This window comes from Schistosoma haematobium, chromosome 2 (genome assembly GCF_000699445.3).
Source record: "Schistosoma haematobium chromosome 2, whole genome shotgun sequence".
NCBI lineage: Eukaryota > Metazoa > Platyhelminthes > Trematoda > Strigeidida > Schistosomatidae > Schistosoma > Schistosoma haematobium.
The window spans coordinates 664524-808702 of NC_067197.1; the positions used below are offsets into that span (position 1 = coordinate 664524).

At 34.7% G+C, this 144179-nt stretch overlaps 3 protein-coding genes across 3 annotated transcripts; 2 read left to right on the forward strand and 1 right to left on the reverse strand.

The window, feature by feature from the left end:
- Nucleotides 1-14375: 14375 nt before the first annotated feature.
- MS3_00005996 (uncharacterized protein) lies at nucleotides 14376-15871 on the reverse strand. Its single transcript, XM_051214082.1, has one exon. It carries the CDS (start codon nucleotides 15437-15439, stop codon nucleotides 14561-14563), a length of 879 nt encoding a protein of 292 aa, XP_051067204.1. The 5' UTR covers nucleotides 15440-15871; the 3' UTR covers nucleotides 14376-14560.
- Nucleotides 15872-28188: 12317 nt separating this feature from the next.
- Nucleotides 28189-88500, forward strand: MEC2_5 (Mechanosensory protein 2). The gene is made up of 8 exons (XM_051214083.1): nucleotides 28189-28254; nucleotides 30623-30832; nucleotides 69818-69927; nucleotides 72018-72173; nucleotides 80335-80538; nucleotides 81879-81934; nucleotides 83642-83720; nucleotides 86726-88500. Exons 2-8 carry the CDS (start codon nucleotides 30799-30801, stop codon nucleotides 87116-87118), a joined length of 1032 nt encoding a protein of 343 aa, XP_051067205.1. The 5' UTR covers nucleotides 28189-28254; nucleotides 30623-30798; the 3' UTR covers nucleotides 87119-88500.
- Nucleotides 88501-107436: 18936 nt separating this feature from the next.
- MS3_00005998 (uncharacterized protein) lies at nucleotides 107437-108800 on the forward strand (the record flags this gene model as incomplete). The annotated part of the gene is made up of 2 exons (XM_012940319.2): nucleotides 107437-107810; nucleotides 108443-108800. 2 exons carry the CDS (start codon nucleotides 107437-107439, stop codon nucleotides 108798-108800), a joined length of 732 nt encoding a protein of 243 aa, XP_012795773.2.
- Between the last annotated feature and the right edge of the window lie 35379 nt (nucleotides 108801-144179).

Genomic DNA, 144179 nt, shown 5'->3' on the forward strand with positions numbered 1-144179 from the left:
ATAGTATTGATAACCATGTGGTGAACCTAGCTAAGGATTGGAACTCCTAAAAGGTTTGTTTGGGGTTCGTTCCAGTCAGACTATACGTTCCCAAAGGATGTTTGGAAACATATGCACTTCTAGATAGTGGTTCAGACACTTCTCTTGTATGTGAAGAATTAATTAATCAGTTGGGTATCAAAGGTAAAGTGACTTCGATAAAGCTGGCGACTGTGAACGGAACTACCAATTGTGAATGTTTGGAGGTAAATTTAGAGGTATTTTCATTAGATGAACGGGGTTCTATAAGGATCAACAAAGTTTACACGACCAAGAAACTTTCGATCGATCATGCAGCACCTTTAACCGAACTCCAAATGAAGCGGTGGAAACATCTGAAGGACATAACCCTCCCGAGGTTGCAAAGTAATTTTGTAGGAATATTGATTGGGTGTGATGCTCCGGATGCACATTGGGTCCTGGAAAAACGTCTGGGAGACAGTAAGCATCCGTTTGCTGTGCGTACTCATCTCGGTTGGATGATTATAGGTCCTAAGGGAGTATCAAGGTCTCTACATCAAGTTCAGTGGTGTCATTGTTCCACTAATGATATTTTGCGAGATTTAGAAAGATTATATAATCATGAGTTCGAGGATACAGATACGTTTCGTAATGTATATTCTGTCGAAGATAAGAAAGCTCTAGAAATAGTTAGCAGTTCGTTTAGATTGGAGGGTGGTTATTTTCAAGTTGGTCTATCATGGAAGTACGATAAGCCAAGGCTACCAAATAATTTGGAACTAGCTGAACGCAGGCTAGAATGCTTAAGGAAGAGGTTTATGAAAGGTAACAGTCTTTTGGAGAAATATCAAGTTGTGATAAATAAATATTTAGGTAAGGGCTACATCATTGAAGCTAGTGAAGAGAGATTCGACTATGATGCTGTTTGTTGGTATATCCCTCATCATCTTGTTATCAACCCTAAAAGCCTGGAAAATTGAGAGTTGTTTTTGATTGTGCGGCTGTCTATCAAGGTTGTTCTCTTAATGCCCGGCTTTTGAGAAGACCGAATACTGTAAATAGTTTAATTGGTGTACTTCTACGATTCAGATTAGGTAACGTAGCATTAGCTGCTGATATCGAACAGATGTTTCTTCAAGTAAAAATCCCGAGACAAGACAGGGGAGCATTTCGTCTATTGTGGTGGAAAGACGGTGATATACGACGAATGACTAAGGAATATTGTTTAACAGTTCATCCGTTTGGAGCCGTGTCCTCCCCCTTTTGCGCTAATTTCGCTCTTAAGAAGACGATAGATATATTCGGTAGGGAATTCAATGAAGATATCCAGGAAGTCGTAGATAGGAGTTTCTATGTCGACGACTATTTAACCTCTATTGATAATGTGCAGGATGCAATTGAGCTGGCAAAGGCCCTTGGTTCTCTCCTCAAAAAAGGTGGGTTTAGACTTACCAAGTGGATAAGTAACTGTTTATAAGTTCTCGAATCGATTCATCCAGAAGAGAGAGCAGAAGCCTTAAGAGAGATTGACTTTGAAAGACTTCCTACGGAACACACGTTGGGATTATTTTGGAATACTATGGTTGATTCGTTTGAATTTAAAGTTCGCATACCCGAAACGCCCCCTCACTAGGCAAGGTATATTGTCAAGTGTAGCCTCACTTTACGATCCTTTGGTATTGGTAGCACCGTTTATACTTCCCATGAAGCAGTTACTTCAACGTTAAGTTAAATTGGGACCACGATGGGACAAAGAGATTCCAAATGAGGAAAGCAAACGTTGGTTAGGGATTTTAAATGAATTTCAGAGGGTTGAGAACGTTAGTTTTCCACTTTGCGTATTGTTTCCGCAATCAGACCGTTCGTTCCTGGAACTTCATATTTTCAGTGATGCATCGGAAACTGGATATGGTGCATTAGCATACATTTGCTCTTACACTTCTGACACTGAAATATGTTCTCATCTTGTTACGGCTAAGTCAAGAGTAGCCCTCTTGAAGATCCAAACTATACCGCGCTTGGAACTTACGGCAGCAGTTTTGGCAGCTCGCATGGGATACCAGCTGCAATCAAAATTAGATATTAAGTTTGCAGAGGTTAATTTTTGGACGGATTCCATGATTGTCTTATACTATGTTAGAAATGAGAAAAGCCAGTTTAAAACATTCATAGCAAGTCGAATTTCGACTATTCACAGTCTTAATAAGGTGGACCAATGGAGATTCGTATCTTCTAAAGAAAACATGGCAGACTTTGCATCCAGAGGGGTCAAGTTTGGCATTGATGATGTCAAGGTATGGGAGAAGGGTTCACGTTTTCTCAAGGAGCCGTCGAAGTGTTGGCCTGCCGCTGATGTACAAGGTCCTGACCCCCATCTCTTGGAAATAAAGAAGGCAATGTCGGCGCATGTAATGGCTGAAGAATCCACAGTTGATCAACTTATTAATTATTATTCGGATTGGACTAGATTACTTAAGGCTGCTGCGTGGTTAACCCGATTTAAGCGACATTTACTGGTAATGCGTTCTGGTAGAACTGATCTGTTTCTACAGGTGGGCATGCTTAAATTTGATGAGTTAAATTTCGCTTGTTTAGATTTAATTCGATATGTCCAACGCACAGTATTTTGGAAAGGGATTGAAATGTTATCGTCTGATACCATTAGCAAGGTGAAGATAACGAATTCACCGTTACGAACTTTGAATCCAATGATGATTGGGAGAAGGGCTTTATGTTCTGCGGACTCAAATAGTTGTTTGTGTGTGAATATGCAATGGTGCCTGAAGCCATGTGTTATGGTTATTCTTTTTCTAAAAGAACGAGAAGGGTCCAACAATGTTACGATTTGGAATCAGAATAGAGAGTTCGCGGTAAATAAAGGAATTAATGGATTGGTCCTCTATATGTGTTTATATATCCATGTTTACGTTAGCGTATATGAGCTTCTATGGAGGATAAAGCATTTCGTTAGATGGCTGATATTGCGGTTGTTTATGCTGGCGCAAATATTTTGGAAACGTTTGTCTAAGGAATATGTTTCATTGTTGCAACTTAGACACAAATGGACTCAACTAGAGATGAACATAGGAGAGAGTAACTTGGTGACGAAATATACTGAGTTTTTAGAGAAAGACAAATGGTTATTAGGTCTGGTAAGGAAAGTGATACCTAATAATGATAGGTTAAGACCGATGGAGGGGATCTTGGTAAGAGATATTAGAAAACTGCATCTAGAATTTGTAGATATTAGGTAGCTACTCGGATCCCTAAGCATACTGGAGTAAGTCCTAGGAATCAAGAGGTTGTTGGTATATTGAGTGTTTGTTGTTGATTGTTTGTGATGCATATACTTGAATTCTTGTTGTCTTTTTATTTGTCTGAAAAGAATCAAGGTTCTTTTGGTCGAGAGTGTTACGGGAGAACTGAAGGCATTTGGCGGATTAAAACCTTTTATTGTACATTAATAATTTACTGTGTTTTGGATGTAATTGTTTTACTTAACTTTTGAACTTGTTTGTTTATATTATTATTTCGGGCACTTTGGTTTGGTAATTTGGTGTTCTCTTTGTCTTTGGTTTGGTATTTGGGAGTTTTGCTTCGGGAACCTACAAAATTGAAGATTTGTTTTGTAATTGTTATAATTATTGTTGTTAGAACGACATTTGGTCGATTATTTGTGAATTACGAATAAATTTGTTATCTAAATTGGAACTTGGTTCTGTTGTTAATTTGTGTTCGTAATTTGCAGGTAGATCGATAGTCCGTACTTCAATAACTGGAACGAGCGAAACTTGGACGTAACACATAGTGACATTTATGATCAAGGTGCTATGGAAAAGAGCAATTCGATCTATCACAAAGTAACATGTACTTTATTTTAAAGTGAAGATAAAGATGAAGTTCGGCTTCAGTCACTTCTGTTGAACATCTACTGCAATCAATCTTCTGTTTGCTAAGTTATGAATGAACAAGATGCAAGTTGGTTGAATGAAATGAACAAGTAGCTTGAAACAAAATTTTTGCTCTAGCTCACGCTCGCCAATTGGAATGAAATGCAGTATAGAAACTGCAGATAATTCATATATCACTGGAACAATTGTCGCCTAGTGTCATGGTCGAAAAACGTTGTAATTCGAGGATAAATTCCACGACTAACAACTTTTAAGACTGGAACCTATATGTCTCACAGACCGAATCGCCACGCTACGGATCATCGTCGAACAATCAGTTGAGTGGAACTCGTCACTGTGCATCAACGTCATTGACTGTAAGAATGCATTTGACTGTATGGGTAGGAGACTTTTATGAAACCTTCTTCGACACTATGATGTACCTGAGAAAATCGGAAATATCATACGGAATTAATACGACGGACTACAGTGCATGGTCGTGCAAGGAGGACAGCTAACAGATGCATTTCGAGTTAGGACCGGAGTCAGACAAGGCTGTCTACTCTCTCACTTCCTCTTTCTGCTAGTGATCGACCGGATTATGAAGACCTCGACATGTGAGGAAAAACACGGGATGCAACGGACAGCTCAGAACCAGTTAGACGATTTGGACTTTGTAGATCACATGGCCCTCTTATCCTGTACATACGAACGAATGCAGATGATAACAACTCGTCTAGCGGCATCCTCTGCATCAGTGGGTCTCATCATACACAAAAGGAAAGCCAAGATCTTCAAATATAACATGTAGGACATCAATCCAATCACATTTATTAGTGAAACTTTGGAAGACCTTGAATCTTTCACGTACCTGGCAAGCATCATCGATGAACAAGGGGGATCAGATGCAGACGACGATTGATAAAGCAAGGGTCACATTCCTTCAATTGAAGAACATATGGAACTCGAAACAACTTTCCACCAATATCAAAGTTACAATTTCCAATACGAGCGTCAAGACAGTTCTATTGTACGGAGCTGAAACTTCAGGAACTACTACAACCATCATCAAGAAGGTTCAAGCATTCACAAAGAGCTGTCTACGCAAGATACTCAACGTCCATTGGCCGGATGACATCAGTAAGAACCTACTGTGGGAGAGAACAAGCCAGCTTCCAGCTGAAGAAGAAATTGGAAAAAGACAACATAAATGGATAGGACATACATTGGGCAAATAATTGAAATGCATCGTGAGGCAAGCCCCAACTTGAAATCAATAAAGGGAAGCGGAAAAGAGGAAGGTCAAAGAACACATTACGTCAGGAATCGGAAGCAGATATGAAAGGGATCATTAGAAAGTGGAAAGAGATGGGAAGGATTGCTCAGGACAGGTTTTGGTGCAGAATGCTTGTGGTTGGCCTATGCTCCCCCACGAGGAGTAACAGGCGTAAGTAAGTACATGAGTACGTAAGCCTAGAAGTCGGTAAAATCGAATTTCCGCCTTAGAAAATAACATGATCTTATTTAGAGCTTTTTTGTATCATTTGTGAGCATTTACACTGTTACGATTCTTGGGTTTTATTGCTTGGTGTATGCATCAAAGCTAGATTTGTGACATACTCAATTTTCATCATTAAAAATGTTGATTTGATCATTTTCATTTGGGCGTTATTTTTGTAAATGTAATTTTATTCAGACACCGTTTGAAATAAATCATCGGGAATCGACTGTCCTATAGCGTAAGAAACCATAGGGTTACGTTGAAGCTTTATGAAAACGTTTTAACGAACGAGGTACTAATTTTAACGACATAATTTTGATTATCTACTGGGATTTTTGGTGCTCAAGTTTAGTTTATCTAAAGTTAATCAATCAAACCATTTTAACGAAGCTGAAATGAAGCTGACTTTTAGTTGATAATAGAAAATAATTGGAAACCATAACCCTTTCAACCCCGTTTACGTTACGTGAAATCGCCATAGTTGTCGCTTTCTCCAAAAATCATACAACATTGTTATATGACTTGGTCTGGAAAAATAAAACATTCGGGAAAATGTTTAACTAAAATGTTAAGGCTACTTATGATTCAGTAGGACATTCAATGATATTGAAGGAACGAATAACTTACATCATTATCTTGTGTTGATGAAGTGTTCAGTGAATTAATTTTCCTCGACGTCCTTCCCGTTGTCGATTGAATTGATCTAGTTTGGTTTGCTTCAGTCAAACTTTATTGTGAAAGCAAAGAATTGAAAAAACTACTTAATACAGCACCTTTGTTCGATGTTGAAAGAAGTTTAGAATAATTATTCTGATTGGATGAGAGGGTTAAAGTAAGTAACTTAAATAAGAATAGTTATGAGTATATCCTTGAGTAATACTGAAATCATGAATCGATCAATACTAGACCATCATCTAGAAAGGTGGAAGCAATGAATAGTTGTTTTGTCTAAGAATGTGCATCCATGATATCGCACATAGGAATCGAACTCAGTATCCTTCTCGCTCTCAAGTGCATAATCTCTAGACCACTGTGTTGACATTCAACGTCATTTATTGCTGAACCATTCGATGTCTTTATACCGCTTAGACTACCGGGCAATGTACTTGTGACAGTTTACATAGGCATATTGTTTGCATTCGTTTTCAAGTGTCGATTATATTAACAGTTTGTAAAACATTCACTTCTTCTAAAGGATTGGTATCTATCCCACCAGTTTTTGTAACTGTATCAAAAAATCAAAGTCATCTCTTCACTAATATTGTTAGTATGAGTCTCCACATTGAGAATTCGTATTAATTGGTACTCATCAGCAAGATATATCTCGACGAAATGAAATTCCTATTGGGATTCGAATGTGCGTTACTCACAAGTGGTTCCCTTTACACACTGAAATATACACCTGATTAAACACAATTCAATCATAAAAAACTTAATGGTTGTTAGATCGATCGAAACGTCCAAGTCACCCGATTGAGATACGCGCAAAATCGAAGTTTCCAAACCAACCATTTGTCTACAATAGCGACCCTTTATTGAATAATACACATTATTTGCTTACAAACCTCAAATTTTAAGGTGTCTGGGGCGTTTCAACGCGTCCTTCAAGTATGAAATAAAAAAGGCTTCCTGTAGCAGTAACATAAAGAATAATTATAACATACGATAGTACAGAAGACGGCTGATAGCTGTGTCTAAATTTGATAACAGTTTACGAACAACCGAAACCCGAACCAAGAGCGAACAACATGGAAACTATTGCATTTAAACAAATGCACAAAACTGTGGATAACGGCTACAGTGATTAAGATACAGTGATTATAATGATAAATACAATGATGAGTACAATAAACGTTTTAAGTATATGTGGATGTTTCAGAATTTTACGTTACAACTTACGTTACAACATAAGTTTTAAAATTGTTGGGAATACTGGATGTAAATAAGTAGTATAAAACAATATAAAAAGAAGTGGAAAGGGAGCGAGTATGAACAATGTAAGACAAACTTAACACTGGTCAACATTCAACTACCTTCAATCACTAAACTGCTGTCAAAGTGTTTTGACTATTTCTTTTCATGGAGATAAGTATGAAGTCATTGAAAGGCATCTTAAATAATTTAGAATCCAGTAGTTACGAAAACTGCACACTTTTCACTAGAGAGGGTAAAATCATCTTACAGATGGATTCCGCCACCGAAAACCTCATAACACTTCAACTCAGTAAGACGTAATAGAGGTATTTCATTGAAGTATTTAGTAATTGTCTTTCGATGCCTTAACTTCAACAGACATCAATAATATTTTCCAGAGAATTACGATTTGTAAAAAAAATAGATAACATCATCATTGATGAAGAATAACTCGTTATCCTCTGAAATTACTAACGTTCTCTTCTATCTTTATTAAAATTTCGAAATCGATAATCTAATCTTATCTACTCACACAATGAATATCTGTATTCCAATTTATACATTCAATAATTCGTGTTTTGCCGGTGGATTCATTACCAGAAATGACTAATTGTAGTTTATCCGGTGATTCAATTGTTCCATAAGCATTTCTTCTATTTGAATGGACTTCAGCAAGTAAAGGTATCCTAAAAGGTATAGAAAAATGCTGAAAATTAATTCATATCTATATGCATTACATTGTCTAAATTCAGGGAATGAAATGAAAATTTGGTACTGCAGTTAACGCCTTAGGTCCACAATTCTTGATCGGACTTTTTAAGTTTTTAGAAAGAAGCGGGTTGTAAAGATTGTTGAATTTTAATATTGGCACAATAGTGTAGTGGACCGGCGAGTTGCTTCATGTGGCGGAGAAGTTGGGAGTGTCTTTTATCTCCCAAGCCACAAGACGTTAGCATGTAGTGTCAGTTATTATGGCAAGCCCATATATCTTTATTCTAACTTCCGGACATCCTATTTTATTCATTTTACTTGAGCCATATTTTGACCTTGTCAATTATTCGCTTATTAGCCTTGACTGTTTTCATATGAGCGTATATGTGTGTACACTTCATATCCCATGATTCATCACATGTCTGTAGTTTATTTTGTCTGCCTATAAATACTGAGTAACGCTTAATTAAAATGGAGTTGGCTTCACAGACATCCTCCCTGCATGTCGTTTTGATTTGCTATGCTTCATTCGCTTCATGTACGAAATATATGTATTCTCAAGTCAATTCTCGTTATTCGACTTATTTAATTCCGTTTTTGGATAACGCGATCTAAGTCGACGATGATATACGAGAATAGGTGATAACAATCATTCGTACAATCTAAATAGGAGTCAGATCAACGGGTCACATCAAGCAACTGTTGTAGCCTTTTCTCATCTGAGACCGATGTACGTTGAATTACTGCTGCTTTTATCTTATCATATGGTTCAGATTCTGGTACATGGTCACTTAAGTCTCCTACTTCAGCAGCAATCTCTATGAGGAGTGCGCCAACTGCATATGCATACTTTGTTGCCTGTGATCATATGCCTCGTGCCATAAATAATGCGTCGACTTGTGCAAACCAGATTCTGGGATTATTTACACCGTCACGGTTTTACTCTTGTGATTTGTTGCATGACTGTGAGAGTGAATACACCATACCTTACTTTGGATTACACCACTGGGGATTTCATCGATACGTTTGGAATTACCAAGCATCTATAATTGTGGATTTATCGTACCAGATTAAAGCTGAACACGCATCATTTTGGGTGAACTTAAGTAAAGTCCCATTCTTTATTGTATTTGTAACATTTAACTTGTATATATTAATATAACTATTGATTTTCATTAACTTTGTTGATACTTTTTGCGTTTATAGATCGTCTGGTCCACCACAATAGAACAAATTGCGTAAGAGAACTGTATAAAGCTAGAGAAGATTGAAAACTGTTTTATCCTTGTATTTGGTTTGCCAACAAAGTGCAGGATCCTCAAGTCCTGGACTGGTCATTTAGCTTTGAAACTGTTTATCTGATGTTCGCCGGTCTATATCAACAACTGTCAATATGTGGAATTGATCCAACCTCACTTTTTGCTAATAGTGAATGTTTGCTCACATCCGAAATAGTTAAACTTCAGTGATCAATATTGCTTACTTTGACTGCAAAAATTACAGGTAAAAGTCATTCATTGTTGTTATATACTAAGAAATCATATACGAAGAGACAAATCCTATGCAAATATCCCTGGTTTTCTTAGGACACCTAAATTAATCGCTTTGTAAAGTAAATCTAAAAACAGTCAAGTCATCAAGATGCTCTCTTCCACCAACCTTATACTCCTCTTCATTGCTAAATACTTTTAGCTTGATAAGTAGTACATTTCTTGACAAAAAGGATAAATACCTCTGACAATAATTCGGTTGAAACAGTAACGTTGAGTAATCGAATTTGTTTTTGGACTCCATTTTGAGCCCACCCTTGAAATTATATGAGATCAAGTTCATAACCCTCGATTATTGTCACGAGCATGATACTGTTCAGCCATTTGTCCAGATTTCAATGAAAGCATCAACCTCACCAAATATCATCGATGAATAGTTGTGTCAGTTCCTTCTTGGTCGGATTCAATGAGCCAATAGTTCTAACAACTTTGTCAATTAACATTCTAACTATTCAATTTATTCTTACTGTGCTGTTCTGTTTATCGATTAGTCATTGAGAAACAGCTAACACTATGTTAATGAAAATCGGGTCATACTATTTTTCATATATAAAGAGTGAAATAATGTATCATTATTCAGTAATCACTAGCCGAGGAATTTCTCATTTTTCTACTTTTGAATTCTTCACTGCTTATCTGCTGAAATGCCAAAAGACTGCTGGCGTTTTATTTTGCACAACAGATAGGTTGAAACTATGATTAAATGTACAACATTTGATCTTAAATGGAAGAGCTAGTATTTTAAGGCTTACATTGAGTCTCCTTTGATATTAGCATAATTGACACTACCACTACTACTACTACTACTACTACTACTACTACTACTACTACTACTACTACTACTACTACCATACATCGATTTTTGTTGTATAATGAATGAATAAATCAATTTCTGTAATCCCTCTTCATTATGAGCTTTTGTTGGATCTATCAATCAGAAGTTTGATTGTTTCAAAGTTCTTGTTACTTGATGAGAATCTTTCAAAGACGAGTCAGTTAAATACTCATGGAACTAATCAATTGATCAAGCTACAGTGTGGCTAATAGCCTAGGTAATAAAACATAGCATGTATTATTTTGAGATGAGAGGTGGTGGTTGAAGGAAGTCTATAGAAAATCCTGGACAAGTGTATCGTGCTGTTTGGCACTCATCAATAAGGCGTACCAATAATCTTGAGGGAACTGTGGTCCTTGGAGGACTCGACCCGTGTCATCCAGCTCCACTTTTAGAGACGTTATTACTGAGCTACTAGCGATGCAACCGATCTCCTTTAAACATTCAGTTCCGTTGTGATCTTCCTCTGCTTTGATCGTACGATCAAACGTCATGGGTCCGAGTCTAGAATGCGGGGATCGTGGATGCGCACTGCTGACGAGTCCCGTACTATGATGAAATGGCCATCCAGTGCTATCACGTTCTCAATGGTGGCTTAACATTGATCGATTCATGATACCGATCAAAACTCATACAATCGATTAATTTGTTTTGATGCATGCCTTATAAACTACTCACGAGTAGGATGACTGTGTTCAAAGATCATTGTCGTTTATATTGTAGTCAAGTTTCATTATTTAGAATGTCAATATGACCGCAATCGCACATCAATCTTACACTTCTTATGAATTGTCAGCTTACGTTTTGATGGCTCTGGAATTGATTTAGTGTGAAAAAGTAAATGGTGCCTTTGTATTACTATATTTACTTAGAACGACGATAAGAAAAGTCACTTAACTACAGCAGAATGTAACGCTACTTCGATAGGATATGATGATTAGAAGTATTTGAATTATAGAATGAACTAAGAATTTTAGAAATAACGTGATTGGATCAAGAACTACTAGATAACCACAAACGAATTTACTGTATTTAGAATTCGAAATCAAGCATTCAACAAGTACAAAGGAATCATTATTTCATTCGAACAACACATCCACTACAGCTTGAATTGGAGTCTAGGTATCTGTGATCACTTGTACGTCTTTTTCTTATGTTCATCCTTTGCCTGTTTGACATTTTAGTGGATAGAAACTCTGTATTACCTATAATGCACTCATTAGCATGAGAATCAACAACCGAAATCGGAAAGGACTCAATTGTTTCCTGGAAATGTATTTGATCAACGTGTCGGTTGTGTGTACTTAAGTCATTATTATAAAGAATTCGCATCGTAGATTTCCCAACATTCTTCAGTGAAATCCCCGTGGATGGTCGAAGATCATTTCCACGATAATATGTAACTTCTGTGGACTTCAAACACCTCATATTCTTCCTTTTAATGGCGTTAATGGGGTCTCTTTCGTCACCAAATGTCTGGCATTTCTATATTGCAGTAGAATGGTATCTACTCTCCCTTCATCTCATTAAATGTTAAGGCGGCAATAGAATCACTGGCAGTTTTCAATGTCCTGAGAAAACGTTCTGCCTGACCATTAGAACAAGGATGTCTTGGAGCAGTCAAACAAATGTTTGCATACTATAACATTCAACCAGGCTGTGACTGCATCTGCCGCAAAATGAGATCCATTGTCGGTCACTAACACCATGGGTGCACTTTCTCGACTAAACACCTTTCCTAATGCTTGGATTGTGAAATCAGAATTTGGCGAAGTTTTGAATAAATCTTCAGACCACTTTGAAAAAGAATCAATGACTACAAGTGCATTGTATTTGCCAAGAAATGGATCACAATAGTCTGTATGAATTCTCTGCAACGCTTCAGACGATACTGGCCATGGAATTCACTACGAAGGATGATTTTTCAACTGAAGACATTTTTCGCAACTGTTTGCTGTACGACATATAACCTTGTTAAGTAACAGTAAGTTTACGTGAAACACAAATAACTGGTTTACATTTCTGCTCAAAAACTGCACCAATACTCACAGGTGATGCATCAGTAATAAAAACAGAATTTACACTAGGGGAGTATGTTCGAAGAACAGCATCACTTTGAGAAAACTTAAGTAGACTTCATAAGCATGACTCTTGTCCCTTACAATGTTTGAATGAATTGGATGTGAAAATATTAAACAAACAATTTGCACGACAAGACAAATTAGGAATAGAACGGGAATAGTATTGAAGAGCACCCACTAGTGAAAGTAGTTCTGTGAGACTTTTTGGAGACAGTGCATTTATCAGTGACGCTGATCGTTTCATATATCGTCTAAAACCACTGCTATTAACTTGATATCCAAGACATTCAAAACTAGATACACAAAATGAGCAATTATTTGGATTCACAGTAATATTTTTCTCAATTAAACGAAGTAATAAAACAATAAGTCTCTGGTCATGAACTACCTTATCAGAACCATGAACAATGAGATTAGTGTGGCTTCGAGACGTGGTTGACTATGATCACAAATACACTTTAAAACCATAAGTATTTTCAGCCTCTACCGTTGTGCACGTTTGCTTCAACAAACGGGAGTTCAATGTTAATGTATTGTCACCACATATTCTAAGGGCCTTACCGTCCGACTTCAATGGAGTAACAATAAGAGTACCCCATGCTGAAGACTGAAGCGGGTCAATTATGCTTCACGCACACAAATCGTTTAGTGTCACATGTACTGCTTCTCGAAGACCATAAGGAATTATTCATCGATTAGGAAAGACTGGAGCATCCTGTACTTGAAGTTTTATAGGCTGAATTTTCATACCTCCACTGCCCTAAGCATACGTAGCTGTCAATCTTTAGGTAAAGTATCAGAAATTTCTTTGGAAACTAGAAAAGACAGCTCTACTTTCAGCCCTTTCACATTCCTTAAACCCATTATTGACAGTCCGGTTTCGCTAACTAAAAATTCACAAGGTATGTATGAAGAATCATCATCCCTTATTAGCAATTCACAACATCCTTGTATGTGCAGTCTGTATCTAGTAATCCCTCATGTTGTTACTTAAGTGGGACGTACCTCTGCAGTGGCATTGGACAATAGCCACACAATCCACAAAGCTGTGAACACTTGACTACTCAGAAAATAGATATTCAATATTTAACTCGGGGAAATACCTAACAATGGAGAAGGCGCGGAGAATGAATTGAATGGACTGGAGTTGATCGAGTGGCATGGCTCGGCCATGCAGGCGTGGTCTCTGCTGAATGTTACCTTATATCTTCTATTCATATAAAATATATTGTTCCTTCTCTAGCCTAACCTTGTTCTACATAATGTACTGGTAATTGATACGATACAGTGAGTTGATGTAGCCGATGGTGTGACTTCCACGTAAGATCTTATAGATTAGGCAGTTATATCATGACAAATCTACAATTTCAGGATTAGGTCTACTATTAGAGCGCTACTAATACCACAGTAGTCCATAGTTCTACACCTTAACATTATGATCTAAAGAACTAAAGTTCTTGAATGAATAATGTTATGACCTTGGATGTCTGATTTTTCTATCACGCGATTTATCTACCAATCCGGATACGACTTATACGAATCTTCACACTAGGCCAACCAATGACGTTCAACCGGTGTGGGCAGTTTAGCGTCCTTATTGGTCCTATGTCCTACGAGCCCTTCCACTTGAGTCCAGAACAAAAATACCAGCTTCCGAATCAGAGCAGATCAGACCAGATCGTTTATTTCAGACATACTTGGTTTATATATCAATCATACAGACCGCAACGTACCATAAAATAGAAAATAATATTTGTACACAAATAAGCCCAAGAAGTGGCTGTGAATGTGGGAGGCAGTAGTTAATAAACTGAACATAACTTAAGAACCGTAAATCGTACAATAATAAATTATAGGCCAAAACAAAGCTTATCATAAAAGGAATATAAATATCCATAGTGTAATTGTTGAGTAGTTATACAATAAGAATATTTATAGAATATTAGTCCATGAATAGTCCTTGGAATTTACCTGTAGTTTAATCTCCACTCGGATATAACACCTCCCCCTTTTTTTTTTTAAGATTCCAAGTTTAGATTCTGATTTAAAAAAAAGAATCATATGTGACTTTAAATTCCTCAACATTCTCCTCCTCCTCGAAATAATGTTGGGTCCTTATGGCTCCCAAATACAACTAGTAGGACTTTATTTAAACCATGTTTCTCGTATTGACTGGAGAAGCCACTAAAAATGACTAGATGATGATGAACGGCCTTTGATCTGAGTTCATTATTTTCAAATTCATTATGAATCTCGTTAGCAGATAACGAGTCATTAAGAAAGTCAACGTCTAACAGAATTAAATTAGATTTTTGGCCATCATTCGACTCAGCTGACATATTTCCCTCATTGTTATAAGAAGTTTCATCAAAATCATATGCATTATTCTGAGAATCAATATCTGGCACACTGTCATTAGAAATGGGATAGGTTGACTCAATGTAAAATTCTGTCTTCCGGTGATTTTGAGTAACATCTGGTACAATTTGGTTCATCGTGTTGCTCCAGTTATTTTCTGAATACGAGTCACCATAGCTTTCTCGACTAGTAGCATGTGGACCACAATTTTGTTCGAGCTGACGTTTATTTTCGCAGCTAGACAGTACCAGTAGTGTTTCGTTTGATTCTGGACTCTGGGCATCATCTACAGGATCTGGCTCCTGATCATCTGGTATTGTCACAACTTCATGTACATTTAGCACAATATTTTCTTGCTCTGAGCTGGACACGTTACCAATATTACGTTTTCCTTCAGGTATAGAAGGATTTGAATCCTGCACAGGATATGCTTCTGAAATGTCCATTACTGCACCATTATCTGCATGATATATAGATTTCTTATTTTCTGCTTGAATGCAAAGTCTGCCCAAAACTGTTATAAATAGCTCTTGTTGCAAGGCAAACATCTTCTGCTGGTGCTGTAATATTAACCGCAACTGTTCGAAAGAAATCGACATTTTTTTTGCCAATAATATTAGCTCCAAAAATCACCGGCAATTATACAGCTAATTAATTTCCAAAATCTGAGTCACCACTTGTTGTATTATTATTTCTTTGTTGCCAAAATCCCCGTCTCCAATTGTTATGACCTTGAAGCTGAGGGTTCAAAACTTTTCTCCACCCCGTCGCCAATTGTTATGACCTTGCGTCTCCCAATTATACTGTTTTTACCAAAATCCCCGTCGCCAATTGTTATGACCTTGAATGTCTGATTTTTCTATCACGCGATTTATCTACCAATCCGGATACGACTTATACGAATCTTCACACTAGGCCAACCAATGACGTTCAACCGGTGTGGGCAGTTTAGCGTCCTTATTGGTCCTATGTCCTACGAGCCCTTCCACTTGAGTCCAGAACAAAAATACCAGCTTCCGAATCAGAGCAGATCAGACCAGATCGTTTATTTCAGACATACTTGGTTTATATATCAATCATACAGACCGCAACGTACCATAAAATAGAAAATAATATTTGTACACAAATAAGCCCAAGAAGTGGCTGTGAATGTGGGAGGCAGTAGTTAATAAACTGAACATAACTTAAGAACCGTAAATCGTACAATAATAAATTATAGGCCAAAACAAAGCTTATCATAAAAGGAATATAAATATCCATAGTGTAATTGTTGAGTAGTTATACAATAAGAATATTTATAGAATATTAGTCCATGAATAGTCCTTGGAATTTACCTGTAGTTTAATCTCCACTCGGATATAACAAATAATAGACTCTATACTGCCTGTGTCAATGATAAAGTCATGACATGAACCGCGCGATGTATATTATCGCTTTTGAATATGAGCATTGACTTTCGAAATCCTGGACAAAATAAATTATCATTAGAAACAGCCGAATTATTGGGATCTAAATCATAAGATCCAGAACTACTTGAAGCAAAAGGAACACTAGCTTTGCATACTGACGGAATGTTTCCTATCTTACCACATTTAAAACATTCAGCGTTACGAAATGCACATGAATTACGAGAATGATTATTTTCACATGATCAACATTTATCAAACTTGTTCTCACCTTTGTGATTCGCTTTGTAATTCCTTGTTGAAACAGATTTCATATTTACGCTAGAATAAGAATCACTGTTAAACGAACGCGTTTCATTGACCCTGAGATTGTATTTCATCAGGATGACTAAACAAAGTATTAGAAATCTTCATTGACAGGATAACAAGTCCATTCACTGCCTCGCAGTTATTACACGCAGTTCTAGCACCTTGAGAGGAACAGTTTGGCATTTCTAACAGCTCTTTCCAAACCAGGTACGGTAAATCCTGCAATTAATCGATCTCTCAGTTGTACGTGAAGTTAATCATCGAAATCACATTTGGCAGCTTATTTCTGCAATTTAAGGATGAATTCTCTAACCTTTTAGTCATTTCGACGAATCATCTTATGAAATGTTGCCCTTTCACGGCATTCAGAACTAGTGCACTTTACATGATTTAATAATAGCTCCTTAAGAGTTGCATAAGTGAGATAGGTTTTTCTGGATACGCCAAAATTTTTATTAAGCCGTTCGCTTCTTTTCAAATGAATATCAGAAAATATGTCACCATTTTATCATCCTTAACATCTTTCTGGATCATGCTCCAAAATTCGAACCTTTCCAAATAATTCTCATAAGCATCAAAATCTGAATGCATTCCAAACGTTCAATCACAGGCTTAGTCGCGACTCCGATATGATGATTAGAAGTATTTGAATTATAGAATGAACTAAGAATTTCAAAAATAACGGTTGAACAGAAGAGATTTCATCATAAACTAGAACGATGTTTATGTTCAGCAATCTCTGTGTTTATTTTGATATCAGCTCTAAATGAAACTGTTTTTCAAATTAATGAACTTCACCGACAGCCCATATTTTAAAGACTCATGCAACTAGTCAACTCCTATGTGCTGTTTAAATGAAATAACGATTCTATTGTTGAGTGCTTGACTTCAAATTCCAAATACAGTAAATTCGTTTGTATTTCGCTAGTACTTCTTGATCGAATTACGTTGTTTCTGAAATTCTTATTTCATTCTATAATTCAAATACTTCTAATCATCATATCGGAGTCGCGACTAAGCCTGTGATGGAACGTTTGGCATGCATTCAGATTTTGATGCTTTTGAGAATTTTTTGGAAAGGTTCGAAATTTGGGCTATGACAAAGGAAAATGATGGGGATGTTAATATTGTAGCACATTTTTTCACACTCATCGGAAAAGAAGCATATAGCTTATTAAAAACTCTAGCTTCACCCGAAAAGCCCATTTTGCTTCTTTATACAGCTCTCAAGGAACTACTGCTAGACTATGTTAAGTATAGAAACTTCGAATGCGGTAGAGGAGGAAGATTTCGTAAAATAATTCACAAGGACATAAAAAATTCCACTACAGTACGTCACCGCAACCCAGTGCATACTCAAGTTTATGCAGGTAATTCATTGAAGAGTTACGATGAAGTTCACGAAGATGGGCATAAGTTTGGTCAATGCTTATCCTGTTGCAGGTTTCACTCTTTTAATTCATGTAAATTTCCTAATTTTAAGTGCTTTAAATGTGGTGATATTGGACATATTCAATCAGTTTGTAATACTACTGTTCATCTTGCTGCAACGAATAATAAGTCTTGTAATTCTGGTTCTATAAGTTTAATATTATCTTTGTTTTGTACTTGTAGTCACATAAATATAAGTTACAGAAATGTGATGAGTAATGGGATAAGAAGTGTGCACACACCTACGCGCTCATATAAAAAAGTCAGGGTTGGAAAGCAAATAATTAAAAAGGTCAAAATGTGACTCAAATAGAATGAATGGATTGAACTGTCCAAAAGCTAGAATAAGGTATATGACGTTAACAATAATAACAGACACTACAAACCCATTGAAGACCTTTGAAAACCGAATGTTTAGTCAACATGTAAGACAAATTTCTCGGGTTTGATTTAACTCAAAGTTGGAGTGTGATTTAATAGCTGTGATGGAATAGGCAATCTAAAAATCATTTCAAAGGGATTCAATCGACAATAATGAAACTCTCCTCCCATTCTGTGTGTTGACGTTTATGCAGGATCTGTCTAACCATATTTTCGAATTTCTTAACATTCATTGATAAGAAGTTTATTTTTATTGTCTGTTTCGACGTTGAGTGATACCATATCTTTGACAATGAGATCTTGTTCTACTGAACTCAGGGTTACGGTGTGGAGAAGCGGATCCGTGCAGTTTTTAAACTGTCTAAGAAAAAACATTTATCCATTTCTCGAATTCCTTCAGATAGAAGTTTAATCACAATTCACTGGAAAAAAAGCCGCATACATTCGGAGTTTGAAAACACCTTTACATGCAGCAATTTTTAATCGAAGCATACAAACGCAGTCAAGACGAGAGTCAACAATAAGGAAGTTCAAAAATATATCTGGAAAGTTATCGATATGTCTAGAAATGTTTGACCTAAGCTGAGCAACAGCTGTAGGCGCACATACTTGTGATCTTGTGCAGATGCGTAACCGAGAGCATTAAGCCGGGTGTGTCCATTAAAACTAATGAGGTCAGCATCAATGCCGAAGACTTACAGAACTGTTTATTTTGGGGACTTCTTTAATGCTACAGCTCACTCTACCTAGTGGGGTAGTAATGACTGTGAAACATAGTCAGACTAGTGTTTAAGTCCGACGACCTTACTACTGATAAACACTCTCCTGATACCCCACTATTTTCAACAGTATGTGATCGCCCTTTCCGAACATGAGAGTCCACGTGACACAACATAACAATAAGAAAATATAAAATGAAAGTTTCGATTTGCCTTATTCCCGCCCTACTTCTTACTTTTTTCACTCGTTCTAAAAAAGAACGAAAGTACACGTGTACATTGAAATACACTCTTACGTCGGAAAAGAACGCAAAATATGTGCAAAACGAGAAAGAAACTTTGTACATATGCATATAGTTAAAATGCAATAGCATGGAAAATTTTCCACTCTGATGTTTACGGACTTTTTTTATGGCATAATATGTGCTCATATATGTAAACATATGGCAAAAACTAATGATATTTGATACGAAAATACAGACAAACAAGAAAAAACGAACAATTCGTCGTCTGAGTGTTTTGGAAATCTCACCCGGCTTCCACAGCATGTTGTTATGTGCCGGTTGTCAAATACGAGCAAAATTTTTGTCGTGATTATTGATAATCAGGAAGGACGACGTAATTATGTGGCTCGCGTCGTTTCACCGTACAACGGGAAAGTCAACATTAATAGTGTTTATTCGAAACATGTGAATTTGAGCCGGTCAATGTTGATGTCAGTATAATATTTAGGTTTGCGATGTAAGACTCTGTGGGATACTTTGCATATCATTTTCAGAAGTCGTCTTGATGAGTCGCGATGTACGAAAACGTGTGTGCTTTGTCGTTAGGCAGGTTGAACGAAAACGTAATTTGACTACGATCGAGTGGAAACAGGTTTAACTGAAAACATAGCGTTTGTAAGTCTTCTTGTGTAAGAGTGTAGGTTCATAGTCATTGAAAAGATGAAGGATACACGAATTTTCCTGAAGGTTCTTGTGTCGTTTCATAAACGGGTTGAGCTGCAGTGTACCCAATGTGAGCTCACACTGCTTCGCGAATACTGCGTAATATGAGCGAAAGAGCATCAATCCACTGTGAAACATTTGCACCTGATAGTAAAATCTTTCCATCGAATCGTTTGCTTATGATTGGTAGGCTGTTGTTCGGAATTGTGAGTTTCTTAAAAGTGTATGAAAACGACGAAAAATTCCAAATTTGAACTGGCCTCCACGGTCTGTAGTGATAGTAAAAAGGCTGACAAGATTTGTTACCCATCGTTAGACGAGGGCACGAACCTCTGTTTTAGCAGTAATGTCTTTAATGGGCACTGTTTCTGACCAATGTGTGAAACGGTCTACACAGTGTTAATTTGAACTTGGTAAGGGTCCTACAAAACAAGAATGTACGTGTTTGAACCGAATGTCAAGAGATGCAACAGAGTCTGTAGGATATTTTTAATGTCTACACACTTCAAATTTCTGGCAGCTTATACATATGTGTATTCACCCCCTCAGATCATTATTTATATCAAGCCAACAAAATCTTTATCCCATGAGCTTGATGGTTGAACAAACACCTGGTTGAGAACTTTAAAGCAGCGTATTGAAGACGTTAAGGTTCCGGCACGATTGGACGACTCATATTTGTCAAAGGTAACTCGTGCTGAAGGTCAGTGTCATCTTTATGAAGCTAGCCGAGTTTAAGAATGTAGATTCATGGAAAACAGTCCAAGGAAGTTATACGAAGCAGGGCGTCTTCAAATGCATTTTTCACCCCAGAAATATGATGTACATTTGAGATCAACTGAGTGACGTAGTGCAGTCACCAAGACTCTTTAGGGGAAAACTTGTCTGAGAAAAGGCTTACAAAGATTGTGAGAGGTTTGCTTGTCAGTGAAAGGTGAATTCTCAGCCTTTCATATTGTTGAAAGTGCAGTACAACATAATGCATAGCTAGGAGTTCTCTACCGAACTTGCTATGTTTCGATTTTCCAAGAACAGTCGTGCCTTTAATGTGGTTGTCAAATCATGAATGTGCCTCAACGACTAACGATCAGTAATCGTTCTCGTAGTCAGTGGCTGCTGATAACCTAGAACCAGAAAATGAAGTTCCACAAACAGATAATTATGTTTTGTCATCTACTATGGCGTTGTAGAAGGTCTATACTAAAGAGTGGCATATAAACATCTGCAGTAAGCAAAATGCAGTGAATGGGTATGTAGAATTATGGTCTACTATGATATAAGTACTGCTCTAATAATAGACCTAATCCTAAAATTGCATATTTTTCATGATATAACTGTCTAATCTATAAGATCTTACGTAGAAGTCATAGCATCGTCTACACCAACTCATCGTATCGTAACAACCACCAATAAATTATGTAGAACAAGCTTAGGCTCGAGATAGAACAATATATTTAGTATGAATAAAAGATATAAGATAACATTTAACAAGTTCGACGCCTGTAAGGCCGAGCCATGCCATTCGATCAACCCTTATTAATTCAATTCCTTGTTCCCGCCTTTTCCGTCGCTGGGTATTTCTCTGCGTTAAATATGGAATATCTATTTTCCGAGTTGTCTCGTGTTCAGCTTTGGGATTTTGTGGTTATGGTTCAATGCCACTACAGGTATGCGTAAACTAATATTTGGACAAAAGCATCTCTTATCATATGTGTTTATTGTTTTTCTATTTGCCTCCTTTGAAATGAAGACCGATTATTTTCGTGAACGCTAGCGTCTGCCTCATCTCGAACGATCACTGAACACTCGTCATCACAAAATTGACGTACAATTGACGCTTATCAGCGAGGGAGTTTCCCGAAAAGTTTTTTTTATAGGACTGTGTGAATGTCGGGTAGCCGCATGGTTTTCTAAAATTTCATCAGGAATCATCACATATATTGTAGTACCAACACCATTCTGGATTGTCGGTCCCTCGCGATCTAGAGACGGATCATTTTCGTGTCGGGCTTTCTCGGGAATTTTTGGAGCGTCTGTGATTATGATGAACATTAGGATAGCGAACGAGAGCATGAAATAAGTCTGAAACGTCATCTCGTGTCGCTTTACGAGTTTTTCACAGAGTAAACCTTGAAGAAGAAATGTTAAGATGTTGCCATCCGCCTTGGCACAGCAGGTACGATGGAACGCTACAAATGTGTAAGAAACAAGTGTACTACAAAAATTCGGTAAGCTCAAAGAAAATATGAAGTGAAGTTGGCACAATATATACTCGAGTAGCCCAAGAGAGTATTCTCGTAAATAAACTACAGAACAAGGATGCATCATTGGATATCCAACCTAATTAAACAAGGGAATGAATCTTAAATGATAGAGGAAGATCAGGAAAAAGCAGAGGCTATGGGTGACTATTTTGGGGCAGTTTTCACTCAGGAACTTCCTCTGGACAACAAACCACACCAAAATATGGAGTCAACAATCCACCTGCTCACTGTGGACTTCGATCAAGACGATGTGCATGTTAAGTATGCAGAGGAATATACCAATAAATATCGTGTTAAGCCGAATGGTGTCCTTGCACGTTAAATGTACATTTCCTATTGGTCGATATTTACTTCACTTGTTTACTTATTTTACTTACTTACGCCTGTTACTCCCAATGGAACATAGGCGGCTGACCAGCATTCTCCAACCCACTCTGTCCTGGGCCTTCTTTTCTACGTCCATCCAATTCTTGTTCATTTTTCTCATGTCTATCTCGATTTCTCGGCGTAATGTGTTCTTTGGTCTTCCTCTTTTCCTTTGACCTTCAGGATTCCATATAAAGGCTTGTCTTGTGACGCAGTTCGGTGCTTTTCTCAATGTGTGTCCTATCCACTTCCAGCGCTTCTTCCTGATTTCTTTCTCCGCTGGGATCTGGTTTGTTCTCTCCCACAGTACGTTGTTGCTAATAGTGTCCGGCCAATGGATCTGAAGTATTTTGCGTAGACAATTGTTGATAAACACCTGTATTTTCTGGATGATGGCTTTAGTAGTTCTCCAGGTTTCCTTCCCATACAGTAGAACTGTCTTGACATTTGTATTGAAAATCCTGACCTTGGTGTTGGTTGACAGTTGCTTTGAGTTCCAGATGTTCCTCAGTTGTAAATATGCTGCTCTTGCTTTGCCGATCCGCGCCTTCACATCTGCATCAGATCCACCCTGTTTATCAATGATGCTGCCCAAATACGTAAAGGTTTTTACATCTTCCAAATCTTCTCCGTCAATTGTGATTGGATTGGTGCATGCTGTGTTGTATCGGAGAATCCTGCTTTTCCCTTTGTGTATATTGAGACCTACTGCTGCTGAGGCTGCTGCCACGCTGTTTGTCTTCTCCTGCATCTGTTGTTGCGTGTGGGATAGAAGGGCCAGATCATCTGCGAAGTCTTGATCATCCAACTGCATCTTAGATGTCCATTGTATCCCGCGCTTCCCTTCAGGCGTTGACGTCTTCATGATCCAGTCGATCACCAGGAGACAGAGAAAGGGTGAGAGTAAGCAACCTTGCCTAACACCGGTCTTCACTTCGAACGACTTTGTCAACTGTCCTCCATGCACGATTTTGCAGTGTAATCCATCATATGAGTTCTGTATGATATTGACTATCTTCTGAGGCACGCCGTAGTGTCGAAGAAGTTTCCATAGTGTTGTTCTGTCCACGCTATCAAATGCCTTTTCGTAGTCGATGAAGTTGATGTAGAGTGATGAATTCCATTCAATTGATTGTTCCACAATGATCCGTAGAGTTGCGATTTGGTCTGTACACGATCTATCCTTACGGAATCCTGCCTGTTGGTCACGAAGTTGGGCGTCTACGCAGTCCTTCATCCTGTTTAACAATACCCTGTTGAAGACTTTTCCCGGTATTGAGAGAAGAGTGATGCCCCTGTAGTTATCACACTTGCTGAGATCGCCTTTCTTTAGTATTTTGATCAGAAGTCCTTCTTTCCAGTCTGTTGGTACTTGTTCCTCATCCCAAATCTTATTGAAGAGAATGTGGAGTATCCTTTCAGTTGCCGCTACGTCTGCTTTTAGTGCCTCTGCTGGGATGTTGTCCGGTCCTGCTGCTTTGCCACTCTTGATTTGCCTGATGGCCATGCTGATTTCTTCAATTGTTGGTGGGCCAACATTGATTGGGAGGTCCGTGGGTGCTGCTTCGATGTTGGGTGGGTTCAGTGGAGCTGGTCGATTCAAGAGTTCTTTGAAGTGTTCTACCCACCTGTTTTGTTGCTCTTCAATGTTGGTGATTACGATACCTTCCTTGATTTACACTGGTCGTTCAGGTTTGCGGCGATTTCCAGAGAGTTTCTTTGTTATGTCATACAATTGTCTCATGTTTCCTTCTCTTGAAGCCTTTTCTGCCGTCGTTGCTAAATCTTCCACATATTTACGTTTGTCGGTTCTGATGCTCCTCTTCACTTGTTCGTTTATTTCCGTGTATTCAGCTTGTGCCTTGGCTTTTTCTGCTCTTATTTGACTGGTATTGATCGCTGCCTTCTTGTTCCTCTTTTCTTGAATCTTATCCAGTGTATCAACAGTGATCCATTCCTTGTGATGGTGCTTCTTGTGACCCAGGACCTCATGACATGTTGAATTGATTGCCTCTTTGATTCCCTTCCAGTTGCTCTCCATAGTAGTTCCTTCTCCATTGAGTAGATCATGTAAGGCCTGGAACTTGTTGCTGAGGCATATCTTGAATTTGTTGAGTTTGTTAGTATCCTGGAGAAAGGCCGTATTGAACTTTTGTGATACTGTCTGCCCCGTTGTCCAGTGCTTCTTGAGTTTCAATTTCATCTTGGCGACCAGCAAGTGATGATCTGATGCTATATCAGCTCCTCTCTTGGTTCTCACGTCCTCTATAGTCCTCCTGAACGTTTTGTTGATGCAAATATGGTCGATTTGGTTTTGTGTAGAGTGATCCGGTGAAGTCCATGTGGTTTTGTGTATGCGTTTATGTGGGAATATGGTGCCGCCTATGACCAGCTTATTGAAGGCACATAGGTTTGCAAATCTCTCACCGTTTTCGTTTCTTTCTCCCAGTCCGTGTCGTCCCATGATGTCTTCATATCCAGTGTTGTCCGTTCCAACCTTGGCGTTGAAATCTCCCATCAGAATGGTCAGCTCCTTTGTTGGGCACTTCTCGATGATTGACTGCAGCCTATTGTAGAATTGATCTTTAGCGTCTTCATTGTAGTCGTTGGTAGGCGCATAGCATTGGATGATGTTCATTGAAATACCCTCTTTCTTTGTTTTAAACGAGGCTTTGATGATCCTTGGTCCATGAGATTCCCATCCTATAAGCGCATTTTGCGCTTGTTTGGACAACATCAATGCAACTCCTTGTGTATGTGGTGCATTTTCTTCTTCATGGCCGGAGTATAACAGGAGCTCTCCTGTAGTTAGTCGTTGTTGTCTAACTTTGTTCCAATGTGTTTCACTGATCCCAAGTACCTCTAGGTTGTATCTTCTCATTTCTGCAGCAATTTGGAAGGCTCTCCCGGTGTCCTACATTGTACGAACATTCCATGTACCCAAATAAATTGTCGCTCTGGTTGTCAGAAGGGGCATCGGCCTCGTAACTTCCGAAGGAATTCGGATTTCATCATGAGGCGTCATAATTCTTCTAAATGAAGATCTTCTGACTCCCAGGGCAGAGTTTAAAAGGTTTAAATAATTTTTTCTGGTTAGCGTTTTTTTAGCGAGTTAGTTTTCTACGGGATGGGGACGCTAACCCCATGCCCAACCCTCCTCCTTTATCCAGGCTTGGGACCGGCAGTAGCCCCCGGAGAGACTTCAGGCGGAGTTACTTCACTTGTTTAGTATTGTGTAAATGTTGTTTTCTATTTTTATGGTACGATGTGGTCTGCTTGATTAGTATATAAACAGAGTGTTTGAAATATAATGATTCATATTTCAGAGGCTGTGACTCAACTGGCTGGGATAGACAGCGAAGCAGGGCCAATCGGGACTCTAGGTCGTTCATTACGTGTTTACTTGTCACCGAATCGATCGATATGTACACTGCTTATCAAAACCTGCAGCCATCCGTTACAACAGTGCTTAAGGCTCTTAGCACCTTAAACATGGAGAAGTCAACAGGACCAGATGAACTACACCCCAAAATCTTGAGGCGTTTTGCTCAATATATCGCGGTCCTACTGACTGTGATATTCAATATGTCACTTGACCAAGGTGTGTTACCTATAGACTGGAAGGACGCAATCGTCACTCGCATACATAAAATAGGACCAAGACAACTTCCATCGAACTACATACCTGTAAGCCTCAACAGTGTTGTAGTTAAAATATTGGAAAGAATAGTCGAACGGACCATAATGGCATTCATGGAAACCAATAACATGCTAAATATAGAACAACATGTTTTTAGAATAGTCTGTCGTGTACAACGGACCTACTCATAATAAGGAAAGCTTGGATAAAGGCGCTAGACAATGGAAACTCAGTGGACATTGTCTAAATAGACTTCAGTAAGGCTTTTGACAAGGTGCCAACAAATAGACTGATATTGAAGTTGGAAAACCTTGGTATTGCCGGACCTCTTTTAAAATGGATTAAGGATTTCCTAGTAGGTCGTAGACAGAAAGTAAGAATAAATTCCAAGTGCTCCATCTAGAGACCAGTACTTAGTGGAGTACCTCAATGTTCCGTCCTAGGTCATTTACTTTTTAAAATGTATGTTAATGATCTTCCAAGTATAGTACAGTCTCCAATGCTATTATACGCTGACGATGTAAAGATTTGGCGAGTAATAACTGGAGACGTAGCCGCATGTGCTCTTCAGGCAGACTTGACTAATATGAGTGGCTGATGCCTATCAACGTGGCTAAGTGTGACTACATGAGTTTTGGGGAGTCAAAGGTCATATGATGCAACATAGGGGAAGTGTTTTTACCCGTGGTTCGGTCTCATAGGGATCTAGGAGTGACAGTGAGTTATGGTCTTAAGACGACGGCCCATCGCCGGGAGGTCGCAGCTAAAGAGTTTCGAACCCTTTGTGCCTTAAAACGGACACTCACTAAGTTAGATACTACAATGTTCGCTACAGTATGCACATCCTTGGTGAGAACTAAGCTTGAGAACTGAGTTAAGGCTGCAAGCCTCTTGTTTAAAAGGTGACTCGGATATCTTAGAAAAATTACAGAAGGCAGCTACCCGTGCAATTCCAGAACTCCGAGGTTTACAATACAAAGACCGGCTCGTAAAGCTGGACCTCTTTACTCTGTCCTAATGCGGAATAAGGGGAGATCTAATTTTGATGTACAGAATACTGAGAAGTTATTTTGGACCTAACTTATTCTCTCTTTTTCCTCCCACTCGATCGGAACATTTCAGGGGACATAGCAGTCGAGTAGAAAAGCCAAGAACGAACAAAATACCCGTGGCATATAGATTTTCACATTGAGTCATCAGTACTTAGAACCTGCTGCTCAAAGCAACGGTGTCCGCACCTTCAATTGATTCTTTCAAGAGAAGACTGGACACTCACAGAAGCATGCTAGAAAAGGAATAACATAGGCCATAGGCTTTCTGTCCTTACTACACAAATCTGAATCTTGATGCTGATGGATATAATGATGTATAGAACCTGGCCGGCAAATGAAGCCAGTTTGTTTACTGCGTTATTTGGAATTTGGACAAGAACTGCCTGCACCTCTAGAAGAAGCTCACAAAAGATAAGTTACATACACGGGCCCTCACCATAGGTCTGCTGGACAGTGGTCTTCCGAGTAGGTAGCAATATATCTGATGCTGCGTCATGTTGCAACTCGCCGTTATGGAAAAGCTCGGTAAACTAGACATGAATTTTGTTCAATCAATCACTGTGACATCACCTTGGTGCTAACTTCACAATGTATCTGAAAATCAGTTTTTCAAACAAATATAAATGATGGTTACATTCACCACGTGAAACGAAAATATGAAAACGACAATGTCCGATTCCTTTTGTCACAACGTGAAGAACCTAAAAAAATTTTAGTTCACGATTTTTTGTATTTGAAAACTCCCTTTGTGTGAGATTTCTTAAAGTCTTATACTTTTCAATACATGAAGATTAAGCGCACTTATTAAACATTTTTTCTGTAAGTCGCGCATATTTTGCTTTGTTCTGGTTTCGTTTTAGTTTCGACATACGTTTCATTTATTTCTGAACTGTAACCAGGTATTACGCTTGCTTGAATAACGTTACGTTATTGAGTTGTAAAGAACAAATCCTATCTTCAATAATCGATGGATTATTTCTTTTCGTTTTGTTATCGATCTTGCGAATGCTTTGTTATATACTCAAATCATTTTTTCTAAAGTCTTTTATTTTCACTCACTGAATGTTTGTTGATGCACACTAAATATTCTCAGAACTTATCAGTTTTAGTCTCGTAACGCCTCCGTTAGCACACCGCCGTCATGAAGGTTGTTACGGAAAATAGATCATAAAATTTGCACGATGAAGCAGCCACACCTTTTTTGGGAGACCTAAAAGGTTTGATATTGCAAATTAATAAGATATTGAAATGAGAAATGTGGTGTTGACCGAAACAGTAAAGGGACAGCTATGAATTGATATTGGTGAGGGGTTGGAAGTAAATGAACTCTCTGGTTATGCGTTTTTAGTTGCCCGTCTAAACTCTAGAGTTTTTAAAGCCTTCCTTCATCTTTTCAGTGATCCAACAACCCATTTACTATTTAGCCTTAGTATAAATATAGCCAATTCTCCTTGTAACACATTCATATTTATCACTATTACTGACATTAAGCCATACTGATGTTATCCGTGTGTTTGTTGGTCAGTCTCGCTTTATTTACTGAGGGTATTTTGTCTACTAGTAACATCAATTCTGAAATCTTCCAAGGCAAACACTTTCATGAATGACTTAATTTTCCAAGCCTCTGTAAAGCATGTTAATTTATTGTTCGATTGTTCTCATGGCTGGGAATTTGAGAACTTGGCCTGTACACCACACTTTGTGTTAACAGAAATCCGATCCGCTAACTAGATCATTAAGTCAGTATCTACAAGGTATTTATGACTCTTCGCAAACAATAAAAGTTCCATTTAATTTTATGAAATTCACCTAAAATACCTGAGCACCAGTGTATTACGAATACCACTGCAACTGTGTGGTATCTTATTGTGGATGAACAGTATTTCGGACTCTTACGTTCACGATAATAGTCAGAAATCTCAATTAAAGCCAAATAAACCACTTTTTGTTGGAGTTTGTGTTTTACCACTGTTCATCTTCAGAACTAGAATGATAATCATTCATCTATATATGAAAACTTTAAATTAGTAAACCTTTATTGTTGTGGGTCAAAAGCCGATAATAACTATACAGTCGTTGACTATAGAATTCTTAACATATCTTCAGTCGTATTTAGGACTTATTAACTGCATATATTTAAACCTGTGCTAATATCCGCATTTAAATTCTGACCGATAATATTGCTCAATTAGCATAATATTCACGGACTCTTTAAAGCGCTTTCATTGTCTTATCTTATGCCAAATATGTTTTTGCCTAGATAAGCATTGTGTTTTCTAAACTTAAGATTGATTTTGTGTCATACCTCTTTGTGCTTCATTTTATCTAAGTACATAGGAAATATTGTCCATTTGTATTGACACTTGAATGTTGCTTGGATAATGTTCCTTTATTCTAAATGCATTTCCTACTTTCGATCAATGTTAGGAGACCTGTTGTAAGATTATTACAGTTAGCTGTTTGTTCATTGAATTAAACGTGATCCCATTGACATTTATAAGAAACGCTACCTAAAGTGAAAAAAAGTGGACTAAAGGTAGTTAGAAAAGTAACGAGAGAGTATATCGTTTTGCTGGTCACAAACTGAAAGCCAAGATACTAACTAAATTGTCAATTTTTGAAAACACAGGCAACGTTTACTCATTGTATAATACTGTTCACCAACTCGTGAAAGTTATGATATGTTAATTGATGTTTATCTAGAATAAACAGAACTAGGGTAAGAATGGTGTTTAATACTTTAAACAGTGCGTTGTCTAAATTTTCAAATGTCACAGAGCTAGTAAAACACTTAAGTAAAATGTCGGAATGCAGAGATAAAGAACAAAAGACAAATAAAAGGGAAGCAAATTCATAGCAAATAAGTTGTTTATACTTTGAAACCATGGAAAACTAATATATATTGGATGGTCATTCACACAATAAATTGATCTTCGTCTTAAAAATATTTACTCATTGATATTTGTCATGGGCAATACATTTTACATGATGTAGGCATAGTTTGTACTGAGCATGTTACCCAGAAGAACAATGAATGAGTCACCTGGGTCGGAGAATGCGATTCAACTGAAAAAGACCTCTCGTTCGTACTAATCATTCATGTTATTTTCTGTTATAATGTGTTCACTATGTATAGGGGAAACACATCCTTCACAAAAAGGATCAGCTACCTGTATCACAATAAATCTTTTTATTAGCTTACATTTCATTTTTACTATTCAGTTAATACGATAAAAGGTGGCCAATGTTTCTAACTTTGTTTTGTAGCAACGAACTTCATCTTCTAACACAATCATTTTCACTATATATTTTAATCACACATCTGTGGGAGACGGATATTATATAGCTTTTTTTGGGAAAATACATATTGTTTTTACCTATTCATTTGAAAAGTTTTATAATAAAATAAATTCGTAAAACTGGCTTCACCTAACACAAATCACATGAAGAAGAGGTCAAGTGCTGAATACAGTGCGGGTAAGTGGTGCTTTCAAGCAATATTTATTTACATGCATAAGTTCATATATGTGCTATAAGTCAAATTGATTGAGAAGCCCTAGTCTTTGATACAGAATTTTGATTGTAAAATGTTTTGGTGATCTCTGTATGCTAATATAAGGAGTAAATTGTAAAATACACTACAACAAAGTTTCTAGCTAGTTAATTCTACAATACAATTTAGTCTTACAAATACTTGAGCATCCCTGGTTGAATTGATACTTATCAACAGGTTTAGTAGTAAAAGTATTAAAGGTATTTTTAATGTTGTTTTTTCATGAGTAATAATACTAAGAGCCAAGTTTATAATGATTAAATATGCCTTGGTTACACAATTTTCAGTACGAACTTAATTCATCTTCCCTAGGTGATCACTTTAATTATTATAATAAAAATATCACAACTAAGTATCAAAATACTATAATTTTTTGGCATTATAATTAATTTTCCGGTGCTATTCCGTGTATTTCCATTTTCAACTTGTTTTGTTGTGGACCCGAACAGTTCAATAAATAGTCTGTTGTTATTATTATTCAAATGAAGAAAGGTTTATATCAAAGTCACTATGCAGATGAAAAATAATGAATATGTATATTTAAAATTATAGAAGTGTATGTCTTTTTACTCAATCAACCAGTTTGAAGTCATATGATTTGAAGACTTTAGTTATTTCTTCAATTTATTATTATTATTAGCTTTATTCAATATTATATTTTTGGTACAATATAGAATTTTCAGCGCAAAGTATTCGCCTAACTACTATAATCAATAAAACAATACTTTGAACGACTTATGATACATATCTGAAAAAAAAAAGATGACTTAGCAACATGTCATTATTTAACTGTACTAAGATATTACGTGTTCTTATCTGGACGTCAGTTGTTTAAACACAATCAAATGAATTTATATGTATATTCATCATTAGTTATGTCAAAACCATTGACCTGTGTGCCCTGCTAATATATAACATAACGATAGTGTCAATTGGAGAGCAGTGACTTATCGATCGTATCAATGATGCAGTCTACAGTCCTTATTAGTCCTGATTCCTGTCCAGCCCTGCCTGTTAATTCCAGAGCACTAATACCAGCCTCCACGACATGAATCACGTATTTCAAGCATACGGGGTTTATATGCCAACCAAACAGACCACATCTCATCATAAACTAGTAAATAAAATTTATTCAAGATCAAGCTAAAAGTGGCTGTGAACGTGGGACGTAGTGATTAATAAACAGGGCATAATTCAAGAATGGTATATCATATAATAATAGTTCATAGGTCAAAATAAAGCTCATAATAAGAGGGACATGAATATGAATAGTTTCCTTATACGATAAAATATACGTATAGTATTAGCCCACAAATGGATCCCAACAGTTACCATTCATTATGGTTATGGAGATATAAGAATTTAAACGAATAGTTTGATTAGAATCGAGCTTTAAGAATATAGTAAGAAATAATCTGATTACTGAATATAACACTGAAATGATTGAAATCTAAATCATTAAGATGTTTTCCAGTTGTATTCATGTAAACAATTGGATAAAGTGTAAAGTTCCCTTGACAAGATTTTTATCTACTATCAAAACTTCAGATGGCATTCAATCTTTTTTTAACACCTTTTTTTGTAGTTGCTTAACAATAAAACAAAAAAGTGATTTTTTTCTATTTAAAGAAGTTACAAATTTTCCCCTTTGTTTTCATCAGCAAAAACTAATGTCCCCCCCCTTTTTAAAGTAAACTTCAACTTACAATTATTATTCATATGATTTTTGTAGTCAAATAATGTACACTTTCTTATAAACACTTAAAGGATATAGAAAAAAGGGAGAAAAATATTAGAATGGAATGTTTAACTAATTAGAAGTAAAAATTAATCAATAAAAAAAAGGTATCATTTAACAAAAAATGTAAATGTCCATTTACTTTTAGTCAACATTTTCTTGTCCTATTGAATAAATAAACAAAATATTATAAACCTTTCTTATTTTTAAATGAAAAAGAAAAAAAGCTCAGTTTAACTAAATGTTTCTCATCAGAATGGGTTTAGTAAATTCAACAGTTAACATCATGAGTTAATGGAAGCTAGACCATCATGTAAAACCTGGAAGCACCGGACAACTGTTTCGTTCTATTGTGGGATGCCTCAGATGTGCGCATCCACGATCATGCCATGTGAGATTCAAACCCATGACCTATTATTCAACATATATTCACTGGTGATTGGTTTCAAGAATTATTTTTTGGAGTTCTACTGAAAACACGTAACCAGTGGAGTTCAACCTAGTATGACTGTTGTTGGGGATGGTTGGAAGAAAGTTAGGGTTGGCCAAACCAAAACGTAGCATCTGGTCTTAGTCATGCTGGTAGATGCAGACTACTTGGTTGGGGCCCGCGTGACTATCGTAACCAAATGGTTGGAGACTTTTGGTGACATGGCTCAGAATCGATCACAATGGCATCGGTGTATACACACTTTGTCCTCCTTTAAACTATGAGATTAAAATCACTTCACATCTTTCTTTCTACAAACTAATTGTTTCTCCTTGTTTCTTATTCTTATATACAATCCTTTTTTTCTAATATATTCCTACAAGTGAAGTAACTACCCCTGTAAATTTCGTGTTAATCTTGTTTTGCAAATGTTGTGTGACAATTTCGACCGATGCATATATGTGTCTCGTCCTACATTGTAGCTGACTGATTGTTGTGAGGTAGTAACTCACTGATGACAATGGCAGATATATCACTCAACTTCGTGGATTATTTAAAGTTACACATGAACATCGTTGGATGAAGGCCGGGTCAGTAGTGTAGAGGTTAAGCGGTCGCATGCGACACCAACAGATCTTGCATTTGAATCTCGCGAGGCGAGATCGTAGATAAACACTCTTGAGGAGTTCCACAATAAGATGAAATGTTCATCTCATAATTGTCTAGTTTCAATTAACTCATGATCTCAACTATTAAAATTAATCACATTGTTAATATATTCAATTTAGTTGAGTTCATGTTTAAAAATAATTAAAGTTGAACAACAACAAAAATAATGAAAATTAATTTGTTCTTAAAAAATCTTTTTCTTTTTCAACCGAATTAAATTAAATTATTGATTATTTTAATGAATCTTATAAACTCGTTAAAATAATTAAAATCAAATCTTGACCTTAATAAAAGTTGATTATAATTTTGTTTTTTTTTATTACTTATATTAATGATTATAAGTAATATATATAATGAAGGCTAATTATTAATGAATATGATATAATTCAAATGAAAACAACAATAAGTAACAATTCGTTTTTCTTTTTCGTTAGAATTATGTTTAAGTAGACTATCATAAAGACTTATATAACATTATCAAGTCATAATGAAATCATTAAATAATCAGTACTATTGTGATGTGTACTATTGATGTTGATAGATATATAAGTAGTATGTATCATCTATCGAAAGCGAAATATCTGACAGCAGAAAGTTAGGAAGATCGAAGAGAAGAGGATGAGAACAAAGAATGATTGATGTGGAAATGAAGGAACAATGAATTTTGAGACGATTGATCAACATTTTGTAAATGAATTATTTACTGTGTGGTTCTTAGATTTTACCAAGATATTCTGTAATTTTGTATTCTTGTGTTCTTGTTCACAGCACTGTGATTAGGGTATAACAATGATTTCAGATTAACTAATAATGTCATTATTCTTTATTAAAGAAAGTGTATATACAGTTGTTTGAAGTGTGAACTGGTTAAAATCTGTCACACAAACAACAAGGCAACAATTCATCTTATAACCGATTGTTTGTCTTTGTGGTTTTTAAAAGAGCAAGTCTTATGTATAAAATGATTTCCGAAATTCTTTTATTTATTTGTCACAAACCTGTGTGCCGTATACTTTGTATTGTCCTTTTCTTACGTGATATTTCGACTAAATTTGTATCGCACACTACAGACTAACTTCAGTTAGAATTAATTAGCTAGTCCTAGTGTGAAGCCGTAACAAACATGAGGCGTTAAACACATATGACCAATGGGAATAAATAGTGGTTCCACAGTATTTCGAGTTGATAGAAGTTAAGAATTTAGAATGATTAGATATCAAATCTGTAGTATTAATGATGGATCTTAGGTCTTGGGTTTCAATTCTTAAGTAATAGTAGTTGGGGATTTTGATATGTTCTGTACTAGGACGTAACAACTGACTAATACATCTTGGGATTCACTAGTCGGCCAACTGGAATCAGTCTGTAAAACAGTCTTAAAACTATGCAATCTCATAATGTCTTTTTTCCTAATAACTTTATTCGAAGGTTAAGGTTTATAATAGTAATTCATAAGTAACGATCACTCGATACTGATATGAAGTGACGGTAAATATATAAAGTATTTATTAGATTTTCTTATGCTGTGCGAACCATATCATTTTTTTGAGGGGTTTAAACTACACTGTATATAGTTATTGTGCGAAGAATAAGTTGGACATCTGGTGTAACGGATTCAAATATTAGGATTTGTATAGAATAAGGTGTGCATATGAGATTATATTTTTATGTGGTAAACTAGTATTTGTGCTTATTCTTATGAAGTTGACAACAATATGTCAAAGACATAACTTTGCCAGTTACATCGATATAAAGTTGTTTTTTGAACTGTATACTTGAATAGTTATTCGTTTGTCACAATGGTCGGAGATTTATCAGAAACTAAGATTCACAACATAATAATTAGTAATAAACTTCAATATATTGGGTATGAAGACACAAGATACACAAATATTGCTCTCATCTGGCAGGATCACCGGGTAAGTAATAGTGAGAATAGACGCAGAGTATTGGAGGATGATGCTAAATCAGTTGATGGCGTTGTGAATCTTAATCGACTGAGATGATTGGGCCACGTGTTACGTATGCCTGAACACCAATTACCACGACGCGCGATGCTGACTAGTGTTGGGGATGGTTAGTAGGATGATAGGGGCTGCCAAACCAAAGCGTAGTGTCAGCGCTTGAAGTCACTAGCTACTAGTCATAGCCATTTGTTATGTGCAAGTACTTGGTTGCGGTCAGCGTGACTATCGCAACCAAATGGTTGGAGACTCTGTGTGAAATAGCTCAGGATCGATTACAATGGCATCGGTGTATACACTCTTTATCTTTCTTTAATCTATGGGATTAAAATCACTTCACATCTTTCTTCCTATGAACTAATTGTTTCTTCCTGTACTATGTTCTTATATGCAGTCTTTGTTTTACATATTAGCACCAGTGAATTAACTACTTCTATGAATTCGGTGTTAATCCTGTTGTGCAAATGTTGTGTGACAATTTCGACCGATGCATATATGTGTCTCGTCCTACATTGTAGCTCACTGACTTAAGACACAATATACAATCGTGAGCTAATGACGCTATCTTTGTGATCGGACTAAAAATATCAATCGACTACCTCCAACCACCATCTAATCTCAACATAATGCACGCAGTGTCGAGTCACCTAGACTGGTGCCCACATTGCATTATGGTCGATAACATTCGATCTGCACTAATAATAAGGACTTGACACACATGACAATGATCACCACCCAGTGATCAATCAATTGTGATAACTATATAGTTTATATCAGCAAATCTTGTTAAGAATTAGAAATGACATAGATATATATGTTTCAGTATCAAAAGAGTACTTCATAGAGAGTTAATTACCGTATGTATATTTTAAAAGAAATAATAGAATAACATATAAATATGATTAGAAATAGAATATAAATTGTGTATAAATTATGTGATATGTAAACTGACTACTAAAATAAACATTAAATAAAAAGGAATAAGAAAAAAGAGAAAACAATGGCATATACATTATTTTTGTTAATTATTTGTTTTAATTTATTATTATTATTATTATGTATTCAAAAATATATAAACATAAACTCTTCTTCTTTATATATACTTTAATGCTTACGCGTATAATTAAAATAACCCATAGTGTCATTGAATAAGAAAAAGAGAAATCAGCGAAGAAAAATTTGACCTTTGTTGTTTATCGTTTTTTCTTCCTTATCTGTCAATTGGATTATTATCTGACCCATAAATTCTGTTCTCCTTTACCCCTTGATTAGTACGTTAACCTCATTTGTTATTTATTGTCGAATCCATTTTTGTGATACAATCCTTTCTATCCCTCTATAGACATAGATTTTCTATATAATTATATATACGAGCTTACATGTATATTAGTAGACATAAATAGATGGGGAATTGTTCACATTAAACTGTCTAATACAATCATTTGTTTTGTATAGTCAGACTAGCTTAGAAAGAAAAAGTAGATATCGTTCCAATTTAGCCTTTATTCTGAAATAAATTGTTCTAATGATCGTATAATCTTTTGATCAAATCTTAACAAAAAAGACAATCTTCTTTTCATATCATTTGTATTAGTTTCTCTATACATAATGATGTATATTTATGCGAAAATAAAACTAATGTGACAACATTTCGATAGGATTATCACTTTATTAGTTCAATCTTTATGAACATAAATAAGCTATTGAACATCAATTAAAGTTTACTTATTACAAATGTTTATGGTTGCTATTCAACTCACTACAAAAATATTTTGATTAAGATATTACTCAAATAATGTTACTTATTATTACAATTCATTAAAATTAATGTGGTGGATGTGTTGCTCAATTTCATGGATTAGTTGAAGTTAGATATTAACACCGTTTGATAACGGCTGACTCAATGGTCTAATGATTAAGTTCCCGCGTGTGACACCGATAGGTCCTAAGTTCGATTCATGCAAGGTGGGCTCGTGGATGCGCACTACTAAGGAGTCCTATAATAGGACGAAACGGTTGTCCAGTGCTTCCAGGTTTCCAGCGGTGGTCTAACATCAATTGGTTCATGATCTCAATCAAAAACTGAATAATCTCCACAATCTCTATACTGATATATACCAATATAGATAAGTAATTGTACACTAATTTTTACTAATAAAGATAAACAAATTATTCATTAAGATATACGACGTTAATAAATAATAATTTATTACTAAAAAATACTTTCATACTACATATATAAAACATGTTTCTTTTGTTTTATAAATTAACCTTTCCTAATTCATCTTAATTGTGTACATATCTCTATACTTTATGTTGTTGATGAGTAAATAACGAAAAACTTTCTAAAATATAAATTCTCTCTCAAAAAAAATGATAAAAACAATAAAAAAAGGCAGTAAATAAAAATTAAAGAAAAGAAAATGAAAACTAGAAAAAAAGATCGATTCGATCATCATTATTATTTTGTTTTCGTAAACAAACGAAATATTAAAAAAACTAAGGGGGTATTTCCTTCTTTTTTTTAAAAAAAAAATTCATATTTCTCTCTGTTGTCCAGGCAATCCAACTATCATATTACCCATTTTTCTTTTGTAAATTGAAACTACATATATGTATGTATGTGTGTATGTATGTATATATATGTGTTAATTGAATAGTTATATTCATAAGTCAATTGAAGTTAGACCACCATGGAATACCTGGAAGCACTGAATGACTATTTCATCCTAGTATCTATATATCTATATATCTGATCAATGATGTATTGATTAGGAATTATGTTAATGATCCAATTATAAATTTCATTAAAATATTCTTTTTAATGAATGATTATTTTTAAATAGAATAAAAAGCATTACAAAGTGAATTAATAATGTAAACATATAAGTCAATAATGTACCGTTCATAGATATAGATTTAAGATGATTACATACAATGTAATATCATATTTACTATAGATGATAGTTGTATACAGATATTAACATATACATATTTACATATGTAATTTGTAAAAAAAAAGGAAATTATTCCATTAATGTTTGGCTATGTTGTTACGTTCATACTTGATCTTCTTTCATAGAGAGAGAAAGTGTATATGAGTATGTAAGAGTAATATATCTATCCTTTTCTTTCTAAAACATTTAGAATTACAAAGAGATTTAAATCATATAAACAAAAGAATAAAACAGATAAGAATTAGTTGTGTAAATCATATCTAATACATAACCATGTTCTATTTTAACAATAGTGATTACAGCACTAGATAGTGTAACTTACTTACTTACCTACGCCTGTTACTCCTCGCGAAGGAGCATAGGCTGCTTACCAGCATCCAATCCTGTCCTAGACAATCCTTTCAGATAAAGACAAATTAAGTTCTAGTTCATATTATGTTTTTTCTTTGCTTTCTATTTTATATTTAACTGTAAAATTACTCGAATGTTACAACATAATCTTTATATCTTTTTCGTTGTACGTGTTATGTTTGACAATGAAATGAAATATAAATAAATGAATTGTTTCCCTGATGTATTTTGTAAATCCTTCTAAGCATAAATGAATAAATGAATGAATAACAAAATCTATTGGCAGAAAGATGTTTTGCGGAGATTATAGTAGTTGGATAGCTCAGTTCATGAGTCAATTAGAGCTAGATCACCATGAAAAACCTGAAAGCACTGTAAGGTCTTTTCGTCCTAGCAGTGCACATCCACGGTCCCACTCGAAGGATTCGATGGATGGCGGCTTGATTTCATGGATTACTTAAAGTTAGACATTAACATCGTTGGATGGTGGCTCGGTGGTCTAGATTTTAAGCGCTCGTGCGCGAGACCGAAGGCCCCGGGTTCGAATCCCGTGGGCGAGATCGTAGGTGTGCACTGATGAGGAGTTCCATAATAGGATGAAATAGCCGTCCAGTGCTTCCAGGTTTTCCATGGTGATCTAGCTTTAATTGACTCATGAACTCAACTATTCGAAATTCTTTCTGTTTTGATTTCACGGTAAAAAAAATATCACTTGATTAGAAAAGAGAGTGAAAAATTGGAACGGAAATGAAATATTTCTATGTACAACATATATATATTTTTTTATACTGAAATTGATGACAATGAATTATCTGACTAATTCATTACGTTTGTGGTAAATGTTTTGTCCCATTTTGTTTATTAGAAAAAAAAATTCTATTTCGTGTAAAAGATTTCGATTAACTTTTCTAGATTCTGTATTTGTTTATAATATTTGAATTGAAAAGTACTGCTGATTGGTGATAACTAATGTTTTTCGTATATAAATCTTTCCAAATAATAATGATGAGAAATTTCGATAATGCAATGAGAAGTAGAAGGTTATCAGAATTACGTATTGTGTTTACGCAATACATTTTGAACAATCTGGTCACATACATTTATATGTTAAGACATTTCTATATGAAAAATAAAAGGTCAACTGGAGAATTTAAAAGATCAGGAGAAACAAAGATAATCATAAAGTGCACAAAAGCAATGTGAAAACTATACTGGATGATAAATCAGTATTATCAGGGTAGGTGGAGAGTAAGAACCATTGGTTTTTGAACATTTATAGGGGATTTAAGCTTTTGTATAGACAAGACTTCAATAAACCTTAGTATACGTCCCACATCCATAGAGAATCAAGGTTGGCATATAGCTAAACTAGTGGATATAACACACTGGTTTCATTTTCCTAGAGCAAAGCAGATAAGCATATAAATTTTTCAGCACTTCAAATCATTAAAGGAATATGGTATGATTGTGGTTAAACCTGGTAAAGCATCAGGTATCATTACAAATGGGAATCATTCTCAGTGACAAGAGCACATTTACGCTCCAGAGGATTACACACATTAGAAAGGAAAGTCAACTTGAATCAAATGAAATTGCTTAACGTGGATGCTGGTAACAAAGAGGAATTTAATTTATTAAAACCTATAAATTCAGTGTATCCTAATTTATACAGACCACCAAAAATTCATAAACCTAATAACTCCTTACGTCCAATTCTATCAATGTGTCGGTCAGTTACACATAATCTTATAAAATGGTTGATGAAACTATTGAAACCTATTGGAAATCAATTTTGTAAGTATTCTTTGAACGACTCATTTGAATTAAGTAAATACTTTATGGATATTAATATGAAGACAAAGACAATGTACTCCTTTGATGTAAACATTTTGTTTACAAATGTAGCTCTTAGGAAGACTATTGATATATTGTGTGACAATATGTCATTAAATAACCTTCCATTGCCATTTCCTGTAAAAGATTTATTGTTATCATTTACTAACATGAGAAATTCACTTTTGAGTTTGAACATTTTCGACCGAACGACGGCGTAGCTATGAGTAATACGTTAGGACCATTGCTGGCCGACGCGTTTATGGGATATGTAGAAAGCCTAGCTGAAGTCTCCTTTCAAAAGATGTCTGTATAAGAGGTACATGGATGGCATCGAAAACCCGATTGGCATGTAAGCAATTATGTTACATCCATTACATCTATCACTTTACATATATGTACGTAGCACATGCATATGCAGGAGTAATCGTGAGCTTCAAGTAAAGGTAGCTGAAAAAGTGCGTAAATGGCTACAAAAACAGATGAATTACAATGGTCAAATAAGATCACAGGAAAGACAAATATCTTACTCCAATGCGTAACATTTGATTGGAACCGGTCATAAGATTGATACCAAGTCAGTCTTTGTACTTTTGTACAATTTTTTTAAGGGAATAAACTAAGGTGATCTGAATTGCTGAACAAACAGATGGTTATCATGTATTTCATTCGTGAAAATAGTCACATCTTAGTGATCAACCAACTGTAAATATCTCAGTCTTAAATAGATCAGTGGAAACACGGAAAGCTCAATCTCACCGTTTCAAAGTATTCAGCTTGATGACATAAGTTTTTTAATCCTATGATAAACATCAGCTTCTTGAAGATTACAAATTCACTCAACTAACATAAAACTGAGATCAAACAGAATTTCTAACCAACTTCATTCACTTATCCAACAGTACACATTACTCAATTCACATATGTATATACAGTCCAAAATGAAATTTTTCCCATCTATTCAATTTAATCATTAAAAAAAAATAATAAAAATATTGATGTCCTATTTTGTCACTAATTAGATTTTAGTTTGTTTTTTTCTTTTTTGGTTCCAAAAAAAGTTTTTTTTTTCCAGCTTATTGATCGATATTTGTTTATTCTTTCTTTTTTCCACCAACCAAAATACACCAGAATTATCTTTGTTGTTGCTATTTGCTAAGATACTGCTTTTTTTTTGTTTTTTCAGTAAAATAATCGAAATCAAAGTAAATATAGATATGTATTTGTTCATTTGTCAAATTATTATAATGAGATAGAGCATGATAGAGAGAGAGAGAGATATTGACTGATATATTCTGTTAGCAGAAATAAATAATAATAAAAAAAACCCACTTTAGAATTAGTACTTCGAAACATTCTACAATAAGGTGAAAAGGGGCAGGGGGAGAATTTATTTAGAATAATATAATAGATATATTTTGTTTTCTGCAATGATGGTAACTAACAAGGTTATTATCCATATTAATCTATTCAATTAGTATTATGATTGATCTTGTTTTTTTATATTCTTTTTGATAAAGAATAATCATTATGAGGTAAAAAGGTCAGGATATGGGATAAGTACACCGTTGGGGTAAATTAGGTAGTTGTTTTTTTTTCAATTTTTTTTCTTTTCTATCATATTAGATGAACTGTTCATTAGCTCAAAAATGAACATAGATAAGCATTCAAGAGCAACTCAAATATTTGGACTATATTTAAAATTCTTTCTTTGATACCTAAATTATATCTCTGTAAGAATGATGAATAAAGAAAGAAAATAATTTCATACCGTAAGTAAATGGCTTATTAGGAATCTGCTTAACATTTTGATTATTCCATAAGATGAAACTGTACTATCCAGGTTATAACGAGGCTAGGTGAGACCTAGTTTCTTTGAAAGGCGGCTATGTTAACTTACTATGGTGTACAGTATATATATATATATATATATATATATATATATATATATATATATATATATATATATATATATATATATATATATATATATATATATATATATATATATATATATATATATATATATATATATATATATATATATATATATATGTATAATCTTCAGTTTTATCAGGCCAACAATATTAATAATCCTCATAAATAAAACGTGCTTGGAAGCCGAGTAATTAACCGTATACTCAGTTTTTGAGTGACATTAACTGAGTTACGTATGGTGGTAGAGTAGATGCACTAATAATTGATTTCTTAGAACTTAATATTTATGTAACGAGAAATGTGAAAAAAAACCTTCATATGAATTGTATAAATATTCCTTGTTTCAGTAATCAGGAAGCTCATGTTTCACTTTACATGTTTTTGCCTACAAAATGCTTTGAAATGAGTGAATTTTCATTTGAAAACTGTTCGGTATATTGTAGTCAATTTATTTACATTATATTTTAATGTAAAGTGTTTTAATGTAAACAGTTTATAAAAAATAGCTCACAATCGGTGTTCACGTATAAATTGAAGATACTGCATACTTGAGAGATATCTCAATAGTTGAGATCATGAGTCAGTTGAAGCTAGACCACCATGTAAAACATGGAACCACTGCATGGCCGTTTTGTCCTATTGTGGGACGCCTCATCAACGCCCATCCACGACCCGGCTTGCAGGACTCGAACTCAGAATCTATCAGTCTCGTACACGAGTGCTTAACTACGGTCGTTCAGTGTTTCCGGGTTTTCCATGGTTGTCTAGCTTCAATTAACCTATGATCTTAACTATTGAAATCACTATAATCTCCACAAAACCCCTGCTGACAGATATCTGTTTGTCTGTCTGTCTGGTTCGCATTTCCGAGCATATTCCGAAGAACTTGACGCTGCGAGGGACTAAAGCTTTCAACAGTGCAATAGCTCGGCATCTACTTGACACCGGGCATACCGTCGATATTCGGCACGCGTTTGAAATTATCAATAGACAAAGAAGTACTACCACTCTCCGCTTTGCTGAAGCCGTTGCAATTAAGAAACTGAAACCGGATTTATGCATTCAAAAAGAGACTTTAATAAACTTATCACTACCCTGGTAATCTCTTTTGTTTCCGTTTTTTTCGTGTTTTGGTTATTTGGTTATTTTATTCATTTACTTATTTTAAGATATTTTATACTCCCCCCCCTATTACCTAATTCTTAAGCTAAAAATTTAATTCACACATTTCCACCACCTGATCCTCTTAAATTATCTTAACTTTCCAAATCCTATTTAATTATTATTACGTAATCTACCTTATCATTATTCAATTCCATTACTCTCTACAATTATCACACAATTTATGAACTTCACTAAATGATTACACCACCCAACCTAAATTAACCCCCCTTCTTTTGACCTCTGACCTGTTTCTAGCATATATATATATATATGTATATTTGTAATCCAGTTAATTACACTCATTTATGTCAATTGTTTCACACTATCTCCATGTAAAAAATTCTATCACAATTTTGGTTTGTAAGCAGCTGACGAGAAACCTTGAAATAATATGAATTCATACTATTCTGCATCAATGTTTGTTCTTGCTCTATTTGATATCAAATTTGTTTTCCCAGTGTTTGACAATGAATACTAGCACAGATATTCATAGGATTCGGATAAATAGTTTTCCAAGAAAGTAAACTATCTACACTTGGTTCCTTTTTTATGTATTTACTTTTAATATGTCATATATGCTAATAAAAGTTCATTTTTATTCATGAACATTCTAAGTTTCACATGAATCCTTATGATGCTTTAAACAATAATGGATATTGGAATGTAGTAACACATATGTATATGTAAATGTATAAGGCAGTGAATTTCATACTTTTTTAGTTACTTTTATTTATCTCACATAAATTTCAAGTGATAAATAGATGATTGAAAGAAACGAAAAAAAAAGTTGAAGAGAAACAAAAAAGGTAAAAGAAAACTATGTTAATGACTATCTAAAGAAATAAACACTAATGAAACTAGGTATGTTTATAATGAAAATATGAGTAATATGAACAATGGAACTTCCTGTTTGACTGTTTGTTTTCTCTATTGCCACTTATACATTTATTATTTATGAATTTTAACACCTTTTTTTTCTCATTCATATTTCATATGAATCATTTAGATTAATAGATAAATAAAGAATGATAGTAATAAACAAAAGGAAAATCTATATTCATATTGATGAATGCATAATATAATACGATATTACGGCAGGCCAAACCATAACATGGCAAAAACTCATGAAGTCACTAACAAGTGGACTGAGCCATGTTAGCAGGTATAAACTACCTGGTTGAGATCCATGGGATGATAGTAACCGATGGTTAGAGACCTTGAATGAGATGGCTCAAAATGGTTTGTAATGATGTAGGTGCATCCACTCTTTGTGTTCTCCCGAATTCTTATCTTCTGAATTCTTCATGTCCCTTATTTTTGTCTGTTCCCAAATTTATTTCACTGGATTTTACTCCATGAATAACATCTTCAAACCCTAATCTCTCCGATTACTGTTTATACTTTTACTACCTTTACCACTATGGGATTTGAATTGGCAATTGTATCTGTGTATTAGTGTGGTATGGCAACTCGATATGTTATACGTACGTACGAAGTTGTCCGTTGTTGATGACTGAATATATATCTATTCTGTCATTTATCTTATTTTCAGAATTCATTATCACCTTCTTTTTCGCTAATTTTCTATTCACAGTAAAGAGAATTTTCTTTCTAAATTTCTATTTTTATACGTGTTAACTAATTGATTTAAACTGTATTTTATAATCTCATTTTTTATAATTCAATGATTTTTGAAACTATAATTGGCGGATCAGATTTCATTGAAAGATCCCTGTGCTTCCTTTTTTTCTTTCATTTTAAATGATTTTAATTATTACATTAAAAGTATTGGTTGGTTTGCTTTTTAATCTAGACTCGTTAAAATAGTTTCTCAAAAGAAATATAGTATATACAAATGACTGATATATGGGTATTGACTAATGTGTTGTTTCACAGATTGAAATCATGATTCAACTGAAGCTAGACTACCATGGAAAACCTGGAAGCACTGAACGACCGTTTCGTCCTAGTATGGGACTCTTCATCAGTGCACATCCTGCACCCCACGAGATTCGAACCCAGGACATATCAGTTTTGTTGTTTGCTTAGTTTATTTTAGTTTTGATTGAACTACATAGATCAAGTTGAAATTTGGTTATTGACTTAAGTAAGTTATCATCATGTATCCTGTATTGAGATATCAAATGGATTTAGATAGTCAGGAAGAAATCTTGAATCTAGGTTTTGTGCAAGTTAGTACTCATCAGCAAGCGATCCTAGCAATCTAGTAAGAAACAGTGTTCGTTGTCAACTCGAAGCTTGGCCATCCAGTATATGGTATATATATATAACGTAAAACTTATGGAAAATCCTTTTAAAGAGTACTAGGAACAATATATTTAAATCAATATAGACATGTGAATTTATGGAAAACTGAAACGTTTTCTTTATAATTAGTGATAACTAATTACCCAAGAGAATAGCACAAAGACACAATGTAAATGGCTTTCTATTCTCATTCTTATATCCAATCAGTTTAAGTGGAAAAGTTAACTTTTGATTAAAAAAGTCATTTTATCCACTATAAGAGTTCATATGGGTGAAAGCTATTATGATGAAAAATGTTTACAGCTACTTTGGGAATAGATTACAAAACTGGGAGAAAAAAGAAGAACACTAACAATCTTTTGAATTTCAATCCATTAGTCTAAAGAGAACGCATTTATCACTAGATATAAAGGTTTAAGTTTTAAGTTATAACTACACCACAGCTGTGTACTGTTAAGAAATTCAATATCATGAATGAATAATTGTCTAATACTCTATAGTTGTAACTAGTTCACAACTGACATAAATGTATTACGTAAGAACCAACCTCAAGTTTATTAAATTTAAAAGTAATTTTAATTTATCTGTATATATCATAGATAAGTTTACATTTATTTTAACTTACTTTCAATAGATTCATACTCCTTTATACATTTCGATGGAGTTTTGTTTGTTGGTTTGGTCCATTCAGCTCAGAGAACAAACCTTCATCAAAATGATCCATCTGAGCTACAAATCTTCACCACTTCTTTACATAATCACAATTCATCTTAACTGGTTGTATGATTTATAAACTAAAAATGAGCAACAACATCAAAAACATACACTAAGTTTCATTCACTACTTTTGTTTTTTTTTTTGCGTTTTGTTTTTTAGTTACTACCACAATTAAAATGTTCAAAGTTAAATTTTAAATGACACCTATGTGTGTTTTTTGTTTGTTTTCTTTTTTTAAATTTTTTGTTACAACTAAATATTTTCAAAACTAAAATCTAATCAAATCAAATTCTGACTATTGGAAACAAACAAACTAATCAACTTGTTATGACAACGGAGATAGAGAGAGAGAGAGAAAGAAAGAGGAAGGGGGAGAAACAGAGAGAAACAACTAAATCATCTTACTATATACTCATTCTTATACCAAAAAATTTAATTTAAAACATATGGGGGATATAATTAATCCGATGAATAAAAGAAATAAATCACATTTTATGTAATTGTTAGTAAATGGGTGGATAAAATCAAATTGGATTATTTTACCTATCAACTATTTGATTTTTTTCTTTTTAAATGAAAAGCAGAAAAAAAATGATACACAATCCTAATTTGTTAATCAATAAAAATCAAGTGAATTTTTTGTTATGATTAAATGTAATTGGTTAAAGTTAGATATTAAGATGGTTAGATATCGGCAAGTTCGGTGGTTTAATGGTTAAACACTCTCGCACGAGACTGATTAGTCATGGATTTGAATCTCGTGAGGCGGTATCGTGGATATGCACTTCTAAGGAGTCTCATATTACGATGAAAAAGCCATGCAACGTTTTCATGTTTTTCATGATGATCTACATTCCATTGACTCATGATCTCAACCATTGAAATATTTAATTGAAGATTATTGTATAATATTACTGTTTATTTGGATATCCTATATAGTGTAAGCAAACCTGATGTATGGATACTTTTATTTCATAGATACGATACCTAATTGCAGAATAATATATACGAACTTGATCGAATTTGATCGAATAGTTTCCCAGTATTTAGGTGCCGTGTTAGTATGAGACATTAAAGAGGAAGAATGTATTTGTCAAATCTTAGCAATGTATTATTAAAATAATTATACTCTATAGTAGTAGTAGTAGTAGTAGTAGAATATTGTTTTTATTATTATATAACATGTTTCCTTTGCTTATTTCTTAAACAATCCTGGCAATTAGTATTGAGTAGTCGGCAATGCACCAATCCAATCACACTTCACGGAGAAGATTTGGAAGATGTAAAAACCTTTACGTATTTGGGCAGCATCATTGATGAAGAGGGTGGATCTGATGCAGATGTGAAGGCGCGGATCGGCAAAACAAGAGCAACATATTTACAGCTGAGGAACATCTGGAACTCAAAGCAACTGTCAACCAAAACTAAGGTAAGGATTTTCAATACAAATGTCAAGACAGTTCTACTGTATGGGGCAGAAACCTGGAGAACTACTAAAGCCATCATCCAGAAAATACAGGTGTTTATCAACAATTGTCTACGCAAAATACTTCAGATCCATTGGCCGGACACTATTAGCAATAACGTACTGTGGGAGAGAACAAATCAGATCCCAGCAGAGGAAGAAATCAAGAAGAAGCGCTGGAAGTGGATAGGACACACATTGAGGAAACCACCGAACTGCGTCACAAAACAAGCCCTCACATGGAATCCTCAAGGCCGAAGGAGAAGAGGAAGACCAAGGAACACATTACGCCGAGAAATGGAGATAGACATGAGAAAAATGAACAAGAATTGGATGGAAGTAGAAAAGAAGGCCCAGGACAGAGTGGGTTGGAGAATGCTGGTCAGTGGCCTATTCTCCATTGGGAGTAACAGACGTAAATAAATAAATAATAAAAAAAAGTCGGCAATTAGATGTTAGTAGTTCAGGAATCGACATCTGATGAATGTACATTCGTTTCGATACATATTACCAGTCACTACGATATCTCTTATTATGCTCTTTTGTAACTTGTATAGCGAAATATCGTAAACTTATTATAAACGCACCTGAATGGGTTATGCGATTCATAGACGTAATGTTCTGTTAAAACAAAAAAAAGTAACTTGTTGAAATATCCACATGATAGGAAGAAGTAGCCCAGATATTCAAACAGAACTCATTAAAGAAATTATAAATTTCCAATAGCATATATGTCTTGTATGTGAATCATAAAATAATGAATTATATTACATATGACTTATGAAGAAATTCCATGAAATGATTTCATCCCTTTTTTATTCAAACTTCTATTTGATATATTTGGAATAAACAGTAATTGTAATTGAAATAAGTTAAAGATAACAATCTTGACTGTAAGATAAGTTAAGTAAAGATTTAAATCTAGCAATGTTCATCAATTCTATTAAACTATGGATATTCTATATGGATAAATCATATCTATCTAGAATATCTGAATTAATTATAGTATACTTTTAATTATCTTCAATAATCTAATATTTCACATGAATTATATTGTCATATAATGTATTTTGTTATAACTACTTATCCATTGAATGCTACTTGTTATATCTGGTCGTCACTGATTGTTATATCGGAAACGCTTATCACTTATAGTCGGAACGAGTTTTTTTTTCATATATGTGATTTCATCTTAATTGTTAATCAAATTGTGTGTACGATCAATATATAAATGAGTGTATTTTTGACTATCGTCATCGTCATTGTGTTTAGGATCAATTATTCTTCACTTATACCAGTCTTTGTGTTGTTACTTTCACGTCGTGGGAATTGCGGAGGTCCTTTGACCAGATGTAACAAGTAGCATTCAATTGACAAGTTATAACATATATCATGGTAAATGAATAACTTTAATTAGTATCAATTTAGTATTCATCTTTTTATTATAAATCATTTTGTCATTCTTCTTCTTGATTTTCTTTTGTTGTTGTTGAAAAGGAAAAGAGGGAATATAGTTTCTTATACTTCCTAGCAAGTTCATCTATTTGTGAAAACAAAGCGCTCTCTATAATCCTTTAATAATTAAGAAATGTTATACATATATTACTTTTCATTACTATTCTCATTCTAATATCATTCTATAGTTTATACTTATATATAAGAAACAAACATCGAAAAATAAAAATTAACAATCAAGTATGCATTGTTTTCATTGTTATTTTATTTTAAGTTCACTCTCATGAATTACATGTTCTATCCTAATAATAATAATAATATAGTAATAGTAATAATACTAGTAATAGTAATAATAATGGTAATAGTAATGTCACTATTATTATTATTGTCAGGAAATAATGAAAAGCAATAATAATAATTACTGTAATAAAGAGTAGAGACTTTTCCATCTTTCTTACATTTTCCCCCTATGTATATATATACGTATTGAAGGTCAATTTGAGGTTAACTTATCATTTATTTATTAAAAGTAGATGTTTATCTTAAAAGGAAAAAAAAATCTTTATTTATCTAATCGGTTAAACGACCCTCTTTTCATATAACTCAATTTATAAATAATAACACTGAATAAATATGTTTTATTAAAATCATAAAAAGAATATCTATCTATCCATATATATATTATCAGAAGGATGCGCACTGCTGAGAAATCCCACAATAGGATGAAACGACCGTCCAGTGCTTTCAAGTTTTCCATGGTGGTCTAGCTTCAATTGATTCATAATCTCAACAACATTTATATATATATATATATATATATATATATATATATATATATATATATATACTTAATTAAGAAGGAGGATGAAAGCAAATAAAAGATAAATAAACATAAAAGCAGAGATTGAAACTATATACTTTCTTCTTATTATTATTATTATTCTTTTAGCTTTAAATGATTTCGCTTTATTTTAAATGAAATGGATTGTTAGATTTATACAATTTCATAAATAAAATACATTTAATTATATTTTTTATTAAAATTTAATTATTGTAAGAAAAAAAATACTGAAAGACAAAAAGAATTGCTTCAAAATATCATATAATTTTTTGGTTGAGATCATGAGTCAATTGATGTTAGACCACCGTTGGAAACCTGGAAGCACTGGACGGCCGTTTCGTCCTAGTATAGGACTCCTCAGCAGTGCGCATCCACGACCTCGCACCCCGCGGGATTCGAACCCAGGACCTACTGGATTCGCGCCTGAGCACTTAACCATTAGACCACTGAGCCAGCATCCAATAGTGTTAGTGTCTAACATCAACCAATCCACGAAATTGCGCGACCAACTTCCATTGTACTGAGGTAGATACCTGTCTCTACCCGACACGGATTAACTCCACTGGTCACGACTTCTCACTAGAACTCCGAGAATTCCCTCACGAAGCTAGTCACTAGTGAGCACATGTTAATTATCAGTATGGGGGTTGTGGAGATTGACTCATGATCTCAACCAAAAACTTAACAATCTCCACAACCCCCATACTGATATCATATAATGTTTGTCTGAGATTTCATTTTATGACATATATGTATCAGAAGGGATTTAAGAAATGTCATTGGTTGAAATCATGAGTCAATTGTGAAGCTAAACCACGATGGGAAATCTAGAAGCACTGGATGGGTGTTTTATTCTAGTATGGAACTCCTAAACAGTGAGGCATCCACAATCTCGCGTCATGAGATTTGAACCTAGGACCTATCATTCTCGAGTGCGATCGCTTAATCTTTAGACCACTGAGCCAACCGGCATCCAACGATGTTAATGTCTAACTTTAACTAATCCACGAAATTGAGTGACACATCTACCATTGTCATCATTGAGTTACTATCTTATAACAGATTAGGATGAAACAGCCATCCAGTGCTTTCAGGTTTTTGATGATGATCTAGCTTCAATTGACTCATAAATTCAATTATTAAAATGTTATTGTCATAAGATAGATGCAGATGTTTGGTTCTTTATAAAAGAATTGACTGTTGTCTGTATTCAGTAAGTTCAATAACCAATTACAAATTAAGGTAGTTCGCTTAAAGATAAGTTTTAGACATGATGTTTAATGATTTCAATAGACCTGATTAAGCTATTCTTTAAAGTAAAATTTAAATTTATGACATTATGATGAAGAGTCTGGTTAACCACTTAATAAATCATCACTATCAAAAGACGTAGAGTGAATAAAAGATTTCGCAAAAGGGTATATAGTAGTCAAAGTACACTGTAACTCATATTTTATTAGATTGATGATTATCAAATATAAAGTTTGATTTGATAACTTGGATTTCACAGTTATAATCTAATGGAAATACTTTTGAATATCTTAAAGAAATCCATATCCTTATTACCAAATAGATATACTATTGTTATACGATATCATTTAATGTCTATAATCATAAATGCCATAAGACATAAATTATAATTTTTCTTATTAATAATGAATTTATGGGGGGGTTTCTATTGTATAACTTTGTTTTAATATCTATGCCGGGAAATCCAAGGATAATATGACTTTTTTAACGTGAACATATGAATATATATATATATTACGTAATGATGCCTCCAATTAGAGAACAGTAATTTATCGACCAGACCAATGGCGCATAAAACCCGTACAAGCAGTTTAGAGTCTTTATCAGTTCTTCTTCTTGGCTAGTCCTGCCTATTCGAATCCTGAATACCAATCTCAGCCACCAGGATATCAATCATGTATTTCAAACATACTGAGTTTATATACACACTAAACAGCCCACACCGTACCATAAAATAGGAAACAACATTTGTATAAGATTTAGCCAAAAGTGGCTGTGAATGTGGAAGACTGTAATTCATAGACTCGGCATAACTCAAGAATGGTAAATCTTGTAATCACAATCTATGGGTCAAAATGAAGCTTATAATAAGAAGACCATGAATATGCATAGTTTCGCTACTTAATCATTATACAGTAAATATATATGTATCGTATTTGTCCATAAATAGTTCTCAAGAGTTACCATTTATAATTCTCGTCGGGATATAACAAAATTTAAACCGGTTATGGAATAAATACGTAGATTATATAAACAAATAGTGTAGATCAACTTCCAGAAATAAATTTGATGTAAATAATAGTAGAATTGGCAACGTTTATTCATATTTATGATCTTAAAACATTTGTTTAATTCCATTTACAAATCAATTTCATCAGGAATTCTGAATAACTAACAATTTGCTTACTTAATAACGTCTGTTACTCCTCGTGGAGGAGAATAAGCCAACCACCAGCACTCTCCATCCAACTCGGTCCTCAACAACCCTCTCCAGCTCTTTCCAGTTGTTATTCATCCGTTTCATATCTGATTCTATTTCCCGACATTGTGTGTTCGTTGGCCTTCCTCTTTTACTGCTTCCCTTCAGAATTCCACGTTTAGGGCTTGGCTTGTGATGCATTTTGATGATTTGTGTAATCTCTGTCCTATCTATTTCCATCGTCTTTTTCTAATTTTCTCTTGAGCTGAGAGATGGTTTGTTCTCTCCCATAGTAGGATATTGCTGATGGTATCCGACCAACAGACATTCATTACCTTGCATAGACAACTGTTTATAAATACTTGTATCTTCTTGATGATGGTTATAGTAGTTCTCCACGTTTCAGTTCCGTACAGTAGAATTGACTATCTTGGCGTTCGCATTGAAGATTGGTTGACAGACAGTTATTTTGAGTTCCATATGTCCTTTAATTGTAGGATTGCGGCTCTCACATTTCCCAATCTCCTGATTTCAGTTTAATAAATATAAACTATTCTCTATTAATAAAAATAAAAATATTTTAAATTAGATTAGCTCGTTTATTACGCTCGACTTTCATCATAGATGATTATCATGGAAGTCGTAAAATAGGATATAGCAATTTGTTTAGTTTGTTCTTGATATGACATGAGTCTATAATAAGAACCTACTTCAATATTTTATTTATATAATAAAGTTTAAAGGGAGGGAGAGAAGAAAAAAACCCGACATAAAACAACAGTTATTAAACTTTCATAGGCTTTTCTAAACTATCTTTGTTGTTATTTACTGTTCAAAAAAGCAGAACTAATGACTTGTCTAAAAGGTATTTGAAAAATAAACAAACCAAAAACAGAAAGAAAATTGAAAAACAAACAAAATCATTAACTAATAAAAGTGGTAAAGTATTCCCTAAACATTGGTGTTTTTTTATATTGTCTATAGAATATTATTACTTACTTACATACACAAGGAAAAAACGAAGGTCGTCAAATACAACACGAAGAACACCAACCCGATTACACTTGATGGAGAAACTTTGGAAAATGTAGAATCTTTCGCGTACATGGGAAGTATCATCAATGCGTCGTTTCGCTTCCCTCTATTCTATTCACTTCATATACAAAATATATGTATTCAAAATTCCATTCTCATTAGTTGACTTATTTAATTCCGTTATTGACTAACGCGATTTAAGTTGATGATTATATACGAGGATAGGTGACATATATCTTTCAATAACAATCATTCATACGATCAAATTGGAGTCAGATCTCGGGACACTAAATTGGAGAGTCCGTCAACATACATCGTCCAATCTAAATGACAACAAAAATAAAGGGCCTCACAAGCCCAATATATTAACTGACTGAAATGTTATGTGAGTAGTATCATAAGGTAGTGTTTTTTGAGGACTAAATAACTGAAATCTCTGATTTTTTAATTAATTTGTCTGAAACAAATATACTATCACTATTCAATTCGTCAGTAATTACACAATTTGGTTAAGAATTTATTCTGGATAGTAGTGAAAGAAGAAATAAGTTTTCTTTAATGTTTCGTGACTTAGTATAATCGACTTCTTCAGAGTAAATAAATAATCGAAATAAAATCAATAAAAGGAGAAATTCATTTTTATTTAAAATGTATTTTTTAAAAGATTTTGTTGACATTTCATTTCATTTTGTATTCTGTTTCGTGTAATTTTAACTTCATAATGACATGTAAAGATTCTAATTATTTGTAAATAATTTAAGTATTGAATATTGTGTATCTCGCAAAAATTAACCAAAAAGAACTTCCAAATGATATACGTCGAATTTTATTAATTCAAAGCAAAAATTCCGAAGTTATCTTAGTGATTTGGAATGCTTCAGTAATATAATGTAAATTACAATGTAGTATGAACAAGGTATTATCTTTAATATTAATTTCAATAGTTCACACATTGAAGTCAATTTTCGATAAGCTGTACACTCAAAATATGATTTTTTTCTGGTTAGTGTTTTTTTGAGCGGGTTAGTTATCTACGGGATAGGGTTGCTAACCCTATGCCGTATCCTCCAACTTCATCCGGGCTTGGGACCGACAGTAGCCCAAGAGGGGCTTCAGGTGGACCTGACGCAGATGTGATGGCACTAATAGGCAAAACAACAGCAGCATATTTACAACCGAAGAACATCTGAAACTCAAAACAACTGTCTGTCAACCAACACCAAGGTCAGAATTTTCAATACAAATGTCGAAACAGTTTTACTGTATGGGGCGGAAACTTGAAGAACCACATAAGCCATCATCCACAAGATACAAGTGTCCACTAACAGTTGTCTACACAAAATACTTCGGATCCGTTGGTCGGACACTATCAGCAGCAAGCTACTGTGGGAGAGGAAGAAATCAGGAAGAAGCGGTGAAAATGGATAGGACATACATTGAGGAAAGCACACAACTGCATCACAAGGTTAGCCCTTACTTGGAATACTCGAGGCCAAATGAGAAGAAGGAAAACAGCAAAGAACACATTACGCCGATAAATGGAGACAGACTTGAGAAAAGTGAACAAGAATTGAATAGAACTAGAAAGGAAGGCGGAGGACAGAGTGGGTTGGAGAAAGCTGGTTGGTAGCGTAAATAAGTAAGTAAGTAAGTAAGTCTTACAATTTATACAATACAGCATGGAAAAACCACTTAACATGAAGACTCTATGATAATCCTTTTATATATTTGTATTTATCTATGCCATTAAACTAAATGACTTTCTTTATCCATATAACGTTCAGCTTGTTTTATCAAGTTTGCATTATCGATAATCAATTTTACCATCACTTAATGGTTAGGAAAAGAGCTCAAAATAAAAAAAGAAGAAAATTTATAAGTTCAAGGTAACCAAGAAAACGAGAAAAAAACGAAAGGTAAATTAAATTTGAGCAAACAAAAAAATGGACAAAATATTGACATATACTTGAGAATAATTTCAAGTAGCATATAAGTGAATGAATTAATTTTTGGCAATTATTTCATCATGTTATCATCATCATCATCGTCATCATCATAATGATCAGAAATGAAGTAAATTATCATTAGAAGTCATAAAAAAATATTATTTAATTTGTTGATAAAATCAATATTAGTAACTAAGTATAAGTTTGATTTATCAAGGAAGATACTTATTTACTTACATCTGTTACTAGCAATGGAAGATGATAGGGTTGTTGACTAGTATTCTCCAACTCACTCTGTCTTAAGCTTTTCATTCTAGTTCTATTCAATTATTGTTTATTCTTCATACACATTTGTTTCTATTTCTTAGTTTAAAGTATTTCTCTGATCTGTTATTTCTCATTCGACCTTGAGGATTATAAGTAAAGGGGCTTAACTATTGATTCAGTTAGGCTACTTTCTTCAATATTGTGTCTTATCCACTTCCAGCGCTTCTTTTTCTTCTTAATTAAATTGAATATTTTCTAGATATATATTTATTCATTCTTTTAATTTTTCTAGTTTGATTTCAAAATTATAATATATGAGATTCGTTACTGATTATGTTTGTTTACTTTCTGATAAACAATCCATTATCTACTATTGATGATATACAATGAATATGTAACTTATTCATCATGATCCAGTTCATTTTGTATCGTTGCTTAGTACTTAACAGTTTGAAAAATTCGAACTGAAAAATAGCATATTTACAATAAGCTAATTATAGTAGAGTAAGTTTTGACTATTATTCATAGTTTCCTTGATATATTGTTTTATTTACTTTTACTTATAGTACTCATTTCATTGAATTGCTAATTACTTTTCAAGGATCATCAATTGTAATTCAAAAACAAAAACAAAGAAAAAACTTTTAGTTATAAAGTTGATTTACAGTGTAATTCAGTTAGTTTAAGAGTGAACACATATTTTCATTTATTATCACTAGTAATAGTTGTATAAAATTATTTCTGAGCTGATATTATGGTGTGTGTGTGTGTTACTTATATCCATATCAGTAGTATATAACAATGGTAAGGAATAGAATGTATTTCAGTAGAATATCAAGAAGAATAGAATGGGAACCGAACACGATTCGTATGAAAATGCATAAACAATGAAATCTGAGACAAAAAAACTGATATTTGCAACAAGAACAGTCAAATTTAAGATGATGGATTGATATTTTGCAAATTAACGATTTATTATATAATTCTCAGATTTTAGTGATATGCCCCACTTGCGTTCCTGTTTACTACAGCTTATAATAGTCATTGATAACTATATGCTTAATTCAGGTTATTTTTCTAATGAACTTATAACAAACCTAGAAAATGTTTAGTCATTCAAGTAATAAAAAAAATGATTAAACGTTGCCATGATACTAGTTAAGTGTGTGTGTGCGTGTGTGTGTTAAAACATCAATTGTTCACTGTTCCTGATGAAATTTTATTCTGTGATCTGTAAAAAATGTGAACATTTTGTAATTAGTCCATTAGTTAAATGTTATCCCATTGATATGTTTATCAAACATGTTGTTATCAGTATAGAGGTTGTGGAGATTGTTAAGTTTTGTATTGAGATCATCAACCGATTGATGTTAGATCACTATAGGACTCATAATAGGACGAAAGGGCCGTCCAATGCATCCAGGTTTTCAATAGTGGTCTAACATCAATTGATTCATGATCTCAATCAAAAACATTTTGTTATTTATATAAGATATTGAATAGGTAATAATATAGTATTTTAGGGTAGGAGTAATTCTTTGTTAATAGCTTCTCAATTGAGGTTTTAAGATAATGATAACGAAAAAAAGTCTTTTCAGTGATACAAAATAAGATAGAATAGAATAGATAGAACTAATTACTTATTTCATCTTGACTTTTTTTCCTTTTCCCCAATGTTACTTCTATCCATATCCTTTCATTCTAACATTCTATGCTTAGGTCATCTTATTATAAAACATTCAGTCCAATTGTCAAGGAATACAAATTCATATCTTAACTAAATGATTTTGCATGTTACTTTTCTCTCTCTCTCTCTGTTTCATAACTACTAATGAGTAATTTGTTAACGAGGCCGATTTCACTATCTTAACGGGTTTGTTTTATATTATTGACATATATTGATGAACTGAATAAGTGATAGGTCTTGTTAATTTCAACACTTTATTCGGTTCCTAAGCTATTCTGGTAACCCGCAAGCTAGAACTATGCACCGACCTGAACTCGAGAGAGAAGGCGCAAAATAAGCGAAAAAACTTTACTCCAAAGGTTCATTTTCGTACTGAAAAACATCAGTATTTATAGATGTTAACATTAGTTAAATCAACATCATATTTTGGCCAATCCGCTAAAACACATATTATGCTACTGACCTATAGTAGCACGCCACGTTGGCATTCTAGAAAGCTCCATCATCCTTTGATTGGCTAGGACCCTTCGGCTCCTTTAGGGCTCCTGGAGGCTCCATCGCAGTTCTCGGAATACCGACTCAACAATAAGAAAAATATTACTATTAAGTAATTATTATTTTCAAAAAAGCGGGAGTTGTGGAGATCATAGTAATTTTTTAATAGTTGAATTCATGAATTGATTAAAATTAGACCATCATGAAAAATTTAGAAGCATTGAATGACTGTATCGTCATTGTATGGGATTTCTTAGCAATGAAAAGCTTTGACTAGTGTAGTCCAACCTTATCTATTGTAAGATAGTAAATCACTAAAGACAATAATGGACAGTGGCTTAATTTCGTGAATTGATTGAAGTTAGATCCTGCGAACGGAATCATGGAGACACAATCTTGAACAGTCTCATACTAGGACGATGAAAAATAAATTATCATTTTCATTTTTACTCCTAAGAAATTTTATTCAAAAACTCCTTATAATGATTAGTTGTCATAAACTCTTGGCCAAAAAAAGTAATTGCCTTGATAACTAAATAAGAAAGTCAGTATAACAGTAATATGAATGACTGCTAAGAACGATTAAAAGTGGGGAATGTGGTCGTTCAAGAATAAAACACATATCTTGGATAAAACTTGTGAAATAATACTGAAACTCAAAAATCAAAATGAGAAAACATTTAACTAAAGTTTACATAACTATGATAATACCCATCGAATTAATTCACATATATCAACTTACCATAAAGTATTTATCAATGATTTTAAACAGTGATGCATCATCTTCTTATGGTCGTATTTATTAGTTAACTCATTCTACATCGATCAATAGCATGTCTCGAAGTACGAGGGGACTATGTACTTGTATCATTTATCTCATCTATAATAGTTAATAACGATATATAATCTTATGAAGTTTATGTTGAAATACGAGGGTTTCTGGTGCAAGAAACTACCCCATAGATCATAGTCGGAACCATTAAGCAGATTTCCAAAATTATGTGTATTAAATAGAAATATTTTTAAAAGGATGCATACTACGTAAAGATTCATTATCTGTTGTAGATACCATGGAAGTTTAAATATTCATATAATAAGCTTATTTTCTTAATGTGTTCCTTATTACCTATTTCTAATCAATGAGTAACCACGCAGAACTTTTCGTACGTACGTACATTATTTCGAGTTGTCATATCACATTAGCACATAGATACAATTGCCAATTCAAATCCCATAATGGTAGAGGTAGTAAAAGTATAAGAAGTAATCGGAAACATTAGGGTTTGAAGATGTTATTTAATAAGTATAATCCAGTAAAACAAATTTGAAAAGAAAAAAAAATAAGGGATATGAAGAATTCAGAAGATTAGAATTTGTGAGAACACAAAGAGTGGATACATCTGCACCATTGTAAACGATTTTGATCCATATCATTCAAGGTCTCTAACCATCGGTTGTTATCATCTCACAGATATCAACCAGTTAGTCTATACCTATCAACATGGCTCAGTCCTATTTCTAATATCTAATAATAATTATAACATATTGAATTTTCCTTCTTTTTAAATTTTGAAAAGAATGTAAGCAACATATTTTTAGTGTATACATAAAACCCTATGACCCAAAAGAAAAAAAATTCATCATATTTTTTGTTGTTGTTTTACATTGTAGTTTTCATCGCTGTTTAACTTTTTTTTTAAAGAGTTTTTCCATTAGATTTTTATGTTTTCTTAAAAAGAAAGTGAAAACAGCTGTTACTATTAGCTTCTTGTACTTTATGGAAAAATCTAAAAGATTCAATTTTCTCTCTTTTTTTCTTTTTCCTTTCTTTCTGTTATTTTTTTTCTTTTTTTAGTTTCTAAGTTAAACATGTAATTTTAATTAAAATGAATTCTTTTAAAAATATCTTAGAAACAAAAAAAATATTACAGTAATTCACCAGAGAGCGAGAGAAAGAGAGGGAGGGAGAGGTGGACAGAGAGAGAGAGGGAGGGGGATAGTAATTTTGTGTTTACATTTATAAATGATATTTATTGAATATTTATATATATATATTCTAATGTTAAATAAATTTGATTCATATTAGATCATTGTTATATAAAGTAGACAAAGAAATAGAAATCGGAATGAACCTTTTTTTTCAATTATTTGTTTGAGGATCCTGTCATTGTTACCAGTATTATGTATGATAGATTGTTGTTTCGTGAAGAAAAAAATCATATTCACATGATGGAGAATGAATTATTCTTTTCAAATACTCATTTAATAGTAAACATTGTTGAAGAAGTTTTAAAACTATTGAATCTTTAATTCTTAAATTTCCACTCATAAAGATCTTCAATTCATGTCTAGATTATCTTAGTTTTTATTAATAAACATTACATTTTGATGTGACATTTTTCTATTACGATCTAGCTTCAATTAAAGTATGATCTCAACTGTTAAAATTACCATAATATCCACAAAAATCTCTTCTGATATTTATCAACATATGCTCACTAGTGACTAGCTTCAAGAAGTATTTCCTGGAGTTCTAATGAGAAGCAGTAACCAGTGGATTTCAATCGGGCCTGTTATGAGATAGTAACTCACTGATGACAAGGGTGGATGTGTGGCTCAATTTTGTGGATTGGTTGAAGTTAGATATTAACACCGTTGGATGCCGGTCGACTGAGTGTTCTAGATGAAAAAGCGCTCACGCACGAGCCGATAGTTCCCAAATTGAATCTCGCGGGGCGAGATCGTGAATGCGCACTGCTGAGGAGTCCTAATTATTACTGAGAAACATTTCCCTAGTTATTGTCACGATCTGCATTTATTACGTTTATTGATGTACTGCCATGTATCAATAAAATGTAGGACAAATTATTATTTGTTTATCCTAGTGATCTATATTTTTAATGCATAGAATTGCAGTATTTCTTTCTGTTGATAAATTTATCCATAATGTATTCCGAGATGATAGATATGATTTGTAGTTAAGCTGTATGATTTTGATAGAGTTTTGTCCTCTGAGCTAGATGTTTTGGTCGTGTAGCTTTCTTCGTTCTTCTAAACGACATCATCATCAGCACAAACTTCAGATCGAAGTGAAATGATCGAATTTCTCTTGTAGACCTAGATCTACAGGAAAAGCTATGAAGCATATATAGACAAATTTGAACGCTTCACTTCTATCTGAATTTTTTGCTGATGATGATGTCATTCAGATGAACAATGAAAGCTCTATAACCAAACCATCCAGTTCCGAGAACGAAACTTTATCAAAATAATATATTCCATTTTCGGTTTTCAAATGAAGAACTCATTAATTTCTTTCTATTACATTTCATAATGTAGTTTAAGAAAAAGAAACATATTACATTGACTTAGGTCAGTAATTTTTCAATTAATTTTTACCCTAATGATCTTTTCATAGTTTAAAGTTGTATTTCTTAACTTATTAGATAAATAAGTAAATGCTTCATCTTGTTCACTGTTATATTACCTTATGAATTTCAGGGTTACTTTGTAAGAGACACTATATTATGTCAATAAAACTTCTTATTAGTTTATAAAAATAGCGTATGAAATGACTACAATTTCCTTTTTTACATTTCCTTTCTCTCTCTCTCTCTCTCTCGATGTATGTGTGTGGTGTTGGATGAGTTTTATTATGTACTTGAGATATTATAAGCCATAGATTTCCGCTAGGCTAGGCGTGAACCTGATGTGATAATAAATGATCAGATGACTGTAATACACCGACATTTCAAATGACACTAGTTTAAACAGAGTGTATATATATAGAAAGAAGCACTTATTTTGATATATGTAAGCTTTTAAAGTATTCATTTGTACAACTATAGTATACAATTGATCTAATAGGTTATTAGATGTGATAAGAAAAAAATACACATAACAAAGTAATCAATAAGACCAATAGATTAAAGTAACCAAAATTAATAAGTTTTAATGTATTACACAAGCTGAGTTGATTAAAGTTATACATTGTTGAATGCCGGTTTAGTGGTCTAGAGGTTAAGCATTCTTACAAGACCGAAGGTCATAGGTTCGAGTTCCGTGTGCAGGATTGTGAACGTGTATTATTGAGAAGTTCTATGCTAGGACGAAACGGCTTCTAATGGTGGTCTAACGTTGATCGGTTCATGATCTCAATTATAACTTAACAATCTCCACAATCCTATACTGATGTATATGTAAATAATAATTTGAACTACTTCTATATTACGTTAACTTTTCAATAAAGAAGAATGAACAAACCGAAAAAAAATTTAATTGATACCTATTAGAAGGTAAACGGTTTATTATGTCTTATTCTTACAAGAATGTTGTTACTTTACATTATTGAAATAAAGTTTTGAGAAAAATATGGTCAAATGGTTACCTTTAAATTTGATTCAATCTATAGTAGAGAACAATCACAATAAAAATAAATATCCAGGTTTTGATTTAGTTCTGATTGGAGGAGTGATATATTACTTAGGGTAAGAGTACTGTTTTGGCTATTTTGGAAACAGGTTTAGTTAAATAAATAAGAAATCTATCCTCTTAGGAATTATTGTTAATATCTAAAAAAAATTTTCACAATAATAATGATTATAGTCGACAAAAGAAGCATAGCAACAAATTGTTTTTGTAATTCATTTCAATCTTTCATATCAATGAAGATTTTGGTTAGTGTTATATCCTGTCTAATGGGTTTTTTTTAAATGCTTGTATTCATCCTATTTCATTAGTGGACAGGGGTCCTAATCTAAGCTAATATATCTATCCTGTGCCTCTCTCATTTCTAATGTTTCATTAACTTCAACTGGTTCATAACAAAAACTGTCTCAACTATTTTTTTTCCTTTTTGGTTTATATTACGGACCTACCTTATACAACTATTGGGAACCAGATGATACTAGACAATTATTTCGTCCTCGTTTCGGGGATTATACCATAAAAAGATCAAGTTTTAGGAAATCAGTTTAAGTACCTTTTATTATAGAATGAAGGAATACAACACTATATTGTGTAAATTCTTATAAGTCAAGTGTTATACTATACAAATTTTCTATTAAAACATAGTCTCATTGTTAGGTAGCATAATCTTATCTAATGTTAGGTGATCAAAGTTGATCGAACGTTTTGAACTGACTCGCTTTCCTAGTTGGTATCTGTCTAAAAATTTTGCCTTGAAATTTTAATGGAACTAATAATCTCCACAATATTGGAGTTCATTTCACTAACCGCTACCGGAATGGACAAGTTTTACTTACTTACTTACTTACTTACTTACTTACTTACTTACTTACTTACTTACCCACTTCTCCTTTGAAGTTGAGGAATCAAAGTGAGGGCTTGTCTTGTGACGCAATTAGGTGCTTTCCACAATGTGTCTCCTATCCACTTTCATCACTTATTCCTGATTTCTTCCTCCACTGCAATCTGGTTTGTTCTCTCCGATAGTAGTTTGCTGCTGATAGTTTCCGACCAACGGATCCGAAGTATTTTGTATAGACAAGTGTTAATGAACACTTGTATCTTGTGGATGATGGTTTTCGTAGTTATCCAAGTTTCCGCCTAATACAGTAGAACTGTCTTGACATTTGTGCCTTCACACCTGCATCAGATCCATCGTGTTCATCAATGATGCTGCTCAGATATGTAAAGGTTTTTACATCTTCCAAATCTTCCTTGTGAAGTGTGATTTGATTGTTGCATGCTGTATTGTGTTGGAGAATGTTGCTTTTCCCTTTGTGTATGTTGAGACCTGCTGTGGCTGTTGCTACCCTGGTCGTCTTCTCCTGGATTTGTTGTTGTGTGTGTGATAAAAAATCCAGATCATCTGCAAAGTCTAGATCTAAACTTGTCCATAGATGAAAGCCGAGTTCCTACGGACAAGTCTATCTTTCGTTTACTAATAAATCTTCCAAATTATTGACCTAGAATAGAAGATACTGGTGGAACCAATCAGTTAAGTATTGAATCAACAACATTTGAAAAAAGAATAAATGATAATAGTTTAATCAATTTTAAGATCACAACAAAACTAAGAATCAACGTATAACTGAATGGACTTTACATAAACATTGTAAGAAAAATAACTTCAAATCTATTTACAATAAAGTAAGTATAAGTAAATGTATAAGTTGAAAAAAATCAATAATCTATTCGATTTGGAGACTACCTTAAATTTCATTCTTTTAGAATTACCCAGTACTCAATATGTTTCCATATAGATTTTATAGTGAAGAAAAAATCTTGTTAAATTATTTTACCGTATAACACATATTATGTTTTTGATTGAAATCATGAGCCGATTGATGTTAAACCACCATTGAAAACCTGGAAGGATTAGACGGCCGTTTCATCCTACTCTGGGACTTCTCAGCAGTGCCCATCCATGATCCCGCTCGCGGGATTTGAACCCAGAGCCTTCAGTCTCGCGCGTGAACGCCCAACATATTATGTACAAAGTATTGAAAATGTAACATTTTTGTAAATGATAGATAATCATTATATAAATATCTATCGTTAATATCCTTTTTCTACGGAGTTACTTTCATGGATGAAATGATTTGAAGTATTATCATTCTTATTATATGAATGGTTATGATTGACAATTTATACCTTAATTAGAATTCTGTTATTAATAATAAATATTATTTTGTATCAGATGAGGGTTTTTTTTGTGGATGTTATAATCATTTTAATAGTTGAGTTCATGAGTCAATGGACGATCGTTTCGTTCTAGTATAGTACTCTACAGCAGTGTTTATCTACGATCTTCAATTGACTTATAATTTCAACTGTTATATGTTTAAAGATATTTCCAATTAAATTTTATTATTTCAAAAAGTATCCTTTTATCATTAGTCCTTTACAAGAAAATTATAAATTGAGAACAAAGTTAATATAATATTACAATATATTGGTAGAAAACTGATAGAGAGAAATGGATTACCTTCATGTTTGAATTGTAGTGTCAAGTTAATGAAAGGATACTAATGATGATGATTTAAGATTAACATATATAACTGAACTATGTGTATAACATGTGTATAATATGTGAATAACATTTTCAAACTTTAATCTTTTCAATTACTACTTATACTTCTACCACCTCTACCATTATGGGATTTGAACCGACAATTGTATCTTTGTGTAAATGTGGTATGACAACTCGAACTGATTTACGTACGTACGATATTCCACGTTGTTACTGATTGACTGAGTGACTGTGTATAAAGAATATTTACTTTGAGTCAATCATCATATTTATTTGTAACCTACAATAATAGTAGATATTAAAATATTTAAAACATTTGTAATATAACTATATTGAATAATCTAATAATAAAGGGTAGATTGTTCCCCCAAACTAAAATACGTAGTTCAAGGATTTTATAAGCAAACATGGATAGTGGCTAGCAGTGGAATCCAGGTCGCGCGTTTCGTCCTATTTGGGATTCGTCAGCTGGATGTATCTGCTTATAAAAGCTTGTGAATTAAGGCAATATCGAAGCATACGCACAGTAAGCATATATGCCAATAAAATACTGATCAATTGCAGTCTTAAACCTCAAAGGGGAGATACAAGCAAAACAATACCAAATGAATCGTTCAAGAATGTTGTAATTTTTGTCATTTTCTTCAGTTTTACATTTGTAACATTATAGTCTTTTACACTGTATCCATAACTAAATGCATATAGTTATCACAATTGTTCATTTGTATCAACAATTAACCGTAACTTCATATCATACATATTCACTTCTATGAACATAATTTTCATAGAAATAATATCCAGAAACAGTGGTTTTTTGTGCTGTTAGAAATATTGCTAGCATCTGCTGGGATCACCGTGTAAGTAATAGTGAGAATAGACTCAAAGTATTAGGGAATGATGGTGAATCAGTTGATGAGTTTGTGAATCTTCATAGACTGAGATGGTTGGTCCACGCGTTACGTATGCCTGAACACCAATTACAACGACGCGCAATGCTTAAAAGTGTCGGGGATGGTGGAAAGTTAGAGGCGGCCAAACCAAAACGTGGTATCAGTGCATGAAGTCACTAACTTCGAGTCTTAGCCATGTTGGTAAATGCAGACTACTTGGTTGGAATCGGCGTGACGATAGCAACCGATGGTTAGAGACCCTGAATGATAAGGCTCAAAATGGTTTGCAATGGTGTAGGTCGTGGAGAAGATTTGTAGCTCAGGTGGATGATTTTGATGGAGTTTTGTTCTCTGAGCTGGATGGTTTGGTCGTGGAGCTTTCATCGTTCTTCTGAACGACATCATCAGCACAAACTTCAGATAGAAGTGAAGTGTTCGAATTTCTCCATATGTGTTTCACAGCTTGTTCTGTGCACCTCGATGTTGATGCACTAGAGTCATCACTCAAAACTTCCGGAATCAGTGAAGAAACACAACAGGAAATAAGGCAAACTATAGTACCGATAACTCAACAGGTGAAAGAAAACAACCAACTAACTCCACAAGAACAAAAGGCCTTGAAAGAACTCAGAAATAGAAAGGATATTGTCATAATACCAGCGGACAAAGGACGCACCACAGTAATCATGGACAAAGAAGAATACGTCAACAAAGCCGAAGAACTACTCGAAGATAAGAGCACATACAAACTGATGGACACAAATCCCGTCAAAAAATTAGACAACCAAATCTCAAAGACTTTAAACAAGCTAGTCAAAGCAGGAGAAATAACAAAACAAGACCAATGGAGAATGAAATCCAGTGGACCAGTACTCCCTCGATTCTACGGCAGGCCCAAAATACACAAACCGAACATTCCACTATATCCAATAGTAGCACTCCCCGGAACGCCAACGTACAATTTGTCAAAAGAAATTTCACGAATACTGAGACATCTAGTAGATTCAGCCAAACACTCCATCAAATCCCCAACACAATTCTTGGACCAAATTAGGGACATTCAAATCAACAACGACGAACTCATGATATCCTTCGACGTAACTGCACTGTTCACCTCAATTGAACCACAGTTAGCAAAAGAAACTATATACCTACTACTCAACGACGACACAAATCTCACCAAATACACGACGCTTCAAATTCAAAGTCTACTGGAGCTCATCGATTTATGCCTAACAACATATTTTCAATTCAACAACAAAATCTACAAACAAACAAAAGGGACACCAATGGGATCACCAATATCAGGACTGATCGCAGAAGCAGTGATGCAAAGACTAGAAGCCACGATATTACCAGTGATCAAGCCAAAAATTTGGATTCGCTACGTAGACGACACCTTCGTCATCGTCAAAAAGGATGAACTGGAAAACACATACAAACTGATCAACAACGTTTTCAATGACATCAAGTTCACAATGGAACAGGAGTCAAACAACCAACTAGCATTTTTGGATATATTGATCACTAGAACTGATACAGGAAAACTGGAAACTCAAGTATATAGGAAACCAACCCATACAGATCAAATTCTCAACTACAACAGCAACAACCCAAGGGCTCACAAAATCAACTGCGTACACACATTGTTCAAGAGGGCGAGGACACACTGCAGCACACTGGCAGCACGAAGAAATGAAGAGAAATACCTGAAGGACATATTTCAAAAGAACGGCTACCCAATCAACTTTATCAAAAAGCACCAACGGCACACAGCATCACAACCCAAGTCAGGCACAAAAATCAGTAAAAGGATCACCCTACCGTACATACAAGGAATATCAGAAACTGCAACGAGACTGCTGAAAACCTTCGGGATAGGTGTGGCACACAAACCAACAAAATCACTACAATCAATCTTATGCAAACCAAAAGATGAAATAACAAAGGAGAACAAATCAAACATTATCTACAAAATAAACTGTACCAACTGCGACAAACACTACATCGGACAAAGCGGACGTCCCCTCCACCTACGCCTACATGAACATCAATTAGCAGTCAAACGCCATGATATTTCTTCACTTATTTCAATACACGTGGATAACTACGGACACTCATTCGATTGGGAAAATGTAGAAATCTTAGACAGAGGAAACTCCAAAAACACCAGAGAATTTCTAGAAGCCTGGCACTCAGGTCAATCAGCAATCAACAAACATATTGAAATCAATCCAATTTATCAACCAATCAGGAAAACCATGCATAAATATGGGAACAAAAATCAAACCAATGGGAGACACAACCAAAACAAAGAAGTAAACAATGATAAATTTAAGGTCAACAAGAACCAATCAACATCGAGGTGCACAGAACAAGCTGTGAAACACATATGGAGAAATTCGAACACTTCACTTCTATCTGAAGTTTGTGCTGATGATGTCGTTCAGAAGAACGATGAAAGCTCCACGACCAAACCATCCAGCTCAGAGAACAAAACTCCATCAAAATGGTGTAGGTGCATCCACATTTTGTGTTCTCCCAAATTCTAATCTTTTTAATTCTTCGTGTCCCTTATTTTTTATCTTTCCAAGTTTATTTCACTGTATTATATTCCTTAAATAACATTTTCAAACTCGAATGTTTCCGATTACTGTTTATACTTTTACTATATTTACCACTATGGTATTTGAATCGACAATTGTATCTATGTGCTAATGTGGTATGGCAACTCGAAGTGATGCATGTACGTACGACGTTGTACGTTATTACTGACTGACTGAGTGATACCCTTATATACAATCTTTCTTTTATATATTACCATCACTAAATTAACTACTTCTATAAATCCGGTGTTCTTCATGCTATGCTAATGAAGTATGACAACTTAGACTGATGCATATATATGTACCTGATCCTACATTGTACCCGACTAACTGACTGATTAGCATTGAGAAACATTAAACTATAAGAGTTGTTTATAAATGATGTAATAGTGATTGTATCTATGACCTTTTATATGAACTTCATTACATCAAATATACACATATCTGTATATATCTTGATTGAATAGTTTTCTATCTTAATCTGACCTATTTAAAATAAATTTATTTTATGCGGCAATATTTCTTAGTGAAAACAAAGAATTGAACAATGATATATATCTTCAATGGCCTATTTCGTATCTTATTATTCTTTACCTTATTCAGTTGATCTAGGTATGTTTAAACTAAATGAAACATTCACTAACTTGTTTATCAAGCAAATGATTTTCTCTTTTTTTTGTTTTTGTTTCTGTTTGTGAATTTTATTATCACTATGGTTGTTTGTTTAATTTTTTTTTATTTATTTAGTCCTATCAGATGCTACTGGAGATTTGGGCTGTTTTGGTTTTATTCTATTAGGGTTATCCTACTTGTTGGTAATTGTGACATTTCCCCTTTCATTATGCTTTACTACTCGGGTAAGTCATCGTCTACATATATATATATATATATATATATATATATATATATATATATATGATAATATTATTAATTGAGTAAAGATATTCCAGGTTTAATTCATTTATGTTATTCGTAAGTGAGATTATGCATTTCCTGCCAAGTTGTTTGATTCATTTAACGTGATCTGTGTGCCTTATTCTCAAGAGTTTCAAATCAAAACAAAATAGATATTCAGTGTTTTCTTGTTTTTATACACATTATGGTTACCACTGATGATATTTATAAAAATGTAAAAAAGGTTCTAATTCTCCTTTGTGCATAATTTTGATTGTTCACTGGATAAACTGAAGTCATGTAAACAATACGAGGTAAATTCAAACTTGACCCCATTGCACAAAGAAGTGGCTATCAGGACTCACTGACTAAGTGGATAATGTGACGCCGTTTGAAGTGAACGGTATTACGTTCAAGTACCATAGTGAACATCAACTCTAAGATACAGGTACGTTCAGATGACGAGTCCCAAATAGGACGAAACACATGTACTGAATTCCACTACTAGCCACTATCCCTCTTTGCTTATGAAGTCAAGTTAGTTTTATGTATGAATGAGAAAACGAATAATTTGAAATTAATCACAAGAGACTCAAAAATGTCAACTCTTGATTTCATTTAGTGATGATAAGAAAAAAACGATAACTTTGTATATGTCTATGCCATACAACAGATAAGATAGCTGAACAAATATCCTTCAAACCTTAAGCGCTAAAGCATCATGTTTCACAAAATAGTTTCAAGTTCTGTTGTTAACAACATAACGTGAAGTACCCATATAAAATATTTACAGTTGATAGTACAAATAAGATTTCAATGTCTTATGATTCATTTCTTTGAAATTAAAACAATCTTCCTACTTATAGTTGAACAGTGATTCATATTTGATTGAAGTAACCGATTTACTTATCAAAAATGGGTTACTCAACAGATTTATGATTTCAATATTTGAGATCAATTGAAGGTAGACCAGCATAAATAACCCGGAAGCACTGAACAGCCGTCCTGTCCTAGCATGGAACTGCTCAGCAGTGCTCATTATTATCATGAGGGGAAGTATATTGTAGAAAAGTTTCCATATTGACACTAATTTTCTAAACTCATTTATTATGTTAAACACTATATTCTATTGTGAAACAATGTTATTAAATGATAATTACATTTTATTTTCTTTTATGACCGATTCAATTCAATTTCAAAATGGTTTTCATGTCTAATAACTTGAAGATCTAAGGCTAGATACAAAGTAAACTTATGATTACTTAGTTCTATACAAACAAAGACAATAGTTATCTAATATTTCCTAGTTATCTAACCATAGTCTGTTTATATGATAAAGGCGAATAGTTCTTACTATAGTTCAATTGTAATTCATATATTTTTGCATAGTATTGAATTATTCCATTTTTAATAAACAGCTAGTTCTTTTAGAACATTTGATCAGTATCTTATGCTAAACAACCATAACATTTTATCATCATTTATTGTTTAATCAATATGAACGGAATGAAACTATTTGTTTATAAAAATATTAGATTAGTGAAAATATGCTAGATTTGAAGCGGTTACATGTTCACTTAGAATGCGAACGGAACAAAGACTCAGTGACCGAAAACCAATAAGCTAGCTATTTGATGCATCTCAGCCCAGCTAACTAACGGAAGAAGTCGAAGCTTGGAATGGGGAAGTATATTCTGCAAACTCCCAGGAACCAGCGATAACAACAAACACAAATTAAAATGTATATATATACAGCACAAAACCGTCCTTGGAGAGAGTTAGCAAATAGCATACTAAAAGACGCAACGGACCAATAACATTCAAGATATTTCCAAAGTGGGAAATACGACATGAAGATGACAAGAGCGCTTTTGGTGCGAAAATAAAGAAATTCAAATTTTCTAAATAAAATTACAAACTTGGGTCCTTTTTCAAGTGGGTTCTGGGGATCTAACGTCCCCAACAAAATGTTTTTTTTTCCATTTAAAAATAAAGATACTTATTCCTTATCTTTGATTGATATCTAATTATCTTAATTCAATTTATAATTCAGGTCATTGCTGAATATGAACGAGCAGTTATATTTCGTTTGGGTCGAATACTTCCTGGTGGTGCTAAAGGTCCAGGTTTATTTTTCGTTGTACCATGTATGGATCGTATGCGTAAAGTGGATTTAAGAACAGTAACATTTGATGTTCCACCACAAGAAGTGAGATCTATTTATGTTTTACATTTTATATTACTCAATTTCCACGATCCATTTTTCATTTGTTTTTTACTTTATATATTTTGTTCAGTTAAATAAACAAAACCATATGCTGATGTAAGTTGGACCATTATTAAAGATCTGATAGCACTAGACGACTACTTCGTCCTAGTAAATGTCTCCTAAAAATTCAGTAATCAGCACAACTTCATAGTAAAAACACAACGATGAATATCTATTTCGGTCCAGTTTGAAACTACTCAATAAGAAAACATTCAGAACCTACCGTAGTTAATGTTTGTAAGATTTTGATAGCCCATTTCATTTTCCTTTAGTTAAACAATATTGCTTATAAATTTAGGAAAATATACATATTATAATCCTTTTCTACTATATGATTACCAGATTTGGCAATTATTCCTAAGTGCATGTAATATCTCGCGGGGTGCGAGATCATGGATGCGCACTGCTGAGAAGTGCCATAATAGAACGAAACGGCCGTCCAGTGCTTCCAGGTTTTCTATGGTGGTCTAGCTTCAATTGACTCATGGTTTCAATCAAAAACTTAACAATCTCTACAACCCCTAAACTAAAAATATTTATCTGACAGTCAAGATTGAAGAGTTCAGTTTCATTCGTAGACTATTTCAGTTGTCAATGTTGTATAGATGAAATATCAACCAATACAATACCGATATTTACATTCTTCAATGAACAAAACTGTTGAGTCGGCTTTCGGAGAACTTCAACGGATCCTCCAGAAGCCCAAAAAGGAGCCGAAGATTCCTAGCCAATCAGAGCACGGTGGAGCATTCTAGAATTCCAACGTGGCGTGCCACTATTAGTCAGTAGCATAATATGTCGTTAACGGATTGGCTGAAATATGATGTTGATTTAACAAACGGTAACATCTATAAATACCCACGCTTTCTGTACAAAAACGAACCTTGGAGTAAAGTATTTTTCTGATACTTTTCGTCTTCTCTCTGGTGTTCAGGTCGCTGTGTAGTTCTAGCTCGCGGGTTACCAGAATAGCTTAGGAAAACGAATATAGCGTTCAATCGACAAAACTTATCAAAAACATATTCCACTAAATGACTTTTTATAGTAGAAACTGATTTTATATTAACTAGTCTTTATTGTTTTGATGTTTACTTCCATAGTTAATGAATTTTCACCAAATGTTTTAAGAATATATCAATACTCTTGACATCAAAGAGTAAACATTATTACTTTAATAGTTGAGTTCATGAGTCAATTGAATCTAGACCATAATTGATAACCTGAAAGCACTGAACAACCGGATGTGTTATGATATATGTAACTCACCGAAGATAATGGTAGACGTTGGGTCGATTTTGGGGATTAGTTGAAGTTAAACATTAACATCATTGGATGCCAACTTGATGGTCTAATGTTTAAGCGTTCACATGCGAGACCAATCAATCCTGCATTCAAAATCCGATGGGATGGGATCATGGATACGCGCTGCTAAGGAGTTTCACAATAGGATAAAATGGCTATCCAATGCTTCAGTTGATGTATAAATTCAAGTATTAAAATTATTATATCTACAAAAACCCAATTTCTACTATGAATACTTTAACTATTAAATGATACAGATTTATATATATATATATATATATATATGCTAAATTAATTTTAGATTATTTGATTAGTTATAGGTGATTGTTTTAATTAACCAATTGAATATTTATACAAAATTATATATCAGTTTGGGGGTTATGGAGATTATTAAGTTTTTTTGGATTGAGATGGTGAACCGATTGATGTTAGACTACCGTTGAAAACCTGGAAGCACTGAACGACCCTTTTGTCTTAATTCTAATTGAGTGGACAAATTTAAAGGAATCAAGAGATCTGTATTTATTGATATGATTTTTAACAGGTTGTAAAATATTAACTAACCATTTAGCGATCAATGGATAAGGAGAGTTGTTCATATCAAGTATAGGACATAAACATTTAGGAGTCCATATAATCTCGGTATAACGGAACCTGATGGTTTGAGATATTCATAAAAATCACAATGGATAAAGGATTCATCTTTCATTTTCTTTAGGATTTTAGTGAGGATCTGCTCAGTTTTTTTCAGTTATACCTTTTTGAACAATTTTTTTTAAGAATCTGACAGGATCAGATATAATATTGAAGATATTTTATAGATATAGTTAAGGTGATCCATAAAGACAATTCTTTCACCCTCATCTGGATAACATAACACTAAGTCCTGATTTCTCCAAGACTATATAGTGACCTACTTTTATCAAGAGAACGCGATTGGCTTAATGGAAACAATTATTATTATAACCAATTGTACCAGTGATTGTTTTACTGTGCTCGTTTGTTTAACTATGCTAAAGACAGCCATATTACTGCTCCATTATCTTTTCATTGATTGTGACCTTGAAAGACTTCGGTTACGCTCAGTAGCCACACTCGTACTCCGTTGGCACGATCTCGGTATTCTTTCAATACCATGAGATCACCAACGAATACATCTTGACTACAGCCATCAACTGCCTTTTGATATTTGACTTACGGGAGATCTTATCGGTTAACTTACACGTAGTCTTCTTGTAGTGGTGATCATAGTGAAACGCGATTCGACGCCACACTACAACTCCATGAAATTCATAAGAATAATGTTCTTCTATGTTCTATACTTGATATGAATAACTCTCCTTATCACTTAAAATTATATAAATTAATTGTTTTTTAGTATCCTTGTTTTTGTTTTCGTTTTTTTTTTATTGTTAAATGAATAAATTTTAATTAAAAAAAATTTATTAAATAAAAATATTTAATTTTAAAAATGGGGAAATTCATTCGTTGATCAATAAAATTTGTTGAGCTTAGTGATAAGAATACAAAAAAAATAATAAAAAACAACAACAAACAACACCAGTTTCTATGATCCATTATTGATGCACAAATGAATCTTCATTTGATCTGGATCAATTTGATCGATTTGATCATTTAAAAAAAAACAACATTAAATAAACTCATTTTAATCATGATTATATAATTATATGATTATTGATCATGATATTGTCATTAAGGATTGATTGTTCGAAAGTAAAAAAAAAAAGAAAAAAAAAGAAACCAAAACATACTTTTTCTTTATTTACTTCTTTTCATGAATTGTTTTTTTTTTATCATTTCAATATGTTATACCCCTTTTAATTGTCTATTCTAATTTATATTTAAAAATAATAAAGAAAAAGAGATAAACGAGAAAGAAGAAGAAGAGAAAAAAGATAAGAGAAAACTAGACGAATGAACTATATATATGAAGAATAATTTGTAACTAAATAAATGTGTTGCCATTTATGGACATATTTTTATGAATATCCTTATTATTATTATTGCTATTAATACTGTTAATATTATTATTACTATTACTAATATTATCATTAATATTACTGTTATTACTAATATTATTACTATTATCAGAATGATTAGTATTATTCCTATTACCATGGTAATAATGATTATTATTATTATTATTGTGTTGAATATATTTTCATGTTTTTTGACGTAGAATAAAAATTTAGAAAAGTTTAGTTCATGCAAAATTTTACCCGTAAAATAATGTGTTTTTTTCTAAAAAAAAAAATTAAAATTGTTTTAAATATTCTCTTTTATTCTTTCTTTTATTTTATTTTCTTTCGTTTTCTTTTTCAACTATAAATAGGATATTTAATTGTTCTTCCTTTTCTCTTCTTTTTTCTTTCCTCTTTTATTTGTCATCAGGATGTTTAGAACTTTACATGATTATTCATTATTTACAATCTATATAAATGATTTAATGATTATATTAAGGGTTGTTTAAACTATTTGTCATTGTTGTATTCAATAACCACCATCATCATCTCAACAACAACAACAATAACCTCAACAACAACAAAAAGATCTTTTGTAGATTATCTTAAATGATAACATAATGTATAGAGATATTTCATAGTGTGTATATGAATGTTTTACATTCCTATATGTGTATGTATGTTTAACTTTTCAAGAATATTTTGAATACAATTCATTCTTGTTGTATGTATTGTATAATAGATTTAATGATTAATTGTTATTAAGTAATGATAATAAACTTTTATTATTCTATACTGATGATTAGCATAGTCTACATGTTCTGTAAATCATTTAAACATTCTAATCAATCATTACATTGTCATATCAAACAGAAATAGAAGTAGTGACCAGTGGAGTTTAACCAGGTCTGTTGTGAGATAGTAGCTCATTGAAGACAATGGTGAATGTGTGGCTCAATTTCGTGGATTGGTTGAAGTTAGACATTAACATCGTTGGATTCCGGCTCACTGGTCTAGTGGTTAAGTGCTAGCACGCGAAACCAGTACGTCCTGGGTTCAAATCCCGCAACGAGCAAGGTCGTGGGTGCGCACTGCTGAGGAGCCCCACAATAGGACGAAACGGCCGTTACGTGCTTCCAGGTTTTCCATGGTAGTCTAGCTTCAAATGACTCATGATCTTAATCATTGAAAGAAATAGAAATATTCAAGTAGATGTTATATTTTATACAGGATATAATGTTTGTGATGATTGTTGAACTTGTAAAGAATTTTTAAAGTATAATTGTTATCCTTATATCAAAACTTTTAGTTCATTTACACCTACTGCCTTATTATGATATTATCGATAGTATTGAATAATAGTAACTTGATAAATATTGTAAACTAATCAGTTATTAAAGTTTAACAATCTTCACAACCATCTAATAAAAATTACCATATGCCGACAAGTGACTAGCTTTATGTGGAAATTCTATGCAGTTCTAGTAACAAGCTATGGTCGATCAAATTCAACCGTAGCTGGTGTATGGCAGTTACTCACAAAAGACTATAAAAAATGGCTTCACGACATCGTGGATTGATTGTAATCAAACAATAACGTCATCGGATACTGGATTGGTGTTTAGGTGTAACATTGAAGATTCTAAGTTTTAATGTCACGTGCAGCATCATGGATACGTACTGTTGAGGTGATTCATGGTATCTCAATGGTCGTCTAACATAGATGGGTTCATGATTTCAATGAAATTCAACAATTTTATGATAAATATTTTGATTATCACTCTATCTCTCTTATATTTTCTAAAAGACTAATCATAGTCATCTGTTCATTAAACAAAAGTTAAAGTAGTATACTATATTTACCATTTTACCATATGTTCAGAACAAACATGACATTTATAGTGTACACACTTATCTATCAGTTATGACCTTTCATTCATTTTATATTAATCTACATAGATAATTAAACAAAACAGCTTTTTTTTAAAACAGTTTTTGTCATCTATTTTAAATATAAATGTTAAGAACTATAGTACCATTGAATGTATTCTGTTGAAATGAAATTTACATCTACATTTATATCTATAAATCACGTTAATTGTTTACAAAACACGAACGAACGTACTAGTTTTACAATTAGGAAGATACAATTGTCTTGTAAAATAAACATGTTCATATTATAGATAAAGATGGCTAACAGTGGAATCCAAGACTCGCATTTCGTCCTACTTGGGACTCATCAACTGGATGTATCTGCACTTCTGAATTGTAGATGTTCATTCTGGGACTTGAACCCAGTATCGTTCGATTTAAATGCCATCGCGTTATCCACTTACCTACTGAGTCCTGATAGCCACCTGCTTGAGCAATCGGATGAATATCAATTTTGGGATCCAAGTACATTCAGCTGAAGAGTCCAAAACAGGATGAAATGTGCGTCCTGGATTTCACTGCTAGCCACTATCCATCTTTGTTTATAATGCTTGTGGATTTAGGCAATATCAAGGCGATACGCACAGTATGTACATATGCCAATAACAGACTGATCAATTTCAGTCCTAATGACATCAATAGGAAGATTCAAGTAAACGATACTAATTGATGTACATTTCAGTTTTTTTCACTGTTTAGTAACAAACGTTGTTTTTCGTTATTCATGTTCTGACGGAACTCTATGTGATCTTATAGAGTTCATTGATTCTATCATACTTACATTTACATCCTGTTGAAAAAAGATCATTTATTATGAAATGTTAATCATATAGAACTTCATATACCTATCCCACATATATCTTTTCTAATTCGGCTTGATATATAAAATTTCACGAGTAGAAATCAACTTTTAAATACTATCTTGCTAATAATTTTATATGTCTTGCTGAATATTGTCAAGATCTGAAAGGGGTTTTGTGGATATTATGGTAATTTTAATAGTTGAGTTCATGAGTCAATTAAAGGTAGACCACTATGGGAAACCTGGAAGCCCTAGACGGCCGTTCCGTACTAGTCTGAGACTCTTCAGCAGTGCGCACCCATTATCCCACCTCGCGAAACACGAACCCAAGACCTATAGGCTTGTTAGCGAGTGCTTTAACCTCTAGATCACTGAGCCGGCATCCAACGGTGTTAATGCCTAACTTCAACTAATGTACGAAATCGAACGACACATACACTACTGTCATCTATGAATTACTATTTCACAACAGATCCGGTTGAACTCTACTGGTTATTGCTTCTCACTCGAACTCCAGGAAATACCTCTCACTAATGAGAATATGATATATATATTCAACAATAATCTAATTTAACAATAGCTTAAATGATTTTGCAGATATCTTGTTGTCTTATTTGTTTACTTAACTTGTATTTCACACGCATAAACTATGACGTTCTTTTTTTCATTTTTGTAAGTTGGAATAATTTATTTGTATTTTCTACTTTATAATGTCATAATTACTTAACATTAATGACATTGAGATGGTGGAGAAGATTTGTAGCTTAGGTGGATGATTTTGTCAGAGTTTTGTTCTCTGAGCTGGATGGTTTGGTTGTGGAGCTTTCATCGTTCTTCTGAACGACATTATCAGCAGCACAAACTTCAGATAGAAGTGTAGTGTTCGAATTTCTCCATACGCGTTTCACAGCCTGTTCTATACACCTCGACGCGGATTGGTTCTTACTGACGTTAAACAATGACAAATTTAAGGTTACTAAAAACCAATCAACATCGAGGTGTACAGAATAAGCTGTGAAACGCATATGGAAAAATTCGAACACTTCACTTCTATCTGAAATTTGTGCTGATGATAATGTCGTTTAGAAGAACGATGAAAGCTCCACAACCAAACCATCTAGCTCAGAGAACAAAACTCCATCAAAAATTATTGACATTATTAAATTGTACTGTATCTATTTAGTGTTTCATGATATTCTCTTATATTAAATCGTTTTTATATGACTGTTAGATAATCAGAACTTTATACTGAGAGGGCTTTCAATGTCATAAACTTAAAGAAGAGTTTGTAATTGTCACTTATTAATGTTACTGAAAACTGTAACTGATCTGCTTCTGTTCACTTATGTACATTCTAAATGGAATTAATTACATATTTGTAACATAACTAAGCTGTGTCTAGCATTGAAATCAATTAAGTATGTCATTTATAAAGTTATATCCATTAAAACAAGATGAATACATTTCTTTTACTTATCTTAAATTATAATGTCTTTTGATCAACTGTATATTTTCACATTATTTACCAAGTATATATATATGTACTAGTTGTTAGATCATGAATTTCGGGTTAATGGTTAGACACACATAGAAGACCTACATTAATTGCTACAATTGATTTAACATACATCTATAAAATTGTTATTAGATGTTGAAATAATGAGATTCACTCGTTGACAACTCATTTTTAAAAGTCATTATGCGGTTTACAAATACAGTGGTCTTGAGTGCTATTAGAGGTATGGTTGGGTCTCATGTTACGTATGCCTGAACACTGATTACCACAATGCGCAGTGCTGACTGGTGTCAGGGATGGTTGGAAGAATGTTAGGGGTGGCCAAACCAAAACGTAGTATCAGTGCTTGAAGTTACTAACTTCTAGTCTTAGCCATATTGGTAGATCCAGACTACTTAATTGGGGTCCAAGCGACTATCGTAATCAATTATTGGAGACTCTTGGTGACATGGCTCAGAATCGGTCACGATGGTGTAGGTGAATGAGATTGAAATCGCTTCATTTGAACTATCTAATCTCTTAACACTAATCAGTAGTTTGAATTTCTCATTTCAATTTATTTAACAGGTACTTACTCGTGACTCTGTAACTGTTGCTGTAGATGCTGTTGTTTATTATCGTATTTATAATCCAGTTGTTGCAATTACAAATGTTGAAGATGCTGATCGATCAACTCGTCTTCTTGCAGCAACTACTTTAAGAAATGTATTAGGTACAAAAAATTTATCTGAAATTTTATCCGAACGAGATACAATCTCTGGTATGATGCAAGTAAGTTTTATATGTATATTATTATTAAACGAATGTTATTTAATGAAATATACCATAGAAGTAAATCTTTATGGATAGGCTAAATGATAGGGTTATAGATATAATGGTTGAATCCATATAAAGTAATTGGCAGTCTTCAATTCCTTTATTTAATTCACTGTAGCTACTAAACTTAAAGTTTATAATCCAAATGGTTATGTATAAAAAATGATCAAATCCATATTAGTTTAGAGTTAAGTATAAAGTGAATTGAATCAACTTCAACAGTGTAAAGTCTCATTGTAGATACATTTCAGTTTCATAGATCACAACTGACTATATATTTACAAAATAACTGTATATCAGAAAGGGTTTTGTGGAGATTGTAGTTATTTCAATAGTTGAGATCATGAGATACTGGGTTGGAATACTGAGAAGTAAGGTCGTAGATGCCCACTGCTAAAGAGTCCCACAATAGGACGAAACGGCCATTCAGTGATTCCAGGTTTTCCATGATGGTCTAGCTTCAATTGACCCATGATCTCAATTATTGAAATAACCGTATATATTACGTAATAATATAAAGGGTTATAATACATACGGTCTACTAGAAATAAATACTATTGGTAGAAAAGAAAAAGGTTTAATGTAATTCTTTTAAAACAGTTTGTTTATAGGCAAAGGTGAATAGTGGCTAGCGGTGCAATCCAGGACTGACGTTTCGTCCTACATAGGACTTGTCAGCTGGATGTACTTGCATCTCAGAGTTAATATTCACGCTTGGATTCCACTGCTAGTCACTATCCATCTTTGCTTATAATGCCTGTGAATTAAGGCAATATCGAGGGAATCTGTACAGTATGTACATATTTGCTACAAGTTTGTTCATTTCACTTTTTGTCTCACAATTTAGTAGGACCAATGCAATTTATCATCAGTTTTACTAATTTCAGTAGTTCAGTTCATGAGTCAATTGAAGCTAGACCACCATGGAAAACCTGAAAGCACTGGACGGCCGTCTCGTCCTAGTATGGGACGCCTCAGCAGTGCTCATCCACAATCCCGCTCCCCACGAGATTCGAACCTAGAACCTATCACTCTCGCGCCAGGCGCTTAACCAACCAAACCAATGAGCCGGCATCTAACTATGTTAATGTCTAACTTCAACTAATCCACGAAATTGCACCACTGTCACTGCTGAGGAGTCCCATACTAGGATTTCAGCTATTGGAATTACTAAAATCTCCATAAAACTCCTCCTGATAATATAAGTTTTACGTTAACGTTTCTGATGGAAATCTTGCAAACTATTTTTGAATTATTGTTTGTCTTTCCTCTTTTTTTTATCTCATCTTTAATAGACCATGTTGGATGAAGCTACAGATCCTTGGGGTGTGAAAGTTGAACGTGTTGAAGTGTAAGTTAACTGAATTAACATTCATCCTGTTAATTTATTACTAAAGGAGGAGTTCATTGCTAATTACATAACAAATATTATGATTGAATATTCAGAATATTTTGTTTTATATTGTTTTATTTAATGTTCTTGTTATAACTTGTGGCCTAAGTGCCCTCCTAATGTATAACGTAATGATACCACCAATTAGAGAGCAGTGAATTATCGATCGAACCAAATGACGCATAAAACATGTACGAGTAGTCTGGAGTTCCTATTGGTCCTGCTTTCCGCCTAGCCCAGCCAGTTAAGCTCAGAACGCTAATCTCAGCCTCTGCAATATGAATCATGTATTTCAAATATACTGGGTTTATATACCAAGCAAACAGACCCCATCGTACGAATAAAATAGGAAACAACATTTATACAAGATTTAGCCAAATGTGGCTGTGTATGTGTGAGGCAGTGACTAATAGACAGTGCATAATTCAAGAATGGTAAAACGTATAATCGTAGTTTATGAGTCGAAATAAAGCTTACAATTAGAGGAATATGAATATGCATAGTTTAGTTACCTAATAATTATACAATAGAAATATACGTTTAGTATCAGTCCATAAATGGATCTAAATAAATAAACCAAATAATTTGTTTTCTTTCCGACAAATGGGTTTCAAATGTACTACTTATTATTGATTTAAAATTATATCAAGCTTTTAATAATCCAAAGATTCTTCTATGAACAGTAAGATATGTATATAGTTCTCATATAATAAGTTATTATTTTGCATAAACATTATTTCAATCACACTGAATTACAACTGAGGTTTATAACACTGTCCTTAAATTCGGGTACAAGTTATGAATTCATATGATGAACTACACTGCAATGTCGTACACAGTGAACGCCATATAAATACATTCCAAGAGAAGATCAGTATCAGATCAGGCTATTTACTCTCATCTTTTCTCTTTCTTCTAGTGATTAACTAGATTACGAAGACCCCATTTCAGGAAAGCATAAAATACAGTGGACAGCTTATATGTAATTAGATGATTTAGACTTTGCAAATGATCTAGAATTTCTATCCTTAATACACCAACAAATACAGATGAAGATAATCAGTATGGCAGAAGCCTACTAGACAGCATCATCGATGAACAAGGATGATTTCATGCAAATGTAAATGCAAAGATTGTTCAGGTATCTTTTAACAGTTGTTTACATAAGACACTTCATATCCGTAGGCGAGACATCATCAGCAACAACCTAGTGTAGGAGAGAACAAACCAGCTTCTATCTGCATGTGGAATTAGAAAAGGACGCTGCAATGATATAGGACTATCATTAAACTGCAACATGAGATGAGTCCTAAATTGGATTCCTCAATGCGAAAGGAAAACAGACGGAACATCAAACACATGGTGTCATGAGAATAAATTGTAGTTTTGTAGAACTGGAAAGAAGAGTTGATTAGCAAATTGTAATCGTTGCACCATGCAACAAAAGGAACAACAGGTGTATGTGTGTAAATAGATGAACTAACTTAATGGTATACTGATGGCTTAATGTAATAATTTTTATATTACTTATTATTTATCGGCAAGTAATATGTAAGCATAAAAATGTATAATCTAGAATATGGTTTATTTCATTTTTTATTACTGTTTATATATTCATAAATGAATTACTGTACAAATACTAATTATTCTATCTTTTTCTATTAGTAAAGATGTACGTCTTCCTGTTCAATTACAACGTGCCATGGCAGCAGAAGCTGAAGCTGCTAGAGAAGCTCGAGCTAAGGTTAGTAAAATATATTTTCAGGGTTACTGATCTCGGGATATTGATTAAAATAATTATTATCTTAATATTACTCTATTATTAATAAATCGAAATAGGTATCAAGTTCAAGTTTATTTACTCATTAATTGAAGTGATATAGAGTATTTGTCAATTGTTGGTATTGTTTGAGTTACTTAAGTTACATGAGACTGAATTTTTCGGTTTCGTTAGTGTTACGTTCGCTAGTTGATTAACGCAGAATAAGGGGTTACAATTACGACACTCGAATGTTAGAACTACACTGTTACAAATCAGAAGACAGAAGAAAAGTTGGAGAATTGTTTACTTGGTAAGAATGAAAATCTACAGGAAAACACTGGTATTTCTAGATATTAACATTATATTTCGGTCAATCCACTAAGAGACATATTGTCCTACTGACTAATAGTATCCTGCCATGTTGATATCCTAGAAAGCCCCATCATCCTCTGATTAGCTGTAACTTTTCGGTTCCTTTAGAGCCTCTGAAGACTCTGTTTTAGTTCTTGGAAGTCGACTCAACAGTCAGGTAAAATGTTTAGAAAACAATCCCGTTTGTTCGAACTTCCCAAATACTTATCTTTTTATAAAACATTTTACTAGTATTCAAAGATAATTTATACCATAAGCTGAATCAAAGTGACTTCGTATTTGACTTTATCATTGTATAAAACATTCTAAACATTGATACTTCTTGATACAACTATTCAAACTAAATGTAACTCTACAATCGATTTAACAAAGAATGAATGAGAAAAAAAAGTTATTTTTCATTGTTTGATTAACAATAATGAAATAAAATTGACTTATCTCTTTTTATTTCTTTCCTTTTTTGTTCATTGCATTATGTTGTTCATCTAGTTTGATGGTATTCTTCTCTTTTGTTTTCTTTTTGGGTTCCTTTATTCCTTTTTTTCTATTTTTTTTTTTGCGTTTGATTTATCAAAATCATATTAAATGATCATTATTGATCATCAATTCTGGTTATTGATTTGTGATAGACTTTCTTGGAGAAAAGAAAGTTTTATATTTATGAAACTTATTTTATGTAGTTGCTAACATGGCAACCATTAACTTTAATTGATGAATTATTAATAATAATAATTGATTTATTATTAATAATTTTGTTGTGACTTTAAGTCAAGTTAGTTACCATGTGATTTATTCACTAATTGGAATAAAATTTATTCAATCTTAGTACTGTGTTAAATCAATGATGTTCGATTGATATGAACAGCTTAGTTTCCTTACTGGTCTTTTGATCGCTTAGCCCATCCAGCTGAGTTCAGAATGCTAATAACAGCTTCTCAATATGTGAATCATTTATTTTGGACATACTTAGTTTATACACAAGCTAAACAGACTGTATCATACTATGAAATAAGAAATAAGATCTAAACAAGATCCAGCACAAATGTGAGTGTGAACATGGGAGACTGAAAATAATAAACTGAGCATAACTTAAGCATAGTAAATTGTATAATAATAATAATAATAATAATAATCTATAGGTCATTGATAATGAAAAGGTATTTTACAGTGTAGATGGGAGAATATTATAGAAACTTCTTCGACACTATGGATTTCATGAAAAGACTGTCAACATTATCCGGAACTCATACGACGGACTACAGTGCAAAGTCGCGCATAGAGGTCAGCTGACAGATGCATTCCAAGTAAAGACCGGAGTCAGAAAACACTGTATACTCCCTCCCTTCCTCTTTCTTCTGGTGGTCGACTGGATTATGAAGAACTCAACATCTGAGGGAAAACACAGCATACAATGGACAGCTCAGAACAAATTTGACGATTTCGGCTTCGCAGATCACCTAGACCTCCTATCGCATACACACGAACTAATGCAGATAAAGACAACCAGTGTAGCAGCAGTCTATGCATCAGTAGGCCGCAACATACACAACGGGAAAACCAACGTCCTCAAATACAACACGGAGAACACCAACCACAACACACTTGATGACGAAAGTCTGGAATATGTAGAATCAATCACATAACTAGGAAGCATCGTCGATGGACAAGGATCATCAGATACAGACGTAAATAAAAGGATTAGTAAAGCAAGGACCACATTCTTACAATTGAACAACATATGGAATTCAAAACAACTATCTGTCAACCAATATCAGTGTGAGAATCTTCAATATGAACATCATGATAGTTAGTTCTACTGTACGGAGCTGAGACTTGCAGAACAACTACAACCACCATCAAGAAGGTACAAGTATTTATAAATAGCTGTCTATGCTAGATACTCAACATTCATTCACCGGATACCATCATCAACAACCAACTGTGGGAGAGAAGAAACCATCTTCTAGCTGAAGAGGAAATTAGGAAAAGACGATGGAAATGAATAGGCAACACATTGAGGAAATCACCAAACTGTATCACGAGGCAAGTGCTAACTTGGAATGGTCAAGGGAAGTGGAAAAGAGGAAAGCTAAATAACACATTATGTTGAGAAATAGAATCAGATATGAAAAGGATGAATAACAAGTTGAAAGAACTGGAAAGAATTGTCAAAGACAGGGATGTATGGAGAATGCTGATGGTTGGCCTATGCTCCTTCACGAAGAGTAACAGGCGTAAGTAAGTCAGTAAGTAATAGGTCAAAATGAAACTTATAATAAGAGGAATATGGGTATACACAATGTAATTACTGTATAGTGATATCATAAGAATATATAGATAATAATAATCCAATAATAGGTCTAAGAATTTACTCGTAATTTATTCTTCACTAGAATCTAAGAAATTTCATGTTAATTTATTCTTATTTATTTACTGAATTGGTTTAGTTTTATTAGAAGAAATAAGGAGAAAATATATTTGTTCCATTGTATCTGTATCTTATTCTTTCATTAGTTTATGAATCATTCTGACATTCTACATCTTGTTTCATTTGATCTTCTTAATACGTTTAATTCCTTTATTTTTTTTTTGTTTACTTTTCAATACTAATAAAGGTTATTGCTGCTGAAGGTGAATGGAAAGCATCACGTGCATTGAAAGAAGCTGCAGATGTTATTACAGAATCACCATTTGCTGTTCAATTAAGATATCTTCAAACATTAAGTACTATATCAGCTGAAAAAAATTCTACTATTATATTTCCATTACCAGTTGATTTAGTGACACATTTTATGCATAATAATCATGGATCAAATAATACTGTCAATAATAATAATAGTCAAAATAAAACAAAAATTACACCTCCACCTCGTCTAAATATTGGAACTAGTTCAACCACTTCAGGTGGAATCATGACAGTAGTACCATCATTAAATGAATTCACATCATCAACCGTTAAAGATCAATCAGTTATTGATAACAATAATAATAATCAATTCAATGTTTAAATAGTCAACTGATTATCATGATTAGATGGATAAATGTCAACTTGAATTGTATACAATACACTTGATATATAGATCTCTATCTATATCCATAGACATATATAGATATCTATCTATCTATGCATATGCATTTACAAGGTGTAATCAATCAATCAATCAGGAAATCAGCTGATTACAGCATTTACTTGACTTTTTTTTAAATGTCAATTTTACTTTTATTTTGAATTCTTTAATGTTTACTGAATTTGTATGTGTTAACAAGTGATATTTGTGAATATCCTTCACATACATAAAAAAAAATCTAACCAACTAGTATCCATGTAAGTTTAACTAAAAAAATTTAAAAAAAAAAAGAACCTTCAGTATATTTTCTCATTTATCTGTTTGTAATATCCATGTTAAACTATTCAACTTGAATCAATTTCATTGATCTGGATCATTATCATCATCATCATCATCGTGTTCGTTTATCAGATCATCTTTATCTTCTTTCATTTCATGTTAATCACTACATCAACAACATATTGTTCTCATATCTATATATGTCTACATTTTGGCATTTCATTCTAGTTATTATAAATCGATCTTTATTCATAATTAATCTGTATGGATACTATTCTTTTGATTCAATTTATACTATCAACAATGAATGTTTATGTACATAATTTATATTAGACTATCATCATCATCATCATTATCATAATCATCATCCATGAAATGATCACTTGAAGATCTTCCATAATGATTATTTATTATTTTTTCTTTCTTTCTTTCTTTTTATTTAACACATAATTCAAGCATTTCTCATTCATAGATCATTGATAAATTGATATATATCTATATATATCTATATATATATATTGATTTTATTGATTATTAGGTGATAAATATTGATCTATTATATAACACTAATCAATAAATAATGATTTATATTTTGTGAATAAATTAACTTTCTCTTTCTTTTTTTTTTCTTTTTCTAATCATTACAATCACTTCATAAATGATGAGTTTCCAATTATATAATGGAATAGTTCTAATGGTCTAATGATTATTCTCTTTAAGGTTAACAATTCGAATCTCCCAAATATTCAATCATCATTTAGTTTATATATATATATATATATATATATATATATATATATATATATATATTGAATTATTCAAGTAAATTCTATTCAACTATTGATCAATCATGTTTATTAATCAACTGATCCCCTTTTTTGCATATGTATGTGTATGTGTGAGTGTGTGAGTGAGTGAGTGAGTGAGTGTGAATAACATTGAAATCATTATCACTTCATATTACAATTATTTACATGTAATTAAAACAAGATTTATCTCTCTGTCTCTCTCTCTCTCTCCCTATATATATATTTAACATCACGTAACAATGTTGTTTGTAACTGATTATCTTAGTAATTTGATTTCAAATATATTAATTGAATTCCTCTTATTTTCGATTTAGTGGTTGTGGAGATTGTTACGTTTTTTTTGATTGAGATGATGAACCGATGAATGTTAGACCACCATTGAAAACCTGGAATCACTGGACGGCCATTTCGTTCTATCGTGGGACTTCTCAGCAGTGCGCACCCACGATCCTGCTCTCGGGATTCCAACCCAGGGTCCTCAGTCTCGCGCGCGAACGCTGAACCTACTGGCTCACTGAGCCGGCATCCAATGGTGTTAATGTCTAACCTCAAACAATCCACCAAGTTGCGTGACCACCTTCCATTACACTGGGGTAGACACCTGTTTCTACTCGACACGGATTAGCTCTTATTTCGTTTATTTATATTCTAATACTTAGATTATTGAATATTAAACAATTATCAGAATGTGTTTTTGGAGATTTTTAGAAATTTTCACAGATTGAACTCATGAGTCAGTTGAAGCCAGTAGGTCCTGGGTTCGAGCCCCAAGTGGTGCGGGGTCGTGGACGCGCACTGCTGAGGAGTCCCATACTAGGACGAAACGGCCGTCCAGTGCTTCCAGGTTTTCAATGGTGGTCTAGATTCAACTGACTCATGAGTTCAATCTGTGAAAATTAAACAATTAGTTCCCCTTTATGTAGTTCAATAAAGCCAAAATATATATTGATATAGAATAATATGAATTCCTTATGTTGTCATGGTTTCTTCATTATCAGCTGATTACAACCATTGATTACTCACTTACTTACTCCTGTCACGCCTCGTGAGGCGTATGCAATCGCCATCCAACCCTGTCCTGGGCAGTCCTTTCGAGCTCCTTCCAGTTGTTATTCATCCTTTACATATCTCATTCCATTTCACGACTTAATGTGTTATCTGGCTTTCCTCTTTTCCGCTTCCCTTGACCATTCCAAGTTAGCACTTGCCTCGTGATTCAGTTTGATGATTTGTGTAATGTATGTCCTATCCATTTACATCATGTTTTCCTAATTTCCTCTTCAGCTACAAGCTCATTTGTTCCCTCCCACAGTAGGCTGTTACTGATGGTATCCGACCAACAGATATTCATTATCTTGCATAGAAAACTGTTTATAAATACTTGTACCTTCTTGATGACGGTCGTAGTAGTTCTCTAAGTCTCAGCTCTGTACAGTAGGACTAACTATCTTGACGTCAATATTGAAGATCGTGACTTTGATATTGGTTGACAGATAGTTGTTTTGAATTCCATATGTTGTTCAATTGTAAGAATGTGGTCCTTGCTTTACTAATCCTTTTATTTACGTCTGTATCTGATGATCCTTGTCCATCGACGATGCTTCCTAGTTATGTGATTGATTCTACATATTCCAGACTTTCATCATCAAGTGTGTTGTGGTTGGTGTTCTCCGTGTTGTATTTGAGGACGTTGGTTTTCCCGTTGTGTATGTTGCGGCCTACTGATGCATAGACTGCTGCTACACTGGTTGCCTTTATCTGCATTAGTTCGTGTGTATGCGATAGGAGGTCTAGGTGATCTGCGAAGCCGAAATCGTCAAATTTGTTCTGAGCTGTCCATTGTATGCTGTGTTTTCCCTCAGATGTTGAGTTCTTCATAATCCAGTCGACCACCAGAAGAAAGAGGAAGGGAGGGAGTATACAGTGTTTTCTGACTCCGGTCTTTACTTGGAATGCATCTGTCCACCTGACCATAAGTAAAAAGTACACATTGATAGTAATTAGACAAGTGTACTGAACAGAATGATATGAAGTTGATCACATTTAAATTAGTAGACACAAAACATTATTACAATTACTCAGTAAGAAGGTTGTAAATAATTAGATACTGAAGAATATGAACAGAAAAAAGACGAGAAAAGAAGGGGCGGAAGATTAATAAAATCCTTCGTTAAGTCATGTCCGGTCCAAGCAGGGACAATAATGTTACGAATTTCTTTTCAATGTATAAACTAGGATTAAAGATTAGGATTCTTGTAGTTTCTATTATATGTAGGAAAGAAGATCAAACTCAAATGGAGAGTGATAAAGGTACATTATAGATCTCGCCTCAGGCGCTTAACCCACTAGACCACTGAGCCGACATGCAACAGTGTTATTGTCTAACTTCAACTAACAGGTCCTGGGTTCGAATCCCGCGAGACGGGGTCGTGAATGCGCACTTCTGAGGAGTCCAACAATAAGACGAAACGGCCTTTCCGTTCTTCCAGGTTTTCTATGGTGGTCTAGCCTCAATTGACTGATGATCTCAACTGTTGAAATTACTACAATCTCCACAAAACCCCTTCTGACACTGATAGTTTTATTTATTCAACGTGATAATCCAGTCATATCTCATTTAGACTGTATGTATATGGTTGTATATATATGCTCTAAGGCATTCACTAAACAATAACAAGGTTCATCTTAGAGAAACTCATAAATCTAAACTTTAGTTATTCATAGTTAATATGAAGGTAAGAAGTCTAAATTATATGTAATAGTATAGCTGCATTGCTATTATCGGTGGGAAACGATTTTTCATAAAGAGAAAATTCATATATTGCATTACGGATTAGTTGATTACTTATACTGTTACTATGTCCGGAAGCACAAAGCCACCACCTAAACTACTTTATAAAAAACCCCATATTTTCTGTATATAAATGAATCTTTGAAGTAAAGTATTTCTTTCATATTTCGTGTTTTTTCTTTCATGTTCAAATTGCTGTGTAAATTTAGCTTGGGTTCTATTAGAGAAGAACTTAGCAACAGAATCTAAAGTTCAATGCAAAGACATCAATATGAAAATTCTGATTTTAATGGTTCTTTGAAAAGTGAAATATTCTGAATTTACTATAATGATTGATCAAAAGTTTATATTACGAACATGTTTGTTTGATTTTCATTCATAAATTCCTAGAAGTTGATCATTTCTGAAGTTGACACAACATGTAAACTCAAACGGTTATAATCAATGATATTGAATAATAGTAACCATATAATTAAACATATTTATTAAAGTTGTAGCATTTGTAACAAAACTTTAATCACTAGGGTTATTTTATCTCTACGGTGTTTAAAACTAGGTGAAATTATTTGTTCTGTGCTTAATGTTTTTCATTGATTCCCTATCCACTATCTAGGTCATATAAATTAATTATTTACTTACGCCTGTTACTCCGAATGGAGCATAGGCCGCCGACCAGAATTATCCAAACCACCCTGTCCCCCGCCTTCTTTTCTAGTTCCATCTAATTCTTGTTCATTTTTCTTATGTCTGTCTCCATTTCCCGGAGTAATGAGTTCTTTGGTCTTCCTCTCCTCCTTTGACCCTGAGGATTCCATATGAAGGCTAGTCAGTCATATGAATATTGTTCTTTAATTATCAAACAAATGAATTTTATGGATTGAACTCTTTATGAAATGAATAAGATGAAAGGTATAATATTATAGTGAGCGAGAACACAAGAGGGAACAATCAAATATATTTGAATACAACATTACAGAACAACGTAGTAACGAAGAAAGGTTGGGCATGGGTTCGACAACTTCAAGTGGAAAGGATTATCCAAGGCAGAGTTGGATAAAGAGTGCTGGTAAGCAGCCTATGCTCCTCCATGAGGGGTAACAAGTGTACGTAAGTAAGTATATAAATGAAAAAAACGTGAAAAACTAAAGTATAAGTAGAGAATACAAAGAATGGATGAATACATTTTTGTAATTTATTAAATTAAATGGTATTATTTGAATTTTATGTTGGAAGATGACAGAATTAAAAAGTGTACGTTGTAAAAGGAATTTGTAATTTAGCCCAATACGAGAAAGTATTATACATTATAATTGAAGAATTATTGTTCAGTATAGAATATAGATTAGGCGTTTGCATGGGATCAAAGGTTCTGTGTTTGATTTTTTGCGTGAGGGATCGTGGATCTTTGCGGTTAGGTAGTCCCATACTAAGACAAAAAGCTTATTTACAATTGATTGATCACTGAGTGGTGATCTGTGTCATGTATGTCAGTTCTTTCTTAATGAAAAACGAATACTATCGACCAAGTTGCAATTTGGTCACTAGCCACTCCACATTGCATGCATTGTATTAAGATAAGATGGTGGTTGGAGTTAGTCAACAGGAAAACCTGGAACTACGTTCCGTGCTATTTGACACCCGTCAGTAATGTGTACTCTGACGGATTCAATCCCGTGTCATCCAACTTTACAGTCAGAGACGTTACCACTGAGTTATTCGAGCCTTGACTGACGAGTGCCAAGTAACACGAAATCTAAGTTCAAGGTTTCCTGTTGAATACCTCCAACCATCATCTTACAAAAAGCTCATCTCATGATTCCGGAATTTTAACTGGAATAATAATTGGTTCATGATTTCAATGAAAATCTATTTGCTTATTAGATGAGCAAATCAATAGAAAAGCAAAATATTTTGATGAAGTTGTATATTCTGACTTGGATGGTTTAATCTTGGAGCTTTCATCCTTCTTCTGAATGAGATCATCAGCACAAACTTCTCTACCATCTTATAAGCAAAATATAATCCCCCCCTACACACATACAAAGGTAAACTTTACTTAATTCTATTCTTGATAAATGTCATTATCAAGGTTTAACTTTCAAATGAATCGATCATTGAGAAGATTGTTATTCACAAGAATAAAATAAAATTTTTTTGTAATATCACAATGAGTAGAAAACACTAAGTTGTTTGTTTGTTTGTTTGTTTTAACTTTTCTGACGTTTCGTGACTTACTTTAAGCTAATTCTTCAGAGAATAACTCAATTCTCAATAGTACAATAGATCAATGGAAGAATATTCAAACTTGGGTTAGTTTAATTTAGCTGTTTATTCACTGAAGAATTGACTTAATCTAAGTCACGAAACGTCAGAAAATTATTATTCATAGATACTTGATAGTTGCCATGGTGAGTTCTAAAGTGAAAAAAGCTTGTTGACTTTCAATAATCAATTATTTAAAGTTAATCCATAATGTATATTATTCGAATAAATCAATAATCAATGAAATACATAGTGACTATTTTTATTTTTTATTTGTTTTATTAACAATTGATTGATTTCAATGTTTGATTTATAAGTATTTAGAACAAACATTATTTCTCATGATGGTGATTTCGCACTCTTCATCTGTTTGATAATCATGCTGATGTCTTCACTTTGATCTTCCTCTTCTCATTTGGACATGAGGACTCTATATGAGGGCTTGCTTCGTGACATAGTTCAGTGCTTTCCTCAATAAGTGTCCTATACACTTCCATCACTTATTCCCGATTTCTTCCTCCACTGCAATCTGGTTTGTTCTCTCCCATAGTAGGTTGCTGCTGATAGTGTCTGACTAACGGATCCGAAGTAGTTTGTGTAGACAACTATTAATAAACACCTATATCTTCTGGATAATGGATTTCGTAGTTCTCCAGATTTCTGGCTCATACAGTAGAACTGTCTTGACATTTGTACTGAAAATTTTGACCTTGGTGTTGGTTGACAGACAGTTGTTTTGAGTTCCAGATGTTCCTCAGTTGTAAATATGTTGCCCTTGCTTTGCCAATCCGCGCCTTCACATCTGCATCATAGTCACCCTTACTAGTACAAGTACAAAATCAAAATTCAACCTAGTTCTTGGATATTCTGCTGATTACTTCTAAATACTTAATAACACGAATATATTGGCTATCTTAAATGTTATCTGAAGTTTTGAAATGTTTTTTTCTCATTTTCTCAACTTTTCTATCTTCTATTTTAACAAGAGACAAGAAAAAAGTTTATAAAGAACAAATGTATTTCTGATTACAGGAAATGAATAATTTTCTTTTCTTTTTTTTAACCATAGACAATAATCAGTATTTTCTATCTACATAGATGCTCAATATAGTCGTCTTAAAGACTATGGCAACTAACAAAGATATTCTATTGTGTTTGTATCTGGGTGGGTGAGGGTCAGTGGAGGCGGTGAAGAATGGTGGGGGGGGGTCGATAAACATTGATGTAAATATGTAGATAAAGGTAATGATAATTTGTACTTGAGATATTACAAATGATATCTTCATTAGAAAAAAATGATGAATCTATTTCTATATTTAGATCGTACTTGTTTTCAATGAATCATTGTCTATACATGAATGTACATTTGAATAGTCGTTTTTATCTAGAAACCATCTAGTTGTTATTACATACTTACCTCTGGTACTCCCAATGGAGCATAAGCCGCCGACTAGCATTCTTCAACCCACTCTGTCCTAGGCCATCCTTTCTAGTTCTATCCAATTATTTAGTTTAATTAATGTTTTATAGAAACGGTAAATTGATTCTTTTAGAAAATATTGGTTTTTATGATCGTAATAAACAATAGATAAGGTGATATTCATATCCATTTGACAATTGAAGTTCTTATCTTACATCTTTAATAATCTATACTTTATACACCACTTCATATAGCATGGGCTGATGATCAGGATTCTCTAACCAACTCTAACCTCAGATTTCGTTTCCAACGCTTGACAAGTGTTATTCATTCTTTCGATGATTTAATCTAACTCTCAGCATCATGTAATCGTCGTTCTGTTTACTTTCGTTTCTCAGTGAAGATTTTGATTTAGGGCTGGCCTCATGATGCAGTTTGATGATTTCCTCAACGTATGTCCGATCCACCTGTCACGTCTTTCCCTAATTTTCTCTTCAACTCGAAGTTGTGATATTCTCTGCCGGGGTACGTTGTTTCTGAAGTTATCCGGTCAATGGATATTGAGTATCTTGTGTAGACAATTATTTAAAAATACTTGTACCTTCTGATGATAATTGTGGTGGTTCTCCAGGTTTCGGCTTTATACAGTAGGATCGTCTTGAGTTTCGTGTAGAAGATTGTGACTTTGATATTGGTTGATAGTTGTTTTGAGTTCCATATGTTTTTCAACTATAGGAATGCTGTCCTTGCTTCGCCAATCTCTTCCTTCACATCTGCATCACATTTCCCTTGTTCGTCGATGATGCCGCACTGTTACGTGAATTTCTCCACCACTTTGAGAGTTTCTCTATTAAGTGTGATACGGTTGGGGCTGTCTGTGTTGTATTTCATGGTATTGGTTCAAATTTTATACATATTAAAGCTTACTACTGTAGAGGCTATTGCTACACTGGCTGTCTTCACATGGATTTGTTGATGTGTATAGGATAAAAAAGCTAGGTCATCTACGAAGTCCAAATCTTCTAGTTGCTTCCAACCTGTCCACTTTATTTCATGCTTCCTGTCAGATGCGGATGTCTTCGTAATCCAGTCAACAGGCAAAAAAGGAGAAAGGGTGAGAGTAAGCAGCTTTGTCTGACTCTATTCCTCATACGAAATGCATCTATCAGCTACCCTCCGTGCTTCACTTTACAGAGTCATATGAATTCGGGTTGATGTTGACGATGTCCTCAGCTACTCACTCACTAGTGTCCAAGACGTTTCAACGAATTCCTCCTATCCACACGGTCAAATGCTTTCTCATCATCAAGAACTTTGATGTATAGTGACGAAATCCACTCGATTGATTGCTCAACAACGATCTGTAGTATCGCGATTTGATCGCTACAAGTTCGATCCTTATGGAGTCCAGCTTTTAAATCTTGAAGTTTGAAGTCTTCTGAATCTTTCGTTCGGTTCAGCGACACTGATGAAAACGTTTCCTGGTACTAACAGTAGTGTGATACCTCTGTAATTCTTACATTTGTTTAGATCTCCTTTCATTGATATCTTGACGAGGTATGCTTCTTTTCTCTTTGACTACACATCTTCCCAAATCTTCCTGAATAAAGTGAGGAGCATGTGTGCAGGCACTTCTCCGTCTAACTTCAAACCTTCAGCTGGAAGGTTGGCTAGTCATGATGCTTTTCCACTCTTCATCTGTCTGATAATCATGCTGATATCTTCAACGTTTGATGAAGTAGAATTTATAGCATGGTTTCTATATGGTGCTTGGGTTCCTAGTGAGTTCAGTTGGAATGGTCCATTCAAGAGTTCTTCACAGTGTTATGCTCATATGTTCAGCTGTACTCTAATTTCAGTTAGTGGTTCATTGTCTTTTTTCTTATCTGGTCAAACTTATTTACTTATTTTACGTGTTATTTTCAACTTTTTGTCATATAGTTCCTTCATATTTCTTTCTCTTGTAGCTTTTTTTCATTCGTTGCTAGATCTTCTAGGTAATTACGATTATCAGCTGTAATGTTCCAACCTTGGTTTTCAGGTTTCTCATGAATTTTATCAGGTCGTTTCCTGAGCACTTCACAATGATCGGTAACATCCTCTTATTAAACTAATATTTGCCTCCCTTATTGCACTCATTAATGGCTTCATAACACTGGACAACATTCATTGTGATTCCCTTCTTCATTGTTTCGAAAGATGTTTTGATGATTTTGGATCAATGATATTCCCATCCTTTCAGTGCTTTTCATGCTTCTTTGAACGGGATCAGAGGAACTCCCTGAACGTGCGGAGAATTTTCTTCTTCGTGACCAGAGTACAGCAGCATCTATCCAGGGTTCAATGCTATATGTGCAGTCTGATTCCAATGCGTTCCAATGGATTCTGAGAACCACCATGTTGTATCTCCCTCCAACCCTCCTACTTTACCCGGACTTGGGACTGGTGGTAACGCTAAAAGGGATTGTGTTGATCTGAAGTTGTCATCACTACATCTCTATGTTCATTATTGAAAACAAACTGTTTTTGTTCTGTAAAGATATCAGTTTGTAATGGCAGTTGTGTCATTATAGATCCCAATCAGTCTCAACTAGAATTGATCTAAGGTTGATTAGTGTAAGCTGTTTAAAGTTTTATGTAAAAGCAACTGACTAGACAAAATCCATACTGACATAAAAGTGTTAGTAATGTTCTAGATACTATTTCTGTCAGCGAGACTATAATTTACGGACAAACTAATCACAGGTCTTGGATTTTGGTACGTCATTCACTCATTCATTTGGCTAAATAGAGTTTTGACATTATAGCTGATGTCAGTTGGTGATGAAAACTGCGAAACCTAATTCCTAAACTTAACCATCAACTGTTAAATCATAATTTTAATTCCTCACACTGATCTATAACCCTTATTTGGTCCTAGTGATTAGATGAACACTGTCAATGTCACTTTAGCATTTCTCAATGGTCGTCCATAAATTATAGTCTCAGCATTCTTTTTACTTAATAACAATTAAGTCATCTTATTCAGTAATAAATTTTACTAAGCTCATTTGAGGTAAAACATGGTTATATATTGAATAATTCAATTGATGGATGTGCAATGCTAAGGAATCCCACAATAGGATCAAATAGTTGTCCAGTGCTTCCAGGTTTTCCATGGTGGTCTAACTTCAACTGGCACATGATTTTAACTATTGCAATTACTGAAATCTCCAAAAAACCCTTCTGATAATTCAATAAATGACAATTATATATACTCCTTCTAATAAATTCCCTATCCTTATTTATTCTAAACCATTACTTAATTACTTCCTTACGCCTGTTACGCCTCGTGAAGGAGCATAGGACAACCACCAGCATTCTCCATCCAACCCTGTCCTCGACAATCCTTTCCATCTCATTCCAGTTGTTATTCATCCTTTTCATATCTGATCCTATTTCACGACATAATGTATTACTTGGACTTCCATTTTTCCGCTTCCCTTCAGCATTCCGAGTTAGGGCTTGCCTCGTGATGCAGTTTGATGATTTGTGTAATGTATGTCCTATCCAATCCATCACGTTTTCCTAAATTCCTCTTCAGCTGCAAGCTGATTTGTACTTTCCCACAGAACGCTGATACTGATTATATCCGGTGAATGGATTTTGAGTATCTTGTGTAGACAACTATTTATAAATACTTGTACCTTCTTGATGATGGTTGTAGTAGTTGTCCAAGTTTCAGCTCCCTACAATAGAACTATCTATCTTGACGTTCGTGTTGAAGATTTTGACTTTGATATTGGTTGACAGATAGTTGTTTTGAGTTCCATATGTTATTCAATTGTAGGAATGTGGTCCTCGCTTTGCCATTGCTCACCTTTACGTTTGCATCTGATTCTCCTTGTTCATCGATGATGTTTCCCATGTATGTGGAGGATTCTACATCTTCCAGAGTTTTGCCATCAAGAGTGATTGGATTGCTGATCTCCGTGTTGTATTTGAGTACGTTTGTTTTCCCCTTGTGTATGTTGAGGCCTACTGATGCACTCCTACAGGAGGTCAGTCGTAGCGTCTCTGACTGTGAAGCTGAGTGACACGGGATCGAATCCGTCAGGAAGCACCAGTTCCCTCAAGATTACAGGTAAACCTTGCTGACGAGTGCCAAGTGGCACGAAACCCGGGTCTAGGATTTCCTGTCGACTACCTCCAACTACCATCTAATGTAGAGACTGCTGCTACACTGCATGTCTTTATTTGCATTCGACTCCATTAGTTCTATAATATTTTTCTATGTTTTAGAAACAACTAAATTGATCTTTTATATAGATCTCATCTTGTAGGCATGTGTTGCCATGCAGAAAAATCTACAAAATGTCACGAATATTTCTTAAGAAAACTTAACAGGTTTCAACAGCTACATAATTATGATTCGTTTGATATTTTTTCTTATTACAAATAAAAAAAATATGTGAAATATCACATATTTGTAGTTTGATCAGTAAACTGTGATAAATGTATTAAGAAAGAAGGCAATATGAAAATAATAATCAAAGGAATTATCAGTTTAGGGGTTGTGGAGATCGTTAATTTTTCTCTTGATTGAGATCATAAACTGATTGATGCTAGACCACCATTGAAAACGTGGAAGCATTGAACGGCCGTTTCGTCCTACTATGGGACTCAGGAGTGCGCATCCACGAACCCGTGGCCTTCAGTCTCGCGCGCAAACGCTTAACCAACTAGACCACTGAGCGTGTATCCAATGGTGTTGGTGTCTAACCTCAACCAATCCACGAAATTGCGCAACCATCTTCCTTTGTACTGAGGTAGAAACCTGTTTCTACCCAACACGGATTAGCTCCACTGTATGAATATGTATCATTCTTACAGTACATTGAGAAGATCCAGATTAGTATGGTAGGAGTATCTTCAAGTGTAACGTATAGATATATGCCTGAATATCACGGAAAGCACCATAAGAATCCATATGTATGTTGTTGTAGTTGCTGTTGAGAAGCAACCAGTACTTACTTACTTACGTCTGTTACTCCTCGTGAAGGAGCATAGACCGCTCACCAGCACTCTCCATCCAACCCTGTCCCGAGCAATCCTTTCCAGCTCCTTCCAGTTGTAATTAATTCTTTTCATATCTGATTTTATTTCCCGACATAATTTGTTATTTGACACACCTCTTTTCTGCTTCTCTTCAGGATTCCAAGTTAGGGCTTGCCTCGTGATGCAGTTTGATGATTCGCCTGTAACTCTACTAGATTTACTGCCAGTCTCAAGCCCGGGTAAAAGAAGAGGGTTGGGTATGGTGTTAGCGACCGTATCACGTAGAAACCTAACCAGAACCAACCAATACTAAATATATTTTAAATACAGCCTCCTAGTGACTGATTCTAGCAACCATGGATACACAAACCAATATATATATATATATCTATAAAGACTGTAGAACTTGCAAATCATCAACTAATCTCAGTTACATAATTATAAGAGATGAATTCATCTGAAATGAGGTTATCATAAATAAATGAAGCATTCAAAAACAAATTGTCAATTTCCTTGAAAAACAACAAAAACAATAAATTCTCCGAATATAATTGAATCAATCCATACACATAAAAGTACACAGTAATAATGAGTTGAAGTGAGAATATTAAAAAAAAAAGGAAAACTAACATTTAAGGACAATCAAATTTGAATAGAATATCTATTTAATATTTCATTTAATTCAATGGATAAGTATTAGATGATTATGAAAAAACTTGGAAGCACTGGATTGTAGTTTCATGCTATCCTGGGACTCCTCAACAGTGTGCATCTACGATTCAGTACTCGGGACTCGAACCCAGGACCTAATGGTCTCATGCATGAATGCTTAATCTCTAGACTACAGTAAAGGCCGGTATTGAACAATGATAATGTCTAAATTCAACCAATTCATGAAATTGAGTCACTATTTCACAACAGACCCGACTGAACTCCACTGGTCACAACTTCTCACTAGAACTCCAGGAGACTCGTATTGAAGCTAGTTATTAGTGATTACATAACAATTATCAGTATAGGGTTATTGAGATTGTTGAGTTTCAATTGATTTCAAGACCAAAGGTCCTTGTGCGGGATCATGAATGAGCACTGTTGAGGTGTCGCAAACTAGGCAGAAACAACCATCCAGGCTGACTATTGTGGTCTCGCTTTAACTGACTAATGAATTCAACCATTAAATTACCATAATCTTCACAAAACCCCCTTGTGATTACTCACTATTCATATATTATAATTTTAAACTGTTTATTTTACGCTTAAGCTGATCATTTTTTACATAATTAATTTGGATAGATTGTTGTAGAACCTTGAAGAGAAAACAATATTTTACATTCATATGATGTGACTTTTTCAACAATCACAAAGATCAGTAAATTGTATTACATCTAATTGATTAGCTCAAATCAATCCACATTACTCGTCGGTTCAAATCATTTCTGCTAGTGACAAGTTATTTGACTTTTACAACGGATAAAAACTTCGTATAAAAACAATCACTTACAAGTAGGCTATTAATTCTTAATTGTTTAATAGTATAAATCTAGCATGAAGACATATTCAAGAAGATTGTCGATTACTAATAATAACTACCCAAGCTTCACACTGGTTACAGATCATTGATAAGTCACTGTAGTTCTTTATAATTATAATAATCTATTTTGATTGGTTATATCGTAGTGAAGAGAACACGGGTGGGGAGAACCGGATGTATCTAGCACAAAATTACAGAGTTACTTGGTAAAATGGAGAAACTATTTAGCAAATCGTTAAATTGCATAATATCAATCCATCATATCAACCTGAACTGTTCCTGTTGCAAACATCAATCCATTGTCTCACATTTTATTGTTCATGCGTTTTCTTACAAATTGCATTGTGTTTCTGCTCTTTCTTTTTTGATCTTCTCCCATCTTCTGATGCCAGACATTACGTTCTTTAACTCGCATTATATACTACTGATGTCAATATAAGTAGCTTACTGAATTTATTGATAGCTGCTTATTTATAAGTTTGGCGTTTATTCCTTATCTAATTATCGCTTACAATTACAATTACTAATATGCTATGAAGGTACATAATGTCCCCATATTCTAACTGTTTACACGAAATAAAATATTACAATGATCAGTGTTGAACGCTATATGGTAAACGTTTGTCGATAATTAATCAATATAAATAAGATTTATTAAGATCACCTCAACATGATATTGATTTTTATTTGTTTCTATGCTTTTGATGGGGCTTATCATTTTAACATAAATCAGAATGGATGATGCTGTCGATAGGGTCATCGCTTTTGTGGCCCAGAATCTGAATTCATTAAGATTGTTTAATTCTTATTAAGATACATATGTCGACTATCCTCGTTTATTAATTATTGACTTCAATTGCGTTAGTGAATAACAGAATTCAATAAGTCAAATATGAGAATGAAGTTTGATTTGAACAGACAATTAAAGGAATGAAGTAAAGAGAAGAGAACGAATTAAAATGATGCACAATGGAGAAGGCGTGTTAGTCAACTTCATTTAATCAAGCGTTAATCAATAAAAAAAGTTATAGACATGTGATGAGTAATGGGATAAGCAATTGTACACACAAACACACACACATAGGCTCATCTGAAAACAATCAAGGTTGGAAAAGGAAAAATGAACAAGGTCAAAGTGTAAGTCGAGAAGAATGGATAAGTTGGTTTATAACCGACACTGCATGCTCACACTCATAATAGTCATGTCGATCAGTCATGAGATTAGAATGTGAATCAATTCAGGATCTATAAGAAATGTATCCATTTAACATAATTCAATTCCAATCTTTCATTTCGGTATGCTGAAATGTCTCTTTTCTTCTATAAATTAAATTTTCATTTCGATCAATTAAGTTATATGATTTCTAATGTAGAATTTGTTCTAATGAGCATAATTTATTTTACTGATTGAAATCATAAGTCAATTCAAGGTCGACCACCATGGAAAACCTGGAAGCACTGGACCGTTGGATACCGGCTCAGTGGTCTAGTTGGTTAAGCGCCTGGCACGAAAATGATAGGTCCTGGGTTCGAATCTCATGGGGTGCGGGATCGTGGATGAGCACTGCTGAGGAGACCCATACTGGGACGAAACGGTCATCCAGTGCTTCTATGTTTGCCTTGGTGGTCTAACGTCAATTAAATCATGATTTCAATCAGTGAAGTTTTTTTAAATCTCCACAAAACCCCTTCTCATAATTTATTTGACCTTGACTTAAAAGTTCACCAAACTACATTTAATTATACTTTTTGTTTTCCATTTCATTAAACAAATAAATGATCATCTTAACTATATTAATAGATAGATAGATAGATAGATAGATAGATAGATAGATAGATAGATAGATAGATAGATAGATAGATAGATAGATAGATAGATAGATAGATAGATAGATAGATAGATAGATAGATAGATAGATAGATAGATAGATAGATAGATAGATAGATAGATAGATAGATAGATAGATAGATAGATAGATAGATAGATAGATAGATAGATATATGAAACTGATTTCTTTCAGGTAACAATTATTCAATTACCTTAATCATTTTGTTGTGAGGAAACAAATGAAATTTTAGAACCGTACTGAAATGATCCATTACTTTCTTACTTACATATTAACACCTGTTACTCACAATGGAGCTTAGTCCACCGACCAGCATTCTCCAACCCCACTCAGTCATGGGCATTCCTTTCTAGTTCTGTCCAATTTTCGTTCATTTTTTCATGTCTGTCAGTCTCCGTTTGTCGGCGTAATGTGTTCTCTGGTCTTCCACTCCTCCATCGGCCTTGAAGATTCCATGTGAGATCGTGCCTTGTGACGCAGTTGGGGAAATGATCCATATGAAAACAATCCATAATAATAATAATAACATAATGTGAATAATTCTTCATGAGAGTAAGGAATTTAAGTAAACTTGCTAAAATCAAAGAGGCAGAGATTTATTTCCTGAAGTACATATTGTTATATCTTGTGGTTTTGTAGCCTTGACCAATGATGTACAAAACCCGTATTAGCAGTCTAGAGTCTTTATCGGCTCTTCTTCTTGGCTAGCCCTGCCTGCCTGTTAAATCCAGAACACCAATCTCAATCTCCGCGATATGAATAATTTATTTCAAGCATACTGGGTTTATATACAAACCAAACAGACCACACCGTACCATAAAATAAGAAAAAAACATTTGTACAAGATCTAGTGAATGTGGGAGGTAGTAGTTAATGGACTGGGCGTAACTGAAGAATGGTAAATCGTATAATAATAAGCTATAATTTAAAATAAGGCTTATAATAAGAGGAACATGTATAGGCATAAATTTACTTGGTATTGTTTACATGAATCTTCCCATTAATGATTAGCACTGAAATTGGTCAGTCTCTTGTTGGTATATGTGCATACTGTACGTATTGCATTTGAAATGCAAGTACATTCAACTGACGAACTCCAAATAGGACGAAACGCGCGTCCTGGATTCCACTGCTAGCCACTATCCATCTTTGCTTATGAATATGCATAGTTTAAAAATAACTTCACAATTATCCAGTAAAAATATATGTAAAATATACATGCCCCCTTTGTGTTCTTTCAAAGTCTAATCTTCTGAATTCTTCATGTCCGTTATTTTCTTCTCTTTTTAAATTTATTTCACTGGGTAATACTCCTTGAATAACATCTTCAAGCCCTAATGTTTCCGATTACTGTTTATACTCTTACTAGTTCTACCACTACAGGATTTGAATCGACAACTGCATCTCTATGTTAATGTGGTGTGGCAACTCGAACTGATGTGCGTAAGTACGAAGTTCTACGTTGTTAATGACTGACTGACTGACTGACTGAAACTATATATGTCGTATTGGTTCAAAAATAATTGTCAAATGTTATCATTCATTATCCACATTGGAATATAACACTTCTCTCTTTTTTCAAGATTCACGTTTGATATTTTGACTTTAAATTTTCTGACATTATCCTCCTCTATGAAATAGTGTTGGATCTTTATACCCTAAGTTACAATTAATGTAAATTTCATATAAAACACATTTCTTACATTGAAGAGAGAATTCATTAGAGCTGATTAAATGTTTGGGATCTATAATATTTGATTGAAATCATGAGTCAATTGAAGTTAGACCACCGTGGAGAACCTGGAAGCACTGGACGGCCGTTTCGTCTTAGTATGGGACTCCTCAGCGGTGCGCATCCACGATCCCGCACCACGCGGGGCTCGAACCCAGGGCCTACTGGCTTCGAGCTCAAGCACTTAACCACTAGACCACTGAGCCGGCATGTTCAACCTCAACCAATCCACTAAATCGCGCGACCATCTTCCATTGTACTGAGGTAGACATCTGTTTCTACCCGACATGGATTAGCTCCACTGATCACGGCTTCTCATCAGAACTCCGACAATCCCCTCACGAAGCTAGTCACTAGTGAGCACATGTTAATTGTGGAGTTTGTTAAGTTTTTGATTGAAATCATGAGTCCATTGAAGCTGATATGAGATCATCAATGTTGAATTCTTATGAAATATTATTCAATGAAAACAAATTAGTCATTTCATTCTAATTACATAGTAATGTATTGTTGCTGTCTATTCACTTACTACAATAGAAATAAAAACCATCTATCTAAGTTCAAAATTACAGTTTTACAAATGATGTCATACTATTAACAACAACAACAACAAAGAAACCTTTCATGAAATTCTACTTCAATAGTTTACTTTTTTTCTTTCTTTTTCGTTTCCATTTTTTTTCTAATTACAAGTCATTTTAAAATCAATCTTGATGGAATTTTGTTCTCTGAGCTGGAAGGTTTGATCGTGGAGCTTTCATCGTTCTTCTGAACTATCAAAATTATCCACCTGAGCTACAAATCTTCTCCACCATCTTAAAATCAATCTTATTAGATTATATAGGATTCATCTAGTTTTTTTTTGTTTTTACAAACATTGATTTTTATCCAGTTACCATGGATAATATTTTAGATAATTTCATTATCTATTTGCTCATAGATATAAACATTTTAATATTTATTTGTTATAATAGATTACAAATATTACAATAGTATAAATTGTATGTGAACAGGATGAGGTCACTAACCCTAAGCTCAACCCTCTTTCTTTATTCAGGCTTAGGACTGACAGTAGCCCAAGAGGAGCTCCAGGCGGATAAGTGGGTAGAACACACATTTAGGGAAACACCGAACTGTGTCACAAGGCAAGACCATACGTGGAATCCTGAAGGTCAAAGAAAAAGAGGATGACCAAAGAACATATGACGCCGAAAAATGGAGACAGACATGAGAAGAATGAACAAAAATTGGATAGAACTAGAAAGGAAGGTGGAGGGCAGAGTGAGTTGGAGAATGCTGGTTGGCGGCCTATGCTCCATTGGGAGTAACAGGAGTAAGTAAAATAAATTGTATGTATTTTTTGAGGTGTAAAATACTGATATGGACTTACTTACGTCTGATACTCCCAATGGATCATAGGCCGACGATCAGCATTCTTCAACCCATTCTGTCCTGGGTATTGGATTGGATGTACTGGGAAAATAGTTATTTAGTTGAGTGGATGAATTATTTTTAACTGAAACCTTCTATATAATGCTTAATCCTACTACTGCTCAATAGAAGAGAAGGCCTCACTATTCAAGCTACCATGTTTGATTTTATTTACATTTCACACTATTATCTTACATACAAATTGAACTCAACCGTTTCTCACCACAAAGGCCTCATTTTTTCATCCTCGACCTTGCACACATACACATAATACACAAATTTACACACATGTCGCTTATAAATCACCTTGATCGAAATGACATGGGATTGACTTGTTCGAATCGGGTTTCTTTATTGATCGCACCTAATATTCTTGCGTTGTTCTTTCGTACTATTTAAACTCGGATCAATTTTGACTTGGTTATTTATTCTCTGAAGAAGTGGCTTACACTGAGTCACCAAACGTCAGAAAACTTCAAGCCTTAATTTTTCTACTCATTGGAATATTACAGATTTTTTATAGTTCAATTCATGAGTTAATTGAACCTAAACAACCATAGAAAACTTGGAAGCACCATACGACCGTTTCGTTCCAATATGGGACTCCTCAGCGGTGCGCTTCCACGACCCCGTCATGTGGGATTCGACCTCAGTACCCATCTTTCTCACGCGCGAATGCTTAACCTCTAGACCACTGAGCCGGTGGGCGTCCGACTGCGTTAATGTCTAACTTCAACCAATATATTATTTTATTTACTTTTAGCTACATTTCTTTCAGTCAATATTATTTATGTCACCATTAAAAATTAATTTATCTGAATTATTGTGTGCTATAATTTTTATGAACTCCACCTGTAGCTCTTCTAAAGTTACTGCCGGTCCCAAGCCCGGATAAAGGTAGAGGGCCAGGCATGAAGTTAGCGACCCCGTCCCATAGAAAACTAACTTTCTAAAAAAGGCCAGCCAGAAAAATAATTCAAACCATTTAAACTCTGCCCTGGGAGTTGGAACGTCTTCATTTCGAAGAACTATGACGCTTCATGGTGAAAGCCGAGTTCCTTCAGAAGCCACAAGGCCGATGCCCCTTCTAACAACCAGAGCAACAATTTTTATAGGTACATGGAACGACCGGACAATGTGGGAGACCGGAAAGACCAGTCAATTAGCAACGGAACTGAAGAGATACAACTTGGCAGTACTAGGAATCAGAGAAACTTATTGGACCCAAGCGGGAAAACAAAGGCTAGATACGAGAGTGATGCTGCTATACTCCAGTTGCGAAGACGAAAATATTCCACACACTCAGGGAGTTGCTCTAATGCTGTCCAAACAAGCACAAAATGTACTTGTAGGATGGGAATCTCACGGATCCAGAATCATCAAAGCATCATTCAAAACAAAGAAGGAGGGTATCACAATGAATATTATTCAAAGTTATGCACCCACCGTCACTATACATCAACTACATTGATTATGAAAAGACATTTGACAGTGTAGATAGGAGAACGTTATGGAGAATTCTTTGACACTACGGAGTTCCTGAGAAGAGTGTCAACATTATCCGGAACTCATACGACGGACTACAGTGCAAGGTCGTGCATGGAGGACAGCTGACAGATGGATTGCAAGTAAGGAACAGAGTCAAACAAGGTTGTCTACTCCCCCTTCCTCTTTCTTCTGGTGGTCGACTGGATTATGAAGATCTCGACATCTAAGGGAAAACACGGAATACAATGGACAACTCAGAACAAATTAGACGATTTGGACTTCACAGATTACCTAGCCCTCCTACCACATACACACGAATAAATGTAGATAAAGACAGCGAGTGTAGCAACAGTCTCTGCATCAGTAGGCCTCAACATAAACAACGGGAAAACCAACGTCCTCAAATACAACACGGAGAACACCAACCCCATCACACTTGATGACCAAACTCTGGAAGATGTAGAATGCTTCACATAACTGGGAAGCATCATCAATGAACAAGAAGGTTCAGATGCAGATGTAAAGGCGAGGATTGACTGAGCAAGGACAGAATTCCTACAATTGAATAACATATGGAATTCAAAACAACTATCTGTCAACCAATATCAAAGTCAAAATCTTCAATCTGAACGTCAAGACAGTTACTTCTACTATACGGAGCTGAAACCTGGAGAACTACTACAACCATCATCAAGAAGGTGAAAGTATTTATAAATAGCTGTCTACGCAAAATACTCAACATCCATTGGCCGGATATAATCAGTAACAGCCTTCTGTGGGAAAGTACAAATCAGCTTCCAGGTGAAGAGGAAATTCAGAAAAGAGGATGGAAATGGATAGGACATACATTACGCAAATCATCAAACTGGATCACGAGGCAAGCGCTAACTCGGAATGCTGAAGGGAAGCGGAAAAGTGGAAATCCAAAGAACACATTATGTCGTGAAATAGAATCAGATATGAAAAGAAATAATTACAGCTGGAAAGAGTTTTAAAGGGTTGTCCAGGACAGGGATGGATGGAGAATGCTGGTGGTCGGCTTATGCTCCTCCACAATGAGTGACAGGCGTAAGTAAGTAAGTAAGTGAGTAGATCTGTAATGTTGTGTTCATACATTCAATTGTCCAAACTTATATTTCGTTTACTACAATAACATTAGCATTAATTTAGAGCACCAACCATGGAAATGCATAGTATTAGAATTTTTATAGTTATTTTCCGTTAAATTATTAGTGTAGTTTATCATCATCGCATCCTAATACAAAGCTAGATATTAATGACTGTCAAAAAAACAAAACAAAATAGAGACCAGTACATCACTAAAGATGAATGTCTATAAGAAATCAGCTACATCTAACTGTTTATAAGGAATCATCACAAAAGGACTGTAATTCAATGATCTGGAAAGTAATACATATTCATCTTTCTATTAGGAATTGGCATTGATAATGTTATTTACAACGATAAGAAATACTTGGTGAACTAAACAATTTTTTTCTTGTTCTATATGTACTCTGACATTAAACATGAACTCAATTGTAACTATAAGCAAAGATGGATAGTGGCTAGCAGTGGAACCGAGGACGCGCGTTTTTTTCCTATTTGAGACTCGTCAGCTGCATGTACCTGGATCTCAGAGTTGTTCACTCTGGGACTCGGACCCAATACCGTTCACTTCAAACGCCATTGCGTTATCTACTTATTTACTTAGCTACTGAGTAATCAATTGTAACTAGTTCTGAAACGAATTCAGATGATTCTAATAAGAAGTTTCAAATGATGACTTAAACCATCATTGATAATTAATGATATCAAGTTTTATTGAATATTGATTGAGTATGGAAGGATAACTCGATGAATATGAGACAGTAACCTAATGTTAATACATTCACCATGAATCTCAGTGTTTGTATTGAGTTCCTGTTGATATCATTAGTATACAATGCTTAATCTTGCAGTGTTGAGTATGAAATACATATATGTAGATTATACTAATCTATGACAATAGTTTACTTCTTTTTCTAATTAGTCTCCATAGAACCTCTAGTGAAAAGCTATGGAAAAGTGTTCGAAAAACACATAGGAGGAAACTAGTTTACTTTCATCTAACTTTCAGAATTATTATTCAAGTGATTTGAAACTATTGAATCATGCTAATAATGAGTTGTTTGTATAATAGAAGTTTACTGGTGAATTTACTGCTGTATATAATTCGTCTCGTTAAAAAAGCATTATATTTACTGTAAAGAATATCATTCATGCCATGTTGTAAGTCGAGGGTGGGGAGAGTCTGTTCTCGCTCTCGAAATGTTCTTACATAATTACACGTGTATAGCTATTGCCAGAGAAGTCCTACTCACTACCTTCTCGTGGCGAGGAGGACGGCGCTTTAATCGGACTAATGGATATGGAGGTTCCATCTAGAGCAGTTAGAAAACCCTGATTCCAAACAAGCGGTACACATTGGCTGGCTCTAGTATCCTGAGGGAATAAATAGCGTATGAACCATTTGTTGGTCACTAGCTACCGTGTAACCACATTTCCTGAAGTCAAAGGCTCCAGATGTGGCCTCCATCTGTTTCGGTCTGGGCATCCGGGCCGTATCACAGCCCACACAAAAATCAAGTGACTTATGTAGCACATATCTATTTGGTGCCCCCCCTTTCTGTTCAAATAAATAAGATTGACAATCGATTGAATTGTCTTAGAATTATATAATCCATTGAAGGAAAACCAACAACGACAACATCACTGATTGAAATGTTTTAAATATTGAATGAACAAAAAATCTCAAATGTATAAATCAGTTTAATAATCCATTACATTTTTCAATGAACAATTAGAATTCCTTTCACTTTATCATAATACATCAATAATTGTGTTACTTCATACTGTGCTGTCGAATTACATTTAACTAGAGAAAATGCTACAAATCACATTGTAAATCATTTATCATACCAGTATAGCATGTTATGTAATACTTTTTCTCTTTTTCTTTTTTTTCTGACATATATCTCTCTCCCGTAGTTTACTAGTGACAGATTTCTTTTCCCCTTCCCCCCCCCGCTTCCACACACACACACTTTTCGTTAAAACATTGTAGTCTATCTCTATCTGTTAAATGACTGTTAGTTGAGTGTTTAGAATATACACAAAAGAAACGTCAATCATTCATATGTATATGTTGCAAGAAAAAAGAAGAAAAAAACAGATTGACGACGATGATGACGACGACGATGATGATGATGATGATGATGATGATGATGATGATGATGATGAAGTTTCAATTTTGAAAGTTGATCAGATGTAAATAACATTTTAACACTGATATGAAACAAAAAAGAAGAGGAGAAAACAACGTTTTATTTATAAATAGAAATTATGTCATACGACTGTAAATATGGAAATGGATTCATATAAAGGTTATTGAAATATTTACCTAATATGAAGTTGTAATGACTTTGCTCTATTGACCAATTATCTTCAATCATCATTATTATATAAATTTCAATGGTGTTTAAAATCACTAGGCAAACAGAGAAGTAGCAACTACAATTTACAAGTGGATAACGAAAATCACAAAGTTACAAATTGATCGAACGTATTTGAAACGGACAGAAGAATATGCATATACAAGCAATTACATAAGCAAATTTATAATCAAATTGCATAAGGGCACATGTAAAACAAAGCAAGGACTAATACATAGGATTTGAGTACATATATACATAGGGTATGAAGGTGAATCATCGAGTGATATTAAAGTAATCAACATTCTAGCACAACTTTGTGGATTGGTTGAAGTTAGACATTAACACCGTTGTATGCCGACTCACTGGTCTAGTTGGTTAAGTGCCTGGCGCGAGACTGATAGGTCCTGGGCTCAAATCTCACGAGGTGCGGGATCGTGGATGAGCACTACTGAGGAGTCCCATACTAGGACGAAACGGCTGTCCAGTGCTTCCAAGTTTTTCATGGTGGTCTAGCTTCAATTGACTCATGATTTCAATCTGTGGAATTTTAGCTAAAGTCAGTCACTACAATATGATCTCCTTGATCATAACGTTACAAAGTAATATGCAAATGGTTACTATTCAAATAACATTTTTGAGTAAGTTAATAAAAAGACTTAATCAAAATGAACCATAATCGAAATGGATTGCAGGAAAGTTGCTATAATATAACCAATCTGTCTACATATCAATAAACATTACTGAAATCATTCAACATTATAAAGATATAGATAAGTATGTTATTATTCCTCACGAACAAAAATATATATAAATGTGAATTATTCTTTAATATCATGAATTGATTATTGTTATGACACCATTGTAAACTTGAGTTACTTTGGATGACTACTTCTTCATCATAGTATAGTACTTCTTAATAGTACCCATTCGCAATCCTGAAACGATACGTCTGTCCAATGCTTCCAGGTTTTCTATGCAGGTCTAGCTTCAATTGACTCATAATCTTAACTATTGAAATAAGAAAGTATTTAATTGACCTACTTATGTAACATGTGAAATTCACTAATCAAATGGAGTAGATTTACTAGTCTTTAGAATTGATTGATCACTGGGTGATGATCATGTATGTCATGTTTGTCAGATCCTTCATAGTGTAGATCAAATCCTATCGACCAAGTTGCAATGTAGACACAAGTTTATATCGCAACGATTAGAAGCTTCCCCTATTGACTACATCCAACCATTATCTAATTTATCAATGTTTAAGTAATCATCAATATATATTTGATTTTGTTTATTATATAACTAAACAGACAATCGATGCAAATGAATTAATCATATGAATATATATCTGGAATATGATTTTTTTAATAAAGAAGATTGTAGAATGGATAATGAATCCAGCATCTTATGATTAATTTAATTAAAACTACATTCAAATACTGGAAACATACGGCTGAAACATTGGTAAACATATACGATATGATATTAAATGAATAGTAGTTGCGAATATTCAGTTTGAAATTCACATACATCATGTACGCGTTTTGAGGTAGACTTACTTACTTACGCCTGTCACGCCTCGTGAAGGAGCATAGGCCAACTACCAGCATTCGCCATCCAACCCTGTCCTAGGCAATTCTTTCCAGCTCCTTTCAGTCGTAATTAATTCTTTTTACATCTGATTCTATTTCACGACATAATGTGTTCTTTGGATTTCCACTTTTCCGCTTCCCTTCAGCATTCCGAGTTAGCGCTTGCCTCGTGATCCAGTTTGATGATTTGCGTAATGTATGTCCTATCCATTTCCATCCTCTTTTCTGAATTTCCTCTTCACCTGGAAGCTGATTTGTACTTTCCCACAGAAGGCTGTTACTGATTATATCCGGCCAATGGATGTTGAGTATTTTGCGTAGACAGCTATTTATAAATACTTTCACCTTCTTGATGATGGTTGTAGTAGTTCTCCAGGTTTCAGCTCCGTATAGTAGAAGTAACTGTCTTGACGTTCAGATTGAAGATTTTGACTTTGATATTGGTTGACAGATAGTTGTTTTGAATTCCATATGTTATTCAATTGTAGGAATTCTGTCCTTGCTCAGTCAATCCTCGCCTTTACATCTGCATCTGAACCTTCTTGTTCATTGATGATGCTTCCCAGTTATGTGAAGCATTCTACATCTTCCAGAGTTTGGTCATCAAGTGTGATGGGGTTGGTGTTCTCCGTGTTGTATTTGAGGACGTTGGTTTTCCCGTTGTTTATGTTGAGGCCTACTGATGCAGAGACTGTTGCTACACTGGCTATCTTTATCTGCATAGTTATTTATAAATACAGTACCCTCTTGATGATGGTTCCAGACAACACTATAGAACATCCTAACGAAATGTGAGGGTCATTCGTTATTCATTCATTTCTATACCATTCATTCTCTGTTCTTGTTCTCTTTTCTTCTATCTTCTTCTATCAGTAGACATTACACTTTCGAATTGACAACACATACTACTTATATCTATCAACATTAGTAACATATTTACACTACAATTGGGAATGAACGAAATCATAATTATTCTTGTTTTGTTTCTCTTTTATTTACATTCAATCGTTATATTCCATAGGGAAATCAATTCTGTCTATTTTACTACTATTTAAATGAATAAATCAGATTTTTTGCAATAATTTTAATGAATCCAACCATATTAGCAACAACAAAAAAGGCATATTGGATATTCGATATGGATAATCTAAGTTTATCCCTGTGATAAGAATAGTCAATATTTGACCAATTATAGTAGAACAATAAATCACACACACAAACACACAGATACACAATTACGTAATTCAATTACACATACATTAATGAATAGAACATTGGTAGTTAAGATGGATCATACATAGATAATCATTTTATGAAATATGAATATAGTTGATTTGTAAAGATTTTTGTGGTTTCGATGTAAAAGAATCTTGATTAAGGAAACAGGAAGTATAGTATGAAACTTTTTAACTGTTTAGATGGTGGTTGGAGGCAGTCGACAGGAAACTCTGGAATCGGGTTTCGTGCTACTTGGCACTCGTTAGCAAGGTGTACCTGTAATCTTCAAGGAACTGGTGCTCCCTGGCGGATTTGATCCCGTGGTCGATAGCATTCGATCTGCACTAAATAAGAACTTGACTCACATGACATTGATCACCACCCAGTGATCAATCAATTGTGGCTCTCTAACTGTATATAACCGATATTTAAGATGTTAAATTTGGAAATATAAACTATTAGATGTCCATAAGATAAGTGTTTGCTAGGAAAACTCGTGATTTTGGTTTTGAACATCATTAGGTTAGTTGATGAACCTTGCTAACCGAATACTTACTAAAACGAAGTAACTGTTCAATATTCTTTACTTTTCAGTCATAATCTGACCAAAAACAGTTCATGATCTAAACTATAGAGATTTTAAAATCTCCACATACCCCCCCCCCAGTATCAATAACAATCATATCCATTAATCATCAAGATTTTGATAAAACTTATTTTTAGTAACAGGAATAATAGGCCCTGGGTTCGAATGCCGAGAGGCGGGGCCTTGGATGCTCACTGTTGAGGAGTCTCACAATAGGACGAAACGGCCGTCCAGTGCTTTCAGGCTTTTCATGATGGTTTAGCTTCAACTGACTCATGACCTCAACTATTGAGACTTATTTTTAGCTTTGAAACTTAAATTGCAACTGGAGTAAACGGACTATTAAGGCAGATATGTTGAAATGTTAACAAAGTCATTCATTTTCATATTGTGTTAACCTACAAGTACCATTTAAGTAAATATTTACTATGAGTAGTTTCACATAAGAATTTAGACATATAAGTTAATAATGATCATTTATTGTATTTATTTGAACTGTGTTGTGTACTACTGATGTCAACAGATATATAAGTAGTATGGATCACTAATCGAAAGTGAGATACCTGGAGGCAGAACGTTAAGAACATTGAAAGAAAGAGAACGAGAACAAAGAATGATTGATTTGGGAACGAAAAAACAATGAAGTTTAAGTCAGTTAATGGATAGTTTGCAAATGAAATATCTACTGTATGGATCTTAGATTTTACGAAAACATTCAGTAATTCTGTGTTTAAATACATTCGACTGTCCCCAATTATGTTTTCATTCATTACAGAATCATTTTAGTTAATATACTTAAAGCCTACTTATATGGATTAGACAGTAATCATTATAATATAGATTAGAGGATTAAAACTACTAAATGTAAACACAAAGACAAATTTTATGGTGGTTTGTATGTTGAATGTTTCATCTTCATAATACAAGATTAACAGCACGATGCATTTAGCTATCGGGTTACATTGTTTGTGAGAAAAAAAATAACCCGGTCAACTATATCGATGTAACTGGAATAGAATTCAAAAGAAGTGAATTGAATATGAAATACCTAGAGACAGAATGTTAAGAAGATCGAAGGAAACGGAACAAGAACAGAGAATGATTACTGTGGAAACGAAAAAGGTATTTACTGTATGGTTCTTACATTTGACTAAGATGTTCTGTCATGTTATATTCAAATACATTCGATTGTCCTCACTTGTGTTCTCGTTCACTACACTTCAGGTATAACTAGTTATTACCCTGTTTAAAGAAAACGATTATTAATTTCTACAGATTCTATAGCGTATTTGTTCGTTATACATAAAACGGGAATTTTTTAAAATGTTGACAGTTGTCTTGAGTTCCAGATGTACTTCAGTTGTAAATATGTTGATGTTGCTTTGCCGATCCGCGCCTTCACATCTGCGTCGGATCCATCGTGTTCATTGATAATGTTGCCCAAATATGTAAAGGTTTTTACATCTTCCAAATCTTCTCCGTCAATTGTGACTGAATTGGTGCATTCTGTGTTGTATCGGAGAACCTTGCTTTTCCCTTTGTTTATGTTGAGACCTACTGGTGCTGAGACTGCTGCTACACTGGTCGTCTTCTCCTGCATTTGTTGTTGCGTTTGGGATAGAAGGGCCAGATCATCTGTGAAGTCTAGATCGTCCAGCTGCGTCTTAGATGTCCACTCTATCCCACGTTACCCTTCAGACGTTGACGTCTTCATGATCAAGTCGATTACCAGAAGAAAGAGAAAGGGTGAGAGTAAGCAACCCTGCTTGACACCGGTCTTTTCCTCGAACGATTCTGTGAAATATCCTCCATGCACGATTTTTCAGTTTACTCCGTCATAGAAAGTCTGTATGATATTGACTATCTTGTGAGGCACGCCATAGTGTCGAAGAAGCTTCCATAGTGTTGTTCTGTCCACGCTATCAAATGCTTTCTCCTAGTCAATGAAGTTGATGTATAGTGAGGAATTCCATTCAATTGATTGTTCCACAATGATCCGCAGAGTTGCGATTTGGTCTGTACACGATCTATCCTTACGGAATCCTGCCTGTTGGTCACGAAGTTGAGCGTCTACACAGTCCTTCATCCTGTTTAACAATACCCTGTTGAAGACTTTTCCCGGTATTGAGAGAAGAGTGATGCCCCTGTAGTTATCACACTTGCTGAGATCGCCTTTCTTCGGTATTCTGACCAGAAGTCCTTTTTTCCAGTCTGTTGGTACTTGTTCCTCATCCCAAACTCTATTGAAGAGAGTATGGAGTATCTTTGCAGTTACCCCTACGTCTGCTTGCAGTGCCTCTGCTGGAATGTTGTCCGGTCCTGATGCTTTGCCACTCTTGATTTGTCTGATGGCCATGCTGATTTCTTCAATTGTTTGTGGGCCAACTTCGCTCGGGAGGTCCGTGGGTGCTGCTCCGATGTTGGGTGAGTTCAGTGGAGCTGGTCGGTTCAAGAGTTTTTTGAAGTGTTCTACCCACCTGTTTCGTTGTTCTTTAATGTTGGTGATTACCTCGCCTTCCTTGCTTTTAACTGGTCGTTCAGGTTTACGGTGATTTTCAGAGAGTTTCTTTGTCGTGTCATACAATTGTCTCATGTTTCCTTCTCTTGCAGCCTTTTCCGCCGTCATTGCTAAATCTTCCACATATTTACGTTTGTCGGTTCTGATGCTCCTCTTCACTTGTTTGTTTACTACGGCATATTCAGCTTGTGCCTTGGCTTTTTCTGCTCTTCTTCGACTGGTATTGATTGTGCTTTCTTGTTCCTCCTTTCTTGAATCTTATCCAGTGTATCAACAGTGATCCGTTCCTTGTGATGGTGCTTCTTGTGGCTCAGAACCTCATGACATGTTGAAGTGGTTGCCTCTCTGATCCCCCTCCAGTTGCTCTTCATAGTAGTTCCTTCTCCATTGAGTAGATCATGAAAGGCCTGAAACTTACTGCTGAGGGCTATCTTGGATTTGTTGAGTTTGTCAGTATCCCGAAGAAAAGCCGTTTTAAACTTTTGTGATATTGTCCACCCTATTGTCCAGTGCTTCTTAAGTCGCAATTTCATCTTGGCGACCAGCAAGTGATAATCTGATGCTATATCAGCTCCTCTCTTGGTTCTCACGTCCTCCATCGTCCTTCTGAACTTTTTGATGATGCGGATATGGTCGATTTGGTTTTGCGTGGTGTGATCCGGTGAAGTCCATGTGGTTTTGTGAATGCATTTATGTGCGAATATAGTTCCGCCTATGACCAGTTTATTGAAGGCACATAGGTTTGCAAATCTCTCATCATTTTCGTTCCTTCCTCCCAGTCCGTGTCGTCCCATGATGTCTTCATATCCAGTGTTGTCCGTTCCAACCTTGGGATTGAAATCTCCCATTAGAATGGTCAGGTCCTTTGTTGGGCACTTCTCGATGATTGACTGCAGCCTATTGTAGAATTGATCTTTAGCGTCTTCATTGTAGTCGTTGGTAGGCGCATAGCATTGGATGATGTTCATTGAAATACCCTCTTTCTTTGTTTTAAACGAGGCTTTGATGATCCTTGGTCAATGAGATTCCCATCCTATAAGTGTATTTTATGCTTGTTTGGACAGCATCAATGCAACTCCTTGTGTATATGGGCATTTTCTTCTTTATGGCCGGAGTATAGCAGAAGCTCCCCTGAAGCTATTCGTTGTTGCTCAACTTGCGTCCAATGTGTTTCACTAGTCCCAAGCAACTCTAGGTTGTATCTCCTCATTCCTGCAGCAATTTGGAAGACTCTCCCGGTCTTTCACATTGTACGAGCATTCCATGTACCTAAATAAATGGTTGCTCTGGTTGTCAGAAGAAGCGTCGGCCTCGTGACTTCTGAAGGAACTCGGCTCTCATCACGAGGCGTCATGACTCTTCTAAATGAAGATCTTCTGACTCCCGAGGCATAGTTTAAATGGCTTGAATTATTTTTTCTGGTTAGCGTTTTTTAGCGAGTTAGTTTTCTACGGGATGGGGTGGCTTACCCCATGCCCAACCCTCCTCCTTTATCCGGGCTTGGGAACAGAAGTAGCCCCTGGAGGGACTCCAGGAGAAGTTATCTTGAGTAGACAACTGTTTATAAATACTTGTACGTTTTTGATGGCGGTTGTGGTGATTCTGGAAGTGAGATGGTAGAGAAGATTTGTAGCTCAGGTAGATGATTTTGATCAGGTTTTTTCTCTGATCTGGATGGTTTGGTCGTGGAGCTTCCATCATTCTTTTGAACGATATCATCAGCGCAAACTTCGGGCGGAAGTGAAATTTTTGTATTTCTCATAGTATCATTTTTCTTTTACTTTGCTCAGCTATTTTCTATTTCAATGGGCAGTTGATTGGATCTCTGTATCTTACGCTTGTTGGTAGAACATGCTGACGAGAAATTCGGACACCTCATTTCTACCTGAAGTTTGTTCTGATGATGTCGTTCACAAGAATGATGAAAGCTCCACGACCAAACCATCCAGCTCAGAGAACAAAACTCCATCAAAAGTTCTGTAAGTTTCAGCGCCGTGCAGTAGAACTAACTTACTTGACGGTCGTAATGAAGATTGTGACTTTGATATTGGTTGACAGTTGCTTTAAGTTCCATATGTTGTTCAATTGTAGGAATGCTGCCCTTGCTTTGCCAATTTTTACCTTTACGCCTGAATCAGGTCCTCCACGTTCATCGATGATGCTTCCCAGGTACGTGAAAGATTCCGCCTCCTTGAGAGTTTCGCCATCAAGTGTGATTGGGTTGGTGTTCTCCGTGTTATACTTGAAGATCGTGCTTTTCCCTTTCGGTATATAGAGGCCTACTTATGCGGAAGCTGCTGCTACACCAGTTGCCTTCATTTGCATATATATATATATATATATATATATATATATATATATATATATATATATATATATATATATATGATATCACTTCCTTATTCTGTATAGGCATTATATTTCTTATTATCTTATATTGAATGTTGAAAAGCTTTTTATGTTTGAACAAGTAATTTCCCTCTCCATTGTGATTATCTCACGAACTAAATAAATATATATTCATTACTCGTCTGATTTGTTCAATCAATAAAATGAAGGTTGCCTACAGGAACCAATTAGGTAAGTATTTATGATGCTTGTTTTTTATTTTGAGTAAATGTTTATGTCTAATCCCACTAACAAACATTTCAATCAGGAATTTAGTGGAGATTTTGGAAATTTCAATAGTTGAAATCATGAGTCAATTGAAGCTAGACCACTATTGGAAACCTGGGGGCGGGATCGTGGATGAACACTGATGAGGAGTTTCATAATAGGTGGAAACGGCCGCCCAGTGCTTCCAGGTTTTCCATGGTGGTCTAGCTTCAATTGACTCATGATTTCAACTATTGAAACATTTCAATGTTGTTTATTTCAATAATAAAGACCACTTATTCATTAAAAATAACTTAATCAATAGAATTCAATAGAGTAATATTAATGGTCATTAAATTTTGTCCAATATCGAATTCATTAATTCGAATAATGGGAAATATAAAAGAATTAAACCATAGTTTTTCTGTGATAAGTGTGACCCTTACAAGAATGGATACTTTTAGTGATTTAACTTTGTAAATCAATCACCTTGATAACCGTTATTATAGTAATCCCAACGGTGTTTCATATCAGAAGACAAGAATAAGCGTTAACTATAGTTTATTAGCGAATAGCACGGATAACAAAGCCATAGGCACGTCAAGTGAATTGAAACAGAAAGGTAAATATGTGTGCGCGAGCGAATTTCTAGTCAAAGTGAATAAAGGCGCGTCTAGGCAAGGTAAAGGCTAGTAATAGGATTCGAGTACATATACACATAAGAAAGTGAATTATTCATAGAGTGATACTTAAGCTATCAACATTTAAACTAGAGAGAGATATGTACGTAGGCTGTTACATGTGATCAAGCGTACATGTTTATACAGACAAGATAATGATCATCATAATAAAAAGAAATAGATGAATTGTTACTATTCGAATAATATTGACTGTTAATTTCATAAAAGAGTTTAACCAAAATTTAACCATAATCGATGTTTCATATAATGCTATTCATCTGTAAGAAATGAACTCTCATAATGAGTTCTGAAAGTTTTGAGTTCAGTTTCCGATTTTCGCGATCCCGCTTGCATGGCCTTCATTCTCGCGCGCGAACGCTTAACCTACTGGATCACTGAACCGGCATCCAATGGTGATAGTGTCTAACATCAACCAATCCACGAAATCGCGCGACCATTTTCCATTGTACTGAGGTAGATACCTGTCTCTACCCGACACGGATTAGCTCCAGTGGTCACGGCTTCTCACTTGAAGTCCGACAATCCCCTCACGAAGCTAGTCACTAGTGAGCACATGTTAATTATCAGTATAGCGGTTGTGGAGATTATTAAGTTTTTGATTGAGATCATGAACTGATTGATGTTTGACCACTGAATAATTGGACTAAATCTAATTACTGTCATTATATTGTCTTAGATATATGGATATATAATAGAATTTGCACTATGTGTTAATCCTTTTTAGTGTACATATCAATGGTGTTCGTCACAGATTAACATTGATAAGGTTTTCATTGAAAAATGGTGGTATTGAATAATTGAAATGATGGAGATTTGTAGGATATCATTTACATATAATAACCATACATACAAATATGAATTTTTGTGAAAAGAAGTCTTCTAATTAATAGATATCTGAGGTATGCTACTTATATTGACAGGTATAAGTAGTGTATAGCACCAATCGAAAGTGGAATGCCTACCAAAAGATGATTGAGTAAATTCAATTGAAGAGAACAGAATAAGAAACAGAAACTGATTGTGATAACAACAAAATTAAAAGAATCATAAACCATATAAATCAGAACTAAATAGAGATGTGTAAATATTGTATATTGAGATTAGATGGTGGTTGGAGGCAGTTGACAGGAAACCCTGGATCAGGGTTACGTGCTACTTGGCACTCGTCAGCAAGGTGTACCTGTAATCTTGAGAGAATTGGTGCTCCCTGGCGGATTTGATCCCGTGTCACCTAGCTTCACAGTCAGAGACGTTACAACTGAGCTATCCGGGCTGCGACTGACCTCCTTTAGGACTGATATGTAATCACAATTGATTGATCACTGGGTAGTGATCAATGTCATATGTGTCAATTCCTTATTTAGTGCAGATCAAATGCTATCGATCGTGTTGTATATTCAGTGAAAAGCTACGAAAGTACCCTGTAATTTTAAATTAAAGAATAGATTGGTTACTTCGTACTAAGTTTTTGTTCATAGCAAATAAATTGAAATTGATTCAATATATAAATAAAAGAGAGGAACAGGGAAAGAAAGATACCGACAAGATTATAATTTATAGACAAACCAATCAGATTTATCATTCACCAGTGTACAATGGTGAATATCTATAGAAAGGAATTACCATTTCAGTATCCAAACTATGATCAAAGTAAACAGTTTTCATGAAACTCTTATGTGTTTAAAATGAATTTATTTATATGATAGTTGTTGTGCAAATCCAAAAATCATTGTTTAGAATGCCACCGAATGCCATGGTACGGCCGAGGGTTGGGAGATTCAGCTCTTACTCTTTATCTCTCTCTCTCTCTCTCTCTCTCGAAATGTTGTCACATGGCCACGCGTATACAACCACTATCAAGGAAATCATACTCACTGTTTATGAACTTGAGAAGACGGAAAACGAATGCTCAGCGCTTTAATTGGGTTGATGGACGCAGAGAGTCCACCTAGGGGAGTTGGAAAACCCTGATTCCAAATCAATGTAGCCCATGCTAAGATGAAACAGCCGTTTAGTGCTCTCAGGTTTTCTATGGTAGTTTAGGTTCAACTGACTCATGAATTCAACTGTTAAATTACTATAATGTTCGTTTACAATTATGACCTTTAAATATGACTTCAAGCATTATCATGGTTGATTAAATGATAGTTTCATTGAAAAAAACTCCTACTCTATCTTATTCATCATAATGTCACAAAATGTACTCAAATAAAGATTTCTGATTAGCTATCATGCCAAACGGAATTATTTTTTCTGGTTAACGTTTTTTTTATCGAGTTAGTTTCCTATGGGATGGGGTCGCTAACCCCATACCCGACTCTCCTCCTTTATCCGGGAAGTATCCCCAGAAGGGCTCTGGGCTGAGTCACAGTTCAAGCCCTCACTTGAAATCCTGAAGGTAAAATGAGAAATGGAAGAATAAAGAACATATTACTCTGAGAAATGTAGACAGATAGATATGAGATGAATGAACAACAATTGGATAGAACTAGAAAGGAAGGCCCAGGACAAACTGGTTTGGAGAATACTGATCGGCGGCCTATACTCTATTACGAGTAACAAGCGTAATTAATTAACTAATCATGCCTAATTAACGCTACACTATATCTTTCAATTAAGTTTTCTCTATCATTCATTATGAATCATATGAAATCAGAAGAAACTTAAACAATCATTTTAGGTTAACTTTCAAAGAAACTTTCTGAATTTCATTTCAATTATTTGTGATGATACAATTCATAGAAACACTATATCAATACAATTGACATTTCATTACAATATAATCACACGTTTCCACTTGAAATCTGATTACATTCAATAATAATAACATACCGTCTCTGTTGTTCTGTTGTTGTTGTTGTTGATGTTGATGTTTGTTCTACTTCAAGTTTAAGTCAAGTATTTTTTTTTTAAAATTTCAAAGCAATTCATTGAATAAATCAAACTTATTTTGTTGTTAATCGGTAATAGTCATCATTTCCCACATCCCATAGTGTTCATTGTTGTTCTCTCTCTCTCTCTCGCTCTCCACCTACTTACCTCCCTCCCTCTCCCTCTCCATCTCTCTTCTTGTTCACCGTTCTGTCTTAGTTTTTTTTCTTTTCTTTTACAAGTTTTCTCTTTATTCCCTTCAATAATATTTTGTTGTGAACGTGTGTGTGTGTGTGTGTGTCGAAGGAGGAGGAGGAGGAAATAATGAAATTTTTTTAAAAGAAAAACTGTAAATCAATGAATCAATGAAATTCGTTGTTTTTTTTTAATTCCAATTGAAATGGTGGGTAATTTGAATTGAAGACTCAATCATAAAAGGAATAATTAATGAATTATTGATGTATGATAGATTTTAGCCAATATTGAATGGTGTATAGTTGAATGTTCATTTACATAAAATAAACATTCAATCTGTATGTTGTCACAATTTACTTCAAGATTGTTTTATGAATGAATGACTTTAAACGACGGTAAAAAGAACTTTGAGAATGTTCACATTTTTTTGATGGCGTTTTATTCTCTAAGCTGGATGGTCTATCTATTTGAAGTTTGTGCTGATGATGTTGTTCAGAAGAATCATGAAAGTTAAATGACCAAACCATCTAACTCAGAGAACATAACTCTATCATAATCATCCAGTTGAGCTACAAATCTTCTCCACCATAACAATCTTCACATACATACTACTGATTAATCAGCCTTATAAACCAGTATAAAAGATTACGATTAATATTTACAGTTCATAGTTAAGGTTAAGAGTTAGATTAAGGGTTTTCATCATGAATTGATATCAGCTATACGACCAAATGGGTGAGTGAATTACGCGCCAAAATCAATGCTTTGGTATCTTAAATCTGATTGGTTCATCCATTAATTATAGTCTCGCCACTGTTCTCAACCAGAATAATATTTCCTAGCTAATAATCTGATGTCATTTGCAAGAAAAATATCGGTTTTTGAAATACTGGATAGTGAACAGAGAATGAAATGTATCCAGCCACCAAATAACCTGATATGGCCGACTGTGGGGGAGAGTCAGCCCTCCATTTCGAAATGCCACGTGCATAAAATCACTGTCAGGGAAATCTTACTCACCTATTCAGCAAGCTCATAATCCCCTTGTACAGCTGAGATCAATAATTACTCATTTATTGATTTATTAGCTTTATTCAATATGATATTTTCGGTACAGTACAGAATTCTCAGCACAAACTATCTCAATAAGTACCCGTTTTTCTTGTTTCTTCATTAATTCTGACGATAACTATTGACTGATGCCCAATTATATACATATTAGTATTTCTAAAGTTGACTACATCTGAATAATACTTATCCTTTTCAATGTATATAACTAACCATCATGATATCTCCAATTGTATATGATTGTAACTTGTACAGCGAAATGTCGTAAACGTTTCATAAACTCAACTGTGAATAGGTTATAGTGATGTGTTAAAACAAACAAACAAACAACTTGTTGAAATATCCAAACGACAGAAACAGGTAACCAAGACATTCATTGAAGGCTATTTAGATTATAAAACACTTAACATTTAGTGTTAAATATGATATAAGTTTAAAACTGATTACAATCATGATTCATTATGAAGTTTTAGATTCTTCTTAACTATTTGGATACCTTAAAAACTACAAATTATAGATGCCAAAAAGCTTAGATGGTGGTTTGAGGTAGTTGACAGGAAATCCTGGATCCGCGTTTCGTGCTACTTGACACTCCTCAGCAAGGTGTACCTGTAATCTTGAGGGAAATGGTGCTCCCTGGCGGATTTGATCTCGTGTCACCCAACTTCACAATCAACCACCATTTTTTCTCAACATAGTACACACAATGTCGAGTCACTTAGAGTAGTGGCCACATTCTAATTTGGTCTATTCGATCTGAACTTACAAGAACCTGACACAGATGAAATCGATCATCAGTCAGTGATCAATTAATTGTAATACCAAAAAACTTTATCACTAAGTGGTAATACCAAAATTGTTTCTATGTAAGGAAATATTCTATAATATTCAATTTATAATTTCTTTATGTCAAATTTGAATTGTTCTCAATATTTTCATTCTCCAGTGAATACATTTACAGAATTTATGGATGAACCAATCAGATTTAAGATAATGAATCTCAGATTTTAGCTCGAAATTCATTCATCTATTTGACTTAAATAAAGTTTTGACATTATAGCTGATTTCAGTTTATAATGAAAAGATTGTCCATAAATGATAGTCTCATCTCTAATTGAATTGATGATGGAAACTCAAGTCATTGTTGAATATTATACAGTTATGATTGATCATTTCAACATAACTATCAGCTTTTATCCGTATTGAACTTAACATTATTCAGTTTTACTGTCATCACCAGTGAACAACACATCTTAACTTTTACAAAACATCACAGTGGACAATCATATGTCTTCGTGTGTTTTTTGTTTAAATGCACTTATGATCGTTTCAATCCTTCACTGACTAGTGTCGTTGTTTTGGTACTATTGCAGTGAACAAGAACACCAGTGCGGGACAGTCGAATGTATTTAACACAAAATTACAGGACTTGTTAATAAAATCTAACAATCAATCATAAAATAAATACGTAATTTGCAAAATGTCCATCGATTGTCTCAAAATGGCTCAGACTTCATTGTTCTTGCATTCTCATACAAATTGCATTCTGTTTCTATTCTTTACTCTTCTATCTTCTTGTCTCTCTGCTGCCAGACCTTCTGTTCACGACTAACATCATCTACTACTTATGTCAATATAAGTAGTACACACCACACTATAATGCCTTCTGAGTACTAAATCATATTTTATTCATTTAAATCTATCATAAAAAAGGTCAGCAGACAATATGTCGGTTTGAACTTTGTATCATACAAGTGTAGTCACTTGTTGATACTAATTAATTTGATGTTAAACTTTAGTTTTAGAATGTTTGTTATTTTAACATCAAACTGATCAATGTGTTTTGCATCCCTGAATTGATATAAAAAGTATAATAAGCACTAAATGAACAATATCAATGTCCACTTTTTTTGTTAATAGATGATTAAGATAGTCACGAGATAGTTAAGAAGCATAACTTCATACTTACGCTTGTTACCCTCAATGGAGCACAGGTCGACGACCAGCGATCTCCAACCCACTCTGTCCTTCGCCTTCCTTTCCAGTTCTATCCAATTTTTGTTCATTCTTCTCATGTGTGTCTGTCTCCATTTCTCGCCGTAATTTGTTCTTTAGTCTACTACTTCTCCTATGACCTTCAGGATTCCATGTGAAGTCGTGGCTTGTGACATAGTTCGGTGCTTTCCTCAATGGGTGTCCTATCCACTTCCAGCATTTATTCCTGATTTCTTCCTCTTTTGAGATCTGGTTTGTTCTTTCCCACAGTAGGTTGTTGCTGATAATGTCTGGCCAACGGATCCGATATATTTTCCGTGGACAACTGTTAATAAACTGTTATATCTTCTGGATGATGTCTTTCACGTTTCTCCATGTTTCCATTACTTAATGCAGTAATGATTTAATTAACGTTTAACCTTTATTTTTGATCAAAATACTCCAAAATTCATTGATGTTTTAATGTGATATAAGGTGATGAAGTGAAATATCATTGAATTATTGAAATTTGTTTGTGGATGAATATATCTTGTTGATTTATATGCAGAATTGATTAAACTGAATCATTCAGAACAGGTCCATTTTTAGGTGGGAAAAGAACCTCGCATACATTCTAGTGTTAAGTGGTTGACAGTAGTTGATAGAATACTCCAAACCAAAGTTTAAAAAATCATAGACAAAGCTTAAATAAGATGGCGATCAGAGGTAGTCAACAGGAAACCCTGGACCTAGGTTTCGTGCTACTTTGCACACGTCAACAAGGTGTACCTGTAATCTTGAGGGAACTGATACTCCCTCATGGATTCGATTCAGGGTTTCCTGTTGACTACCTTAAACCACCATTTTGTCTCAACATAGTACACACAATGTCGAGTCACTTAGAGTAGTGGCCACATTCTAATTTGGTCTATTCGATCTGAACTTACAAGAACCTGACACAGATGAAATCGATCATCAGTCAGTGATCAATCAATTGTAAATACAAAGTGTATACGATGTTATTCGTTTAAATTTTGCAACTTGATAGATAGAGTTTGATTAGCACTAAAAGACTAGACAAGCAAGCCTGCGGTTCCCACTTAGTGATCAATTAAATATAAACATCTCATCTATTTTATTCATATCATAACTCGAACTGAGCATCTCTTAATTTGAACTTCAATATATCATTCATTAAGTCATTGAACACTGATAGTCACTACAGTTTTAAATAGGTATTATATTTGGATTTGGATGCAACATATTAACAACAGATGCATACGTCAAGAATAATGTTGCACGAAAGTATAAACTAGCAAATCTATGGTTTTATCTGTGTGAGGAGTTTTAAGTTATTTAGTAATCAACCACTATTGAGGAATCTATAAAAGTGATATTATTTTAAATAGACGTTAACAAAACATCTTAAATCTATGATATGCTGAATTACCATGCAACCCTTAGGATTCTCATTAGAATGGGGGTTTTGTGAGGATTGTTGTAATTCTATAGTTGAACTCATGATTCGATTAAAGCTAAACCACCATGGCTATTTCGTCCCATTAAGGGACTCTTCTGTAGTGTACATCCACGATCCCGAACTCAGGACTCGAACCCAAGACCTTCGGTCTCGCGCGTGAACGCTTAACCCTTAGACCACTGAGCCGGTCGGCATCCAACCGACCAACAACATCACTCCACCGTCTACCATTGTTAAGCGTTCGCGCGTAAGGCCAAGAGCCCTAAATTCGAGTCTAGAGGGCGAAATCGTCGGTCACACTGCTTAGGAATCACTTTAGGATTCTATACAGTTGAAGGAAGTCAGAAAGAAAACCTACCTCACTTGGGTTTCGTGTTACATGGTACTGGTCAATATGTAATATATTGAATCACGGAGTAAGTCTAGTTTATCTTGCAATCCAACTCGACGTTAGTTAGTATTACAGGTAGCTATATTACACCAGAACTACTTCACCCAAGAATATATTGACTACCACTTAACAAAAGGTTAGCGGTAACATTCTGAAGCTATTAGTAACACTGATGTTAATGACATAATAATTTTACGGAATGTTATGTAACCTTAAGTATAAATTTGATGTAAAAAAATGATATGATACTTTTGTGGGGCCCTTTATTTTGTTATCATTTAGATCGGATGATGTTTGCTGACGAACTCTCCACTTTAGTGACCCGTGATCTGAGTCCAATTTGATCGTATGAATGATTTTTATTGAAATATATATGTCTCCTATCCTCGTATATAATCATCGACTTAAATCGCGTTAGTCAATAACGGAATTAGATAAGTCAAATAACGAGAATGGACTTGTGAATACATATATTTTGTATATGAAGCGAATAGAATAGAGCGAAGTCAAACGACGCGCAGTGGAGATGGCAGGTAAGCCAACTCCATCTAATCAAGCGTTAATCAATATTTATAATTACATAAAAACAAGTTACAGTTATGTGATGAATAAGATAAGAAGGGCACACACACATAATATGCTCATATAGAAACAGTCGAGGTTGATAAGTGAATAATTAACAAGGTCAAAATGTAACTCAAGAAGAATGAATAGATTGGGCTATCCGAAAGATAGAATAAGGTATATGGGCTGAACATAATAACCGACACTACAATACTGTTGTCATCTATAGAATGAATAGAAAGGAAAATTTTGTAACATAATTTATGCAAGATTACATGATTCACTGTTAACGTTTGTTAACAACTTATAGTGATTATATAATTAACACCATAATTCATTCACTATCATAATAACCTTGTTAATTATATTGAGAATAAACCATTTGTTGGCTTTATCATTAGCAGTTTAGTTTAGTGTTTATATTAAAATCATTTTTATTCACGATAGTTTGTTCTGTGTTATTTTACTGCTGCGAAACATGACCATTACGTGTAGAAGATACTCGTAAGTTGCTAGTAATTGATCACAGATATCTTAGAAATATAGCCAACATCTGCTGGGATCACCGAGTGAGTTATAGTGAGTTTAGACGCACAGCATTATGGAATGATGGTAAATCAGTTGATGAGGTTGTATATCTTCATCGACTGAGATGGTTGGGCCACGTGTTACGTATACCTGAACACCGATTACCATGCTGATTAGTGTTGCAGATGGTTGGACGAAAGTTAGGGGCGGCCAAACCAAGACGTAGCATCAGTCCTTGAAGTAACTAACTTCTGGTCAGTGTCATGTTGGTAGATGCAGACTACTTGGTGTGAGTCCACGTGACTATCGTAACTAATGATTGGAGACTGTGGGTGACATGACTTAGAATCGATCACAATGGCGTCGGTGTATAGACTCTTTGTCTTCTCATAAACTATGAGATTAAAATCGCTTCATATCTTTCTTTCTACGAACTAATTCTTTCTTCCTGTAGTATATGCTTATATGCAATATTTCTTTTATATATTACCACCATTGAGTTAACTACTTCTACGAATCCACTGTTCATGTTGTTGTGTTAATGAGGCATGGCAACTTGAACCGATGTATATAGGTTCCTGATTCTACGTTGTAGCTGACTGATTGACATATCTAGTCACAAGTCGCCTTTATTGATTAATTCTTTGTTTTTATAGATTAGCAATTCTTAATACTTCATTTTTTCTGAGATCAATGTTTATTCATATAACACACAATGATTATCGCTATTGTTTTGGTTCGTACATACCAATCAACAAACTAAACATATCGACATCAAATAATAGTACCTAATGTGTAACAAATCACTGGCTACCGAGAAACACTAAACAATTAGTTTACGCTAATAAATGTTGTAAAGAAGAGAATCAATCCAACTCAGAGAACAAAACTTCATCAAAATCATCCACCTGAGCTACAAATCTTTTCCATCATCATAATGACATACAGTGGTTAAATAGTAGTTGAGCACTAAGTAATCAGCCAGTTAGTACCCTTACTTATTGAATACTGTTACATCATATATTAACTTTCATTACAAATATCATTGAAATAATCATACTTAACTTTTCTCTGAGTGATAGAACTAATATGAGCTGTATAAATATTGAGAATTAGTAACACAAAACGTTTGTTTCTTCATAATTCAACACTTTTCAGCAATGCACACCTCCACTGTAGATGAAACACAAAATAACTGATTCTCGTAGCGATAAAATTATTCTTAAACCATCATGAATACCAAAACTGAGAATACACTTAATACAAATAAAAGAATGCCTTGGTACGGCCAAGAGTCAGGAGAGTCAGCTGTCCCTGACGAAATGCTCTCACATGGCCATGTGCATACAACCACTGCCAAAAAAGTCCTACTCATTGCCTTCTCGCGGCGAAAATGTTGTTTACGAAATTGAGCGCCTTAACCGGGTTGATGGATATGAAGAATCTATTGTTGGTCACCGGCTACTATGAGACTTCATCTTCGGACATTACTCCACTGCCTTGTGGATTAGACCTTTAGGTCAAATGCTCGGGGTGAAGCTCCTTAAGAAGACCGCCTGCTTCAGTTTGGGAACCCATGCAGTATCCCAGTTCTCACATAAATAAATAAAGAACTACTCACTATATTTCGTCTTCAATTCAAATTGTATTCATAGCATAGATTATTATTCAAGTCACTTTTTCAATTGATTGTTCATTAACAAAGTAAATCGACCGGACGTAATAAAACTAGTTTTAATCACATGATTTGTTGTTTCTAAATAGAACATTGTTAGTTGTTGTGTATCTTTCTTTCTTTCTTTCTTTCTTAGAAACAAAAAAAAACTAAAGTTAAATCAATACAAATAACAATGTTTACTCGGTTAAAAGTTTTTTTTTAGTGTTTTTAATATCTTCATCAAGAGTATTTTGTTTTGAATGAATAACCAGAATGATTGATACGATCTAAATTAACTCATTCATAAATATATATAGTAATCAGAGAGAGGTTTTTTATGAATAGTTTGTTGTGAGGTAATAACTCACTGATGAGAATCGTGAACAGTGGTGCAAATTCGTCGATTGGTTGAAGTTGGACATTAACACCGTTTGGATGCTGGCCGTATCAGTCGTCTAGAGGTTAAGCTTTCGCGTGCGAGACTGATAGATCCTGGGTTCGAATCTCGAGAAGCGGGATCGTGGGTGCTTACTGCTGAGGAGTCCCACAATCGGACAAAACGGTCATTCAGTGATACCAGGATCCCCATGGTGGTCTAGCCTCAATTAACTCTTGGGTTCAACTATTAAAATGTATATTAATGACGAATTAATTTGTTTAGTTATACAAGATTATTTTTAATGGGATTTAGAACATGCATTCTGTTCTATTTTGGACTCTTGAATTGACTATACCTGGATTTGATTGATGTTAATATTAGGACTTAAACAATAATAAAACCATATGACGTAATTCGGTCAAGTTATACATGTACCAAGAAGAATTTATCATTTGAAGCTGATTAATCGGCAATTAGATCATTCACCTATCGATTTTATGACATATGGGTTTTGCATAAATTCAGTTTCCTGATAACTTTGATCATCATTATGTGATAAGAACGTGATTCTTTGAGTCTTACACTAATCTATGATTATGTAATTATAATGATGATAAAACACCTCAGGGAAATACAAAATGAAGTGATTTTTAGTTGTAATATGTGATTGGAAAGGGAAATAGATTAGAAGCGGTAATTTATTTTTCAGATAGAAATTGTATTCCAAGAAATGTGTTTTCTTATAATGCTCTTGACATTCGGAGTTCAGGTTGCCACTACGCTTCCGTATTTAGAATCGTAAAGACCATCCAAACTTCATTTTTACTACTATATTTGAAGAGATTACGAAATCACCTAAATTCGGAGAACGGAATGAAGGATTAGTGACACAACGACAGGGTAAGCTAACTATACCGATGCGTCCCAGCCCTGCTAACTAGAAGGAGAAGACCCGGTTCACATGAATGAAAAGTATATTCCACAAGCACCCAGAAGCACGAACAGCAACAAACACACAACTCAAGCTTATATATACAGCATAAAAAGATCCTTGAGAAACGTCACAAAACAGCACATGAAAAGAGGGATCGAACCAATGACATTTTGGGTCCTTCCAAGTGGGAGATACAATCTGAGGGTAAAAAATGTATATTCAGATGGATCGACATTTGAATATTAGAAAGAATTCTGGCATCTACAAATATTAAGTCACAGAAATTGTTTAGTTCGCTCGCAATTTCACTAAATGAATAGTCTCTTGGATATTTTGAAACTATAAGGCAGTTAGGAGTATAAAGCTGGTCGAAAGACTCAGGAAAACATGCATCGTATCAATAAATTTTTATTATGGTCTCAAATTAAGTGAAAATTTTTCGGAGTTATTTTCCTTAGCCCCCTCCCTGGAAAGTTCGAGGGTGGGAGGAGTTCGCTCTCCTTCTCGAAATGCTCTCACACGGCCACGTGCATACAACCACTTCCAGGGAAGTCCTACTGACTGCCTTCTTGCGGAGGGGTGCCGTTTATAGAACTGAGAAGACGAAAAGCGAATGTCCGGTGCTTTAACCGTGTTCGGGGATATAGAGGATCCCCCCACGGGTTTTTAACCGGTCATTGTCTGTATATTTATTTTGATTGATATCCAGATTCTTGGTCCTACATTCTTCCATGATATTTTTAATGGGTTTCTCAAATGACTCTATTTAGATGTGCTTCTATTTATTACTGACTCACATGGTCAAGCTTCCAAACGTTCTTCAGTGTTCTTTGTATTCCTTCTATCTAAAATAGTTAATGTTGTTCAATCGAACAGATATTCACAATTGTTTACATTATTGAGTTTTTAAAGTCATTTTATTCATATCCAATCATTAATTAACCAACTAATTTAAATATATTCACCGAACTCTTCCTGGAGCACCTCTGCGGCTACTGTCTGTCTCAAGTCCGGATAAAGGAGGAGGGCTGAACATGGGGTTAGTGGCCCCATCCCGTGGAAAACTAACTCGTTAAAAAAACGCCATTGCAAGGAACCGTTATATAAATTTATTGAAGATAACCATCTAATGATGAAAATTAACAACGTTTATTCATCACTGCTAATCATAATTATATATAATTGTTTATTTATCGCATAAAGCCCCCTATTCAAACTAAATCCATATTGCTGATCTCATAGATTTACTACTCCTACATTTAGAATTTCATTGGGAGGTATATTCAACTGTTCTACATTACTACAATCAACTATCAATATAATTAATCATAATGAAAATAAAACATTTTAAACTGTTAAATTCACTTGGTGTTGTTTTACTTGTATCCTCCCATCGTTATTTAGGACTGCGATTCATCAGTTTCATGTTGGCATATGTGCATCTTGTGCGGATTGCCTTGGTATAGCCTAAAGTCACAAGCTTTTTTAAGCAAAGATAGATAGTGGCTAGCAGTGGAATCCAGGACGCGCGTTTCGTCCTATTTGGGACTCTTCATCTGGATGTACCTGCATCCCAGAGTTGATGTTCACTCTTGTTCGCTGTTGTATCATATAAATGAAATAGGCAAAGAATAAATTAACTCTCAATAAATGTGAACTATCTACTTATATTAGGCAATTAGTTTCCATTATATTTTAGTGACCCTATATCTGACTCCAGTTTCATCGTTTCTGATTGCTATTTAGGTATTCATGTCGCCAACTCACATTGTTGAATAAGAGGATCAAATAAATGAAGTACGAGAATGATGTTTTCAATGCATACATTTCGTACAATTGTTGGTCGGAACAGACAATCATAGAATAGTAACGAATGAAGCGAAGAGAAACGACGAGCAGTGAAGATGGTCTGTGAGCAAACTTGATTTAATCAAGCATTAATCAACATTTATAGCCGAACAAAAATAAGTTACAGACATGTGATGAAAAAGAAAAGAAGTGGATAAGTTCATAACTAACAAGGTAAAAACGTGACTCAAGAACAATGGATCAATTGGCCCCTTCAAAATCATGAATAAGTTATATCGGTTTAACATAGTCAATCAGTCAGTAACAAAGTAGGATCTCGTACGTACGAGTTGCCATACCACATTAGCACAGAGATGGAGTTGTCGGTTCAAATCCCATAGTGGTACAGGTAGTAAGAGTATAGTCAGTAATTGGAAAGATTAGGGTTTAAAGATGTTATTCATGGAGTATAATCCAGTGAAATAAATTTGGAGAAAAGAAGAAAGAGACATGAAGAATTCAGAAGATTAGAATTTGGGAGAACACAAAGAGTGGATGCACCTGCGCCATTGCAAACGATTTTGAGCCATGTCATTCAACGTCTCTAACCATCTGTTGCTATCGTCTCGCAGATCCCAACCAGGTAGTAGTTTACACCTACAGACATGGCTCAGTACACTTTTCAGTGACTTCATGGATTTGTGCCATGTTTTGGTCTGGCAGCCCCTAGCTTTCTTCCTACCTACTCCTATACCACAAAACACCGCACGTCAGGGCAGTCGGTGGTTGGGAATACGTAACACGTGTCCCAGCCATCTCAACTGATGAAGTTTCACTACTTCATCAACTGATTTGCCATCCTTACCTAGTACCCGTTTCCTAACAACTGAGTTACTTTTCCTATGGTCCCAGAATATACAAGCAATGTTTCGAAGACACCTATGATCAAATACTAGTAACCTACGAATATCCTCTACTTTTAGCCGCCATGTTTCACTGCCATAAAGTAGGACGGGACGAACTGGTGCACAGTAAACCCATCCTTTGGTTGATAGACGGATATCTCGCCTACGCCATAAATGACGCATGTTGGCAAAAGCCAGTCGAGCCTTCTGTATCCGTGCTGAGATTTTGTCACACATCAGACTACAAGAGCTGATGAGACTTCCAAGATAAGTGAAGCGATCGACACGCTCAACTACTTCACTCCCCACCATTAGTTTGGGTGTCAATGCAACTGAATCCTGAAGCAACATTTTGCATTGCGAGCGAGAGAATCGCATGCATTTTGTCAGCCTCTTCACCAAATAGAACCACGTCATTGTCATATTCTAGATCAAAAAGTGAATCTCCTGGTAGAAGTTCAACCCCTGGGAATTTAGATGAGGAAAGATTGATCTCTGAAAGCACGTCAACGACAAAGTTAAACAAGAATGGAGAGAGTGGACAGCCCTGACGAACACCACTTGAGGTAATCAATTCTGATGACAGTTCGCCATAAGCTCTCACTCGACCAGTTGTGTTCGAGTAGAGAGTCTGTATAAGGTTAATGTACTTCTTTGGTACTCCTTTCAGTGACAAACACTGCCACAGAACCTCACGATCAACAGAGTCGAATGCCGCCTTAAGGTCAAGAAATACTACTATTTTGGGGCGTCTGAATGTGTGTCTATGTTCTAGGACCTGACGTAGTGTGAATATCTGATCGATACAACCACTTCCAGGTCGAAAACCGGCCTGGTTTTCTTTAATCTGCTCTTCACGAGCTTTGATTAGGCGTCGAAGTATTATTGAGGCTAATATTTTAGACACTATATTAGTCAAACTGATCCCTCTGTGATTGTCACAAGAGGACTTTTGTCCTTTCTTATAGACTGGCACAATCAGTGATTGAGACCAGTCAGATGGGATTACGTCCAGTTCCCAAATTCTACCTAAGACCTCGGTTAATCTCATTGCTAATACTGGACCACCATCCTTAAAAATCTCAGGAGTAAACCTGTCAGGGCCTGCTGCTCTCCCTCGTTTCAGATTTCCTATGGCTTTTTCAACTTCGTAAAGGGACGGAGGACCTACATTAACTTGCCATTCAGGTTGACTAAAGATCGTGGGAAACCGAAGTGTGGCTGAAGGCCAGTTGAACTGATCCCTAAAGTGTTCTGCCCATCGATCCAATCTCCTGGATTGAGAATGTATAATATGTCCATCTTTCTCTGAGAGTGTTTCGTTAACAGTAGGTTTCCTAATACCGGTTTCCTTAACAAGTCTGAACAATTGTCTGCTATTACCTATTGCCGCTGCCTTTTCCAGCTCTTTTGCCTTTGCTACCCACTGTTGTTCGCGATCATTGTGTAGGCTTCTTTTCAGCTTGCGCTTAAGCTGACTCCGCTCTTCATTATGCTCAGAGCCAGGTGGAATGAGTTTCCGAGCATCTATCAGTGCGATAGATGCTGCTGAGATCCAATGTTGCTCCCTAACTTTACGGATTACCGTACTAGCAGATATCATTGCTGTTTCCACAGCTTTTCGGATATCATTCCATGCTGCCTCAGGGTGGGCATCACCTTCATAGCTGCCTAACTGTTTTCCTAGTTGTTCCTGAAATATACTCTTAGTTTGACTATCATTAAGTAGGCCCCTAAGATGTTTCCTTGCAGCGTCTTTCCTACGTCCAGTAAGACGCAGGCAAATACGCGCTCGTACCAGAGCATGATGTGAACTACGCACGTGGTCCAGAATGAGCGACAGTCTTCTATCGAGCCCCTCCATCGGTAGCTGATCTATTTGGGTCCGACGTTGGGATGAATTAGGGGGTCGCCATATCAAAAGATGTTTTTGCTTATGCTCAAAGTTAGTATTTGCAAGAAAGAGGCGGTTATCTGAGCACTGCTGCAACAGACGGTCGCCATTATCTGTTCTTTGAGCCACGACACCATAAAATCCACCTAGGTGTCTTTCCCTTTCGTCTAGTTTACCTACTTGAGCATTCAAGCCACCAGCCACTATTACTACATCAGGGCGCCTAGCTTTCCGGAGAAGGTCGGAGAGCTTTCTGTAAAACTCATCTTTTACATCATCTGCTCTGCAGTCAGTGGTAGAATAGGCAGAGACGACGTAGAGGTAACGACGAGTGTCCCTATCTTTTTGGGTCCTTATTGCTCCGTTTAGTCGGACAGCGCACTAACGACTGTCTACTGGGATCCACTCTAAGAGAGCTAGTTCTGCCCTAGGACTCAATGCTATACCTACGCCGACGAGGCCACGGGAAGCAGAATCAGGGCTTCCAGATACACGAAGTGTGAATCGAGCTGGTTCTTTATTTTGACATGGTGAGGTCAGATGAATGACGCTACTCGAATCCTGTATGCGCGTTTCGGAGGCTCAGCAGACATCGATGGCGCAAGATTCTAAGTTCCTAGCTAAGGAAGCCTGTTGTCCTATTTGGCACAGTGTTCGGACGTTAAAATCTCCTACGTGTAGTTTAGAGCGTGGTTTTATGAGACCAGGAATAACGTTCCGGACACTGAAATCGTTTGCCCTAGTAGTACGAGGTGATAAAGGGACGTGAGAAGGGTTAGCGGTGGAGATAAGAGAGGTATTAGGAGGTGAAGTAAGCATTTGAATGTGACCAACTTGGTCTAGTGTGCTGTTACGGGTATGAGTTCTGATGTCACTTCCCGGCTGCCCACATCGTGGAAGGGTATTTCTTGAGGAATCTGAAAAGGAAGTCGAATTAATGTCGGCCCTAACGACCTGGGAGTGTGACCGCAGAGCCCAAGGGACAACTGCTTGAGGCCGGTCACGCACGGCTTTTTTGTGGGAGGTTTTTGACGTGTTAGCTCCGTTCTTCAAAGGGCCTTACCGCCGGAGACGGAAATCCGTGAGGTAAGGTGAGGTTTGACATTTTTAGGGCCGACCTTTTCTAACCCCTTCCTTCCTTGTGAGAAGGCAGCATCGCTGTAGACGCTGGTTGTCCGAGGGAAACACCTTACTGCTGTCACACCCCTCTACAGTCAGCAGTACGACTTCGCCCTCAGACCTTGAGTTGCTGCTTTTAGTCTTACCGTTCTCCAATCGACCTGCCTGGCATGGTAGAACCTACAGGAACATATGTTCCAGCCAATATAGCTCGGTTGAGTCATCACGATAGGCAAGCCCAACCACCGCGTCAAGGTAACATCTACGGTCGTGAGCTTAACATAGTAACCATCTCTCTTCGCGTCATTCAGTACTGTGTGTGTGTTTTAATATTCCTTTATACATATGTGTATCCATGTAAATATAACTAATTGATATTAGTATTTCAGTCATCTAAATAACATCAATCATTAATTAACATGATCACTTTGGCTTGGTGGGAGTTAAACTGAAACAAATATCTGTATAATGTAATTGTTGACAGGAGAAAATTCGTTTAATGTGATTTTGGCTTACATATATAAGATTAGTAACAGAGGGGGTTTTATGGATATTATAGTAATTTTAATAGTTGAATCCATGAGCCAACGGAAGCTGGATCACTGTGAAAAAAACTGGAAGCACTGGATGACCGTTTCGTACTATTGTGGGACTCCTCAGCAGTGCGCATCCACGATCCCACCTCACAAGATTCGGACCCAAAATCTATCAGTCTCGCGCTCGAACGCTTAACGTCTAGACGACTGATCCGGCCAGCATCCAAACGGTGTTAATGTCCAACTTCAACCAATCGACGAATTTGCACCACTGTCCACAATTCTCATCAGTGAGTTGTTATCTCACAAATGATCCGGTTAGAATCTCGCGAGGCAGGATCGTCGATGAGCACTGCTGAGAAGTCCCACAATAGGACGAAACGGCCATTCAATTCTTCCAGGTTTCCCATGGTGATCTAGCTTCAAATGACTCATGATGTCAACTATTCAAATTACATATATACATTTGTAAACTTGATATTTTGAATATGAGAATATAAGAAATGTGAAATTACTTGATACTGAATAATCCATTATGTAATTGAAGTTCAAGTAAATAAAAAACTAAATACCAAATTCTAAAACTACTTGCTATAAGTTTTGATCTGAACATGTGAACCATTCGTATTTATGATCTGTGTAAACGTTTAATTACAAATAGAGGAAGATAAGATAAATATTATTAAAGACAAAGCTATAAGAAAACACGCTGATATCTCTGAACTTATAGTGACGTATGGTACTTTATAGATAAAAACGTTTTAGGAACAATAGGAACAATAACGAGACAGAGTTACATGAATCTAGCACACAACAATACCGTCATACTTTGTCCCATCGCCATTTGACAGGTCAGCCAATCCGTAAGTCATGAGAACATCATCAGCTCATACGACATACAAGCTACATCAAAATCTTTTACCATATCAACAAGATAATCTATTTTGGTTTAGCGTATTCATGTGAACTAGATTCGTTTAATGAGATATCATTATCACCATATCAACTAACTAAATCTGATAGTTTTTGTTCATTTATTAAACAGGAAAACAATCATGTCTAATAACAATTACCCTTAAGCTAAATATTAAAAAGCAATACTGTTTAATAATCTAAGATTTGATACATTTCAGCAAAGAAATTAGAATTTACATTTAAGATAAGGAGAAAAAAAGTACTGGGGGTAAGGGAAATTGTTTCAGACTTTAGAAAGTAACAATTAGATTAACCAATGTAGAGTTGTTTTGTAGGTTTATAAAAATTCAATCAAAATATTGTTAAGGTAAATGAATCTCATATTGTCTTATTATAAAATGATGAGTATAGGATTGTGAAGATTGTTAAATTTTTGATTGAGATCATGAACAGATAGATGAATGTTCCATCCTATTTAGGGACTCCTCAGCAGTGCATATCCATGATCCTGCCTCACGGGTTAAAATCAATTCTGAGATGCAAGTGTGATGTGTGCTATTTATATTGACATAAGTAGTATATGATGTTAGTCGTGAACAGAATGTTTGGCAGCAGAGAGACAAGAGGATCGAACAGTAAAGAATCGAAACAGAATGTAATTTGTATGAAAATTCAAGAACAATGAAGTCTGAGTCATTTTGAGACAACTGGTGGAGATTTTGCAAATTAAGCATTTACTTTATGATTGTTAGATTCTATTTACAAGTCCTGTAATTTTGTGTTAAATACATTCGATTATCCCCACGCGCGTTCCTGTTCACCACACAAGTACAACCAGCTGATGAGTTCCAAATAGGACGAAACGTGCGTAGTGGATTCCACTGCTACCCAATATCAATCTTTGCTTATATAAATTTGAATTGCGTCATAAATCAACTACACTTGGGATATATTTGAAAAACAGAGAGTAGTTGGCATGCGTTATTCCTATTCCTAGATTTTTCACTAAGAAGCCACTTCAAGCCAAGATTCATCTTTGTATATAAACGATAAAAAAGTTTTGAACAATCATTCACTCACTAGATGAGTGTTATATTTGATACGCATCAATAAGAGAAATACATTTATGATGGTCGAGAAGATTTGTAGCTCAGGTGGATGATAGAAGTCTATCTGAAGTTTGTGCTGATGATGTTGTTCAGAAGAACGATGAAAGCTCCATGACCAAACAAAACTTCATCAAAAACAGAATGTTTCTATAGTATTCATCAATGTAAGGAATAATACAACTTCTTAGGTAATAATCATTGAATAATAACTTTAATAGAAACATAGTATAGTGTGTACTACTCATAATGACAGAAATAACTAGTATGTTTCGTCAATCAAAAGTGAAATGTCTGAAGATCGAAGAAGATAAGACGAGAACAGAGAATGATTAGTGTGGAGACGAAAGAACAATGAAGTCTGAGACGATTGGTTAACATTTTTAAAATGAAGTATTTACTGTATGGTTACCAAAGATTTTGTAATTCTGTGTTCAAATACATTCGATTGTTCCCATTTGTGTTCTCATTCACTACAATAATAACAGATAGCAAATTATAGTTTAACAACAATACAATTAATAAGAAAGATATCTGGTAAGACTACAATTTCTGAACAAATCAATCAGATTGAAGATAACAGGTCTTGGATTTTGGCGCGACGACAAAATAAAGACTACATATATATTCTTTATTTATGACACTTTATATTTTGTTGTCCAATTTGCGTCCAACGTGTTTCACTGATCCCAAGCAACTCCAGGTTGTATCTCATCATTTCTGAAGCAATTTAGAAGACTCTCCCGGTCTTCCACATTGTACGAGCATTCCATGTACCTAAAAAATGATTGCTCTGGTTGTCAGAAGAGGCATTGGCCTCATAACTCCCGAAGAAACTCGGCTCTCATCATGAGGCGTCATGACTCTTCTAAATGAAGACCTTCTGACTCCCAGGGAAGAGTTTAAACGGTTTGAATTATTTTTTCTGGTTAGCGTTGTTTAGCGAATTAGTTTTCTATGGGATCGGGTCGCTAAACTTATGGCCAACCCTCCTCCTTTATCCGGGTTTGGGACCCCAGGCGGAGTTACTTTATACGTAATCATACTTATATTCAACATCTATTGTATCTCTACATCAATAGTAAAAGAAACGGATACATTGGTTTGGTTGCATACACACACACACTGCTGCGGTAATTCAGAATAACCAATCTCGCTACCATTCGTTCTTCAACTTTATTAGCAACCACCCGTGATTAAAGATTATAATAGTGTTATAATATCGTTTTAGTTCATTTCACACTATGATTTACAGTGTGACTGTAATGTGTTGTAATTTACTTTACTCATAAACAGACAGATTTGTAATGTTTATTGTTTTTTGGTATATCACATGTAACTGTGCGTATTGTTGCTATCTTAAATAAGCTTTTTTGCTGGGATCCACCACACTACAGTAAATCTGTTTTGTAAGTCACTGAATCTTCATTTAATTAAGACCTAAGTTTAAGGCTTAATTCTTTTGAATAAATTCATATAGTAATGAGGTATTTTTCTAACTTAACATATACTTCTATCCCCATTTATTTATTTAAATACATAAACATAGGTACGAGAAGGCACCAAATGCATATGCGACACATAAATCATTCGATTTGTGTTAGGGCTAGGATACTGTCCGGGTGCCCACACCAAAGCAGCTGGTTCCCTTGGGGGGGCCACAACTCGAGCCATTGACCTACAGATCTAGTCCATAAGGCAGTGAAGCCACGTCAGGTGATATAGTCTCATAGTAGCTGGTGATCAACAATATTTTCATACACCATTTGTTCCTTCAGGATCTTGGAGACCATGTGCATCATTGGTTTGGAATCAGGGTTTTCCAACTCCCCTAGGTACATTTATGTAAATTGTATTCATACATGTTGGTATTCTTAGTGTAATTTAAAAAATCTTTATAAAATTTTATTGTTAAACATTAAAAACAAAAAGAACACAAACAATTTCCAAAGGATATAACAGAATAAAACCTTTATACCCAAGATGAGACTATAATTTATGTACGACCTTTGGGCGACGCTAAACTGACTTTGGGATTGTCCACCTAATAACCACGACAAAATGAGGGTTATAAACCTGTGTGAGGAGTTTGAATTATGATTGATAGTTGGTGATTAGGGTTACGAACTAGACTTGAAATTTTCATCACGAACTAACATCAGCTGAAATGCCAAAACTCTATTTAGACAGATGGATGAATGTAGCTCACGCCAAAATCCAGGACCTGTAATCTTGTATCTGATTAGTTCGTCCATAAATTATAGCCTCGCTATATCCAATTGCGAGAGTAGTGTAATTTATATATATTGAAGTAAAATAGTTATCACTGAGTGGTAATGAATGTCATGTGTGTCAGGTTCTTCTTAGTGCAGATCGAATCCTATCGAGTACGTTTCAATGTGTCCACCAGTTTTGGTGACTCGACATTGGGTGCACTATGTAAATACATCTCAGTCCAACAGGAGGTCGGTCGGACTCGGACAGCTCAGTAGTAACATCTCCGACTATGAAGCTGAGTAACACGGGATTGAATCCGTCAGTCAGCATCTATTCCCTCAAGAATACAAGTACACCTTGCTGACGAGTGTCAAGTAGCACGTAATCTAGGTTAAGGGTTTCCTATTAACTACTTCTAATCACTATCTTAATTCATCAATTCTAAGAGACGTTTTACAATCATTATACTCACTAATCAACAAAACTAATTATTAGTATAGGAGTTGTGGAGATTATTAAGTTTTTGATTGAGATCATGAACCGATTGATGTTAGACCATCACAATTGAAAACCTGGAAGAACTGAACGGCCGTTTCGTCCTATTATGGGACTACTCAGCAGTGCGCATCCACGATCCCGCGAGCGGGATTCGAACCCAGGGCCTTCGGTCTCGCGCGCGAACGCTTAACCAACTGGACCTCTGAGCCGGCATCCAATGGTGATAGAAACTATCACGAAACGGCCGTCCAGTGCTTCCAGGTTTTCAATTGTGATGGTCTAACATCAATCGGTTCATGATCTCAATCAACAACTAATTATGTTCCATTTCATTCTAATAACTAATCAACATCTTATGATACATATATCACCTATATGTATCTATAAGATGTTTATACATACTCAATTATATAATGAAATTTATGCTTATTTTATTCATCTCATTTAGCTTTATTAATTTTCTGCATGTATAAGCAAAAATTATAATAAATAGAGCATAAAATATGGCAAGGGGGGAATATGAACGTGGGGACAATCGAATATATTTAATACGAAATTACAGGACTCGTTAATAAAATCTAGTTGGTTAAGCGCCTGTCGCGAAACTGATAGGTCCAGGGTTTGAATCCCGCGAGGCGGGGTCGTGGATGAGCACTGCTGAGGAGTCCC

Bases quoted from the DNA above. Each gene is read 5' to 3' on its own strand.
- MEC2_5 (XM_051214083.1), top strand. From the start codon at position 30,799: ATGAAGAAGAGGTCAAGTGCTGAATACAGTGCGG. The intron at 72,174-80,334 runs GTGAGATCTATT...TTTATTTAACAG, and splicing joins TTGATGTTCCACCACAAGAA to GTACTTACTCGTGACTCTGT. The intron at 81,935-83,641 runs GTAAGTTAACTG...TTTTTCTATTAG, and splicing joins AAAGTTGAACGTGTTGAAGT to TAAAGATGTACGTCTTCCTG.
- MS3_00005996 (XM_051214082.1), bottom strand. From the start codon at position 15,439: ATGTCGATTTCTTTCGAACAGTTGCGGTTAATATTACAGCACCAGCAG.